The 144,179-nt window shown below is 39.4% G+C and overlaps 1 protein-coding gene and 1 long non-coding RNA gene across 2 annotated transcripts; both read left to right on the top strand.

The window, feature by feature from the left end:
- The first annotated feature begins 48,193 nt into the window (after positions 1–48,193).
- LOC136864283 (F-box/LRR-repeat protein 5) lies at positions 48,194–143,565 on the top strand. Its single transcript, XM_067141059.2, has 4 exons — positions 48,194–48,659; positions 97,555–97,759; positions 110,259–110,426; positions 142,479–143,565. Exons 1-4 carry the CDS (start codon positions 48,437–48,439, stop codon positions 143,113–143,115), a joined length of 1,233 nt encoding a protein of 410 aa, XP_066997160.2. The 5' UTR covers positions 48,194–48,436; the 3' UTR covers positions 143,116–143,565.
- Positions 66,400–69,697, top strand: LOC136864284 (uncharacterized). Its single transcript, XR_010859290.2, has 3 exons — positions 66,400–67,065; positions 67,181–67,297; positions 67,431–69,697. It is a non-coding gene; the product is annotated as an uncharacterized lncRNA (long non-coding RNA).
- Positions 143,566–144,179: the final 614 nt, after the last annotated feature.

Below are 144,179 nucleotides of genomic sequence, written 5' to 3'. Positions count from 1 at the left end.
CTAGATGTTGCGAGTACCGGACATAGGTGGATCTCTCGAGGATCGTGGTGAAGAGTGAGACATCGTAATTATCTCTGTCTGTGAAAGTGATAGCATGTTAGCGCTGTTGTGGTATGATAAGGAACTATTATCTTACCACTCAGTATTTTTTGTTTCGAAGTTTTACAACCTGAAGCTGAAATACAAATGAAGGTCTTTGTTTTGGTGGCAAAATCAATGTTGCGCAGTGAGTTTTCTGACGATGCATGGTCTCAATCATACATTTCCAAAACTTCAAGTGATTGTATTTATTTAAATATATGTTAAGCTATATTGTACCCGATCTTGTCCATGTGCCTAAGGGCTAGCTCAACGGAGAGACGCGTGGTTTGTCCGAAAAAAATAAAATAGGTTCAAAATTCTATGCAAAGTAAATATACGCACCAAAGAGGACAGGTCTAAGAAATACGTAGTATTTAAATGAGAAACTTGGGTTTAAAGTACACACAAAAACTTTAATTATGAAAAGTGTATGAGAAAATTACGTCAACGTACAAACTTTACAAGGATATGCACAAAAATTAACACGGTGTCACAAAGCGTGACCCTTCGATGTGAGTAAAATACTCAAATTGACAATGTTTATAAGTTGTGACTCAGCTGACTCATATGCCTGTTCAGATTTATGTTAGTTGAATTCGATCCGCAAGTGGCGTAAAGCCTTAAGAAAGTTATATAAAGAAAACGCAAGTAAACAATATATCATTCGCATTGTAACGCCCAAAACATTTAAATGAATAAAACTGAATATATCAGTAAACATAAATACACAATGCAGTCTTGGGACTGACGGCACTAACTCCACAATAACACAGAAGCTAAATACGGACGGCCCGTATGAAAATGAGAAGTCAGAACTTCCACCCCGGCAAAACAGCCCGTACTGTCTCCCATAATTTAACACAACGCTGAATGCACAATATGACAACATCACAAAAACATACGCTTCAATATCACAGATATCTGAGAGGGAAATACATGTAAATATACACTGAAAATAACAATTGGCGCGTTCATCAGTCATCTCCAGAAGTCCGACTGTGTGCAGGTACGCCCCCTCGGCTTGTCTCTGCAGAAACCAAACAAGGTCTCAGCTGGAAAGCGTAAATGAATGGCGAGTGTGAAAGTGATCAGCTGTCAGAACCATCCCTATGCTTTGGGGCAAGTTAACGGGACCTGCCTGGGTTCATCTGGCCGCACCTTGCTGCCAGCCCTCCCTTGTACTTCAATACCGTACATACCAACCTTCATGGCTACTAAATAACCTCGACTTCCTGCTCACCGGCAGAAGCAAATTACATTAAAGAAATATTCCTCGGAAATTATCCCTTCCGGTAATACCAGCCATCTCTGAACTCCTTATTTCATGTCTTCTCATTAGCACACACGGCCAACACAAAATCTCTATCAGCGCTCTCGCCTTTCACAACAACAGTATGCCGGTTCATAACTTGGCCATATCGTGGCTTTTCTTCTCGTTGCCTCGCAACTCAATATCTGTATCACCACGGTAGTGCTAACATAGCATGGCCTATCCTGGCCATCTAAATATGTCCCTACCAATCACGTTTCATATCCCTAGCTACGGTTCGGTTCCTCGCTTAAGGCCACAGTTGCTTCCTTCCCACTCCTATGCCTTCGTCGCATTAAGACCTATCTGTGTGTGTGCAACATACCTAAAATGTGATTTTAAAAACAACTCCTTGGTGCTCTTTCAACCGGCTTAGGACTGGACACGGCTACTGCAAGTACTTCCAGCACAAGTAAGGCTAGAATAGCTCAGCAGTGTGAGATTGTGATATACACAAGCAGAGTATCGAGCACCTTATCCAGTGCTGCTCTCCCATTCTTACCTTACCTCACCGCCAGACTTGAGCAATAAAGCAATATAGCGATGGCAACTCCACACCTGCAGCCAATTGTCATGTTTCACTTTGGCAAGTACATCTGAAACCCAAGCAAAAATATAACTTACTCGAAGCCCTCTTCCCTTGGCATCGCTTTAAGTAGCTCGAGCTTACACCACTTCTGTACTTCTTGGAGACAGTGTGTTTCCGATTGGTAGCCAATACGACATTATTTACTTAAGGACTGTACAATCTGACAAATTTGTTTAGTTAGCACATAGCCCTGGTAGAGGAGGTTCCACTAATAAGGCAATAAATCAGGACAAATCGCACTTCGTCTGACCCTTATTAAGAAAGGTATAGTCTCTCATGAACTTCTCAGCCAATTGGAATAACATTCTAATATTTACCACCCTGTTATAATAAACCGAATGTAAACAAACATATTCAAAATGTACATTTTTCTGGGGAGAGGTTAATTAACTCACATTGGAATTATATATCGCCTCCCCTACAAGGTACTGCCTGAAATAAGCACTAGCATTTAGGTCCTATGACACTTCCCACCATTCCTTTCTGATTTTGTACCCTGGTGCAGAATATTTGACCTAGTGTAGTTTTGTACTTTTATCCATTCATTGTTATTTCTATACAATTAAATAAAGCAAAACTAAATAAACTGATCTTTATAACCTGTTACTCAGTTTCTTAAACAGTAGGGTATTCATGAGTAAACACGTGCCAAGTTAGGATAAATACACAGGATGAAAATGTCCTTAGAGCTAGTTTTAGTATAGAGATTGCAAAGGAATAGGTAATTACTCAAAGGAATAAATTATTCAACTACCATCAGTTTATATATTTCTTATGCAATTAGGTAAATTATAATTAACTTTTATTGTCCCAATATAAACCATATTATAAAATATTCTATAATGATGCTTTTTGTTTTATGTCCCAATAACTAGTTCTGAGGCTTTTGGAGGTGCTGCAATTTTGTCCGATAGCAGTTCTTTTACGTGCCTAGAAATTAACAATGCGGCGCTGGCGTATTCGAGAACCTTTAAAAACCACTGGCCTGAGTCAAGATCGAACCTGAAGACTTGAGCTCAAAAGGATATCGCTCTACCACCTGAGCTACTCAGACCGACATAAATAATTTTTAAATTTAGAAAATGCTTCGTTTTTGGTAGCCTCTGATGAGAGGTATTTATGTAAGATTTATCTCTGCCTGATTTCAAGTTTGGAAGATAAAACCACAATCCAAATACTATACAGACGTGTCTATTTCATTTGCATGTCTTACCAACTGAGTACTGAAAGGCACAAGAGTCTAAATTGTTATGTTCTTTACATTGCGTCGATACAGATGGCAACGATGATGGTATAGGACTGAACTAGGTCTGGGAATGGAGCAACCTCGATCTTAGTTAATATACAGCTCCAGCCTTTGCCTAGTGTGGAATATGGCAGAGCAATATTCTGGCCTGCCTACAGTAGAATTTGAACCCGTTATCTCCCAAATGCAAGTTCACGGAGAGTCTGAAAGGAAACACTGTGTAAACGTAGGTAGCCTAAGAGCAACATTAACACACCAGCATCCTTAGAAAATTTTGATTGGAGACTAGGAGTTGCTAGACTGATTTTCCATTACTGCAATAAGATCCTTTATTATTTTGTATGGTCAATGTCCATTTTCAGCCTGCTGTAGAGAGCCACGGCCATAAGCATTGCTGCCTCAGCCTGCTGCTTTGAAGTTTCACCAATCATCTGCAAAGAAAAAGAACTATTTAAAGATTTATATTTTTTAATTCTTGCTACTCGTTTTATATCGCACAGACTCAAACAGGTCATATTCCATTGTTAACATAAGACCTGCCTGTGTCAGTACAACAAGGCAATGGGTTGGGATATAGTACCATATCTGAAGTACTTGTTTGATTATTGTTTGCATGAAGGAACTTTACCAAATGAATGGAGAGTTGCTATAGTAGCCCCTGTATATAAAAGAAAGGGTGATAGACATAAAGCTGAAAATTACAGGCCAGTCAGTTTGACATGCATTGTATGTAAGCTTTGGAAAAGCATTCTTCCTGATTATATAAGACATGTTTGCGAAATTAATAACTGGTTTGTAAGAAGGCAGTTTGGGTTTAGGAAGGGTTATTCCACTGAAACCCAACTTGTAGGATTCCAGCAAAATATAGCAGATATCCTGGATTCAGGAGGTCAATTGGACTGTATCGCGATTGACCTGTCTAAGGCATTTGATAGGGTAGATCATGGGAGACTACTGGCAAAAATGAGTGCAGTTGGACTAGAAAAAAGAGTGACTGAATGGGTGGCTCTGTTTCTAGAAAATAGAACTCAGAGAATTAGAGTAGGTGAAACTTTATCTGACCCTGTAAAAATTAAGAGGAGAATTACTCAAGGCAGTATTATTGGACCTTTATATTTCCTTATATGTATCAATGATATGTGTAAAGAAGTGGAATCAGAGATAAGGCTTTTCGCAGATGATGTTATTCTGTACAGAGTAACAAATAAATTACAAGATTGTGAGCAACTGCAAAATGACCTCGATAATGATCTGAGATGGACAGTAGGCAATGGTATGATGATAAACGGGGATAAAAGTGAGGTTGTGAGTTTCAGAAATAGGAAAAGTCCTCTCAGTTTTAATTACTGCGTTGATGGGGTGAAAGTTCCCTTTGGGGATCATTGTAAATACCTAGGTATTAATATAAGGAAAGATCTTCATTGGGGTAATCACATAAATATGATTGTAAATAAAGGGTACAGATCTCTGCACATGGTTATGAGAGTAATTAGGGGTTGTAGTAAGGATGTAAAGGAGAGAGCATATTTGTCTCTGGTGAGACCCCAACTAGAGTATGGTTCCAGTGTATAGGACCCTTACCAGTATTACTTGATTCAGGAACTGGAAAAATCCAAAGAAAAGCAGCTCGATATGTTCTGGGCGATTTCCGACAAAAGAATAGCGTTACAAGAATGTTGCAAAGTTTGGGCTGGAAAGATTTGGGAGAAAGGAGACGAGCTGCTCGACTAAGTGGTATGTTCCGAGCTGTCAGTGGAGAGATGGCGTGGGAGGACATCTGTAGACGAATATGTTTGGATGGTGTCTTTAAAAGTAGGAAAGATCACAATATGAAGATAAAGTTGGAATTCAAGAGGACAAATTGGGGCAAATATTCGGTTATAGGAAGGGGAGTTAGGGATTGGAATAACTTACCACGGAAGATGTTCAGTAAATTTCCAATTTCTTTGCAATCATTTAAGAAAAGGCTAGGGAAACAACAGATAGGGAATCTGCCACCTGGGCGACTGCCCTAAATGCAGATCAGTGGTGATTGATTGATTGATTGATTGATTGATTGATTGATTGATTGATTGATTGATTGATTGATTGATTGATTGATTGATTGATTGATTGATTGATTGATTGATTGATTGATTGATTGATTGATTGATTGATTGAACATAAAACAAATAACAAAAATACCCACGTGCCAGTACTTACTTGTCAGTAAACTCAAAAACCAAATATATGAAGCATTTGCCAAGGAAATTCAATAGGTAAAGTATGTGTATATATATTAATGGGTAAGAAAATGATGAAGTGTCATACATTTCATGCATACTGCAGATTTGTGGACAGCTGGAGTAATAGGCATTGATCACAATATTTTAAATAGGGGAAATCTGCTGTGGACATTAATGGTTACCCATAAATTCATCTCGTTTTTCAGATATAGCCAGTTATTTCCTCAACAAGTTAGTAATTGTATGGATAACTTTTGAAGGGTGGCCTGTATTAGACTGTGCATAGCAAATCGCACCAAATGTCTGGACAATAATTATTTCATATCAGTGCTTTGCAGGTATTTTTGAAACCAAAGCAAAAACACTTTACTCGTACACTGACATTTTTAGTCAAACTCCTGTTTATAACAAAAATGATAATGAACTCCCTTGCTATCCTGATGTTCACTTGACAAGACCGAACAGCATATGTCATAGAAAACGAGCCAAATCTTTATAATACCTAGTGCATAATTAATATGTACATAGCAGAAGCAATTACTTGATATCAAAGTGTAAACCAGCAGCAAATTTGGTAGGGAAATAGTGAAAGCATATTTTTCATGTTTCATGTTTAATTAATACAGGCTCATCTACTTGATCCAATCAACTCTATTTATCATAAATATTTTAAAATAATAATAATGAACCTAGGATTCCTGTGAAAATATTGTACAAAATTACGTGCGTACTATACGAGAGTGTGTGGATCAGTGCAGTAGTTAGTAATATTGTATCGTGATATTTTGTGATTCATATGTTTTAATCTGACCACGTATTCACCACGGTGGCCCAGATAACATCGGCGTTGCTTTTGTTGGTCAATTTCTTTGATGTGCATAGTGAAATTTTGATAAATTTAATGATAGTGTTATTATTTCAGTAACTTAAATCTAAAAGCGAATGAGATCACATAGTTTCACGGGAAAGGCATGGATTGTTAAATTTGAGGAAGGATTGTAAATTTTGAAATAAGAGTAACGTATAAATCGTGTGACGTCATGAATGATTTTTTTAATTCATTCGTTTAATTATTTTCAAGCAAGAAAGTTTTGTTTTAAAATTTAACGCTAATGCCAAAGTCATGTGTTAACATAACCAATGCTAACTGAGCAAATTAATTATCTTTGAGAGTTTAAACCACTCCATTAATTAATTTAACAATGTCAGAGTATTATGAGAAAGATTTTCGCTGATTAAGAAAGTAAATATAACGTGAAATGCTAATAATGTAAAGTTAAAATAGAAAACGGGGAAATGTTTTTCAGCCACGTGATTTAGTAGAAAGTTTAAATGTAATTTTTGTTAATGTTAAGAAAGGTTCTGTTTTCAAATGTTGTGTAAAGTCAAGATTGAGTTAGGATGAGGTTCATCCTCCTTTATTTTCTATTTTTAAGCCAATGGAGGGCTGATTTTGAATTTTATTTTATTTTTACAGAACAAACACTTGTCAACGTGAGTGAAGATCTAAATAATTTAAATTGTGTAATTCAATCCAAGTCACTAACCCCGTAAGATTTATGTTTTGAAAACAGCAAGAATATTCACTTTGTGTTAATTTAATGATGATTGGAATTAATGTTAAGCCTGTTGTTTTAAATTTGTTTTTTCTTGTCGTCAATCCTTGATCCTTTAAATACCTCTAAAATAAAGACAGCCCGTTAACGAACGATCCACCTCTAAATCTCTCGTGCACATTCTGAGCTTGTCCGGGAAATAGTGGTCCATATAGAGTTGGCGTCAGTAAGGGCATCCGCCCGTAAAGCAGGGCTAAATCCACATGTGCGACGCAGTTCGCAACCGCGACCCCACATATGTGGGAGAAAGCGGAGAAGAAGAAGACTGTTACCATCCAGCAGTGTGGAATAAGAAATAGTTTATTGGCGAAATCACATAAAAGTGAATGGGAGAATATTTAAGGTACCACTCACAAATAACACTAATTTTTTCACCAGGATGTGGTAGCATAGAAAGGAAATGAAAAGGGTAGGGTGGCATGGAGGTTAGCATCATACCAGTCTATGGACCGATGACCCAATCGACAACAAAAAATTCGGTATTGGCGCATCGTACATGCATTTAATTAAAACATGATCTTGAGTGTTCAAACTTTCAAGTCTGTTTAAGCTAACAGTGACGTTTTGTTGTGGGATAGCCAAGATAGGATTATTCACGACTATGTTTCTGAGCGAATGTGTTTCATTTGAATGTGTAAATCGGTAAGTTAATATTTCGCTCTATTACCAATAAAATACGGATATTCTTCAATTATGCATCATATAACACAAGTATAGTCTAGCGTGAGCAAGCAGCGAGAGAGGACGTGCTGCGTAGTGAGTGCCGTGAAGTATGGTGGGAATCGAACAGTACCGGGCCGCGATTGGGTGATGGCAGTGGAAGCGGGGGAAGAATTCAAAGAATATTGTTTGGAGAGAAAAGAAGAGCTGGGAAATATGGTTGCGGCGGTACTGGTGGAAACAGTGATAGCTGTGCTACTGATCATTGTGGGGGTAGAAATAAACCCCGGCCCGAATACCAGCGTTTATTTCCACTGGGAAGACTTGGTAGCAATTTAGGAGATAATGAAGTAAGGGATACAAGAAACCTGCCCCTGGAACCAGGTGAAGGAAATGATAAAGGGGCAATCAAAGGAGATAAGGAATATGAAGGAATGGCTGCAATAAATGGCAGAAAAATATGAACTAAATGTGTAGCAATGTGAAAGAAGTAGAGCTGTTAAGAGGAAAAGTAAAAATCTAGAAGAGGATGTGCTGAAATTGAAGAAAGGAGCAGAAGTATGCAACCAAGAGAGGATGAAGAAATCCTTATTGCTATATCGTGTTTAGGAAGATGAGAAAGAAGGCAAGATGGACGTAATTTGCAAGGTGGTGGAGGTCATCCAGAAAAAGGTGAAAATCATTGTTTGTGAAGTGGATATAGACGATGTAGAAAGAAAGGGTAAAGCTAAAGGCCGCAGACCAATTACAGTTAAGTTACTGTCTTCTTTAATGGCAGAAATAGTGCTAAGGAACGCTAAGAACTTACAAGGATACAAAATATGTGTAAAGAGAGATATGTTTAGAGAAGGAGGTGAAAATCTGAAAACGTTAAAGTGGCATCTAGGGAGGGAGAGACACCAAGGGCTGACGGCCCACATTAGGGGCGAACGGCTAGTGGTGTCAAATGGAAGATGGGTTCGATCAAACCTGAAAACGATGGACGAATATACCAAAATGGAGAAGGAAATGATGGCAAGGCTATTTGGAAGGAAAGACGCAGAGCAAGTTGTGGAACGAGTGGAGATAAGTGAGGAGAGCAACCCAGGGGGAAGTGGGCAGTGCAGTGCGGAAGTGGAAAAGGGGAGACGGGAAGTGATGAGCGAGGGAGAGTCTCAAGAATGCCTAAGAGCAGATTGCAGTGGCCAAGTGAACAATAAAGGTGGTGATGTCCGTGATGAACAGAAAGGAAGATGAGCTATGAATATAGGAAGAAGTATGAGTCTAAAAGTCTTGTGGAGTAAAGGTATACAAATTTAGAGGAAAAAGAGGGGAAATAGCGAAAAAAATATTATGGAAGTGAGAAATGGGGACCGAAAGTGAGAGGACTATGGTAACAAGAAGTAAGAATAGGGGAGAAAATGTGGTAGGGGGATGGTAAGTTATAACAAAATTGGAAAATGAGGTTTGTTAATATTGAGGGGTTGTTAGGTAAATTAGGTAATAAAAAGGTTAAAGATGTAGTGGAAGGTTTCGATATTGCGGGACTCTTAGATACATGGCTTGACCTACGGAAGGAGGTAACATGGGAAGGGTTTGTAGTTAAGTATAAATCCAAAGAAAGGAACGGAATAAGGGGTGAACCCCGGGAGGAATAGTGGCTCTAATAAAGGAAGAGATTAATGAACTAGTAGAGGAGATCGAAATAGAGATGAAAGGAGTGATCTGGATTAGATTTATTATGGGGAAGGGGTGTTAAGAAGGTAAGTTTAGCATTTGCATATTGCCACCCCAGGAGTTCATTATACGGAGATAAAATATTTTGAGTAGTTATTGCTGGAAATTAGTATGATGAGGGTGATGTCTGAAGAAGAATATGGTATGTTGCTATTTGGGTGTTGGAATGCGAGAATAGGGGAGCAGAGCCCAGTGTACAGTAAAGAAGAAGGGAGGGTAATGAGGAAAAGTAGAAGAAATGAAGACACATTCATAAACAGTTACGGAAATAAACTTTTAGCGATGTGTGCAGCGGGAAGTTTATATATTGTGAACGGTTGGAAATGGGGCGACAGGAATGGGAAGCTGACTTATGTTACAGAACAGGGAGGAAGCGTGATTTACATAGTAATAAGCTCAGAAGATATGTTAGAGAAAATCATAAGAATGGAGGTAGGAGACTGGGTTCAATCACATAGCTTTCCAGTGTGGGTGTTGATAAATTGGAGGGTAGGGGGATAAGAAGAGAGAGTTAAAGAAGAGTGAAGAATTGGGGAGAGGGTATGTTAAATATAAATGGTCAGAGAAAGCAAAAACGGGAATTCGATACGATAATAAAAGATGAGTTACAATTAGTAAGGTATGAGGGATGTTGCATTGGAGGAAAACAACATAGATAGAGCACTGAAACTGATTTTATACCCAATCAAAAGGGTAGCACAGATATACAGAGGTAGGAAGAGAAAGAAAGGGGAGCGGGGAGGGTGGTACAGTGGAAGGAATTACGAAAAAGTGTTATGGTCCGTTAAGAAAGTATAGAAAAAAGGTGGGAGTGCAGAAAGAGAAGTTTCCTGTAATATCAGGAAAGGTTACAAAAGGGAAATCAGTGGGGGGAAGAAGTTATCTGTGAAAGAACAAACGGAAACTCTAAATAAAGGATGAACAAGTGGAAAAAACATTGGGAGAGAATAAACAGAATTAACAATGACGGAAAGAGATTTGAGAATCCAAGTATTGAGGATGAGAAGTGGGTGAGCTATTTTAGTGAAATACTTGCGGGGGAGGCGAAGGGGGAAGAAGTTATTTGGAGAGATAGGTCGGTATCGATATTTGAACTGGACAAAGTACTTTAAAAAAAAGAAGTCATGGAAGTGATAGGTTAAAATTAGGGGTAGGTCTGAGGGACGATGCAATGGTATTAGCAATAGGTTTTGGAAAGGATTAAGCAAAATTGGGCTGTTGATAGAGGGCACAAGATTTTTGAGGGGGTAAGTACCCTAAAGAATGAGAAAAAGGAATTATATGTCCAATATACAAGAAGTGTAACGTGCTCCCCTACGTCAAGATTTCTACTTTACCTTCTGCTCAACTTCTCCTGCCTGCTACAGCGTGTGTTTCGACCGCTTACCCAGCCCGCTATGCACTCGACTACTGCTCGCCCTCCGTCCCCTCCCCTCTGCCACTGCTTGTGTACGTCACGTCTGGTTCTCGTACTTTCTGAACTCTGCTCGCCCTGGCCTCGAACTGGCAGTCAGACATTTAGTGACGAACTGTGTGGAGGGAAGCGCTCATACTCGCATTACGGCTGGCCCGTATGCGATATCTTATCTTATGTACAACTTAACATCTGAACCTTCGACGGCTGGATGGGTGAGCGAAAATTAATCTTATTGTGTTTCAATTTCTAATTCAGGAAACTATTATTCTCTTCCTATATGCCCTTCTGGCTGAATATGCAGTGTTGCATGTGGTGTGGCTACTAAGAATTTATCAACTAGTATCTTCATTTTGGACTTCACACGAAAATTTCCAAAACATTAGTTTAAAAAACTAACTTCGTGAACTGACGCTAGAAGTGACAATCATACCTGTATTTTGGAACTGTGTATACGCCTGGGTGTGCGCGTGACCTTACTGCTTTCTCGAAACTTATTTGCAAGCTAAACCTTTTCCTCTCCCTTCGTCAGCCGTTGGATTACATTTTCTCCCTTATTGTTCCTTTATACTCCTTTTTAGCTGACCCTGGTGGTTTTCACATTTGTACAGTGGCCTTAGTGATTTTAGAATTCTTTCTGGATATAGTTATTATATTTTTTGATGGGGTACTAGTATTATTGCATCTAGTCAATCATTTGTTGTATCTAATCTTATTCATTATTTTGTGTACCGGTATAAACCTAGAATTAATATTTTTCTTCCCATCTTGTTTATACTATTTACAAAATTGCCCCCTTTATGGGTGTTACAATTTCTACTTCGTTTGGTTTCAATTAAATATCGTCCTCTATCCTGTAATAATCAAAATATTGTCCATGTAATCACATTTTGTTGGTTTTATAATACATATGCATTGTGCAAATCTAACTGGATGTACCATCCGGATTGCCGTGTTACCTGTCCTTAATTTCTTGTCAACCTGTACCTACCACGTATGACTTCTGGAAAGGTCTCTGCATAACGCTTCCCGCCAGACTCTGCTTATTCGCTGCGATTGGATTCTGAATACTATTTTGATGAAGATTTTGTTAAATGCTGGGCACGCATTTTGTGAAGGTGTGCATCGGTTTCCTTGTTTACATTACCGTGCTGCTGTACTTCGCCCATGTTTGCTTGCTCCAAACACACTGGTCAGACTGGTGTCTTGATTTTTGAAGCATATTTCTGTCCTATGCGTTATTTCGATTTTTGCTTATTTTGAGTACTCTATTCATCTACGATAACTAAACACTTCCTTATTTTTTAACAACACCAACGTGACAGAAGAAAGGTAATAAAAACATCACGAGTAATTATAGTGTAACGGTTCAAATCCCGTTACAAGGTGGTATCTGTATTATTATTATTATTATTATTTTATATGTGTTATTATTATTTTGTCCCTGTATTATTATTATTATTATTATTATTATTATTATTACTAATATTGTAAATATTATTATTGTTCAATTCAGTACTGATTATCGCTTGCGTGATTGTAGTTAATTTGTTACGCATTGTACCGGGAAAAAATGTCTGTCTTTGGGGCCACTGACACTAGCTTGAAAAGCATGGAATATTTCTAAGGGCGTATCACGTAAACATTGGAGTTGGTACAGAGAGGGGTATTAGTTCATTGAAATTAGATTTCTTTGAAAATTTGGTTTTATTGTTCATTGGAAACAAATTCATATCACCTTTCATACAAGTTGAGTTGAAGCGTTGTAGCAGGCTGGAATCTCCGAACTCCGGGATGGTTACTGGGCACGGTCTGGACAGGAACCTCACCCGTTCTGGATGTGAAGTTCTTGACGTTCTATAATTTCTCGAAGTTCGAGAGGATCTGGGAGTTATCGAATTTCTAGGTGCACACATTGCGGGGTTCGATCACCCACGATAGTATTGAGAGGTGAGGCGTAACGCGCACACAAGTCCCCCGCGTGGCATTCAGCTCACATGTAGCACTGTTAAATAAATTAACATTGACCTTTAAATATTGCGTTCATTCATTGCAAATGGAATTTGCCAAATGTTAATGGAATTGACACTCGAATCTTGATTCAAACACCTCACTGAATCACAAATGTTCATCAATTATTACTTCAAAGTAAGACGATTGAACTGGATATCTGACCACGAGTTAGATGTCAGCCGAAATAATACTTGGGAAAATTATGTACAATTTATAATGTCAAGTTCACGACATAAGTCTGCTAACATTGGCATGGCATGTTTGAATGTTCTATTAGATTACTAATCGTTATCATCACAGTTCCTAACTTACTGACTTCTTCACTTTATAATCGAAACACAATATTGAGCGCAATATTTACAGTTCATGCAAGTTCAGGACATATTAACATGTTCGTAATAAATTGAGCAAATTTAATGGCACTCGGAAATGTCCTATTCCGTCCATAAACAAAAATTACGTGTACTTGAAGACTGCTCAGCTATGTCTTTAAATGCTCATTAAAGTTAAACTGCAGTTGGAAAGAGTCTAACACGGTTCGTGAATAATTATTATGAAATAGAATTCATAAGTTCAAATATGGCAATGAAAAATCCTATGTTCTCTCGGAACTTCACGAGAGGAAAACACAAATTCAGATATGGCACGGGTACTCTATGATTCCATAGTCAGTTACGATGACACAAGTTTAGACACACGTTCAGACGTGGTACTCAAAATATTCTATGTTCCCACAATTTGTTATGAAACACAAGTTCGAACGTAATACTCGGAAATACTCCATGCTTCCACAATTCTTCACGAAACACAAGTTCAATGTGGTACTTGGAAAATTACAACACTCACAAGAAAAGTTATGCACTTGAATAACATTATAAAGTTCCAACTCCGCTGGAACCGAGCACTCCAGATGCAAAGTCTCGTTCGACCATAGTTTCTGTCTGCCGCACATGTAGAGCTCCACCCGTCTCCTGTATCGCAGAGACGGTGGAGTATCACTGAATCTGTAGCCTGGATCGCCCTCCATTTATACCTGGATGTGAAGAAGCATCTAGAAACGTGGATCATATCCACCTCTATAACTCCCAAAGTACGTGGTGGATGTTCTCGGGAATTTGATGGATTGCTTCAGTTACGATGGCCTCCTCGTTGGCGGCGTAAAAACAACATCTTAACTCCAAGTAGACTTTTACACATGGGTCGGAACATGACCATGTATGGTCACACCTGGCTGCGTGGAGCTGACTCTAAGCGGCTACGCCACGGGTGTGCACGTCAGCGAGTTCGGCGGGCTGCAAATCCTCCACCTCGAGCGAAGTTTAGCACACATAATTCGAAAATGTTTTCACGTAGCGGTGTTTCCGGTACATGTTCCCCCTCTCAGGATAAAGAAAACTCGATCAGGATTTTCTTTATGCTTCTATTTCGAAGTATGTCTTCAAGCTGGAAGCATTATATATGCCCTCGATGGTTCCATCTAGTTTATCCCCTCTGTACGCGCCTTTGGCGAGGTTTTCTCCAATTTTGTAAGGTCCTGTAAATAATGGATAGAACTTTGCGTAAATTCTTCTTTCAGGATGTGATACGGCTGGTCTGCGGATGAGTACCAGGTTGCCGATCTACAATGGCTGTATAAAAACTCGACGTCGTTGTCTCTTCTCTCTGAGGCGTGCTGCACGTCTCAGCTTGCCTAAGGCATTTTCTATTTTCATCTGCGGGCTAATATCAGCCTCAGGTGGACTGTGCAACCATTGGTCCCATGGTCGATCGGGTGTTATGCCTCTGTGAAGCCTTAGTGGAACGTCCTGTGTTGATTCATGGGTGGTAGAGTTTATGATTTCCAGCATAATTGAAAACACCTCTATCCACTTCCGATGTTGAGATTCACAGTAGAACCGGCAAATTTATTGCGATTTCTCGCATTATCCTCTCGGCAGGATTGGCCTCGGGGTGTCGTATGACATTCATGATATGTCGTATTTGCATGTATTTCAATGCTGCTCGAAACTCGTCGGACGTAAATTGAGTCCCGTGATCAGTCAAGAGGAACTCAGGCTTTCCGATCTCTGGTATGATGTTCCTCTTGAGTCGCCGGAGGATGTTAGCGGCGGTGAATCTTTGTATAGGCAGAAGCATCGTGTATTTTGAGAACACATCAACCACTACGACGATGGGCCTATTACCCCGAGTTGCCTTTGGCAGAGGACCATAGATATGTAAGGCCCAACACCTTTCGCGGTCGTTCAGGAATGATGGGTCTAGGAATTTCTCGCAGTAGCCGGTTGTTAGGCTTAATCCTTTGACATAGGTCGCAAGTCCCTTCTCATATATTCCCAAGTGAATTTCTCGTGGATGTCACTGGTGACTTTATCCGTGCCGGCATCTCCGGTAATAGAATGGCAGTGCCAAATTATTGCGAACCTTAATTCAGGTGGGGTATGGATCCTAATTTTAGTTTTTGTCTGGTATACAAATTTGCAGATGAGTCCAACGTAATAGCAAAACGACTTAGCTAGTTGATGGATGCGGGGACATTCGTCATAGTAAGCAGGGATAGATCCTTTAAATTATCTGATGAGCTCGTCGGTTTTCCTATTCCTCCCTTGCACCTGGGTGAGGTAGCGAAGTTTCCTTAGAAATTCCTCATCATCGTCATCATTCAGCACTTCAATGAGCTGGACCATTATTTCCTCCATGGTATTGCGACTTAAGGGGTCTGCGAGTGTGTTCTTTCTTCCAGGCCGGTGCACAACAGTGATATTAAACTGCTGTATGAACAGCGCCCATCTGGTCACCCTCTCAATGGCAAGGTCTGATGACATTATAAATTTGAGGGCCTTAAGATCGGTATTAATTGTGACCGGGTATCCGAAAACAATCTTTCGCCAATAGTGCAATGAATACACGATTGCTAATGCCTTCAATTCCGTCACGGTGTATGCCTTCTCATGAGGCCTGAATTTTCTACTCATACAAGAAATGACGAGTTTGGAGTTGGGATCTGCTGGGTCAATTTGATACAACACCGCCCCAATTCCAATCATACTAGCACCACATTCGACATAGAAAGACCATTCAAAGTTTGGGTATGACAGTTTAACACAATTACTGAGCATCTTCTTGGTAGCTAGGAATGATTGTTCACAGTCCTCTGTCCACTTCCACCGATTATTATTTCGCAACAACTGTTGTAACGCAGCTGCCGATTCTGTGTACTTCGGGCAGTGCTGGGAAAAGAACTGGCATAAATCAAAATATTGTCGGAACTGCTTAATCCGGATTGGTTTCGGAAAACTCAAAATACATTCGATTTTTGCTGGATTGGGTTTAATGCCATCTCCGCTAATTAAATGACCAAGGAAAAGGAACTTCTGTTTTAAAAACTGACTTTGTTTTTAGATAGATAACTCTTTATTGCCACCCTAGTTTGCACCATCGGTTACAGGCAATAAAGAACATAAATACACATGAACTCAAAAAAACCAAACAAAACAATAAATCCAAACAAAACAATATAAACTAACATACTATTATATATAATGTAAAGCTCTAACTATCTACACTAAAACTATTAACTATGAACCCAAAAAACCACACAAAATAATATAAAACAAACAAAACAATTTACTAACTACTCTACTTATTTAGTGGTGTCCATGCTTGCGGAAACCAGCCCAGCACTGCACCAACTTGTCTAAAACTGTTGAGATGCCTCTGGTATGCGAGGAACTCCTCCGCATGTAAGGGCATCCCCTACCTTAATTCTAATGTACTAACCCATATCTACTCTCTACAGCTAACTAAACATAAAGAAAAAGAAACCTTGGCTGCATGCGGCATTCCCTGTGAGGAGAGAACCATCCCACCCTGGCCGCTATCAGCCACTCCTCCCGGGTTAGATATTACCCCCACCTATAACTCGTACTTCTCTCCTCATTTTACGTGGCGCATCGTAGAGGCGGATGCCGGTCCATCATACGATCCGTCACGCATTTATCTACTGCTCCGCCTATAATCGTGTCGTCGTACTTCAATTCCTGCCACCATCTTGATTCACTTGTTATTCTGTGAGCGGACATGTTTCCTCTTTCACCTAGGGATGGGACTGTACCATCCCACCCGTCTGTCTCTTATACCGCTCCCCCCTTCCATCACCAATCTTCCCCTCTTACTCTTCCTTGCCTCTGTCAATCTCTCTTATAATACTTATTTGCTAACTTTTACAGATAATCATCCACTATACCGTATAGTTAATATTTATACACTATATACTAACGTACTTGTTAACAATTTCCAGTTCCTTGTTCATCGCTTTTCTTTCTTATTCTTGCGTCTCTTAGACTAAAGCTACTTCCTAATTGCATTTTTTTAATAGTTTAACTTACCTATTAAACCACCGAATTGCCACAAATCAAATCTGTCTTTTCCTTGTTTCCTCACATCACTTATCAATCCTTTCCATCTCTAAACAGTCCAACAGTTTCTCTTCCTCACGGCCACTCATTACTTATTAAAATTTTAAACCAGTGTTTAAAATTATCTACTATTATGTTATCCAAACACCTTTTCTTGTCCACTAACCCTATCGTTAATATTCAAACACTGTTTACAAATGTATTTGTTGACAATTCTCTAGCTCCTACGACTCTTAGACTAAAACTAAAAACTACTCTCTAATTATTTTTTTTGAACTTACATCTTAAACCATCGAATTGCCAACAATCAAACCTGGCTTTCCCTTATTCCTTCTCTTTCTTCCGCTTATTTCCGTTTCTAAACAGTCCAACAGTTCCTCTTACTCACAGCCCTCGTTACTTTATTATCCCTTTTTTTTCTAACATGCACTACCACCTCCGTTCTCTCACACATGCAATCCTCTCCAAATATATACAAATCTTCTTTTCATCATACAATCAGATTGTACTCCGAACTCCTCTTATTGTCATAAATTTTTATATAACCTAGCAGTTTCGTCTACCTCCTTCCTCTCCTTCCTCTGTAACCCTCTTTTACCCCTTATTCTCTTAATTTCTTTATAAAATCTCATTCTAACCATATTTAAATATTTCGAAATATTTGTTCCTCTTCCCCATTCTCTGGCCAGCCATACCGTCATCTTTTCAGTTTTTTCTACTTTTTCTATCTCTTTTTTACTCAACGCTTTCTTTTTCAACTCTTCTAACTCCCTACATTCTATGAATATATGCAGGTCCGACCATCTTTCTCCACACAGAATACATCTACCTGCATTTTCTGTACCTATCCACCCTCTGTTTCTAGGAGTTCCAAAAATCCACCAGTATAGACCTCTTTTGCCCTTCCGGTCCTCAACTTCGATTTTCGGGTTCATGATTTCTAACAATTTGTTTAATACTGATGGTGAGGCTCTTTCTCTACATTCCATTATTAAACTCTGTCTCTCTATATCGGCGACTCTCCTTATAACCCTTCTCCATACCCATTCTTTCTTCTCTCTCCACCTCTCATCTCCTATATCTATTAACCCCAGTTTTCGTAATTTATTTTTGCACTTATTTACCCAATACCTCTCGTTCTCCATATTTTTCTGGAACCTATATGTGTCTTGTACTAAATCCCCTCCCTTCCCTTCTTCCAATCTCATCCAATTCTTCATCACCCTCTTGGCTATAGTAGTGTCTATCGATTCTTTACATACTAATCTAGCCCCCACATTTGCAGTACAATTTGGGACTCCCATAATAATCTTACTAAATTTCGCCACCACCTGGTTTAGTTCTTTTCTATTTTCCTCTAATCCCCATATTTCTACCCCATATAACATTTTTCCTTTGACCATTGATTGGAACACCAATCTCTGTATTTTGTACTTTATATCCGGAAATTTATTTTCTAATATCCCCACTACTGCCAGTGCTCCCCTCCCTTTATATCTGGCTCTTCTAATCTGATTTTCCCACGTGCCGTTACTACTAATTATAACACCTAAATGCTCCATTTTTTCTGGTCTGATTTCATGCTGCTCGACTGTCCAGAATTTCTTTTCTTTTTTGGCTTTCCTCTTCCCACATATCATAATCTGCGTCTTCCGTACATTTATCTTGAGTGCCCATCTTCTAGTATATTCCACTATCTCATTAATCCCTTCTTGCAACCCCTTTGCTGTTAATGCCAAGATCAATAAATCGTCTGCAAATAGCAGCCCCGGTATCTCCCTCTTCCCAATCCAAGGGCATTGCCATCTCTCGCCTCCATGTCTATCCAATATATTATTTATAAACAGTAGTAATAATATCGGTGATAGCTTACAACCCTGCCTCACACCCCTTTTCGATTCCATACACTTACTCAACCCACCCCCTTTTAGTTTAATCATCACCAATACTTTCTCATACATTCCTTCTATTGCCAGCCTCATTTTTTCCGATAACCCAACCTCTCTTAATCTAGTAAATAACGCCTCTCTATTCACTGCATCGAAGGCTTTCTCTAAATCTACTGCTGCTACATATAATCTCTTCCCTGCTATTTTCACATACTTCGTAATTAAAGTGTCCAAAATCCATATATTATCCACAGTATTTTTCTCTTTTCGAAATCCATTTTGATAGTCCGAAATCCTTCCATACTTCTCTGCCCAATTTATAATCCTATTAGCTAAAATTCCTGTATATACCTTCGACAGCGAGTCCAGGAGTGTTATTCCTCTATAGTTGTTTGGATCACTTCGACTTCCTTTGTTCTTATATATAGGACAAAGTACTCCTTTTCTCCACTCGCTAGGGAATTTCTTCGTTTCCCATATCTTGTTAAAAAATTTCACCATCACTTTCAGCATTACTTCATTTGCTCCTACTTCCTTCCATATCCTGTTAGTAATACCATTTGCCCCACCCGCTGTTTTGGTTTTTACTTTACTTAACACCCTAACTATTTCCTGACTTGTTATCTCCTCATCTAGTAACTGTACTCCTGTTTGTACTTCCTTTACAATATACGTCTTTTCCATACCCCCCCTGACCTTCTCCCCTCCCACCCAAAAGCTCTGCAAAATATCCTATCCACTCATTTTCTGTTATCATTGTTCCTCCCCCTGTCGATCTAGTTCTCTTTATCTTACTAATAGTTTCCCAAACCCTATCAAACCTTTTCTCTTTGCAATACCTGTTCACTCTCTCAGCTTCCACCTCTTTCCAGCACTTTTTTTCTCATTTAGTAACTTCTTGTAATCTCTTCTTAATTTACAATATTCCTCTCTTTTCCCTTGTTCCCCTCCTTTCTTGAAGTCCGCTAGAGCTGCCATTACAACCACTCGTTTCCTCTTACACTCTTCATCAAACCACCCCGTGCCTATGTTTCTGTTTATCTCTTCCCTTATTCCCACTTTCTTACCCACCTTCCATACTGGGCGTTCTATTAGTTTTAAAACTTCATCCACATCCCCTCCTTCCAACATCCTTTCACTTCCAACCCTTATACTTTCTTCACTCTCTTTTAACTCTGTTCTCAATCTCTCGATCGTAGTATCATTCCAAATGTACTTCCATCCCTCCTTATACCTGTCTCTTTTTCCTACCCTTCTCTTCACTCCATCATACTCCCCTCTTAATTTTATCTTGATGGGCATATGTTCTGTTATCACACATTCTGTCACCTCAAAACTTATTATCTTCTTTAGAGCTATTTCCGTGCTAACTCCTATATCTACTACACTCCCGCCCTTAGATGTGATGAATGTCAGTTCACCATTACTATCTCCCTTCATCCATCCATTTAAAATATATAATTTTTCTATAGCACATAACTCTAATAATCTTACCCCATAGCTATTTATATCTTTGTCTTTACTATTTCTTCTGTACTCACTCACTTCATTATCCTCTCTCCCATAATCGGGTACCCTATTACTCAATCTTGCATTCCAATCCCCTAATAATATCATTCCATCTTCCCCATATAATCCTTTCATTTTGTTTATTTCTTCAATCAGTTCTTCAAAAAATGTTTTTTTCGCATACGTTGAGTCTTTAGGATGGTTGTATAATAAAGCCAGGCAAATTGCCTCCTTCGCATCATTTCCCATTTTAATTCTCAGCCATACCACCCCTTCTACCTCATTCTGTATTCTCTCTACTCTCTCTACTATCTCATTTTTTATTAAAACTGTTATCCCACCCGGATTTCTTCCCACTCTCCCCCTTTTTTCTTTTATCACGTTGACTACTCTATACCCATCCCATTCAATTTCTATCCCTTTCCCTAACTCTACTAGGGCAATAATCTCATACCCCTTTACTGATTTCTCCAATTCTTTATTCCCTATCTCCCCCATCAACCCCTCAATATTCCACAACCCTATCGCCATCTCTAGTTATTTATTCCCTCCCACTCTTTGCACCTGTGCTTCTCCATTTCCACCTCTACTCCTTGTCACTCTTCCCTGTGAGTCCTCTCTAGACCTCTCCTCGTCCTCTTTTCTCCCGTCATCCTTCCCTTTCTCCATACCTACGCCTTTTTTCTTTCCCCACAGATCTTTCAAACTTAATGATCTTTCCTTATTTAGCGCCTGTCTTTTTTCTATTTTATTTTCTGTGTTCCTTTTACTCGGAGAGGATGCATTCTTACCCTGCCTACTGTTACCTTCATTCACAATTCTCACTGTACTCCTCACCAGTTGTGTCACATTACTTGCTTCCTCCATCTCTGTGTTGTGATGACTCTTCAAGGACTCTCCATTTCCGCCCACCTGGTTGCTGGCACTGCTGTTCAACACATCCCTACTTCCCGCACCTGATGTGATGTGGACTTCGCTCACTTCCGTAATATCACTCCTTTCTACGTCACTGACCTTCCTTGCTACTTCCACTGTTGCCTAGGACACATTCTGCTGCTGTTGGTGTTCATCAAGTTTTTTCAGCCTTCCCGCCCCCCACACTCGATTCCACCTTCCGTTTCCAACCACCAGCTGCTGCCCTCTAATATATGCCTTAAGACCTTGTTTTCTTGCCTCTCGTAAATGTCTATTCAGAATTCTGTTCTTCTCTATGGCTTCCCTGTCCAACTCCCGTTTTATCCACACTTTCTCTCCTTTTAGATTACTCGAATTACTTATTACAATGTCCGCCATCAGTGTCGATAGTAATTTCACTCTAATTGGTCTCTTTCCTTTCACTCTCCCCACACGCTGTACATCGTCAATATCAACTTCACTGAAGTTGATCTTCATCCTGTTCTGGATCACTTCTACCACTTTGTACACTAGTTCAACTTTAGACTCTCTTTCTTCTTCTTGGACACCGTATATGAAGATATTTTTTTCTTACGTTATCTTGTAAACTCTTCTCGACTGCTCTCTTCGTTTCTCTTAGGTCCCACTCCAGGCTTCTTACCTTCTGCTTCAATAGGTCTAATTCATCTTTATTACACCCTTCCTCTTCCAATATCTTCTTTACATCTTCTTTGACACTCAATTTTAGGTCCATAAATTCCCTGGATAACTCTCGGAACATTTCTTTTATTTGCTCCGTCTGACAAGCCTCTCTTATCATCTCTCTGATCGCCTCGTACTCTTCCCATCCAATGGAACCTACTGGACCTGGGCCGGGATTAATCTCTACTCCTCCTATTATCAGCAACACCATCACCACCGCCGCCACCAGTAACGTAGCCACCATCTTCCTTTTTTCACCCTTTAACTCCATTCTTGTTTCCATTCTGCTTCCCTTTTTACAGTTCCATCTGCCGATCGCTATCCTATATTGTGTCAACGTGATACCCATTGCTCCGCGCTCCACTCAGCACATCCGCTCAGCTCACTGTCTCACAGACGACTCCAAGGTTAGAATTTTATGAAACCTTGCCGCTTCATGTTGACTCTCGATGGAGTCAGAAAACTGTCTCCAAGATGTCTTAGAAGCCTTTTTAACTTCTGACTTGTACTTTCTTTGTGAATCTTTGTAAGAAGCTAGACTTTCTTGAAATTGAAGTTCCCTGTATTTATTCCAGAGCCTTCGTGTGTTTCTTCTCAGGTGTTCAAGATAACTGTTCCACTTGAAGCTTCCTGTTACTCCTTTTGCCTTAACAACTGGGCTGTTTATATCATAAGAGGTAACTAGTGCTTGTGTGAGAAAGCTCACACTGAGCTCCAGCTCCTCCTTGTTCTTGATTATAGTTGACGGTCCTCCTTCCCGTCCCCTCCTAACATCCTCCCTAAAAGACGTCCAATTGGCTCGTCTAGGATTTCTGTAGGATGGGAGCACGCTATATTAAAAACAAATGCGTCTATAATCTGACAAGGAAGGCTCCAAAGAAACTTTCCAGTCTTTAAATTCCTCTATGATTCCCATGGAACCCAGGGTAAGATCTATGATTATTGATGAAGATCTCAAGATCAGTTGTACATAGAAATTCTATGAAAATCTCTCCCCTTCGGTTTGTGTATTTACTTCCCCAAATGCTGTGATGAGCATTGACATTACATCGTACTATGAGGTTGAGTCCTTGTTTCCTATAGTATATCACCAGTCTCTTGAACTCCATCGGTGGGGATGGAGATTCAGAGGCTCCTGGGATGTATGCAGAACAGACAACCAGGTCTCTACGCTGTCCGCCCTCTTCATATCTCACTAGGACTGCTACAAGGTCTCTAGTAATGAAGCCCGGTATAGCCCAAGCGTTATGATCCTTAGCTAGTATACATGCTCTAGGCTTCTCATCCGCTACTTCACTGAATGGAGTGAAGCTTGCACATTTTAGTCCCATCATATGTCCCTGTCTAAACCAGGGCTCTTGTATCAGGACGACCGAAAACCTACCTTTCTGGATACTTCTTATAAGTAACCTAGAGGCCGATATACAATGTTGTATGTTTGCTTACATGAAAGTAATCATTCCTTACCTTCATGCAATGCTTTACAGTATGCGGTCTAAGGAATGTGCGCTCCGTTCCCGCGATGAATCCTGAGGCTTGCCTGGCCCCGGCTCCTTTCCAGGCTCCCGCTCTTTGCCCCTGCTCGTCCCAGTGTTGTCTGTGGTGGGGTTGGTCCTCTGCTTGTCGCGTTTGCCCTCCACCAGTGTGAAGGTAGCAATATGCACCCCGCAGAAGATCTTCTTCCCCACCAATTTCTCCACATCTCTGGAGTCCACGCTGACCACAAGGCGGACACTTCTCTTCTCCTTTTGCGGTCGTAGATTATCCAGCTTTTGGGATTTAGTCCATGGTTCTGGCGTGCCATTCTTCCCAAAAGGACATTGTTGTCCTTTGGTTGTCCTGGTACCCAGACCATGGATTATAGGATTATAGGATAGGAATTTATCCATGCCAACAATTGTGAGCCTAGCTCCTTCCCATGGTTGCGTATCTGTAAGAAGACTAGAAAGCCATGCTACAGTCTCGCCATTCTCTGCAATAATGATGGCCGCACCTCTCGACAGGTAGCAGTCCAGGAACTGAGGCTTAATGGGCCCCTGCTCCGGACACTCACCTATCAGATTGGTGATAGCCTCCTCCACAGACTCAACCTGTTTTTCAGTCAGCTGCTGGTCAGGATATCCTACAGGCACTATGGCCATCCTGATCCCAGCTTTAGCTATCCTGGCGTACTCCACCTTGTGTCTTTTGTGGGCTTGCCGATCTTCTTCTGGGGTTGTCCCCGACAGGAGTCGTTTTCACACTGGCGTCTTGGTGGGTTGAGTCCTCTGTGCCCTAGAGGCAGAGCCCTTTTCATGGTCCCGCCTCTTGTGCCCATTGGATCCCCCAGCAGTCGTCACTGTCGTGTTAGTGGAAGGCCTCTCAGCTCCAGGAGTTAGGCCTCCTTTGGCCTGCACCCGGACCTTTAAAACCTTCTTTTACCTCCTCTTCTCAGCGCCGAAGCGCTGTTTCTCCTTCCTCCTCTGTACTAAATGATTGCCCACCTCTAGAGTGAGCTCTCTTACTGTCGAGGTCGTATTGACCGAGGGTATCTCCGAAGAGTCCCCATCGGTTGTTGTCGAGCTGGTGTTTCTCTCGGAGGCCCCAGAGGGTCTTTCCGGTTTTTGGGTGGCTACGGTACTCATGTAGGTCCCACGGGTAGCTAGGGAAATATAATGTCCGCCCAAGCAGAGCCCCGCATACCTGGATAAGGCTACTTACTTCGAGAGGGCGCCAAGTATCTCGAAGGCTCCGGTCAAGACACATATCCCATGTACCATGCACCCCATCGGCACGGGTCGCGTAACACCTTAGGGCTGGGTGGTGTTTTCGCTTCCTCCTCCTTGTATACCGAATGGTTACCCAATAGGGCTCCATTCGGCATCGCAAGAAAGGAGCTACTTGTCCCCCTCACCACGTAGAGGATCTTCAATTGAAGAGGATAACCGAGGTTAACCCCCTACAATTACAGAAGCACACACGAGAGGGTATCCCGTCAATGTTAATATAACGGAATAATGAACTCTTTTCATCAGTGACCATTGAATGTAGAAATATGATACTATGATATGATTTAAAATCATGTCTTTTGCATGCACTGATCTAGAGTATCTTTAAAATATGTGTTGGAAAAAGTAATGATTTGTTTAAATATTCCCCATTTTTCTAAAAATATTTTATTATAAAAATAAACTATTCAAGTTATATCAACCAAAGTAGATCCACACTACCACAACATTATCACAAACATTTAGTAAAAATCTCATAGAAATGCACAAAGTAATTTCTGAGAAAAGGAGGCATATGTTTCAGAAAAAGTTATTTTGAGTAAATTGTATTTAAAATTAAAAATTTCGGTAAAGCTCACCTACTGCAGAATAGAAGCTTTAAAATACTCCTGGATGGTAGTCTTCATCTCCTTCTACACCCATCTCCTCCAATGCTGACTTCATTCTCCCTGTCTTTGCTTCTTTGGCAACGGATATCTCAGGTTTCATAACACGTAATTTGTCAAAGTCTCTCACACGTCACATGGTATTTATTGCAACTTGAATTCCCAGATCCCTTAAAACTTGTAGTCTTGCAGAATAACCATCTTTAAATGTCAAAACACTGTTTAGCACACAAAATTCTAAGGTTGAGAAACCAACGAATACATTTTAGGTACCCTGGACCAGACAGTATTCTTGAACGACTCGTTTGAAATTTGTGTTTTGCCTCTGAGACATCTTTTCGGCAAATCTGTGTGAGCAAGATCTTGAAAGAATAGAATAGAATAGAATAGAATAGAATAGAATAGAATAGAATAGAATAGAATAGAATAGAATAGAATAGAATAGAATAGATTAATTTTTTTTCGTTAGGCAACTGGCAGTTGCAATGGACAGAGTCATAGGTGCATAGTTACAAAATATTACAAGTATTTCATTACGCACAGAAAATACATACAACTATATACACAAAAGGTTAAAATAAACATAAAACTATTCGTCCAAGAGAGTGATAAATAACTACTAATTTACCAACGTGTTAGGCTGGCGTTGGCCTTTATTACCCCCCTTGAAACAGTGTTATTTTGTCTTCAAATTCAGATACTGAGTAGAAGCTATTGGATGCCAACCAATTTTTAACGGTTTCTTTTGAAGTTACGTAGGATCATATCCTTTACTTGGGCAGGTAGTTTGTTGAATAATTTAATGCCAGTTTACCTATAGTTTTCCTGTGTTTTTCTCAGCCTAACATGTGGTAAATCTAAATCGTTCCTATATCTTGTGCCATATGAGTGTACATTGCTGCGAGTTGTTAGGTCGATGAGATATTCTTTAGTATTGAGTATACTATGATAAATGTATAATGAGGGAAGAGTCATAATTGCAAGGTCTTCGAACATAGGTCTACAAGACTCCCTAGTGGCCTTACCTTTAATACATCTTGTTGCCTTCTTTTGGCACTTGAACACATCTTGAGCCCCTGTTGAGTTACCCCATAACATGGTATCATATAATAAATGTGAAGCCATAGTATGCACTCATAATCTGACTGCTACTAACTGATCAAAGATATCACTCTAGCCAGTTTTGTACATAACTTTTGCGTGTGTGTGTTCCAGGGTAATTTACAATCCAGATACACTCCCAATAATTTGACAGAATTTTAATCATTATTACCCAGACCTGAATTAATTAAATGGAAGTAGATCACTTCTGTCTAGTTATTATTTAGGATAAGTTTATTTGCCTGCAACCAAGAGGTTGATTTGTTTAGCATTTTAATCCTTTCCTCCTCAACATATTTATATACACAAGGAAAAGGAAGGTTCCTATATCTGAAACCTGAACCACCCCTGTGTTTACTTTGAGAGCCCGAGATCGTTGATTTTCTACCAATACAATTTGATACCTGTCATTGTGGTAGGATGTAATTAATAATAACTCTTAATCTTTCACGCCATGGTAGCTAAGCTTACTTATTAGTTTATTGTGCGGTACTGAATCAAAAGCTTTGCTGAGGACTAACAGTGTAGCACTTGTAATGTGGTGAGACTCAAAGCCTTGAATTACTTCAGTCACAACAGCTTTTAAGGCTTTAATGGTGGATTTATTTGTTCTGAACCCAAACTGTGCGGCATTTAGTAAATTATACTTTTCAAAATATACGGATAGCTGTTCCTTTATACAATGTTATATTATCTCATATATGAATGGAAGAATAGAAATGGGTCGATAACTGCAAGGATCCATAACATTTCCATTCTTAAACACAGGAATTGTAACTGTAATTTTAGACAGTCTGGAAAAGTCCCCTCAGCCAGTATCCAATTGATGAGGCGAGTTAGAGGAATTATTATTATGTCAATAATTTGTTTTAGAATAAAATTACTAATGCCATAGTAGACTTCACAGTTTGAAGAATTTAGTTCTGAAACTATTTTTGCAGACTTTCTTAGGGTTTATAACTAGCCATTTAAAGGGGAGTCTGTTATTTTCAGGAGTTACACTATTCTTTAGTAGATTATTGTGTGCAGTTTCATTGTCTCCAGAGGTGTTACTGTTATTCGTACGTTTGGCACTGTTTATAAAGTATTCATTAAGTACGTTCGGTTCTATTGGCACAGAATTATCATACTTTGCCCTCCCAATTTCATCGTTTATGATGGACCCGGCCGCCTTATATTTATTTTTAGAGTTATTAATAAAATAAGCATTAGCTTGTTGTTTTGCCAGCTGAATTTCCTTACGGTAGATTTTATAATGAGGGTATAATTTTCTTTATCTGTTTGTTTTCCTTGCATTGCTTTATTTAATAGATCATTATTTAATTCCTGATAGTTACGAGGCGAGGAGTGTACCATTTCCCTTTATGCTTCCCTTTGAGTTTACTTGATATGTTAATTACCTTTGTAGTTTTAAGACTGCACTCTCCCACCCAGTAACCTAGTAACTGTATAAAACTTTCAGTTGCTTCCGAGGCATTATTAGAGTTTAGTATAATATTTTCAAAATTGATGTGAATTAATTCATTTCATAGCTTAAAATGTTATTTTCTCCCACCCTCCTAAAATATTTAAATTGCCTATTGTCGTGTTGCTTTTCCAATTCAATTGTTAATTTTAGCCAGAGACCGCTATGATCAGACAATCTATGCTCTGTAACAGCAAACGTGAATTCACTGTTTTGAACATTAGTGCTATGTTGTCCAGACAAGAATTATTCCTGGTGGTGTGATCATTGGCAAGATAGAAACCATGAGACCTGAGAATATCACAACATTGTTTTTGATGAATGATTCAACTAAAATATTAATATCACATATGCAATAGATTTTGTAATTTCGATACCTCGCTAAGTACTATGCAAAATGATACCACACGTTCAGAAAGGCATGACTATCAGAATCTGGTGTTCGGTACTAAGAAATAATTATCAGTTTAGTATTTGTAAATATCACAACTGCCATTTCAAATAACTTTTCTATACATTACTCCTCTAAATCTAAAACAGTGTAGTTCATATTAGAGTTGTTTTCCCATATATTGCAACTCGCCCATTTGAAGTCCTACTTCTACAAAATATGTAACTATCTCATATCCTGCTGGGATATAAAAACCAACCTCATCCTTTACAAGCCAATGTTCATTAATACATAAAATATCAACTGGAAATGAATCAAGAATATTTCAAGTTTATCTGTACCTCACCATAAGGTTTCCTGTCTGCTACTGTTTTGTAAGTTTTGAGTCCCAATCACTAAGTAAATTCACATAGCTTATTTCTAATGGATTGAAGATTGATATGAAAAATAATAAGATGTGAATTTACATAATGTACTCTTGAATCCTAGACTGCTGGTATAGGTTGATCCACTGAAAGGTGTTGCCACTGAAAGATTGGTTTTATGGCACTCAAAACAGACTTTAGTATGGTATTCTTATGTGTAAAATAGTCTAGTGTACCTTCTTCTTTTGCTTTCAAATACACCATTTATCTGAACAGAAAAAATGACATGTCTCCGTATCGGTTGAAATTTTATGGCAATCAATGTTCCAGACTACTTTCCTCATCCCCTCTAAATTTTCTGTGTTACTTCGAATATCCATACCATAGTACTGTGTTACCTGATCTATAACCTTGTCTGTCAATCGAAGTTTTATTGTCAAACCATCCGATAATTTGCTGCTACCGAGTGCACTCTCGTTCTCCTAGCTCGTGTTCCCCATTCTCATCTGTACATGATTTATACATTCCAGTTTATCTGTACCTCACCATAAGGTTTCCTGTCTGCTACTGTTTTGTAAGTTTTGAGTCCCAATCACCAAGTAAATTCACATAGCGAACACCACGATCTCTTTCAAAACGTTAAAAAATATTCAGTGCAGCAGCAACCACAATCCCTCCACTAGTTCCTTAATCATTCTGCTTACAAAAAGGCTTGGTTTAATTAGCTATACATTATCTTTACCAGCTTGTCTACAGCCCTGGCAATACTTTTCCATTACCTCAACATTCAGAACTTTACCATTGTCTATGCTAATGATGCTCGCACAAGAAATTTTTGACTGAAACCCTCGTTTCTGCCAGGATCCGTCAAGAGATAAGGCTATATCAGAGATCCCCCCATCTTCTGCTACAGCTTCCCTTGTGGCAGCTTTCATAGATTCAGCAGCAACTGTTTTCACACTGCTTCCATCAATGGATGTGTATCTGATAGTGTTAGATGGTGGATTAGCGAGGTTGATCATTCCATTAAAATCCATAGCAGCTGTGAAACCCTTCCCTATGCTTCTAAGTCCATAGAAATACCTGAGGTTTAGGTCAAAAAGATTATTCTTTGCACACTATTCTAACGTCCAGAAACTCTTGGATCTTTTACAATTCATGCATTTTATTGTTAGATTATAAATCAAGCCATTGCTTTGCGAGTCGCTTTCAGAAATCGTTATTTTCCCTCCACATTTTTGCAGCTCACTGTATCACACAACACAGAATTCAGAATATCTTTACTGATTATTATATTAATGTCTGTTTCACTGCAGTTTTCTTCTATCTTTAAATGCTTCTTAGAAGCACTTGGTGGTGTAGCAAATTTATCCATATTTACCACTGAATTTTCACTCACACTATTCACTGTTATCTCACGTTCACAATCTACTGCAACCTCACTTTCACCATCCACTGGATATGTCCTATTATATCTATTTCCCTTGTTCATTCTTTACTTAAAAATTCTATTCATTTTTGTCATGATGAAAACTATTAACACAAGACAGAAACTATCAACACAACTCTCAAAAAATACTCGAAATCACGTTTGTTTACAAATACAGATTAGTTCACCTCCAAAACAACACTGTAAATCTTGCAACTGCAGCTCAATCTTGGTGGCCAACTAATACAACAGATATTTCTATTCAAAACACACCAAACCACAGCCTTATATAGTGAATAGTCCCTGAGATATATGTAAATCAGTGATGCATTGCACAAAACGTGTCTTGGAATAGAAGTGCACCAATATCTTAAATAAATTATTTCAAATTAGTAAATATTCGAATATTTGAATGAAACAAATGCCACATTAAGCAGAATGATTCACACGTTAATAAAATGTAAAAAAATTGAAAATGTCAAAATTTGCCGATTTGGACCTTTACGACTCCCATTAAGGTAGTTATAGCGGTAGCGCTTGCATGTGGCCCGATTTTCCGCCCTTGTGAGTCACCACATAGTAGACTTAGTATATTTTTTATTTTTTGTTTTTGTAATGGGAACATATATTTGGGCGAAGAGCCTGTAATGTTCATTTTCAATAAATAAATAAATAAATAAATAATTAAATAAATAAATAAATAAATAAATAAATAAATAAATAAATAAATAAATAAATAAATAAATAAATAAATAAATAAATGAATATAACACAAGTAAATACTAAAATGAAACACCAGATAACCACATTCAACACACTACAATTAAAAAGTAATATTCTAAGCCACATGGGAATTCGATACTCTTGTTAATCCTAACATTCTAGTAATTCCCATAATATTATGCACTTCATAAAACTGTATTAACACTTCCTATGAACAGTTTCGTGGAGAAGTATCCATTTCAACAGCAAAAAAGAAACCATTAACGAACAATGTGTACAATAGGCTACTACCATATTCAAGTTGGCACTGAATTGGTTTTCAAAGACTGCCGCACTGAATGCGTTTCTCTAGCAGCTCTACTCCCCCTCTTGTAAGAGATCATCACTTCTTATTGGAAGAAAATTCTAGCCTTTGACCAGGGTATGCCGAAGCATGACCAACTCCAATACTCAGACCTCAAGGCAGGTTTCGATTAGTGGAAAGATGGCGGCGAGCACGGGCCATGAATTAATTCAGTGTTATCGTGAATGCCAGTTTAAAGTAATCGTCGCCACTGAAGTATTTCTGGTCTGCTTTTGTGGCTGATTTTAATAGCTTTCAACAGTGACAAGGAAGTATAACGTCGTCCGGTTCTTTTTTCTCTGGAAGATCAATATACTAAGTATATGTTATCTCCTATTTACACGTGGTCACTTATAGGTTATGTGTTTGTTTATCTTTGTGTTCGTGTTTTATTGTTAATAGTATTACTGTTGTTTTAGAATGCAGTGCTCATATTTTAGATTAACACGGGTCGATCGTGTTGTGACCTCTCTATAAATCTAATTATGGCAATTCTTCGGGAATTTCTGCCTTCATATTTCCGAAGGACAAAGTCTTGTGAGAGAAATGGATTCGTTGCATTCATCGTGACAATTTCACTGTAAATACTAAGACTGATGTCTGCATCAAATATTTTGACCCTAAGTTTATTGTGCGTGAAGATGTTCTTCCCGTTGAAAATGGTGAACCGATTCGCAAACCTAGGAAGAATCCTTAATTAGCACGTGTTGCCTATCCAACCATATTTGACAATCGGCTTTCGTATAATGCCATAAGTTCGCCTCGAGAAAGAAAGGAGCCTGAAGAGCGTTAACAGCAATTGCTACAGAGAGACGAAGAAGCGTTTAAACCTTGAGGTGAAGAGGACAAGATTGATAATTTTCACGTTTTCACGACAGACGTGAAGAAGAGAAATGTGAGCCCATTCAGTATGGTTGTAAAAGATGATAGTGTTCTTTTCTTAAAACTTCGAGATGTTCTGTTAATAATGTTAAAGTGATGAGTGACCTAGAAGTGAAAGGGGATTTTAAAAACATTCCTCTACCTGGAGAAAAATTAAGGTTTATATTATGATGTGAAGGACAGGATGGCCTGAAGTGTGACAGATGGAGCAAATTAGACACTCTGGTAGGTCATCTTGGTAATTATGAAGAAAGTAGTATTGAACATAGCGATAGAGTACTTGTTTGGTAAAAGTTCAGAAAAACGTTCATGTTTTGTTCGTGAAAATGAAAAACTGAAACATAATACAATTAGGTTTGCAGTAGATCAGTTGGAACTTACTTTACTGAAGCAAATGACATATACTTCTGAGTTGCTAATATTGGCAGCAACGTTTTACTATTCTTTACCTTAGGCTTTATCGCATTCTCTCTATTTAGGACACTTTTTAACAAAAATAGTCCCAAATAGCACTGGTATTGGGTCTTCACAAAAATGATTTTTGAAGGAGAAGGCTAAACTTTTCCAACACAATGATGAACTTGTGACATTGCTTTTGCATGAAGTCTTTGTCAGTTATAAACTGCCATATAAAGCTGGAAAGATTTTAGGAGTGGGAGAAAATAGTTCTGAGCAGGATCCAGCTACTACCATTCAGGTTTTTATGTACTATTTAATACTTTCTGACCACAAAAATGTTATTGCTCTCTTCCCGGTAACAAAACTAAATGCAGAAACACTTTTGAAAATTACAATGGATGTTCTAAAACTTATGAATTATTATTTAGGGTTTGAAGTTGTGTGCATAATTTCTGACAAATAGTACAGACAGAAGATTGTTTGGACTGTTGTGTGGTGGTTCTCTAAAACCGTGTATTCCAAACCCATTTAACGCATTGCGTATCATTTATCTTCTTTTTGATAGTGTTCACATACTCAAGTGTGTCAGAAATAACTGGCTCTATAGGTCTAATCTAACATTCACTATTCCAAACATTGAAGAGATTTTTCCAGTAATTAGTAACATGCTCACTTTTTCTGATGGTACTGCTCCATGTCAGTATTCTACAGTTGAATCTAGGTTTTCACACTTGAAAATGTACTCCACTCAGAAAAAGCATGCTTTTGAAATAGGTACCGAATTTACAAAGAAAAGGGCATTTTCCTACTTCAGTGGAACGACAGAATGTTTCCATGGCTGTAAATATTTTTGATGTAAAGATATTGCAGCTGTGGAAGTGTTGAAGAATGAAGGTGCTGATATTTCTATTAGCACAATTCAGTTCTTGAAGCTGATTGGTAGGTGGTGGGCAATATCCAATGTTCACATCCAATGAAGGGAAAATATACCAAAAATGATTGCTCCAATCCCATTATTGGTCCTGATGATCCTAAACTTACTTCCTAGAAAGTTTGGAAGTTTACTTTGACATTTGGCACATGTCGCATGCTGCAGGGAATTTGAATAATGAAACTTACCTTGTCATGACCCATACTTTGACTGCATTAGTTCAGTTGTGTAGGAAAATTTTTGTTATTTTTAATTGTTCATACGCACTTACAGCAAAGTTACAGACTGACTGATAGTTTGGAGGCAAGGTTTGGAGCCTATAGATGGTTAAGTGGATATGCTTATAATGTTTCAGTTGACCAGATTCTTGAGTCGTAGATGAAAATGAAAGTGCTTAGCGTACTAAAATGCAGTCTTGTAAACTTGGTGATATTTCAACTGAAATACACAATGTCCAGAAGTAAAAAGTTCAGATTTTAGACAAGTTTAAGTGACATAAAGTGTGAAACAATCCCACCCCACTCACAGAGGATTTTAATTTGTATTGCCAGCTATACTAGTACGAAGGTCACTGAGAAGCTTAAGAAGTATAACAACTGTGCTGATTGTATTGAGATGGTAGTCAGAGGAAGAAATGTTGATACCCTGTGACGTTGACCAAATGCTCTCATATTTTAGGCAGTTAAACAGAGGTGGCTTGAAGTGACCATCATCGATCATGGATTCTATGTGTTGTAAAATATTCATGCTCTTTCAGGTCTTCAGAAGTAGTGCTTATGTAGCAGAATTTTCAAAATTTGCAAACCAAAGGAATGCAATAGTTGCTTTAGGAGTTGAAGCCTTTGAAAATAGTGTTGATAATGCGAGTGATGTATGCAAGTGTGGTGTTCCTTTGACCAGAATTATGAAGAAGTGTGAGAAATTCTGGCCAATATGTTTATTAACTATTACACATAAGTCTTAAATGAAAAGAAAATCTCCCAAGAAAATGCCAAGGAATTTGAAAAGCAAGGTGCCACGGGAAAGACTGATGAAACAACACTTGGGCAGAAACAGCACATTAGGAAAGAGTTAAAACTTAGCAGCAAGTAACTTTGCTGTAGAAACGTTCTTTAAAATTGCTTTTTTGGATATGCACAGTGCTAGTTTTGTTCGGCAGCAATATTTTGGTGAATGGTAAATAATGTGCTAATGGGCATGTTGTGTTAGATTTAATGAGATGGGAGGAAAACTGATTTTTATTAGCTTGGTGTTATGTTGCTTAGTCTGTAATTCCTTAAGGATGTGTGCACTACTTGTTTTGTTCGACTGGAATATTTTGGTGAAGGGTGAATTACGAGCTAATGGGTATGTTGTGTTAGTGTTAATATGTTAGGAGGAAAAATGATTTTCCTCTTTGCTTGGTGTTATGTTGCCTAGTCTGTAATTCATTTGTTGGATGTGTGCACTACTGGTTTTGTTCGACTGCAATATTTTGGTAAAGGGTGAATAATGATCTAATAGATACGTTGTGCTAGTGTTAAGAAAAGGAAAACTCATTTTTGTTGGTGTTATGTTACTTAGTCTGTAATTTTCTTGAATATGTGTTTGCAATTAAATGAAATCGTACTTTTAACTTGCTGTTTGTTGTAAAGCTTTCAAAGTCCGCTCCATGTGAAATACTCTCCTAGATAAGGCACAATTAAAATTAACTACTTTATTTTATGTTTCAAATATTGCGTGTTTTATAACCATAGATAAATATTTTCGTATAACAAATTTCTTACAACTATCATTAGGTAATTCGTCGCAACATCAGCTTTGGCCCGGTTCGGCAGCCATGTCTTTTCTTCATTGTGGTATGAATATTAGATTTGGTCTCGGCCGAAGAAACTGTTTTTACCGACCGATTTGAGTGACATCATACAGCTCTCGCTTGCACCGCTTCGACAGAGTCCACAATGCTCGGTGCCAGAATTAGCAGCCCTGTAACCTATAATAATCGGTGATTTTCCGATCCGAACTTCGTCGGTTGGCATGTACGAAATAGCACCCCTGGAGGAAAAATATCGGTTATGGGAAGGTTTCTCGTCTAATGAAGTTATTTAAAGGACCTCGTAATCTTGAACGAACTCTGCGGGAAAATGAAGGGTCTTGGCCTGTGGAAGGCAAAATGGGGGGAACCACTTCAAAATCTTAACATCTGTCACTTGCTATAGAAGCCTGGTAATGAGGACATAACATCATTGCGCAATTTGGTAGAAGATAGAAAACTGTGAGTTCAGAGACTGGACCTAAGAAATGTAGATAACACTCAACTCGAAGGACTTAGTGCAAGGAAGTTAAGAGAAATTCTAAGGAAAGAAGAGTGTAGCAAATGGTGTGCATTAAGAACTGACGGTAAGGTAGCCATACTCTATCAGGGGTGCTATTCCGTTCATGCCAACAGGCATTGTTCGATATCGGTTACTCGAACTTCCGACTATGTTCGGCGAGTGCTATTCTGTACTCTTTCTTTACCGATAACAGTAGGTGAAAACTGTTGCTTGGACCGAATATCCTCGATTGGTGACCGTCGGCTTGTTGACCCATTGTTCGTGTGTTAACGACGGCTGTTTACACGTAATTAGGCCTATTATTAGCGTTTGTAAGTGTTAAGTTAAAGAAATTATTTTTTATAAAGATATGTTGTCGTTTAATAACGAGTTGTATATTATTGTAACGTGTTGGTGGGGTTCGCAGTCCGCACACGTCGGCACCCAGTGTTCCTTTCGCTCTGCTCCAGAGCACTCCAGGTTCTCCTCCAGCAGGCAGCCTCAAGGGACACACACACACGACATCAGGGAAACAGGAACGAGCCCTCGGCCGCAACAGGCAGATGCTCCATCAGGCTGCCCGGCCTAGCACCAAGTGTTGCTCGTGAATGGCGCGCTCGAGCGTAAGAAGACCCCGGCGCGTAGCGACTTGGCTTGGCAGACGCTATAACCATTATATTGCCCCCTCCTTAAGGCTGCTCGTCTCGAGCTGCTCCACGATACTCTGCAAGACGGTTTGTTCTGTTGGCCACCACCTTCCCATGAGGGATCCGCTGGGTCCGGTCGACGGTGTCCTCGTTCCCAAGTCCTCGTGTGGTAGCCGGAACATCGGTGGTTTTCCTTTCGTCCAAAGCCGTGTCTACTTTCAGGGATTGAGCGCCTTCGTAGTCCTCAGGTGTGATGCCCGGGACTGGTTTGCTCGTCCCAGAGTTAGCCCTGCTAAATTTCCTTTTCTTCCGGCGTGCGGAACTTGATGTTCGTACCGCCACGCAGCTTCGTGCCGGAACAAGTGTCCTGGACATGTGGCATCCTCGTTCGTTGGTCATCGGTTCGTCTTCCATTGATGCTCCGTCTCATAGTAGGGGTCCCTCCAGCCGAGCCGTTGCAATCGCTGCCACTGTCTCATGCGCCATCGTCAGAGCCTCTTCGTAGTTCTGTTTCCTGACGATCGTCATCCCTGGACGGATCTCAGCGCAACGTAGTTTATCAAAGGCGTCATCCGCCTCAAATTTGGTGTCACCTCGGGATAGCTCTTCCATAATCACGTCTCCTGGTCGCTCGATCTCAGCGTCGAATTCTCGCGGCGTTATATCGGCGCGCTGAGTTCTCTCCTGCAGCTGGACTCGGTAGGTGACTCTCGGTTGCTGGACACCACAGCGCACGTATAGCACTCCCACAACTCCCTCGTAGGTCGAACTTGGCTGGGGGCTGTGTTGTACTCTCATCTTCTGTACACGTAGTCCGGCGTTCGGGTATTCGGCACTCTTCTTGGACGTCGATCAGGTCTCGAACTGGGTCCGGCATGTTCTCTTGGAAGTAATCCCGTCGTCCCGTAGGGTTTCCAACTTCACGATGGTGGAGCCGCCGTCGCTGCTAGCAGGATTCATTCGCGTCTCCACACTCATCGTTTCCGCACGCAGGGCACTTACTTCCACCGCTGGGCCTCGAACTCCGGACTGCACAACCATGAGCATCTTTTCGGACCGCTTCTCGTCAAATTCGTTGTCGTCCCGCACTTCGTCATTGTAGACCTCGGTCTCGAGAGAGCGCACTTCTTTTTCTGACTTTAACTGTTCGCTCTTCCGTTCACTTGAGTCTGTTTTCAATTGGTCCGGGTTTGACCTACGCTCAGATCTCAGTTCACTAATGAGTTCGCCATAACCAAATAAAATTTTGTTTTCAAGTTCAGTAAATTTGCTTAGAAAAATCTGAAGCTGTTCGGAATTCATTGCACTCGAAGAAATTTCTGCCGCCTACAACATAAGCTACCTGGTACTCGATTCTGATACCAGTTTTTACGTAAGAGTTATCCACCAGTTTATCACACTTGTCCATCCCAATTCTGACGACAGTTGTAACGTGTTGGCAGGGTAAGTAAGTAAATAAATGAGTACAGAACCTGGTAGCGTCCTATTTCTAAGATTTATTAACCTAGCACTACAATTACAGATTTACACACACACACAGACGATAGCCGGTTCGTGCTCTCTCTCTTAGTTTCTCATGTTCCATCTACAATGACATACACACACAGAGTCATCGATTATGTACGCTACACTCACTCAGCCACTCAGTCACACTCGCTACGCTGTCACGGTCCACAGCCTACACGTCAGTCTCGCAGGTCGGGATAGTATCCGCTGTTCACTCAACCTGACCCCGTTCGCAGTCCGAACACGTCGGCACCCAGTGTTCCCTTCGCTCTGCTCCAGAGCACTCCAGGTACACCTCCAGCAGCCAGCCTCAAGGGACACACACACACGACATCAGGGAAACAGGAACGAGCCCTCGGCTGCAACAGGCAGATGCTCCATCAGGCTGTACTCTCCCAGGCCATCACTGACTGCGCTCCAGCGAACTCAATCTCGCTCTCACTCACTCTTACTCAATAACTCCGTCTCTCACTCTGACTGACTCCAAGTTACTCCTCTACTTATATACCTCCTTTGGGCCTTCCAGAACAGACCGGATGGTAGATGTATCCAGGAACCTCGCGAGATAGAAGACTCCAGATTAATAGTCGAGTAATTTCCGTCGTCCTCTGGTGTGGGAGCGCGGACGGAGGCGAAGGGCCCGGCCTAGCACCAAGTGTTGCTCGTGAATGGCGCGCTCGAGCGTAAGGGGGGGTGGGGCCGATACGATGACGCCCCCGGCGGGTAGCGACTTGGCATGGCAGACGCTATAACCATTACATTATGCTAAGATCAAGGACTGTGTTGTATTTTACATTTTGTAGTTGGGTTAAACGAATTGGGTTAGGTAATTGTACGAACATTAGAAGTTTCAGGTTAGGAAATTATACTTTAGTTTAGAACTTCTAGGTGTATATTTTGAAGTTAGGTTAATTACCAAGGGTCTTTTAAATAAACATTATCCCCTAACTCAAGCATGTGGCCAAAGCTTACCTTGCTTTGGATCTCACGCATCTCGAACATCGAGTACAAAAACTTCAACGGCAAGTAGAAAGAAGAGAGTGGCGAAATAGCCGTGACTCATTTTCATTGCACGACGATGAATTCATTGAAATGTTGAGATTAAGTCCAAACGCTGTCAGAGATCTTGTAGATTCACTTAGATTCACGTAGATTCTCTGGAACGCCAACAACCATATGCACTATCCGCTGAAACCCAGCTGGGTATACCATATCTTTTCCTCACTTCTTATTTATTTCACTTTTTGTTACCTCTATGAATGAAACTAATTTTCCTTAGCTTAGTGGCACTGCCTGTTCACTCAGAGACTTTTGGAGCCCATTGATGAATGATTTATCTGTATAGGTCCTTACTGCCTTGAGGTTTTATGCCACAGGCTCATATCGGGGGACTTTTGGTGATGAATGGGAGCTAGGAGTTAGTCAGCCACCTGTGAGCCGATGTGTCCCTGCTGTTACAAGAAACAATGAATTGCTTCTGAGACAGTGGGTGTATTTTTCAATGCCTGCAGAATAACGCTATTCTGCGGTTCAGCAGTTCCAAGATGCTCGGCAGCCTTTTCCAGGCACACTTGGTGCTATAGACTGCACATATTTAAAAATTATAGCACCTAATGAGCATGAGGAAGCCTATGTAAATCCTTTGGGTGGCCATACACTGCATGTACAAGCCGTAAGTACGATTGCAATTCCATTCCGTACTATTATCATTATTAATCTGTTATTCATATATAGTAACATATTTGTTGGTTTGCTTCTAGATATGCGATCTAGACTTGAAAATTTTGAATATTAATTCCAGATATCCTGGAGCTCGGCACGATGCCTACGTTTGGTCTATTTCTGCTGCAAGAAGAGCGATGGAAAGGAACTTCACCTACGGTGAGCGCAACACGTGGCTTGTTGGTAACTGGGCACTTCTATGTTCAATATGTACAGTAGAGCTTAACGGACAACATGTAATAAAAAATAATAATGTCTGAGGCTGATAATCTTTCCATTTTGGCTCTTACAAATCACAAGTTTTAAAATGCATTAATATATTGCAGGTGATGATGGTTATCCCCTGGAGCAATGGCTCATGACCCATTTAAAAATGAAATACGTGGAACACCACGAATCCAGTACAAAGAAGAATTGTGTGCTGCAAGATCTGTTGTTGAACGGCTCTTTGGGGGTATTGAAGGGAGAGTTCTGGTGCCTTTCTCAGCAACAACTAATATATGACCCTGTCATGTCCGGGATGATAGGTAATGCATGTGCTGTACTCCATAACAAGAGAATCGCTCATCGTTTGGACAATGCTGCAATTGATGCTGTGGAAGAACAGGGTCTTCTTCATCGAGTAAAGGAAAAGCCTCAGCTTGGTGCAGAAGAAAATGCAAATCAAAGGCGTGCTGTAGCTCAGAGGATCCAGCAAAGCATTATTGCTAAACAATATGGAAGACATTAATTAAAGTACACAATATTGCTTGCCTAACTATCAGGGAGAAGTTAAACTGTATTTTTTTAGTGTATTGAGAGATCATCAGCTCATATTTCTGTATGTTTGTACGCATGTTCATCTGTTTGTATTTGTGTGTGTGTGATTTTGTGTAACTGCGGCTATGATTGGGAAGAGTCCAGGAGCCGTATGATAGATACCACCCTGGCATACTCTTGTAGTTAAGAAGTGTAAATTATTGCAAATTATGATGAAATGTATGAGGTATTTGACAATTATCTGTCTTTCTTCTAATCACAGGGATGTGACTTTTCATTTCAAAAATTCCATTTTGTTACGATTTGTGGGTGTACATGGAATCAAACATGTTTCAATATGCAGCAATTCGTAGAAGATACCAATCCACATCACGTAATCATTATTTAAAGATATATTGGTAAGCTATCCGATAAGAAACAGGCTGGGACCAATGAGAGGTCAGTGGAAGGAATAATAATAATATTAATAATAATAATAATAATAATAATAATAATAATAATAATAATAATAATAATAATAATAATAATAATAATAATGAAGTTTAATCAAGACTATATATCATTTCTACTTGAAAGGTAACCAGAACAAAACTCAACATTCCGTAACATGGAACAGTACAAGAACAATATTTTGAATAGAAATAATGTATTTACAAGAAACCCTAGACCATTTACAAAATGTTATATTAGTTGAGGCAATTCAAAAGGACGTAGCAAACTGCAAGCCTCAGCGGAACGAGATAGATTATCACAGTTTCAAAATAGCAAGAAAAAAGGAGGGCAACGGGGAAGCAGATGGCGGGATCACAAACAGTGGGGGTCCCCCAAACACGTTAAGATGCAAAGTAAAAAGTCAGTTCATAGTAAGGTTGCTGAGTTCAGGCCTCGTATTCAATCATTCAAACCTCTTGAGTCTATTCATTATTTCGATGGCATTATTTTGTTAAAAATAAACACTCATATAGACTGAAACTAGCCATGGAGACGAAGGTAAATTTAGGCCCTGATTGCCAAAATTCAGAAGGCAAATAATAATAATAATAATAATAATAATAATAATAATAATAATAATAATAATAATAATAATAATAATAATAATAATAATAATAATAAAAATAATAATAAATAAAGCACTCTGTTGCTCGCTAAAAGAAGTAGAAAATAAAACAGAGTTCCCTGCGGAATACTGGGTACACGTTGGACGACCCTCCAACCTCACTCGGTATCAGCGCTGGACTGAAGACCGAGGGATCGGGGGACGGATTTATAGCACCACAGAAAGTTCGTGAAGGACGCCCACGTGGCTTCGAGAAACAGCAGAAAGTGACGCAGCGAGTGACGTAGCCCAGTGGTAGTTCTGTATGCAGTGAGATATCCAGCAGGTCGGGCGCAAAGCGAAGCCGGAGCGAATGTACAAGGCCGATTACATGATTGTTGGTAGCGGCAAGTAGAGCAAGACAAGCGGAGTTCATGATAACAGCAGCCGTAATTAGGCGAGTGGCCGTTACATATTTCCCCGAAGTCTAGGAATCCGAAGAATTCGGGGAGCGAAGAGTTTATGAAGATCCGACGAATGGCGACAGTCGAACAGGAGGCAAGAGAAGAAGGTTTGGAACAAAAGCAGACTTGGCTAGAAACAGAATTTAGATAAACAAATAGTAAAAGTGGTGGATGGATAAGTCGGGAAAATAGAATAATACAATAAACAAACATGAATATGGTCTAGGGAAAAGAAAAAATCCCATTCACATGCTTTTTTAAACAGAAAGAGTGAAACATTCCCTGCTTTTTATCTTGGATTGGAGAGTCCACTTGACCCTGGTGGGGATGGAGGGTTACTTGGCAGAGCAAAAGGGAAAAAATTATTGAAAATACTCCTTCAACTGCCAGACATTGACCTTTTTAATAATAGAAGGATCATTCGCATCCTGTAATAAAATAGGAACAGGGGTCGAGAATTGCATGATCGAAAAAGGGCCTGTCCAACGGGGACAAAGTCTAGTGGATATGTGATCAATAACAGAACTTTGAGGATGGTTCTTTAGCAGTACTTTACCTAAAAGTTTAAATTTTGAGGGACGATGCCAACGGTTGTGAACCCGACGACGAACCTCCTGTGTCTGATGCAATTTGGTTAATGCCCTTTTCCACTCTGCCTGAGAGACTTGATTTGATAAAGAAAGGAGCAAAGAAGGTAATCCCATGTTAAATCTAAAGGAGTTTGAGAATCTCTACCCAAAAATAATTTGGCCGGGGAAAAGGAGGTGGAATTATTTACGGTAGAATTAAGTGCTAGTGCAAAAGCGGGTAATTCAGAATCCCAGTGGCGTTGATCTTCAGAATGGAAGATGGAAAAAAGTACCTTCAGATTCCTATGATATCGTTCAACGAGGTTGGCTTGGGGGTGGTAGGGTGAGGTAAAGATATTTTTAAAACCATTGGCAAAGCAAAAGTTATAAAATGATTGTGAAGTAAAAACAGTACCATTATCAGAAACTAGGTACTTGGATAAACCTGTAACAGGGGTTATTTGGTCATTCAAAAGCCGGATATAGTTTTAGTAGAAAGTTAACGCAACGGGTGCAAAATTAAAAACTTAGAAAACCCATCAAGAAGGGTGAGGATGTACGCATTGCCTTGGGAGGACTTAGTAATGCGGCCGAAAATATCAATATAATATCTCTCTGCAGGAGAAGTAGAAGGTATGGCAGAATGAGAACCAAAAGGTAATGTGTTTGGTGGTTTGTGTTTCTGGCATAATGAACAAAATTTGACCCAATCAAAGATATCCCTGTGCATATTGGGCCAAAAGAATTGGGATGCCAACCGAGAATAAGTTTTGGCGCGCCCAAACTACCCCACAGTAGGAGAGCGATGATAATACTGGAAAAGCATAGAGCATAAAAGGGAAGGAACGACAACTCTAGGGATAGATTTGGGAGTTGGCTTAAAAACCAGTAAATCATTAAGGATACGAAAAGGTCCATCATAGCGGTAGAGAGAGAAGTCTTAATGTCTTTACAATAAGAATCAGTAGATTGATCTTATTAAGAGGAATCAAAGATAATGGAAAATCAATGAGAGAAGAAATAGTGTTAACTTCATAACATGGAAGTTGATCCAAGGTTAAAGACGTGGGTTGGTCAAAGAGACGAGAAAAAGCAACAGCAACTGAGTTTTGATAGCCAGAGACAAATGTAATAGAGAACTTAAAACGAATGAGGTGGAGCAGCCATCGACCGGTTCTGCCTATTTTAGGGTCATTATTCAGTAACCAGGATAGTGCCTGATTATCAGTTTGAACAAGAAAATTTCGTTGATCGAGATATTTCTCAGAATGCTCAATAGTAAGAATTAATGCTAATGCTTCCCTTTCATAAATAGAATACCTACGTTCAGTGGGCGAAAGCAAGGGGCTGAAATAAGCTATGGGAAGTAGCTTACCGTCTCGGTTTTCATTTATTCTCCAACAGCAACGTCAGAGGCGTCCTTAGAAACTTCAAAAGGTAAGTCAAAATCAGGTATTTGAATAAAAGGGGCCTTGGTTGAGGAGGGAGACCCAGCTTAACAAAGGAAAAAAATAGGTTAATATTCATTCGATTATTAAATATGCTACAGTTGTTGTTGACAATTGCTGCACATATCCCAGTATTGGCGTGCTTCCTGGCAACCAGAAGCAACTTCAATAATGTCAGAATTTTAATATTTTAAAATATAATATTCAAAATTTCCCGGCTGTATAACAGTATATCGCTGTTCCCTTATAAACTCCAAGTTTATAAGAATTTTCGTACTTTTTCTTTTTTAAAGTGTGTATCAAAACTCCTGCTACAAAATGAACCTCAATCATTAACATAGACTGTGATTTGGATTTTTTGTTGCTTTTTTATTCCGAGCACCAGAAAATAAGAATAGCTTTTTAAATAAAAATGTTATGTAAAATCGAATTTAAATCCTATTGATCTGAATGAAGTACAGATTGTAGTACAACATTATGGGAGGAAACTCTGAAAAAATCATAATTATCCGTGAATCAGTAAGAGAGTTATGAAGGAAACCGTGATATATTGTGAAAAGGCGGGAAATTTTGAATATTTTATTTTAAAATGTTATAATTAGAATTTTGACATTATTGAAGTTGTTTCTGATTGCTCTTAAGCATGCCAAGCCTGGGGTATGTGCAGCATTTGTCAACAACGTTCGTAGCATATAGAACAATCGAATGAATATTGGCCTATTTTTCCCGTGTTGACCTAGGTCTCCCCCCTTAAGGCTGATTTGAGAGAAAGAAATGCAGTTTTCTGCTGTTCTCCCCAGTGAAATTTCATGTTTCCGTTTAAGTAAATTAAGTGGCTCAGTTATGTGGGAATAGTGGGGGATAAATTTACTGTAAAAGCAAACCATACTTAAGAATGTTCGTAACTCTCAGATTTTTAGGTGGTGTAATACGATCAATTGCAGAAACACGATCAGGGTCAACAGAAATGCCGTTAACCGAAAGAACATGCCCCAGAAACTTAATAGAAGTCTGAGCTAAAACAATTTTTGAAGGATTGGCGGTAAGATTAACAGAACGTAAACGAGAAAGTACTTCACGAAGATGTTTAATATGAGTATCATAATCAGGACTATAAATTAAAAGGTCATCCATGTACGGAAATAGTTACTGATATTATATATCAGCAAAAAGGCTGTCAACATATCTTTGCATGATTTGTGACCCAAGATTCAATACAAAATATACTTTTGTAAACTGATACAGACCCGAGGGTGTAATAAAAGCAGTACACTTCGAGCTACTGTCGTCTAAGGGTATCAGATTATACGCAGAATTGAAATCTAAGAGGGAAAATTATTGAGCATTGGCAAAATGCTGAAAAGCAATTCGAACTTTAGGCATTGGGTAAGCATCGTAGAGAATCTTAGAATTAATTTGTCGATAGTCAACTATAAATCTAAAAGACCCATCAGGTTTATCAACGATGAACGCGGGAGAGGCATAATCAGAAGTGGAGGGTACAATAGTGTTAACGGCCAGCATGTTGTCGGCAAGTTGATTAAGGATTTTCATTCTCAAGTGATAGGGGGAGAACGAACAGGAGAGGTGTCGGTGAGATCAATATGAGCGTGGAAATTAGTAGCAGTTCCTAGTTTAGTGGTTACAACATCAGCAAACTCAATTAACATATTATTAAGTTGATCAGACTGAGAACGATTACAATACACATAATCCTGGCGAACAGGAGAAAGATGTGAAAGAGGAATATCTGAATAATTCACTAATGGAATCCTAATGTCCGAAAAATTAAAACGAATAGAGGAATTGAAAGAAACAAGTGTCGAAAAACTCATAACCCTGAATAAGTGGATATAAGTTTTCTACAACATTAAAAGAGTAGTGCCAAGAAAAATGTTGAACTTTTAGGTTAAACGTGACTTGGCCAAGGGTCTGAAGTACATTATTAGATGCAAAAGTACGAAGAATTGAAGACGGAGAAAGTTGAAGATGAGAAAAAATGTTCTGAAGAGATTGCAAAAGTTCTAGACTAATTAAAGAAGTTGTTAAACCAGAATCTGAAAGTGCCGTTGTAGGAATATTGTGAAGCAATGCCGCAATATGAGAAATCCTGGGTAATGGGCAAAAAATTGGGAACCGTATTCTACGCTTGTTGAAGTACGAGGGCCAGTGGAACTTCGAGGAGGTAGCCGAGTTAAAGAGTGATTATGGCAAAGGCAATGCACTTGATTAAGCAGATTTGTCCCTTGAGCTCGTTCACTGCCTACGGACGGGGATTGTAGGCGTTTCCCGGAATGGGAGAAGCACAATTTTTAACTATATGACCCGTACCTTTACAGCGGTAACAAATAATAGGTTTACAAACTGTAACGGGACTAGGCGTTAGTAGTGGTATTGTCGCAGGGGGAGAGGTAGCAGAGAGAGGAAAGTCGGGTGGTGGTACATGAGCATAGTAGGAAATATTGGCATATGAGTAAGTCGTATGAGTTTGTGCTGTGGTATACAATTGTAGCAAAGAGGTAGGAGGGGAATGCACATTAAGAAGCTGTTGAAAAGAAGGCACAGCATAAAATGTAACTACGGATATCAATTGTGATGGGTTATTAGCGAGTTAAGTACATCACTAAAGGTAATAAAAGAATCTAAATAGTCGTGTATAGGTTCGTCAGTGCGTTGATGACGGCGAACAAAATCCAAACTTAATTTCTGGCTTACTTCATAAGGTAAGAAGTAATTATGAAGACAAGTTCGAAATTGAGCCCAGTCCTGAAAATGTGTCATATTTTCAAGCCAAATGTTAGTTAAATATCCATTAGTTTTAGAGGTTAATAAGCTAATGAGCTGAGAAAATGGGGCGAGTTGATCCTTTAAGAACGGAGTGTGTGTGTGGTTGTAAAATGAGTATTTGTTGTCTTCATCTCCGCGGAAAAGCGGGCCATCTATAAACCCACCATCAGCTACTCCAATGAATCGTACAACATAACCCGTTTAATGGTGGTAGGACTTTGCATCGGAGCAAGAACAACCATATCAAAATTCTTAGTTGAGTTTTTCTAAAGTGTGGGTATTCCCATGAATGTGTACTGTGGTTTAGCCGTCTTGGCCATTAAATGCTCTGCCCAAATTCATAGTTTAAAATACATTCATTATTTAAGTGTTATGGTATACTTTGTCAGATTTAGGCAACCTATCATTGTAGGAAGTACAAATAAATAAAATACCTATCCCCCATAACTTTCGCCATTTTGCTTGCTGGAGGCTCGTATTCTCCGACATCTTTAACGTTTGCTATTATCTTAGATTTATAAATCTCAAATAATGTCATTAACTCGGATAACGTTTACTTCACTATTAATTTATTGTTCAGGTTTACCAAAACTAAATTTTCGTTTCAATTTTATCTTTCATTCTGACGAATGGAAGAAAAAGTGACACCGCGGCGCGCTGCCTCAATTACCGATATAAACAGGTTTAGAAACTGGCTCTGCATTTGAAATTATTTTTTAAGCGATGTCCTAACTCTTCGTTATGTATTTACTGTCCTCAGATTGGAGAGGAAATCACTCGTCATTATTCTCTTTCTTTTAGGGGAAACAGCTGATCTTGAGTCTGGATTATGACTGTGTGAGCTGCACACACATTATCTTCGTGCTGCACTTATTGTCAAAGTGAAGTTGTCACACTTAGGTCACTATTCATTCATGAATTAGCCCTCTACCAAACTAAAAAAACTATCTTCCCAAAGGATCATGTAAAGTTGATGCCAGACCTAGCGCAGTTGGTTCTCTACAACGTACAACGAGCTAAAGTGCTTGGTTCTCTACGTGACATCACAAGCCGAAATTACCAGATTGCTTTTCAGTTTTTATAGAAGACTTGAAAATCAGATATTTTTTGGTTCTTAGTCTTTACATATTTCTTCCATACATCTTCCATAATCTTTGTCTTGAAATTGAGCAACATACCGAAGTGTCCAATAATTCAGTTGTATGTTTGGTCCATAGAACTGATCTTATCTGGAACTGTCTTCCTTATCTTCTGTGCTCTTTGGTTGCGTGCAGTTGATAGGTAGAGCCAGGGTAGAGCAATGTCCAGTGTTTGAAATGATGACTTTTGTTTGTTGTCGTGTTGAATATTATTTGGAAGTGCATTAATTGTGCCTGCGAAGTATGGGAATGTAGGCCGGTGTAGGTTGAGATTTGTATATTTACGCCTTTATATGGTAATTAGATCGAAAGAAATGTCTTTATGATTTCATTGTGTTTATTTTGACGTGATATAGAGTGACTATAGTTTGTGATAATACCCTAAATGATGGCAGAAAGTTCGAACTATGTTGAAGGCGATACTGATATGTCTGACCGTGAAGACAAAATGAATTTAGCTTATTTGCCTTACGTGCCATTGTTAAAAGTATTTTCATATCTGAATGTAAAAGACAGAATGAAATGCACTTTGGTTTGCAAAACCTGGAGAAACACTGTTCTTTCACCCCAGCTATGGGGAGTGGTGAACCCTATTCAGTGGGCTTGTGGTAAGAATGGTTTAGTGTAAAATTGTTATTTTAATTGCTTCTGTTTATTTTAATGTGAAATGTTATGTCTGCATATTCTTCATGTTTAACTCCCTGTATATACATTATGGAACAGCTCATTTGTATTTTCAGTAGCCCGTTCTACATTTAGGGATTATTTACTTAGCGTATGGCATTACACAAGGAAGAAATATTTGTTATAATTACTGAACAGCTGTTAATGGAATGGCACAAAACAGAAGCATGTTAGAGCGTACTGTAATGTCCAGTCTATCTATCCACTCAAAGTTCAGTAGTGTACGACTGAAAATGTCTCTCAGACCTCCTGGGTAGTCTTTCAAATCACACTCCTCGATGATGTGCCGTATGGTTTGGTACGGTACTTCACAATCGCAGGTTAGCCTTGACTGCATGAACCATTTGTGTAGGTTGTACGCACGTACTCCAATGTCCTGTTTGATGCGATTGAGACTTTTCCACATATGACTCAAAAGTTCAAAGGCTTTGGGTTTCTGTATAGGGTCGATAAGTTCTTGCACCGGATGGAGCGCTCTTAGTCCAGAAGTGTTGACATTTAGCATCAATGTTGAAGCTACTATCGCTAAGCTGTTGGGCTAGCCGTAGGGGTGGATTTTTGGAACAAAGCCAGTTTATCGTCAAATATGGAATAATACCAATATAAATGGTCCCTTATTGGACATTATAAATTTTCCAGCTAACTCATTCCTGGTTGCCAGCGTTTCGCCCCGTGTGCTAGGTTGGGCTCATCAGTTGGTGCCCAGTACACCCACCGCGACGCATGGCTAGTGTATACCGTAGAGGCCACTGCGTAGGCTACTAGGAGCCACTGGCACTGCCAATGCACTATGGGAGACTAGCCATGAGTCTTGGTGGGTGTGCTAGGTACCATCAGATGAGCCCAACCTAGCACATGGGGGCGAAACGCTGGCAACCAGGAATGAGTTAATTGGAAAATTTATAATGTCCAATAAGGGACCACGTATATTGGTATTATAAATTTACTCATTCAGGACAAATATTTCGAGTTCCCCATGGGAATCAACATCTACAGTATATCATCTGATGGCCAAGCAGGCATCAATTTTTGGTAATGAGACATCTCTCATAGTGCATTGGCACTGCCAGTGGCTCCCAAGTAACCTACGCAGTGGCCTCCACGGTATGCACTAGCCATGCATCTTGGTGGGTGTGCTAGGTATCAACTGATGAGCCCAACCTAGCACACGGGGGCGAAATGCTGGCAACCAGGAATGAGTTAACTGGAAAATTTATAATGTCCAATAAGGGACCATTTATATTGGTATTATAAATTTACTCATTCGGGACAAATATTTCAAGTTCCCCATGGGAATCAACATCTACAGTATATCATCTGATGGCCAAGCATGCAGCAATATTTGGTAATGGGACAAAGTCTCTCATAGTGCATTGGCACTGCCAGTGGCTCCAAGTAGCCTACGCAGTGGCTTCTATGGTATGCACTAGCCATGTATCTTGGTGGGTGTGCTAGGTACCAACTGAGCCCAACCTAGCACACAGGGGCGAAACGCTGGCAACCAGGAATGAGTTAACTGGAAAATTTATAATGTCCGATAAGAGACCATTTATATTGGTATTATAAATTTACTCATTCAGGACAAATATTTCAAGTTCCCCATGGGAATCAACATCTGTATCATCTGATGGCCAAGCAGGCATCAATTTTTGGTAATGAGACAACGTCTCTCATAGTGCATTGGCACTGCCAGTGGCTCCCAAGTAGCCTACGCAGTGGCCTCCACGGTATGCACTAGCCATGCATCTTGGTGGGTGTGCTAGGTACCAAATGATGAGCCCAACCTAGCACATGGGGCGAAATGCTGGCAACCAGGAATGAGTTAACTGGAAAATTTATAATGTCCAATAAGGGACCATTTATATTGGTATTATAAATTTACTCATTCGGGACAAATATTTCAAGTTGCCCATGGGAATCAACATCTACAGTATATCATCTGATGGCCAAGCATGCAGCAATATTTGGTAATGGGACTAGGTACCAACTGAGCCCAACCTAGCACGCAGGGGCGAAACGCTGGCAACCAGGAATGAGTCAACTGGAAAATTTATAATGTCCGATAAGAGACCATTTATATTGGTATTATAAATTTACTCATTCAGGACAAATATTTCAAGTTCCCCATGGGAATCAACATCTATATCATCTGATGGCCAAGCAGGCATCGATTTTTGGTAATGAGACAAAGTCTCTCATAGTGCATTGGCACTGCCAGTGGCTCCAAGTAGCCTACGCAGTGGCCTCCACAGTATGCACTAGCCATGCGTCTTGGTGGGTGTGCTAGGTACCAACTGATGAGCCCAACCTAGCAAACGGGGGCGAAATGCTGGCAACCAGGAATGTGTTAGCCTGAAAATTTATAATGTCCAATAAGGGACCATTTATATTGGTATTATACATTTACTCATTCGGGACAAATATTTCAAGTTCCCCATGGGAATCAACATCTATATCAAATATGGAATGTCATTTATGGGGACACTTGTGGACTGCTGCCAAGAACTATGTGTGCCGTGTTTATTTCCTGACATGTAGCCTATGTTGCTATACTTTATTCCAAACAACTAACAGGAATGTATTCTTACCATCAACAATTTAAGGGAGATCTTCGGTGGACAAGAAACAGTCATTCTACAAATTAGATTGTTCTTGTAAACTTAGAAAGGAGTTTTGTGAATGTGCAATTGGTATGTGGTTTCAATAATGGATAACACAGTAATTGGGCCACAGAAATAGTATGTCTGCTTTCACCCAGCAGTATTGCTCGACTCACTCACTGGAAGTGAACAGCCCAGTGGTAAAAATTTAATGCACTCATACTTCAATTAAGACTAACCTTTTATACCTTGCTGTGAGCAGGCCTACAATCTGCCACTAGAACATAACTGTAACAGATCAATTGTGATATATAAATTGTAACAAATTAATTGCGGGTATTTTTGAAATCCAACATGGCATGGCTTAGACAAACAGAGCCATCAGTGATGATGCATTAACTTTGCACAGCCATGACCGTGTTTGAGAATGGACAGAAGTTAAATCACACCTGGATGACAAGCGAAAAGGTTGTAGGATTGTAAGCCCCACGAGACAGTGACAAGATTACTTTTGCGCGACGAGCAAAGGGGTTCTCAGGTCATAAGCCCCCAGGCTAGAGCTCCTTTCCGGTCTACAGGCATCTAGTATTCCGTGGACAACAGTATAGGTCTGCTTAGGCCATAGATCTGGTTTGATTAGACCATTGGTCCACTTAGATTAGGTCCAGTGAGTGACAAGACCAGTGCCCTGCAATTTCATGATGCAAGCTCTGTCGGAGACAATAGTAAACTTAGCCAGCCTATAGCTCCATACACTGATGAGAAAAATGCACTGCTGCTCTGCAAGTGGCGAACACTGTAAGTTAATGCGATCACTGCGGACATATCTCTGTCGTCTGACAGCGTGCTGCCACGGCCGGCTAAATAATAACAGTGGGATTTCAGAGTGTTTTATGCAACAACAAGCGACCGAAGTATTCCGAACTTCCAGAAATGGTCATGTATTAAATTTTAAAGAAAAACTGTTCGACCGGGCGAGTTAGCCGTGCGCGTAGAGGCGCGCGGCTGTGAGCTTGCATCCGGGAGATAGTAGGTTCGAATCCCACTATCGGCAGCCCTGAAAATGGTTTTCCGTGGTTTCCCATTTTCACACCAGGCAAATGCTGGGGCCAGGGGTAGAAAAAAGTAGAAATAATTCAGTAGCCAGCACCTTTTTATCAGGAGCCAGCACATTTTTTGCAAATAAACATTACAAAAACCACAGGTTAGACTAGGATTAAGCTATGTATTGTTTTTGAAGTGTGTCCCTAAGTAGTCTAGTCTATCAATTCATATAAGAATGGAATAGAAACAGTTTATGTTTTAAGAAATACTAACCCAAATAGTCACCAGTCGCCTTCAAGGTCAGCATCTTTTGAAATTATACTACATGTGCCTGTTTGATTTCCCACCAAAATACCAATGATCAATACATTTTGTTGCATCAAAGTCCTTTATAGATGGTCCATTCAAAGATATCATCATGAGATCACTTAAGTTCTTCACAGCAAGCTTGGTTCGCAGTTTGTGTTTAATTATATTCATTGTACTGAACCCTCACTCACATGATGAGGTCGATACAGGAATTGTTGCCACTATACTGAGGAGCTTTCCTAAAATCGGAAATCGTCCTTTCATAGTCCGCGATTTTTCAAGTAGATCACTCAGTGGAAGATCTTTCCCGACTATTTTGAACTCGTACCACTCGCTCAGTATGTCTTCTACGTTGTTCTCCTCAATTTGAAGGTGTTTTGAAAAATGAGTGGCAAGAAGCTGTATTTCACTGTTGCCATAATTTTCCAATTGTTTTCCTGAAGGCCAGGAATATGTGTCAAAAACACCAGTGGCACTTTGAATATCTTCATTTTGAAGAAATTTGTCTTTCAGAAAGTTAATCCCACTTGCCAAAATATGTTCCCTGTCTGTCGTGAAATTCTTATCCGACACACCTTATAACTGTATTCCATTGAAAACTCCTGAAAGTGTTGTAGCAGAAACAAATTTTTCTTCCATTGGGCCCTTGGTGTTCTGAAGTTGCTGCAATGAATTAATTGCATTATTTACATGCACTCTTATCTGACTTAAAATCAGATCATGCCTCTGAAATACAAGTGAAAGTCTTTTGAATATACTCAGATAATCATACAAGAAGTGAATTGTGATGACAAATTTGAAGTCCTTGATCTTCTTTAGAAGACCTTTAGCCATGATTCCTTCTTCACCTTTTCTTTCAGAAATATTCTCTAAATGCACCACTAGGCATTCCCAGTCTTTGACAACTGCATGCAAAGCATTTAATTTGCTTGCTACCCATCTAACTTGGTGCAAGTACTGCAATTTAGATATTTCACACTCCAGTAACTCCGAAATTTTCTTCAGTTCGCAAAGTCGTTTCGGCGAATGTCGATAAAACTTGTATAGTTTCCTGAGTATAGAATCAATTTCATCAATGATTTTAAGTTTCACATTTTTCAGTGAGTGAAGAACGGTGAGTTGGAGTTGATGTGCAACACAATGAACGTTTACCAAGTTCTCAAGTTTTTCAGATATTTTTGTTACCAAACCATTACGAACACCAATCATACATGGTGCTCCATCAGTTCCTATGCCGATTAGTTTTGTACCTGTGAAGAGTTCTCCAAGCCCTAACTGAAGCAATTCTGTTTCCAGAGCTTCCATATAGCCATCACTTGTTGCATCCTCCAATGACACAATAGAAAGAAATGTCTCCTTCACCCTATTTTCTTTCAAAAAACGAACGTAAAGTATGAGCTCCTCGTCATCAGATTTATCTGTTGATCCATCGAGTAAGATACTGACATATGAACTTTCCTTAATTTCACATACCAAATCTTCACGAAGATCTGAGGCAATGTATGAAATAAATTCTGTGCATTGTTTATCATTCACATACTTCTCAGAATCAGTAACATTCAACTTGCTCAACAATGCAACCAAACTTTCAAAATCAGTGTAGGGTCTGTTATTTTTTGCAATATGGTAAGATGCCATGAACAATGCGTTCATATGCTGTAACATATTAGCATCCATTTTCTTTACACACTTAGCTAAGGGTGCACATTCGGGATTTTTCTTGAAACTTTCAGCCTCCTGACACTTCGAGTGAGGATAGGATTTTTCGTGTTTTTTAAAAGTTTCCAGTTTAAATGGTCCTGAAAATCCGGATACAACTTTAGAATTTTGGTCGGCAATGCTAGGAAATTTACTGCATAATTCACACTTCGCAATTCCTTCCTCATAGCGCAGCCACGGTAGTAATTCAAGCCACGATTGCTGAAATTTCCGTTTGCCTGACTGAAATTTCGACGTATTTTTAATGTTTGACTTACCATTGTTTTGAACACCACAAATTTCACTCTGGTCATTGTCGTCCTGAACACTACAATTGGCACTTCCATCAAGTGTTTTCTCACATTTACTCGCTTCTGTATCACTTTGTGTTACATTTACGGGCCTACTTACGAAGAAATCTGAAAGAGTACACTGTTTTTTACTCGCATCAGTCAATTTGTGCGGCTTTGTTCGTTTCATTTTTCCAATTTTCTGAAGTATAACACAGAAACGTAAAACACGTAATAGACTACAATAAATCTCCAGAGTTAAATGGCTTACGAGTTCGCGGGCTTCGATGTCTGATGCAACGCTGCCAATTTTCCGCCGCCGCACAGGAATGAAAACAACCGTATTATTTTCTAAAGTGCAAACCGTTCAATACAAATATGCTGTAAATTAAAAGTGAAAATAATGTTCAGTGAAAATACAAGAATTGATAAACCGTCATTCTGTATGTTTTAAATGCAAAGAATGAATTCCACGGGAATTTATCAGCACTGTTTTGACGGCAATAGTTTAGGAACGGCTCGGTTGGCTAGTCACTTTTGTTCTAGCGCCTGACATTCAGGAGCCGTCATCGGCTAAAATCGCGCATTGTCGTCGTGGCAGAATATTTACATACACCCTCCCTTTGCTTGACCTTTTCGAAACTAAGGTTTTTAATTTTCCTCGAGCTCAGAGTATTAAGGAGTATTGGGAACATAATTATACTGTAGGCTCACGCTGACAATGCTACTATACTGTAGGCTAACACTGACAATGCTACTGCGTGCCCAGTTTATTATCAGTTCTAATGCTACTTCGTACAGATGCATCATTTCTAACATCCTAAACAGAAAATAAGAGGCTAATATTATTAGAAATATCACAAATATTCACATTATCATATCGTTATGGTGGAAGCCCATATAATATTGTAGAAGCAGAAGTTACATGTAAATATCACTGCTTGAATGTTTCATCTTAAAATGACGATTCAATTTTCTATAATTAAAGCATGTACAACACATGTTAGCACACCAAGTTATTCACGACTACTTTAGAATTAAATAATACACTAGCTTCATTAATAATTTCACTCAAGAATTCTCAAAAATGAAATAAAGTCCTCGTTTTAACAAACTTCATCAGACTACCGCAAGCTACAGGTTGTGAGAAAGCCTATTGTTGCGCGGCATCTTCGGGAAAGCAAAACACTACAAGAAAGGAAAGAAAGTCTAGTCTGTCTATAGTTAAAGGATGTACCGGTAGAACATACTGGGCACACGAAGTTATTCATGACTCTTTTATAATTCAATAATACAGATTCTCAAATAATCAAAGGTGAGTGGAACTAGTGACGACACGATGCGTTCGGCTCTATGAGCCGAGTAACAACGAATATAGCCGAGACGGCTCCTGAGTGTCAGTCACGGGAACGAAGGCGGTAATGTGATGTTCGTGGAATTATGTAACGTAGTAGTTCTCTGCATTTCTCCATATGTCCCCATGAAAAGCTACTTGTTTGACGGGTTACAACGATGTCTCTCATGATCGCGAGGCAGCTCTCACGCAGCTCTCCTGGGGACGTACATGTAAAGGAACTCCGGATTTCGGAAAATAAATTTTAAAAACCGAATTTCAAAATTCAGGCGCCAGGTAAAAAATTTCAGGCGCCATGGCGACTGGGCGCCCGGTATTTTTCGACCCCTGGCTGGGGCTGTACCTTAATTAAGGCCACGGCCGCTTCCTTCCAACTCCTAGGCCTTTCCTATCCCATCGTCGCCATAAGACCTCTCTGTGTTGGTGCGACGTAAAGCCCATAGCAAAAAAAAAAAAATGTTCGCAGGAAATAGCAACAGAGCGAATAACTGCAAATACGATAAGAGAAAAACGTTGGTTCACTAGATACACTACCATTTCATAATAGAGGCAACATAGTAATTTATGTATTATTTCTGGTGATAACGAGATTAATGTTCATGTACACATTAAACAATGCTGTCTTCAGAAAAATATATTTGTTCTTCTAATATGTTATCATGTTAGTGTAGATTAATGTTGCTAGGGAGGCTTTGGTAAAATAATATTTCTGCTGTTATTTATACAGTTTACTCAGAACATGTCACCTCGCGTACGGATCAACCCTGTAAATGGTCTCGACCTCACACTTCAAAAGCGGGGAAAGAGAAATAAAACAAGGAGAAGAGCTTAGAGGACCTTTTTATAAAAAGGCACAGGTTTGTTATTGGACCAATTGAAATTCCAAATTTTGAAACCTAATGTACACTATCAAAAATGTTGTGGAAGCAAGAAATATCAGAATATCTTAACGTTGCCAATAAATGATTGTGTCTATTTATAATATGATCACGACCACCTCTGTAATATAACGGTTAGCGCCACTAGTTTCCTTCGTCGGGGACCCGGGCTTGATTCCCGATACAGACAGAAATTTAAGATTGACGTGAGGGTACATGCAGCTCATGTTCATTAGGGGTTGCTTGAAAAGAGTTGCACCACATCGGGGCAAGGACAGAACTTTACGTATGTAAATGCGGAATATCTGTGAACTATTGATATTGTGTTTGTTGTTGTTGTTTGAGTCATCATTCCATAGACTGGTTTGATGCAGCTCTCCATGCCACCCTATCATGTGCTAACCTTTTCATTTCTACGTAACTATTGCATCCTACATCTGCTCTAATCTGCTTGTCATATTCATACCTTGGTTTACCCCTACCGTTCTTACCACCTACACTTCCTTCAAAAACTAACTGAACAAGTCCTGGGTGTCTTAAGATGTGTCCTATCATTCTATATCTCCTTCTCGTCAAATTTAGTCAAATCGATCTCCTCTCACCAATTCGATTCAGTATCTCTTTATTCGTGATTCAATCTATCCATCTTACCTTCAGCATTCTTCTGTAATACCACATTTCAAAAGCTTCTATTCTCTTTCTTTCTGAGCTAGTTATCGTCCATGTTTCACTTCCATACAATGCCACGCTCCACACGAAAGTCTTCAAAAACACCTTTCTAATTCCTATATCAATGTTTGAAGTGAGCAAATTTCTTTTCTTAAGAAAGCTCTTCCTTGCTTGTGCTAGTCTGCATTTTATGTCGTCCTTACTTCTGCCATCGTTAGTTATTTTACTACCCAAGTAACAATATTCATCTACTTCCTTTAAGACTTCATTTCCTAATCTAATATTTCCTGCATCACCTGCCTTTGTTCGACTGCACTCCATTACTTTTGTTTTGGACTTATTTATTTTCATCTTGTACTCCTTACCCAAGACTTCATCTATACCATTCAGCAACTTCTCGAGATCTTCTGCAGTCTCAGATAAAATAACAATATCATCGGCAAATCTCAAGGTTTTGATTTCCTCTCCTTGGCCTGTGATTCCCTTTCCAAATTTCTCCTTGATTTCCTTTACTGCCTGTTCTATGTACACATTGAAAAGGAGGGGGGACAAACTGCAGCCTTGCCTCACTCCTTTCTGGATTGCTGCTTCTTTTTCAAAGCCCTCGATTCTTATCACTGCAGACTGATTTTTATACAGATTGTAGATAATTCTTCGTTCTCGGTATCTGATCCCAGTCATCTTCAGAATCTTAAATAGCTTGGTCCAATCAACATTATCGAATGCCTTTTCTAGATCTACGAATGCCATGTACGTGGGCTTGTCCTTCTTGATTCGATCCTCTAAGATCAGACGTTAAGTCAGGATTGCTTCACGTGTTCCTACATTTCTTCCCAATTCAGCTTCAACTTGTTTTTCCATTCTTCTGTAAATATTACGTGTTAAAATTTTGCAGGCATGAGATACTAAACTAATGGTACGGTAGTTTTCACACGTGTCGGCACCAGCTTTCTTGGGAATAGGTATAACAACATTCTGCCGAAAATCGCATGGGACTTATCCTGTCTCATACATCTTACACACTAAATGGAATAACCTTGCCATGCTGGTTTCTCCTAAAGCAGTCAGTAATTCAGAGGGAATGTCATCAATTCCAGGTGCCTTATTCCTATTTAGGTCACTCACACTCTGTCAAAATCTGACCTCAAAATTGGGTCTCCCATTTCATCAGCATCAACAGCCTCTTCTTGTTCCAGAACCAAATTGTCTGCATCTTTACCTTGATACAACTGTTGGATATGTTCTTGCCATCTTTCTGCTTTTTCTTCTTTCCCTAGAAGAGGCTTTCCATCTGAGCTCTTAATATTCGTACACCTAGATTTCCTTTCTCCAAAGGTTTCCTTGATTTTCCTGTATGCAGCCTCTACCTTTCCCAGGACCATACAACCTTCGACATCCTTGCACTTCTCCTTCAGCCATTCTTCCTTAGCTACCTTGCACTTTCTATCCACTTGATTCTTTAATCGCCTGTATTCTTTTCTGCCCTCTTCATTTCTAGCATTCTTGTATTTTCGTCGTTCATCAATCAGGTCTAGTATCTCCTGAGTTATCCACTGATTCTTAGTTGATCTTTTCTTCCTTCCTAACATCTCTTCAGCAGCCCTACTGAGTTTATTTTTCATGACTATCCACTCTTCCTCTATTGTGTTTCCTTCAGCCTTTTCATTTAGCCCTTGTGCAACATGTTCCTTGAAACAATCCCTCACACTCTTTTCTTTCAACTTGTCTAGATCCCATCTTTTCGCATTCTTTCCTTTTTTTCAGTTTCTTCAACTTCAGATGGCATTTCATGACCAACAAGTTGTGGTCAGAGTCCACGTCTGCTCCTGGGAAAGTTTTGCAATCCAACACCTGGTTTCTGAATCTCTGCCTAATCATAATGAAGTCTATTTGATATCTTCCAGTGTCTCCATGTCTCGCCCACGTATACAGCCGCGTTTGTGGTGTTTGAACCAAGTATTGGCAAGGACTAAATTATGATCAGTGCAGAATTCAACCAGCCGACTTCCTCTTTCGTTCCTTTGTCCCAATCCAAATTCTCCTAGATCCTGAATCACTTCTTGCGATTTACTGCTACGGTCCACCGACTTTTCAAATCCATTTCCGGAGGCCGTGAAGGAAAACTCTGTATCTGTTAATGCAACCAACACAAGCACATCATTCTGTCGGAACGTTGCGACAATAAAAAATAATCATCTTAACACAAGACTGTAAAATAATTAAATAAATGCATGTAAACGTCACACATATTCCAGCTTCTTATGGTGAGCTGTTGAAGATACCTCTTAAGTAGTTTTCGTAGTATCCACCCGCAGCAGCACAGTGCTATAGGCACGGAGCCTATAGCAACACAGAAAATGTCCAGATTTATACAGTCTCATTTTAATTCATCTATATGATTAAAATACTTTTAGGGGTAGGTGGATGGATCCCTGTCAAGCAATAAAGGATCTCTTGCTTCTGTGCTATGTCAGGTGTTGGTTTACATCATTTTTGCATGCTTTTATTTACTGTTTCTGAATCATGGGTACCCACAATCAAATAAAATCACTAACATATAAATATACACACGTAAACAGAACGTGTATACATCATTATTCAGTCATAACTATGAACAATGGCTGAGGACCAGCGACCATGGTAGCAAGACTGACTTAGTGCACTTGCATATTGTCAAAGTGAAGTTATTGCACTCCAGTCGCCATTCATTCTGTCCATTGGCATGTATTCTGAAAGTAGACCAATAATCTGTCCCTCACCTGAAGATAACCATCACAGATCAATGTTGCAAAATTTAAGATATACTCACTTGAATGAAGTCTACCCTGCCTTCCCCATTCTAGCCATTGCTTGGCATACATACAATAGGACAATTATCTGTGCTCATAAAATCTTCCCAATACAGATCTGTTATGATCTTAAATGAATCCCATTCTTTAATGCATTGTTTCGCTCGGCATATGCGACCAGGTATGATTAATTAACACTTACATTTAAATTAAGCCAGCACTTTATGCTTTGGTTCACTTGGCATATTTAGTTAAAGTAGATCAGTGATTAAGCTGGCCATGCAGAGTAGCATGCCTGCCTCTTACCTGGGGGTCTCAGGTTTGATTCCCAGTTAAGTCATAGATTTTTACCTAGATCTGAGGGCTGGTTCGAGATCCACTCAGCCTACATGATTACAGTTGAGGAGCTATCTGACTGTGAGATAATGGTCCAAGAATAACAGCTGAGATGATTTGTTGCTTGCTTTCTGCAGTGCTCCGGGCTGAGAAGCGGTCGTTTGGTAGGCCATGGCCTTTCAAGGCTGTTGTGCCATGGATTTTTTTTTTTTTTTTTTTTTTTTTTTTTTTTTTTTTTTTTTTTTTTTTTTAACCATTGATTTGCTTCTCTCCACAAGTTCATTGAAAGACATGCATGCATTACACAACATACATCACAACACATTATCATTGAACCTAACTGCTCACTGTAGTCATCTCACCAGAATTATGCAGATACCAAAGCATACACTGCTAGAAAATACATGTATTTTAGTGTTTGACTTTTCAGTCCATTGACTGCTACGAAACTATAATAATACCAATATAGTTGGTCCTTGATTGGACGTTATAAATTTTTCAGCTAACTTATTCCTGGTTGCCAGCGTTTCGCCCCAGACTGCTAAGTTGGGCTCATCAGTTGGTAAATAGCATATCTACCAAGATGCATGGCTAGTGCATACCGTGCAGGCCACTGCTTAGGCTATTTGGAGGCACCAGCAGTGCCAGTGCACTATTAGAGACTTTGTCTCTTTTTCAAAAATTGATGCCTGCCTGACCACCGGATGATATAGATGTTGATTCCCAGAGGGAACCTGAAATACTTGTTCCGAACGAGTAAATTTATAACACCAATATAGTTGGTCCGTTATTGGACATTACAAATTTTCCAGCTAACTCATTCCTGGTTGCCAGTGTGTTGCCCCAGTGCGCAAAGTTGGGATCATCAGTTGGTAAATAGAACACCTACCAAGACGCATAGCTAGTGCATACCATGGAGGCCACTGCGTAGGCTACTTGGAGCCACCGACAGTGCCAATGCACTATTATAGACTTTCTCATTTTCAAAAATTGATGCCTGCCTGGCCACCAGATGATACAGATGTCGATTCCCGTAGGGAACCTGAAATACTTGTTCTGAACGAGTAAATTAATAATACCAATATAGTTGGTCCGTTATTGGACATAATCAATTTTCCAGCTAACTCATTCCATCAGATGATACAGATGTTGTTTCCCATAGGGAAAACAAAGAGGTACTGTAATTAAAGCTGCTGAAGATAATGTTAACAAAGGAGACATTGATCGAGCTGCAAATGCATTTTGAATCTTCTGCAAATGGCTACCGTCACAATCTCAGTGATATCCAGAGCAGTGAAACCATGGTCCATTGCCACATGTTACAAGAAAAGACAAAGTGTGATTGAAGATTTTCACAATGTGAGAACAACAAACCGAAGTGAAGACCTGCTAGAATGTAATACTTTTAGGAAAGAGTACAAATCTCCGTTAGAAAATAAAAGGAAAAAAATAGTAATCAAAACAGCAGTGAAGATGTCTGAAGGTGCTAAGCGAACTCCCTTCAAAACCATGGAAGCTGGTATCTCCTCAAACTGTTGTAATGAGTATGTGGGTGAGTTATTTTCAAAAGTACTCATACACAGTGACTCAAGATCAGAACAAGACATTACACAGACAGCAACAAAAATATTTACAATCTCCACACAAGAATTAGCAGAAGCAATCAACATTGCCAATAACAAAAAAGTACCTGGCACTGAGCAGTATTCTACAAGCATCTGAAGAAAACACAGCTGTTTTTACTCCAGACCTAGACTCTTATTCAATGAATGTACCGAGAGCCAGACAGTTTATGAACCCTGGAGAAAATCAGTCATAATATTTATATAGAAAGCCAAAAGGGATACTGAACACCCCAATTCCTATAGAGATATTGCTTCGGAATGTACAGCCTTCACTATATAGGTGTCTGAAAATAAGTTATGGAAATTGTAAGAGGACATAGTATTCTAAAATAAAAATCTATCTCTATTGTATTTTATTTCTTCCTAGTGAAAACTCACCAGAAAATTGACCGAGAAATGTAAGTTCAGTCGTGAGCTACTTCTGTGTCAGCCTGTGTAACGTGTGACCAACCAAGCTCTTGCTTAATAACCTTGGGCGGTGAGCTAACATAGCACACTGGCATGTCGTTCGCTCACATGCAACCTTGCTAGTAATGGCGGCGCATCACAGAGCAGCATCTGATCATCATGCCCGGATAATGTAACATGTTTATTCTGATTGTCATACTGTAAGCTATCCTGAACCGACTGGCATACAAAACTGAAATCTAGTAGTTTTATAAAGCATATCGGTAAACACAGTACATTTTGTTCATGTCAAAGTTTGCCACACTGCAAAGTAATTACTGAAATGACATATCCATATAACATAAGTTATGTAATAAAAGTAAACATTGCAAACATGTCCTGTGGTATTGGCAAGTATTAATGGCTACCTTTAGAACAGAGTGTCCTAGGATGTAGGCTAATAAAACAAAGTCCAATAGAGTTCCATATGTTGTTACTGTGTTTTTATAGGGGTTAATCAGAAATGTACACCACTATTAATGCCAAACATCTCCTTTTCTTTATTGAGAGTTCCTGACACAACTAGCTGGACCTTTACAGCTCAAATGGAGTCATTAGGCCATTGAGGAGATATGTATAGTGGTAATGGATTTCTGTTTATTGTTTATGTACCGTACATACTGTGAACATTAATATTTTTATTTCATTTTTTGTTGTGTGTTTCACTTGGTGCAGGGCACAAATGCAAAAACTTACAGGAAATCATGCTTTAAATTTCTCTTTCTCAATGCCCCGCTTGTCCACTCCCCTCCCCTACATGTGTTGAGTCACGCAATGCACTCTACTGTATGGCTTGCCAACTGCACAACACATGTAAACAGCTGATGCCGAGCGCTCCTCAATCATGCGCTCATGTCTGTACTCCGTTCACTAGTAGAGATTTTGATCATTTCTGTGTAACCCATGCATTTTCCTTGGGAAATTTGTATGCTAATATTAACTCTCTTCACCACTAACATTCTGTTGCAAATTCAGTGCATTACGTTACAGGACATAAAGAGATATGAATCAGTTACCCCTGGCGATTAACCAAACAGTTTAGGAAAATATGGATGACTGATCTTCTCTTACATTTTTGGGTTTATTATGCTCGTAAATTTTCTGTAACTTATTTTCAGATACCCTGTATTCACCACTATCCTGACAAAGGGCCTAACAGGATTAGTGGACCTCTTGTTACTCGAAGAAAAATTTGGCTTCAGGGAAAGCATATCATCGTTACATGCAGTTGAGAACCTTATGCAAGACATTCAAAAATTGAAGAGGGAGAGTGGAGGAAACCTGTACACAGTTTTTATGGACTATACAAAAGCTTTTGATCTCCTTGACAGAAACTTGTCTCCAAGCCGAAAGAATTGATCAGGCGAAACCACTGCATAGCATTAATTGTACAGCATATTCTGTCAGAGAACTGTGTACAGATCAACGACAATGTCACGACTTCGAAAGTGATAAGTCAATATAACAGAGTCCTACAAGGTGACTGTCTGAGTCCATTGCTATTTAATGTAACAACCCATGATGTCAGAAGTGCAATAAAGAACAGCAGCAGTGTTAAAATAATGTGTGTATGCTGATGACATGTTGGTAGAAGTTGCAGCAGGATAGCACACTATCCTGAAGGAAGCTCTGGGCACAGAAAAATAGCCTGCATATTAATAAAACTTGGACAGTGGCTGTGGTATTCCGAAATGGTGAAAGACTAGCAGACTGTGACAGGGAACTCTCTTGCGCAGAGGAAAGAATTTAACTTCATAATATATACAAGTCCCTTGGAGTAACAGACACCCCTCGCCATGAACAGTATAGGGAACCTCTTGCCTTTGTCCATTGCAACAGCTATGAAACTATTTGAATTAAAAGTTACTCCTATCATAATATATGGGCTGCACCCTGGGAATCCTTGGTGAAAAGCATGGAAAGCATTGAAAAAGTGAAGGCTACCTTTCTAAAGAAAGCACTATGCATTTTGAAAACCACATCATCAAGATTTGTTTGTTATGACAAGGAAATCATGTAACTTAAAAGACCTAAGGTATAGCTAAGAGTTACTGTCAATGGATCAATGTATACATGGCAGTTGGCACTGCAAGAAAGGAGAGAAAAAGATGCTCAAATCCCGGGACAGTTCTATACATCCGACACCATCATAAGTCGAGACTGATGAGAACCAACTTTGACCTGACACATCACAACCAGACTCATTCCACGGTTTCACCTATAAATGTATGTGAGGAGAAAATGTTCCATGAACCTAATCATAATTGTGTGTATGTATTGTGAATTTTGCAAAAAATATCTGATAGCCTACAGTTGTGCAAGGAAAGGATGAAATCTATCACTGCATATGGTAAAGATATTTAGTGAAATGTCGGTGTAAGTCTTGCACATTCGTGCACATTTATTCTATTATAATTATTATTGCTTTTCTCACGGTAGGTCCCGCACACATTATCGCCTCTTATCAGCACTGTAAACTTCCACAGCTGCCCTGCACTCGTGGCCCTCTTTGTCACAATGTTCCATTCTTAAAGCTGCTTGTACTTAGTAGCTCCACGATAAGGCACCAGCCGGTCTAGGTGGACTACCATAATTTTCCCTCGGGGAGGCCGCTGAATCTGTTTCAGAAATATTACCTTCCACTGGAGACCATAATACAAAGGTAACTGTATCAGCGAAACCAGGGGAAGGGTTGTGAGTTTTTGATTGGCTAATGAATATTTGGAAGTACAGCAGCTTGCTTTAAGCACGCACTCCTCTGCAGGTGCAAGCGATAATTTTGTAAGAGTTTAGAGGCGGTAATGACATTCCTACTCTGTTACTTGCTGGATGGTTACAGATATTCTTTAGGTATTTGAAGTGCTTTGTATTAGGCTTACTTCTGGTAATACATACAGTAGCGTAGTTTCTCAGAACAGTTCCGCATGGTCTTTCCAGTTTGCATTTCTTGTTTCACGCAGTGGTGTGAACAATGAGCAAAATACCTGATATGAGTTATGTGGTTAAAAACTCAGTTGCAAGGGAAATGGTTTCTAATTTGAAGAAACACGTTGAAAGAAGGTACCCAATGATGATAATAATAAATGATAATTTCAAAATATTGAAAAAAATCTACCGGTTCATGTAGTTCTGAAAGAGTGCATGGTACTCGGATATCAGGGCCTGAAAAGCCATCACGTGTATCTGTTCATCTTGAAACGTTGTCATTTTCTGTAACCTGTGGGGCAATGCAGCAACAGCTGCTATCATAATTTTTACCAGTACAAAAGAAAAGGAGTGATATACAGAAAAAGAAGTAGTTGTTTACCGCATATCTCCAAACTTTTTCTGTAGCGGAAGACGAAGAATTTCGAGCCTTTTATATTGGATTTTCAGATGGAGTTGGCTACGCGGTTTGGGTCACATAGCTGTTAGCTTGTATTTGGGAGATGGTTAGTTCGAACCCCACTGTCAGCAGCCCTGAAGATTGTTTTCAGTGGTTTCCCATTTCCACACCAAGCAAATTCTGGGGCTGTTTCTTAGTTAACGCCATGGTTGCTTCCTTTCTAATCCTGTTGTATCCCATTGTCACCATAAGGGCAGTCTGTGTTGGTGTGATGTGAAAAAACAAATACCACAAGAACCTCGTTTATATGGCCCTCATTAATATGGATCTCTGGTTTATCCGGATAGAAAATAATAAAAATTTATTTTTACTTATACAGTATTTCTTTTACGGAGTCGACTCTTCTTGAATGTCTTTTCCGCCAAGGATAGTTAAGGACAGGAATTGGAAGTAATTCGGCCACGGTCTGTCAAAGGTACCGTCCCGGCATTCTCCTGGAATTAATGGGAATTCGTGGAAAACCATTCCCAGGACGGCCGAGTTGGGATTCAAACCCACGCTCTTTTGAATGCAACGCACTACTAACTTGCCTCAGCACGCAGAGCTATGCCACTCGGTAAACATTCTGTAGTCACTTCATCAATCACTTTTTTAATGACGGTCCTGCTGACATGGAGTCTGACACCAAATAGCTTAATATAATAATAGTGGAAACTCCTGCAAGAATCTGGCGACACCACTTCTGCGTGTCATCTAGCAGTTCGAGGAGCTAACTACACGTGATACTGCTGTCAGCGGTGTATGTTAGAAGTGTCTTATTTGTACTTCAGATAGTTTTGTGGTATCACGTATCACGATTTTGAAAATGGTAAGAAGAGGAGTTATTTGTGCTATGTATGGGTGTTTTAATTACAAAAGACAAAGTGATCGCAAGTCATTTTACAGATTTCCTAACAACAAAGTGCTGTGAGTATAGGCCTACCCGTTAATGTTTACGTGCCTGTATTTATTTTCTATTTATGTGAACATATTTTTTTTAAACATTGTTATGATTAAACCTATGCATTTAATTGATTTTTAGGTGTACTCAGTGGGTTGTGAAGAGCAGAAGGGCAGATTTATATGAAATTTTGAGGACCAAAGGGCCAGAACACTTCTCAGTAAAGGATTTCAGAAACAAAAATCTCTTAAGCCAAGGGTAGCTATATAATATAATATTTTCTTTTGGTTTTGTTCATGAAATTGCTTGAAGTACAAACATTGCATTTTCCCATCATCATAACTTTTTTTCACTAGTGAATGCCTGATGATTAAATCTTTGTTTGTTACAGAATCTCGCCAGGTGCAGTGCCATCACTGTTATGCCACAATGTCAGACAAACTTCAGGAGTAACCCGAAGAAAAGGAAACGAGAGCATGAATCTACCCCAGAAATTTCAGATGGGTTACCGGTACCAACAGAAAGTGCAGTCCAGGAAGATGATAAAGTGCCTGTGAAAGAGAGTCTGAATAAATGCTGTTCAAACTTAATGTTGAAATATAGGAATTCTCAGAAGTTGCTATCCAAGTACAGATCAGTGAATAAAAGTTTGAGAAGAAAATTGTGTGTGGTGCAGGAAAATCAGTTAAAGTGTAACTGTGAGAAAAGTGTTGTTGATAAGAGTGGTGCTCAGAACTTTATAAATTTTCAACTAAATCGAGAAAACCGTTAAGCTCAGGGCTGAAGATACTCAAGTACTGACAAAAGTTTTGCCTTAGCTTTGCACTATTTTTCACCTAAGTCATACATGTTCATGCAAAAGTATTTTTCTTTGCCCACTACCAGGCCATTAAGAAGCAAGTTACAAAATGCTCAAGTGGAACCTGGAGTAAATAAAATAGTTCTAAGCTTTCTGGAAAGAAAAACTAAGAAAATGAGAAAGGAGGAGAAAGTTATTTCACTGGATGAAATTTCCATCAAGTCATCACTCATATGATCCTCAGAAGGATCAACTGGAGGGCTATGGTGTTGATACTCCTGTACAGCCAATCAGAGCTCCCATCTGCTAACAATGTAACCAGGCTTTGGTATTCATGATTAAAGGTTTGTACCTCAATTACAAAGAAATAATTGGGTACTCCCTAACAAACAATGCTATGGCAGGACACTACATCAAAGAGCTGGTGCTGTTTATTGTCAGTCAACTTCAGGCAATAGGGTTAGTCCCTAAAGCAGTTGTGTTATCAAGGGAGTAATAGTATGAATGTGAGAAAATAGTTAGGTGTGACTGCAGAGAAGCCACTCATTGAGGTAAATGAGAAAATTTATTTTTTTCATGATCCACCTCAATCAAGTTGGTGAGAAACAATTTGAAAAAGTATGACTTTGTTTCTAGTGGTAAAATATGCAGTTGGTCTCACATAAGAGAATTTTACAACAAGGACTCAAAAATGATTCCAAGGTTAGCCCCAAAGTTAACAAAGAAATGTATCATACTTCCCCAATTTTCAAATATGAGAGTATGTTCAGCCACCAGGGTCCTCAGCCATTCTGTAGCTTCTGGAATGCTAGTTCACGTATCATTCAGTTCTTTGTAATCAAGTGCTGCAAACACTGCAGAGTTTAAAGAAATGTGTGATACTTTGATATTTTTTAATTCTTCAAGTCTCAGTAGCCCCAAAGAGTACAAGGAGACCATTAACCAATGACTCAAGGCATATTAAAAAACTAGATGAAATTTGTTATTGTCTAAAACAAAGTTTTGAATAACCGCAAAGGCAATCCTCTTTGCATTCAGGGTTGGATAGACAATATTTCTGCACTGAAACTATTATGGTCCGAATTACATAGTGATTATGGTTTCTATTATTTGTTAACAAGGAGGCTCACACAGGACTGCATTGAAACATTTTTTCCATCATCAGAGCAAGAGGAGGTAACAATGTTACCCCAATGCAACAACATTTTGCAGTGCTATAAGGAGTGTTATGATTATTCAATTGCTCTGTGCTTCTGATGACAGCAATTTGTGAACCGATGTTGCAGACTTCCTGCTGACTTATAATGATGCGATGAAGTGCAAATTTGATGCTAATGTCACTCAACTGTGTGAGTTATGTGATCAGGTAACTGATTTTGAGCATAATATAATACAGGAAAATGCAGACCATTATGTCATGGGCTGGGCATGTAACAAGTTCCCCATGCTGAGTGTAGGGATTTATTGTCATCTTATGATAATGACTATAGCTTGGAAAACTTGCACATAAAAATGAAAAAAGTATGATAATTCTAAAATGATGTTTCCAAATATTTTTGGGGGAAGGTTAGGTGCTAAAATATCAGGAACATTTGAAGATAATTTTTGTCAGTTCTTGTTAGAAAGCACACATGGAATTAGAAGAAAATTAACTGACAGGTTGTCATTGAATGAATGTAGTGTAGGCATATGTAACAGTTGTGTAAAATTACTGACTGACAAGTTTTCCAAAGTCCTTATGAAGGCACATGTGAATAGAACCAGGGACACAACAGTGAAAAATATTGCCTGTAAAAATACCAAGTTGAAAAAGATATTGCATGTGTAATTTGCTCTTGAAGACTGTAGGCCCTAGTCATAACATGACGATCTAATGTTCTAATTTGATAATACATTTGTTTTATTTTTATCACTGGTTTAGTCAGATCAACATCCACATTTTTCCTTCCCAACATTATGTTACAAGAATGACGCAAACGTCTTAAAATCTATTTCTTAGGGTTGGAAGTCGAAATGTGTAGTGTTTTAATAGTGTGTTGTGTTAGTGTTCTCTTCGAGCCGCTAGATGGCAGCACTACGCGCTGTCGCCGCTGCTCTGCATGTTAAGTGAGGAGAGTTTCCACTATTATCACATTAAGATATTTGATGACACTCATCCGCTACTGCAGACATTATCTCGAGTTAACATCGTTGCTCAACTCGCTGTGTGATTGCTTAAGACGATGAAAGAGGAAGGGAATGGGTCATCATATCCAGTAGTCTGTGAGAAACCACATCAGTAGCTGAAGGCTCCATGGCTAAATGGTTAGCATGCTGGCCTTTGGTCACAGGGGTCCCAGGTTCGATTCCTGGCAGGGTCAGGAATTTTAACCATCATTGGTTAATTTCGCTGGCACGGGGGCTGGGTGTATGTGTCGTCTTCATCATCTTCATTTCATCCTCATCACGACATGCAGGTCACCTACGGGTGTGAAATCAAAAGACCTGCACCTGGCGAGCCGAACTTGTCCTCGGAGACACCCGGCACTAAAAGCCATACGCCATTTCATTTTCAACACCACATTGTACAGTTACAGTATTTTCCTGTGCAGTATTGTATTGTTTCAGTGAGCGTGAAATGGCTTCAAAACGGAAGAAAGTGGTTGTTTACATTGACAAAAAGTTAGAAGCATTAAACAGGCTGGACAAAGGAGAACTTTTGAAAAATATTGCTGTAGACTGTGGCATAGGGCCTTCAACTGTGTGTGATTGGAAGAAAAACCGGAAAGAAATTGAACACTTCTGCTTTAAAATGATGACGAAAGATAGTTTAGAAAATCGTGCCACAGTAAAGAAAGCTAGAATTGAATCTCTAGATGACGCATTATTCATGTGGTTTAGTAAACAAAGTGAGCATGGTGTTCCGATTTCAGGGCCAATTTTACAGCAAGCTAGCAAATAGAGATCGTAACTTCACAGCTAGTCAGGGTTGGTTGAGAAGGTGGAAAGCTCGTCATGGCATACACCAGCTTTCAGTGACTGGTGAAAGTTTTACAGGGAATAAAGTCGCTGCTGACAGTTTCGTAAAGGAATTCCAGGACATTATTTGCTCCGATAACTTAATGCCAGATCAGATATATAACGCTGATTAATCTGGGCTGTTTTATCACATGATACAAATAAGACACTAGAGTTTAAATTAGATGAATCAGCGAGAGGTTATACAAGAAGTAAAGATCGCACTACAATTATGGCATGCGTCAATGCATCTGGAGGACACACATTTCCTCTCCTGTTAATAGGGAAATAAAAAAATCCCCATACTCTTAAAAATGTGAATCGATCTGCCCTGCCGATTTCTTACACATCCCAAAAGAATGCATGGATGGACAGTGGAACTTTCAAAAACTGGTTCCAAGAAAAATTCATGCCGAACATGAAAAAGGTTTTTAATGAAACAAGGTTTGCCACTGAAGGCCATTTTGTTCATTAACAATGCGCCGTCACATCCGGCAGTAGAAAAGTTGGTCAGTGGTGATATCTGAGTGAAATTTCTGCCACCTAATGTAACAGCTCTGTTCCAACCAATGGACCAGGGTGTATTGGAACACATCAGGCGGTTATACAGGAGGCAGTTGCTCTGCAAACTGATTGAAGAAGAGGGGGAATATGGTGTAATTTTGGTATTGAAATAAATACATCTGCATGGGATCAAGTTCGTGAAATGATAATTAAAAAGTCTTGGAAACATCTATGGCCTTCTATCTGTGCATCTACCACCGAGGTTTGTGAAGTTGTGGACTTCTGAGTTCCTTGACACATTTGTACGCATTCCCGGATGCTCGAACATAGATGAGAAGGACGTAAATGATTGGTTGAAAAATGACCTAATTCAGGCTTTGACATAATGACAGATGAAAAAATTATTGCCTCTTGTTCCTCGGCAGGTAATGACGAGAGTGGTGGTGAATTTGAAAATGAAACCGGTGCTCCATCAGAAAAAGCAATCGCTCATGGAGAGGCTACAATGCAGCTGGACAAACTGATGACCTAGGGTAACATCTTGCTGTAGTATACTATTATCACCCTCTCCTGTCCATCTTGGATCTGTGACAGTACTCCTGCAGTCCCCACACTGTTGCTGTCAGTGTCGACAGCAAACTTCTCTCCAGACTTGGGAGCACAGGGATTCCTTGAGTGACCAAAATGCGACCTAAGCCCTCAGGTGACCATTAGAATGATCTCTTCTATGTATGATATGTGAATGGCTTCGAGATGTTGGTGAGATATTAAGTACACGTGCCAAAAATATTCCTCAAATTCCGCTTCTCTTTAAGAACACGTCAGTCTCTAACAGCGTCAAGTCTTTCTGGGTTAGCTACTCCCTCAGTGTGGCCTAGGCAGCATACTATTTTATCCTGCTTCTGACGTCAGTTGTGGCAGGTTATCAGGGTCCTTTAAACTGAAATCACTGCTCAGAGGTGAAGTGCGTTTTACTCTCCACGAAGCATTTGGGAGAAAGTGGGTTCGAACCCCGCTGTCAGCAGCCATGATGATGATTTTCCATTGTTTTCTATTTTCACACTAGGCAAATGGTGGGGCTGAACCTTAATTAAGGCCACAGTCACTTCCTTCCCACTCCTAGCCCTTTCCTATCCCATCATCATCATAAGTCCTATCTGTGTCATAAAGCAAATTTGTAAAAAAAAAAAAGGAATGTCCACCAAATTTTATTGAACTATGATTTACAGTTATTAACAAGTTCACTCTCATTCGAGTTTTCCATTTGACACTGTTTTTGCTCATGAACATAGTCGAACACGCAGCCTTCTCATGCGTCAAACTCCTGCTCTCAAACACAATGACTGTGGCTGTGAGCTTACATTTGGGAGATAGTGTGTTTGAACCCTACTGTTGGCAGCCTGTAAGGGTTTTTTTTTTTTTTAATTCCCTGTTTTTACACCAGGCAAATGCTGGGATTGTACCTTAAGTCCACAGTCTCTTCCTTGACTGTCGTAGTCAAGTCCTATCCTATCCCCAGAAGGTGTCTTTTGTAGTACCTCTGAAAGTGGCGTATCTCTGATACTGTTGACATCTCTGTTATATAGAGTGCATGTTACATGACTTTATGCAGGAACTGGCTCAAAGAGACTCGGAGATTACTAATTTTTATTTTATTGGGACTTCCCAATCGTATATAGACACTGCTTATTGCGGCCGGTGACCTAGATGTTGGGCCCCTTTAAACAACAAGCTTGATTCTGGCTCAGTCAGGTGATATTTGAAGGTGCTCAAATACGTCAGCCTTGTGTCGGTAGATTACTGGCGGGACTAAATTCTAGCACATCGGCGTCTCCACAAACCGTAAATGTAGTTAGTGGTACGTAAAGGCTGTGACATTATTTATTATAAGCAACAAGCATCATCATTATCACATTGCTGTCCAGCTCCATGGCTAAATGGTTAGCGTGCTGGCCTTTGGTCACAGGGGTCCCGGGTTCGATTCCCTGTGGGATCGGGAATTTTAACCATCATTGCTTAATTTCGCTGGCACAGGGGCTGGGTGTATTTGTCATCTCCATCATCATTTCATCCTCATCACGACGTGCAGGTCGCCTACGGGAGTCAAATCAAAAGACCTGCACCTGGCGAGCCGAAGATGTCCTCAGACACTCCCAGCACTAAAAGCCATACGCCATTTCATTTCATCACATTGCTTATCGCAATATTGGTACATCATCATCATCCCACTTTGACTTTATTGGGACTACCTAATCCTAGGTACGTTAGAAATTGCTTATCCCATTATTGGTACATCATCATTATCATTCCACTTGCTGCCCTTCTGATCATTATGATCGCATGGACCGAGAGAGTGGCTGTGCGATTTGGGTCACGTACCCGTACGTCATCATCATCCCACTTTGACTTTATTGGGACTACACAATCCTATGTACATTAGAAATTGCTTATCCTGTTATTGGTACATCATCATCATCATCATCATCATCATTCCACTTGCTGCCCTTCTGATCATTATGATTGTATGGACCGAGTGAGTGGCTGTGCGGTTTGAGTCACGCAGTTTTCAGCTTGCATTCAGGAAATTGTGGGTTTGGACTCCTGCTGTCGGCAGCTCTTTAGTAAATTGTATGATTGCTTGGCACAGCTTCTAGTATAGAGTCCCTCTGAAGTCCTATATAGATGAAATCAAGTTGCTGAATGTACATCTACAAATGCTTAATAGCATGAGTTTTACACCATATTTTTAATTATCAATAGTTCCATTGCACTGATTGGACAACAGAGAATCTGTAAATCATTGGATTATGCATGGATTATATGCCTGGCTGTTGAGCAAGATTGTGCTGATTCACTATGTCACAATAAGAAGAATATTCATTTGACTATTCAAGGACACAGTGAGAATTGTTGGATCTGTGCTGCTTTTAATTAGACTTTCACCAGTATTGATCGGTGTGGGTTCTACTGAGCATGGTATAAGGGGCTGCATAATCCAGAGGGTGATGAGACTTACCTAATAGTAAGTGACAAATGAAATGATAATTGTAGTAGGACTACATTTTAATCTGAATAACTGGCAAGATTTTGGAGGTTTTGTCTGTCACCATTTTTTTTTTCTGATAAAAAAACCTACAACCTGTTTACCAGTCATTGACCGGGTCAGGGATGGAATGAATGAATCAGATATAGGCTATTAGTACGATGGGATCGCCACTCCCAAAGTGATTTAGTAATGAGTGATAGATGCTATGAAATGAGAATGGAGAGGGTTGCTGGAATGAAAGATGACAGGGAAAACCGGAGTACCCGGAGAAAAACATGTCCCACCTCCGGTTTGTCCAGCACAAATCTCACATGGAGTGACCGGGATTCGAACCACGGTATCCAGCGGTGAGAGGCCGACGTGCTGCCGTCTGAGCCATGGAGGCTCCTTTTCTGATAATGAAGCTGTTTTAATGTGAAATTTTAGTGAGAGAACTGCCATTTTATTTCACCAAGAGGCCCGTGGTCTATGCCATCCTCAATCATGAAGTATCCACAGTGGTTGATGCTTTAGTAGAAAACTTCTGTCGCTTTGGTTCTCCGAGGGAGCTGCACAGCAACTAGGGTAGGAACTTCAGTCTATGTTAATGAAGGATTTTCTCATTGTTGCGTCAGCTAACCGAGTGACCTTCAATAGTCCAACAACACTCAACATGAATAGGTAATGTCTTAGCGGTCTAAGGGACAGTCTACACGTGCTTGGCATCTCATATTATCCATCACAAGTTAGATGTCCCTTTTGACCAACACGCTATCATTTAATATGCACCAACACCATCATGCTGTGCTACTTACAACTTTACTTCTTTAAGAAGATTAATGATGGTCTATTTTAATTCAAGATACTCAAATCAAGTTGTTGTCATACTTTAACATTTGATCTCTTCGTAATGGACAACGTCAAATGCAAAATTATCAATTACAATCACAAATAATAATCACAAATCTTAATCCTGAACCAAAGACTTCAACCAGATGGTTTCACAACTTTATTGACATTCTTTCTGAATAAGATCTTAATTAACTGATTCCATATTGTTGGAATGCATTTCCTAAACATTTTTAAAAATTGTAACATTATAAAAACATCAAGAAAGGTTACTACTATAAAGCATTGTGCTATGTACTTTTGATAAAACCATCAAATATTTACAGCTAACGGCTGATATGTTGTTATTCAAGATAAAACCAAATTTGTTCTCCAACTTTACTTTTCAACTGTTCCAAGTGTGTAAATGTTAAATCTTAATAATTGTATTTTAACGACTGTCCTTCTGTGAAAGGCGAAATATGTCTCATATTTTTATAATGTAATAAGGACAAGATCCTAACTATATAAGACCCAAATGTATTGAATAGGTGATTAAACAGTAAATTAATTAGTAATCTTACAAGTATAATAATCTTTATTATATTTATTCTTGCAACACTGGACATTGGCGGGGAGCCGAACTTCCGCTGCAGGCAAGACATACAGAGCCATGGCACATCGAAAGAATCGTACGCAATCATGGCTCAGTGAGACACAACACACACATGGTTCATATCGACACAGTGGACATTGACCGTATTAAAATTCAATTATTATATGTTAAACAATTAATTTATAGAAACCACCTATTCAATACTAGTAAAGTCTTTAGGACTATATTACTGTCATTATATTAAGTTTAAGTATGGTACATGTTTCACCTGTCAATGCAGGCCTGATGCTGCAGCGAGACATGCAGAGCCATGGCACACCGAAAGAATCGTACGCTCTCACTCTCAGCTCATTTGAAAATAATATCCATTTGCATTCACTGTCCTTTCTTACAGAGAGGTTTAAATAATATATGGATTTATTTGCAGTGTTAAAAAGGTAGTTAAAACATAATTCCAAAGTAACTAGCTAGTAAATAGGTAGGCTATTAGGTTTTTCCATTTATCATTTTAATGAATCAGTATTATAACTTAGTTGACATTCGACAATTAATTCAACTCACCTCTCTAGCCTAACTTATGACTATAAGTCATGCTCGTGACCACTCAAAATTGTCTGTTTTATATTGGGAAGAACCGCTCAGTATTTTCTCAGTTCGTATGTCGCATCATTGCCCAATACTTCAATAATTGAATCTCGAGATCACCGGTGTATGTGGACAGTGGGTAAATGAGCCGACTGATGCAATAACTTAAATAAAAAGATGTTGAATAAGAAAACCACAGGGCTACTGTGCATCTTGGGTAGCCTATACAAAATATGACAATTTAAAAAAATCCTGTACTGATAGAGACATATTTTCAAAAATGATAGAGCGAGTTGGCCATACGGCTACAGTCACGCAGGTATGAGCTTGCATTTGAGGGACGGTGGGTTCGAATTCTACCATTAGCAGCCGTTAAGATAATTTTCCGTGGTTCCTATTTTCACACCATACAAATGCTGGTGTTGTACCTAAATTAAGGCCACGGCTGCTTCCTTTTCACTCTGAACCCACCCTTGCCATAAGGCCTGTCTGTGTCGGTGTGTCGTAAAGCAACTTATTTGATTTATATTTAATATGTAGGCTACTTATTGTGAACACAGGCATTTTTACATTTAATTCTGTATATATAATAGAGTTGTAACTTTCAGAGAACTGAGGGAAAACCGTAAGTTAGTGTATAAAATTTGAGTTATTTCTTGTTCTTCTTATTATTATTATTAACTACGTACGTTTTGTACTGTAATATATTTGTTTTGTATTGTGTACTTACCGTGAATACAATGACATTTCCATGTTCTTTGAAATCGTTTAAGAAAAGACTCGGCAAACAATTGATAGTGAATCATTCACTTGGGCTACAGCTCTAAATGCAGATCACCGATGATTGTGCGTACAGATATTTTTCAGCTAATTCTATAATATATTTAATGGAGTTGTCACTGTGGGGGGGGGGGAAAGGCTTTGTAATATCAAAATTTGACTCGAAGAGGTGGCTGCAAGGAGAAACCTGAATCTGAAAGCTAGATGACATGTAGGAAAGCAGTTCATAGAATGAAGAAGAGATGGCAGCAGTAAGCTTTGAGTGTTGTTGCTGCTGTCTTATCAATAGACACTACACAGATGTAATAGGAATGGTGACTCTAATGTGCCGTGAATCGGATCACTGTATCGATTCAGTAATGTGAACAGAATCAAATTAATCGAATATCCCATCACTAGTTCATAGAAAAAATAGTTCCTCAGATGGCTTCACAGTGGCTATCCCATTGCATAAAATAAATTTCATTACAAAGCCCGTATTGTCGTAAGTATACTTAATCAAAGAGGTATGGTCAAAATTTCCACCTTTACAGTACTAAATTTTTTTTTAAATAACATATAAAAATAACGGAACATGTTTCGTCTATCCTGTAGACATCGTCATCATCCGAAAAGTTTTAAGATTAAGAACAATGAACAAGGATGAAAACACATTAAAATAATTCGGAATACCAAATGCGTCGGTTAAAATGTTGAAAAATTATGCTGGAATGTTCTAAGCACAATGTTTGATACTGTTAAAAAAGATATTGAACACATGAGATAGTTCAGTAAATTGGTAATAGTCCTTCTTGATGTGATGATGTTTTGTAATACAGTTTGCCGAATGCGATTGAAACTTGGTGATATGGAGCACGATGTTTAGTTCAGGTAGAATGAAGATACGTATGTTAAACATAAGTGATGGTTCCAGTAAAATAAAATTGAGTTCAGTTTTTTGGCGTGATGTTAACAATTCTTGATAATAAGGTAGCCAGAATATCTGATTCATAGGCGGAAAAATGTGCAGTAGAATGCCCTAGAATGAGAATGAAGTCTATTATTAACGTTAAAAGTAGGCAGGTTTTGAAGCATCTTATAGTACAAAATAATGAAATAAAAATAAAATAAGTCTGGTTAATTACATCCCTGCCTGCCCAAGAGTGGTTAGCTGAAGCGTGTACTGATGTTTATGGCTGACTGGAGGTGGACTGTGGAGGCCGTGAGTGATGGAAGTTGGTTTGAAGGGGGAGTAAGGGAAGGCTGGAACCAACAGGCGGGGAGCGAGTGCGTAGAGGTTTGTTGTGAGGCTTGTTCAAAGAGGAACTGTTGAGTAATTCGAAAGTACGTTAACAGTTTCTGAAATTTCTTAATTTCTTTTAAATTGTAAGCGGGATTGCATTTTTGGTCTATATTAATAAAGATGTTTTCTAGTACGTTGAATAAATTGGCCTTTTTATAAAAGTAGAGAATTTTTAAATTCTGCTCTGTGGAGGTGAAGGAATGATTGGACTCTGTTATACGAGTGCTCATGGCGGAATATTTTTTCTGTGTGGAGGTGTTGACGTATTCTTTATATCTAATTAAAAAGCTTCTTCCAGTTTTTCCAATGTAGCTCGCTGAACATTGGTTGCAATTTAAGTTATATACACTTGATGTGTTGTATTTATTCCTGATATTATTGATTTTTTGCTGGCTATAAAAAAGATTAGTATTGTTGTTGATTGTTTTAAAGGCAATATTGACATTATGTTTCTTAAGAATATTAGTGATTTTGTAAATGTTTTTATTGGTGTAAGGGAAGGTGGTGTAGTTATGATTTCTTTTTTGTCTTTATTAATATAGACCAAAAATTTAATCCTGCTTACAATTTAAATGAAATTTCAGAAACTGTGAACGTACTTTTCGAAGCATTACTCAACAGTTCCTATTTGAACAAGCCTCGCAACAAACCTCTATGCACTCGCTCCCCGCCTGTTGGTTCCAGCCTTCCCCTACTCCCCCTTCAAACCAACTTCCATCACTCATGGCCTCCATAGTCCACCTCCAGTCAGCCATAAACATCAGTACACGCTTGAGCTAACCATTCTTGGGCAGGCAGGGACGTAAGTAACCAGACTTATTTTATTTCATTATTTTGTATTATAAGATGCTTCAAAACCTGCCTACTTTTAACGTTAATAATAGACTCCATTCTTATTCTAGGGCATTCTACTGCACATTTTTCCACCTATGAAATCAGATATTCCACCTACCTTATCAAGAATTGTTAACATCATCACACCAACAAGATGAAATCAATTTTATTTTAAGGGAACCATCACGTAAGTTTAACATACGTTTAATATTTGTATCTTCATTCTACCAGAACTAAACATTGTGCTCCATATCACCAAGTTTCAATCGACACATTCGGCAAACTGTATTTCAACACATCATCACGTCAAGAAGGACTCTCTTGCCAATGTACTGAACTATCTCATGTGTTCAACATCTTTTTTAACAGTATCAAACATTGTGCTTGGAACATTCCAACATAATTTTTCAACATTTTAACTGACGCATTTGGTATTCCGAATGATTTTAATGTGTTTTTGTCCTTGTCCTTGGTTCTTATTCTTAAAACTTTTCAGCTGATGATGTCTACGGGATAGATGAAACATGTTCTGTTATTTTTAAATGTTATTTAAATAAATTTAAAAAATTTAGTATTGTAAGGAGCAACATTTGACCATACCTTTTTGAAAGTATACGTACAACAATACAGGCTTTATAATGAAATTTATTTTATGCAATGATTATACCAACCAGGCAAATAAAGCTAACACCTATTTTAATTATAAGATTAAGTTATCAAAAATAGGCAAGGACATTGTTTTTTTGAAGAAATGTTTACACAGTGAACTTATACCTAATTTCTTGAAGTTTAATCAAAACAAGAACAATACATCTTTTTGTCACCGAAAAACCCAGTTCCTGTACAGGAAAAACTCTCTACTCAATACTAATTTGTATGAAGCACATCTGTCGTCCGCCCTAACCCCTTTATAATGGGATTCTTTTCAGAAATTCGCAGTTATGAAAATAGACAATGTTATCCCCAAAAAACAGACCACTCTAGGCAATAAATTCAACACAGTCATGCGTAATAAGAATTCTGGTAAATCTTGCCTCCACATAATAGGCTTATTAGTGATTCCATCTTGGGAAACTTGAAGTTCCACAACCCTGTTATAATCTTTCTAACACCCAACTCAGCACCTCAGATATTAATATCTTGGAAAAATCCCCTAAATTTAATTGGCCTACTGCCCTTATATTAAAAGATGCTATTGCCATTACTGCTGAAGCTGAGAATGCTATACTAAATTTGCCAGTTGACAATCAAACAAAAATTAGATTTAATGTTTGCAAAAAACTCTCTAACCTAATTGAAATCAACAAATGTACAGCTCTTTTATTCCCTAAAAAGGCCATTGATACTCTATCAATGAGAATGATCTGATAGTCATGAAAGCAGACAAGGGCAATGCTACAGTAATTATGAACAAAACTTTTTTTTTTGAAAATTTGTTTAAAATTTGTTTAAATTGATTAAGAAAGATCCAGCTAATAATATTCAAAAGAATTTAAAACAAATTTTGAAACAAACATACTTTATTCTCAGTGATTACGATTCTCAAAAACACGAACCCCAGTATTCCCACACCTGAAGTCCATAAAACAGATATTCCCATAAGACCCATAGTTAACTATAGGACTATAGCCCGACTTACAAGACTTCTAAATTTATTCACAACTTTAAAAAAATAATATTACAAGTTTGTGAACCCCAGCTCTATTAGGAATTCAACAGAATTTTGTAATTAGACAAAAAGCCTAGTGTTATAACCACAACAGAAAATGTACTCTTTTGACATAAAAAACATGTATTCTAATATACCGGTCAAAAAACTTTAAAGATAATCAAGGACAATTTTCGAAAACATAGTAAATTCAGCACACAGGAAATAGAAGAATTCTTAAATATTTTAGATTTTGTAACTTCTAACAATTACTTCACTTTCAGTGGCAAAATCTATAAGCAGGACAGTCTTCCTTCAGGAATAATGGCAGAATTTTTTTAGACCATTTGGAAAATACCAAAATTCATAATAAAATTAAAGGAATTGAGTTCTGTACGCGCTATGTCGACGATACATTTGCCTCAATAGATCACATCATCACCAACGGTGATATCATCCTTGAACAGCTAAATAGGTTGATCCATGGATCAAGTTTACTTCCGAAGTTGAAATCAATACTTCTTAAAACTTTTTAGATCTCACTATTAACAGCAGCTCAAACAAATTTTCTTATACTATCTTTAGAAAGCCCACCCAAACCGTAAACACCATTCGTCAAGATTCTATGCACCCGGACCCTCAAAAAAGAGTAGCCTTTTACAGCTTAATTCATAGAGCTTTTAACGTCCCTTTATCTGACACAAATAAAAAAAAAGATCTCACTACCATCTACTTTATTGCGAGTAAATACGGTTTGGGCAGGCATTTCATTGACAGGATAGCCAGTAAAATTGTCAACAAATCCACTTCAACTCTGCTCAGAGAGACAAGAAAAGAAAACAGATAACTACGCCACCTTCACTTACACCAATAAAAACATTTACAAAATCACTAATATTCTTAAGAAACATAATGTCAATATTGCCTTTAAAACAATCAACAACAATACTAATCTTTTTTATAACCAGCAAAAAATCAATAACATCAGGAATAAATACAACACATCAAGTGTATATAACTTAAATTGCAACCAGTGTTCAGCGAGCTACATTGAAAAAACTGGAAGAAGCTTTTTACTTAGATATAAAGAACACGTCAACACCTCCAGACACAAAAAAATATTCCGCCATGAGCACTCATATAACAGAGTCCAATCATTCCTTCACCTCCACAGGGCAGAATTTAAAAATTCTCTACTTTCATAACAAGGGCAATTTACTCAACGTTCTAGAAATCATCTTTATTAATATAGACCAGAAATGCAATCCTGCTTACAATTTAAATGAAATTTCAGAAACTGTGAACGTACTTTTCGAACCATTACTCAACAGTCGCCTCGCAACAAACCTCTACGCACCCGCTCCCTGCCTGTTGGTTCCAGCCTTCCCCTACTCCCCCTTCAAACCAACTTCCATCACACACGGCCTCCACAGTCCACCTCCAGTCAGCCGTAAACATCAGTACACGCTTGAGCTCACCATTCTTGGGCAGGCAGGGACGTAAGTAACCAGACTTATTTTTATTTCATTATTTTGTATGATAAGATGCTTCAAAACTTGCCTACTTTTAACGTTAATAATAGACTTCATTCTCGTTCTAGGGCATTCTACTGCACATTTTTCCACCTATGAAATCAGATATTCCACCTACCTTATCAAGAATTGTTAATATCATCATGCCAACAAGATGAACTCAGTTTCATTTTACTGGAACAATCATTTATGTTTAACATATGTTAATATTTGTATCTTCATTCTACCTGAACTAAACATTGTGCTCCATATCACAAAGTTTCAATCGACGCATTCGGCAAACTGTGTTACAAAACATCATCATCACGTCAAGAAGGACTCTATTACCAATTTACTGAACCATCTCATTGTTCAATATCTTTTTTAACAGTATCAAACATTGTGCTTAGAACATTCCAACATAATTTTTCAACATTTTAACTGACACATTTGGTATTCTGAATTATTTTAATGTGTTTTTGTCCTTGTCCTTGGTTCTTAATCTTAAAACTTTTCGGCTGATGATGTCTACAGGATAGATGAAACATGTTCCGTTATTTTTAAATGTTATTTAAATAAATAAAATAATTATTAGTAATGTAAAGCTATCCCAGTCTAGATCCTGTTTGTGGATAACTGGATCGGGAGCTTTAAACAGGATGCCTTTGTATCCATAGATGAGCAGCTATACCCATTTAAGGAGGATCACCACTTCTATATCCAGTCATCGTCATCGGTAGTTACTCGTTTCCGAGTTTACAGATTTCCTGCTAATAGCTCACTTCAATTCACAGCAGTTTGTGTTGTAACTTCCAGTGACTGTACAGGCCAATTCTTGCGTAGAACATACGTCCACACATCGCGTGGCTGAGGGACGGGGGGATCTTGGTTTGGTTTGGTGAAGTTTGCGTTCCTGTCGCTTAATATCTTCATGCCTGCGGCGTTCTTGTTCGAAGTGTTGAACTGAGGTACAGAAACTTTGCTGCCAAGGTAAACGCTCCTGGGCAAGTGTTTCCCAGGTTTGTGGGTTTATCTCTGCCATCTTTAAGGTTTGTTTCATTTGGTCTTTTAAACTTCTCAGTGGGGCACCCCATGGTCTTGAACCAGAGCCAAGTTCACCATAGAGGATCTGGCGTGGTAGTCTGGTGTCATTCATACAGCGCACATGCTCTGCCCATCTGAGGCGATGGCCAACGACCAATGCTTCTGCACGCTTAGCACATGCTTTCTCGAGAACTTCAGCATTAGAGACGTAGTTTTTCCACTTGATGTTCATGATGGAGCGTAGTTTTTGCTGGTGAAAGCGCTCTGGCTTTTTGATGTCATGGCGGTATAAGGTCCACGTTTCACAGCCGTAGAGAAATGTAGAGATGACTACAGCCTGGTACACCATTAGTTTTGTGTGAATTGTAAGGTTTTTATTCCTGAAGACACTGTGTGATAGTCAGCCAAAGGCCATATGGGCAGCACGAAGCCTTTTTCCCACACCGTGTTCTGAAGTACAGCTCTTTGACAAGATACTCCCAAGGTAAGTGAAGTGGTGTACTTGTTCTAGTTTGGTGTTTGAGATGGTAAAAGTTAAATTCTGGGATGTTAGTTCCTGGTGCAGGCTGAGCAAATACTTTTTTGCGCATTGATTGTGAGGCCAAAAAGGTCACATGCATCCTTGAAACTGTTGGCTGACTGTTGCAGTTCCACAGGTGTAAGAGCCGGTGATGCGGAATCATCAGCATACTGCATTTCAGTTACTCTAGTAACACTGGTATGTCTTTGCGAGTGAAGTCTGACCAAGTTGAAGAGGCCACCATCAAAGCAGTATTTAATCTCTACGCTGGGGTTGTCTGTTGTTTCATAGAGCATGGCCATCAGATACAAGGCAAACAGAGTTGGAGCAAGTATGCAACCATGCTTCAGTCCATGTGTGATTGGAAATGGTTCGGAGAAGTTGTTTTGATGGAGAATCTGTCCAGTCATACCATCATGAAGTGCTTGCACCAGGCTTACAAAATGCTCAGGCCAGCCAAAGTGTCTCAGAACTGCCCACATAGCGAGTCTTGAAACACTATCGAAGACCTTTTCCGTTAATAAAACACAAAAAATATAATAATAATGTCATTTGCTTTACGTCGCACCAACTTCTTTTACGGTTTTCGGAGACGCTGAGGTGTCGGAATTTAGTCCCGCAGGAGTTCTTTTACGTGCCAGTAAATCCACCAACACGAGGCTGACGTATTTGAGCACCTTCAAATATGACCGGACTGAGCCAGGATTGAACCTGCCAAGTTGGGGTCAGAAGGCCAGCGCCTCAACCGTCTGAGCCGCTCAGCCCGGCAAAACACAAAATAGACACACTTCAGTTGTTCTCTGCATTTCTCTTGCAATTGCCTTGCACAAAAGATCATGTCATCAGTACCTCTGGAGGCTCGGAAACCACACTGAGACTCTGGTAGAGTCCTCTCGGAGATGACTTGCAGGCGGCTAAGCAGGATCCTTGCGAGAAGTTTACCTACAATGGATAATAGAGAAATGCCACGATAGTTGTCACATATACTACGGTCACCTTTCTTGAAAATAGTGATGATATTGACATTTTTGAGATCACCGGGTACTTTTTGGGTTTCCAAAATTGAGAGATGAGGTGAAGAGCCTCATTTTTCATTAGTTCCAGAGAGATGTTGTCTGGTCCAGGTGGTTTCCTAGGTTTCAGCCTATCAATTACCACACAGAATTCCTGATAAGTTGGTGGCATCGCCATCCATGGTTGAGGAGGAGGTTGTGGCACATCCTGTAGAAAGTCATTGGCAGCAGTGGAGCTTCGGTTTAAAAGAGTGGAGAAGTGGTCCTTCCAGCGCTCCAGGATGTCTCCACCATTGGTAAAGGTGTTAGCACCATCAACTGTTTTCAGAGTTCCAATCGAAGAGCAAGATGGAGCGTAAATCTCTTTTATTCCCGCATTGAAGTTCCGCAGGTCTCTGGCGTCAGATAGTCTTTGGAGGTCTAGAGCCTTCTCCTGCCACCAGTTGTTCATTTCTCCTATTTGAGTCTGACAATTCTGTTTCAGATCTTGAAAAACAGTTTTCTTCATACTGGATGATGGATCTTGAAGAAGGGATAGGTGGGCTTCCCATTTGGCACTGATATTGCTCAGAATTTCTTCATTGTTGTCCTTGAAGCAGTCTTGCCTCTTTCTTTTTTTGTAGCCGATGATTTCCTCAGCTGACTCAATGAGCCCTTTGGAGTGTTGACCATTCTTGCTCCATGTCATTTGTGCTTACTGGATTGCTTGCCAGTTGGTTCATGATCACATTTTGGAAGTCTGACGATGTGGATTTATCTGAGAGTTTGAAAGTCGCAAACTTGGCGTCGGGGTTTGCTTGGGTGATGCACAGTTGGTTTCCCATGGAAGGATATTCTGAGTCAACCAATCAGACGTTTGTGATGTGTCCAACAATCATCAATACTCTCACAGTCTTAGTGATGAGGACATCTTTCTTGTCGTACTGACAGGTGATGATGTAGTTGAGAATGTGCCAGTGCTTAGATCATGGGTACATCCATGTGGTCTTGTAACGATTAGGTAGGCGAAACTGAGTGTTAGTGATGAACAGCTTGTGTTCTGCACACAGGCCGAGAAGTAGCAGACCATTGGCATTGCAATTACCAATACCATGTTTGCCCGTTACACTTCCCCACAACCGATTATCCCTTCCCACTCTGGCATTGAAATCTCCAAGCAATAGCAGTTTGTTTGACGGTGCTCTCTTGGTGATGATGGAGTTCAGCTGGTGGTAAAAATGGTTCTTAGTTTCTTCGTCGGCTTTCAGGGTGGGGGCATATGCAGAGATGAGTTTGATAACCTATCTCTGGAGAGTGGCATATGGAGTGACATGTGCCTTTCACTGAATGCAATGGGTGTGAGCTAATGATCATTTACCAGTTTCGTCTTACAGTAACTGCGAATCCAACCCCATGAATACGGCTTTCTCCATCCTCCTTCCCTTTCCCAAAGATGGTGTAGCCCAATCCAGACTCAACGATCTTCCCATCATCTGATAGTCTAGTTTTGCTCAGTGCAGCGACGTCTATGTTTAGTCTAGCAAGCTCATGGGTGATTAGAGCTGTTCTTCTCTCTGGTCTGTCACTTTTTAAAAATTGATTATAAGTTGCTTTACGTCGCACCGACACAGATAGGTCTTATGGCGACGATGGGACAGGAAGGGGCTAGGAGTTGGAAGGAAGTGGCCGTGGCCTTAATTAAGGTACAGCCCCAGCATTTGCCTGGTGTGAAAATGGGAAATCACGGAAAACCATCTTCAGGGCTGCCGACAGTGGGGTTTGAACCCACTGTCTCCTGAATACTGGACACTGGCCGCACTTAAGCGGTGTTCTGTCTCTATTGTCGTTATCAAGCATTGTTCTGACATTCCAGGATCCAATTATAATTTTACATTCATCTGCCATATTTCGACCGCATGTGGGGTTACCCGCTGGGTGCGGCTGCTCAGCCAGGCGAAAGGGTACTTCCGATGTTTTGCCCACATTTTCTAGGGCCTTCCCCATTTGGGGTGGGCAGCGGTGGTCCTAAACAGGCCTGCCCAGACACAGATGCAGGACCGAATTCTTGAGTAGCCACAGGGTCTCATGAAGACTACCATCACACATCTGCCACCAACATGCAGGTCCGGACTAGAGGCTCCCAGTTTGCCCAAAACCTGCCTCCACCATCGTTGCTCCATCGCCGTTGGACTTGGTCGAAGTGAAGAAAGTAGCAGGAAAAGTGCCACTGGCGTGGATTTGTTTAATGAGGATCCCGACTTGCCAGGAAGTGGACCCCACACTATGGTCTCGAAGCCATATCCTGCGGCACATGTGAGATGAGATGTGCCGGGTAAGACACCGAGAGCAACGGACTGCTGCAGACTCGAGTTATGAATGAGTAGCGCCTTCACAGCCAATCCGTCTGGTATGACCTTATCCGCCTCCACAACCGTTGGGAACCGGAGTGAGAGGTTCCTCCACCGCTTGTTTGCCGTTGGGTCTTCAGGTGATGGATTCCAGTGTCATTGCCTCCACTGAGGGGACCATCACACCACCTAAGGGAGCTCATCCGCCCAAAGCCGTTGGCCCCTTTAGGGAGTCAGGTTATTTACTGCCACCCAACACTCGGCGTTACCAGTTTTACAGCTGGGTGCCAGGCCAGCTAACCCTTCTCCTTTCTCATTCTGGACTTGGGACCAGACAATGGAGGAGTTGCTATATCCAGTACGTGAACAATTAACCAGGTGAATTTGGTTTGAAATTCTAGCTTGCAACTGATGCCAACAGCAAATATGTGGTAATTGGATTTCCTTGCTTGGGTAAACATAGTGAAGAAGGACAACCCCCCTCCCTTCCCCCCTCCCCCCAAACATCCCTGTGGCAGAGCATGCTTTTATATGTCTCTCGCAACCTTTCACTGGAAAAGGAAGTAATATCACATATGACAATTACTTCATGGCTAAACATTTTGCAGACAAGTTGAAGCAAGAGGACACAACTGTAGTGAGCACATTGAAGAAGGTTTGCAGAGAATTTCCACCATCTGCAAAGTCTACTGCCAGATCTTTGTTTGATATCGTCTTATGCAAATGAGGTGAGGCAACAATTACATCCTATCAAGGTAAGACCAAGAAAAAATGTCATTCTAAGCACAATGCATCAGTCAGTTGCAGTGGACCAAGAAACATTGAGGAAACTGTGTGTGTCTACAAATTGATACAGTGGATGAGATGTCTCGTTTGTACACAGAAATTGGCTGCCACAGATGGCCTATGCAAATTGTGGGTGGTGTGTTTTCTTTTTATCTTTTGCAACACACTGGACCTTGCTGGTATCAATGCCTGGATCCTGTACAGAGAGACAGCAGGAAGAAATGTTACCCAACTTGAGTTTCTTTCCAAACTAGCAGGCTGCATATAAGCTGTGGTACGCAAGACCTGCCAGGTTTGAGAGTCCAAAGATCCTAACGAAACACGATATCTGTGTGTCCAGTGCAATAAATATGTGGGTGTGGACCATGTTCTGGAAGTGTTCAGTAATGTTAAGTGTTTTGAGAAAGATGGTGGACTTGATTGAACACAAGACAGAGTTGTTAAATACAATTACTTTCTCATAACCAGAATTATGCTTGATCATTTTTCTTTATATTTAATTTTTTTTAATAGTCTGTATAAAATTATCACAAAAAACACTGGTAACCTTAAACAACAATAGGTTGTGATAATGTATAATTTAACTGAAAAATGAATGAAAGGTATTGCTGATCAAAATAACCGGAGTAGTCCTTCTAGATAGTTTAAGTTGATCCTCCTAATGTTAATAGTTGCTCTGCATTTCCTGTTTCATTTTCTTCGTAATCAACCAAATTTTGTTTTCCGACAATAAATTTCTCCATTTCTGCTGCTTTGCTCATGTTAGCAATACCATATACACAGTTCAAGAACAACAAATCTTGAGGAAAGCAAGCGACTAACTCTGCCGCTAGTAAGTCATTCGCTGCATGCTCTTCCGGAATCTGAGGACTGCTGCTACTAACAATGTTTTCATTCCTCTCGGTGGAGGGTATCTGAGGGCAGCACCCTCTTTCTGGCTAGGTAGTGCAAGGATTTCTGTAGTTCAATTGTAACTATGCAGGTGACAGAATCATATAGGGCACATAGGGAGTCCTCTGGTATGGTTGATAAAAGTTACACTGGGCGAGTAGGCTGTGCGATTAGGGGCGTGCAGCTTTGAGATTGAGATAGTGGGTTCGAGCCCCACTGTTGGCAGCCCTGAAGATGGTTTTCCGTGGTTTCCCATTTTTACACCAGGCAAATGCTGGGGCTGTACATTAATTAAGGCCACGGCCACTTCCTTCCCCCTCCTAGGCCTTCCCTATCCCATTGTTGCACTCTGTCGGAGTGGCTTAAAGCAAACTGTAAAAAAAAAAGAAAAAAAATATTACGGTGTGTTCTAGTCATAAATATTTGTAGAAATTGACTGTCTGCAGTTAGATCAGTTAATTTTTAGATTTACTATTAAAGTGAAGAGAAATTGCTATTAATTTTGCTACAAATTTTATATCAGCTGTACAGGACTCCTTATCATTTGTTTTTCACAAAAAAATAATATTTGTTCATGGCGCTGACCTCTGTAGATCTTTTGCCACTACTTTCACTATATGAGAGGAGCCTGTGTGTAAGGGGAATTGCGGAAGTGTAGAGTGTTGAATGTGAGGAAAGGATCCCCAGGCCAGGGATATTAATCATTTATAATTAAAAACCCCTGAGCCGGCCAGGAATCGAACCCGGAGCCGCCGGGTGACAGGCGGACGTGTTGTCCCCAAACCGCGGGGCCGGACACCCGTTGTCATTGCAACATAACATGTTCTGCGGCATTCGCTTTGGGAAGCTCTAGCGTAATGAATGTAAACGTATTATTTTTAAAAATTTGTATGTATGTATAGTCTTTAAATATTTCATGGTCAAATGTTAAACTAAGTTACCTTTCAATTCCATTATTGTAATGGTTCCTAACATGTAAAATGGAGAGCCTTTTATTAAATTTTCAAACAAGACCAGTTTCATTTTTGTACCTTCAATGGTTCTGAAGTTATAAATGTTTATAATATGGTTTGCGCACCAATTTTTCCAAATTATTCTGTATTTTTGCTTGTGATAAATTCAGAACTATCAGTGTCAGGTCATTCATATTTTGTAAGCCATGTATGTATGTCCAACCCTTGTTCCGCTGCTCTGTGGGGTCGGGTATGAAGTGAGATGAATCTTCGTAGCGTTTTTTATGACCGGATGCTCTTCCTGACATCAACCTCATCAGAGGAATTAACAAGATAAAATGAATGATGTGATATGTGGCAGTAGAAAGGGAGAGGATGAAACCCGATGCTGGCCTCTCAAATAGCATCGAGGGGCGTGCTTGAGGCTTAACGTCACCATCCGATGGAAAAATCACCATCAATAACATCATTTTGGCACACAATCTAGTGATTATAAATTGTATATCACCACCTCTCATACCCTGCTGGCCAATAATCAGATAGTGAACTTTTTTAACAACAGGACTCGAACTGGCTAACCATGATGTCAGACCCTATAGACTTGATGCTTAACGATTGCCACCATCATATGTCATACAAAAGAATACCGAAACAAAATTTTATTTAAATTGCAAGGGGTCAGATTGAAATTGGGTCTTCATTGTGATGAATTGACATGGAATGACTCTTACAGCAACCATTCCATGAGTCTTACTCCTTGTTATGAGTGATCGAGTCAGGTCGAACGTGAAAGTATTGTTGACAGTCTTTTAACATCAGCAGTGTTGTGCACCATGAATTCCTACCTGAAGGTCAAACAGTGAACTGGTAGTATTATCTCGTATTCTTGAGACATTAAAAAAAAGTCATGAAAGACACAGCTCAAGGATAATTTCAGTCAGTTGAAGAGAGAAAACTGAAATTGTAGGCAAAATTGAATCCCCTCAGTTTCCTATCTGGACTGCTTCCATAAGAGGAAACGGCATTGTGAACACTGTATTAATAGCAAAGGGGGGTACTTCAAAGGATACAAAGCTAACTAGGCTGCAGGTAAGCCTCCAAACAAGTTACTTTTAAAGGTCACTTCATTTTGAACAGGCATTGTATACAATTGTCACAAGACATGTAATTTCGAAAGATTCTTAGCTGAAGACCAGTGTGCAGATCAAAGTTCGGTGAAGATAGATGTCCATGAGAGTTTGTTAGCATGTTAGTTAGGGTAGGTTTTTATCATCATGATGTGTACTTGATTTAGTGTGAAGTACTTAGTTTCATCCTGGGGTTTTTTCCCCCTTAAGGTTCATTCAGTCTTGCTGATGTTTGGCGGAAACTAATCGGACTCCCTTTGATTTTGCAGAAGGGGAATCGGAGTTGGTTTCGGGATTTAATGTTGAGTATAGAAGTGGTGGATTTGCATTAATTTTTTTAGCTGAATATACTAGTATTTTGTTTATAAGAATGTTGTTTTGTATAATTTTTTTGGGTGGCAGAGATTTTGGTAGCTTGTACCATAGCCATCATCAATATTGTTTCATCTTTTGCCTATTAAATAATGCTAATTGAGACCGTTTCTTCATTGCTAGACTCATTTTCAGAAGGTAATTTGATATTTTACACTTTTGCTTCAGATGGTATCACAAACAATTTAGAATAATTGTTATGGTATTGTGCATCTGACATCAGTAACTGTTAAATATCATGGTTAATGTGGATGTAGTAACAAAAAATGTGCATAACTAAGTCCCCACCTTACTCAAAATACTAATTCATTTCTGCAAGTGCTTAAGAATATCTAGTAAGTAGAAACTATTTTGCCGTGTAGCTGTGAGCTTGCATTCAGGATATAATGGGTAACTCTTAAATTGAATGGTTTATGTTCACGTGTTCTGCAAAATATATATAACTGAGCCCCCACGATACTATAAATCCAATTGCAGCAAGTGCTTAAAAATACATAGTAAATATCAAATATTTTGCTGCGTAGGTGTGAGCTTGAATATGGGAAATGGTGGGTTCGAACCCCATCATCGGCAGTCCTGAAGATGATTTTCCTTGCTTTCCCATTTTCACACCAGGCAAATGCTTGGATTGTATCTTAATTAAGGTCACAACTGATGCCTTTCCTATCCCATAATCAACGTAAAAACCTATCTGTGTTAGTGGGATACTAAACCTAAAGCAAGAAATGAAATGAGTCGTCTATTTGCAAAACCGGCCATCTCCCAAAAAAATTGAAATCCACTTTTTGTGCTGAACGTGTTCTCTGTCCACTTTTATACAAGGTAGCAAACTATTAGCTGCAAGCTCGGCCTCCAACCAGCTTATTTACTTCAGCAAAAATTGGAGTTAGTTGCAAACACGGCCATCCGCGTATGGTTATGAGTTGCAATACCGGCCATCTCCTCGAACGCTAGAGGGCAGAGGGATCACAGAAATTGTGTGGGAAAGAACAGCTTATTCATGGTGACTATTGTAGGTGTTATAGTTCTGTTGTAAGGAAAGTTGTGGTTTTTATCATAGAACTGTGTAGCTATTTATAATTATATTGGGAAAAATGGACACTAAGATTGATGAAGCGATACCTGAAAGGGCCAGAAAAAGGCAATGAAATAGCATCAGCGCTTTATCATAAGCTAAATACTACTGATATGTCCAATGTTTCATTTTATAAGGTGTTTTGCTGATGGATGTGGGGGGCAGAACAAAAATTCTGCTCCGATATCAATGCTCTCCTTTTGGTTTGTCACAAAGGCACCTAAAAGCATTGAGGAAATTGAGTTAATTGTCCCTGTTACAGGCCATTTATTTTTACCATCCGATAGAGTTTTCGGACTCATTGAAAAAGAAAATAGAAACTTTAATACAACCTGAGGAATTTCATAATGTTCTTTCTCAGTATGGCAAATTATTTCATCTAGGAAAAGATGACAGTGTTCCCGACTTTGACTGGAAAACAGAATGTACTTCTATTTTCAAGCTTGCAGGGAAATGTAACTTTAAATTTTCTGCCGTGAAAAGGGTTAGTTTGACCAAATCAAAAGGAGGCAATTCAGTGTTAAATCAAGGTGAACCCAAGTACAGAATAGATGTTGGAACAAAATTAGTCCTTTGTAAGAAAGGCAAAAATATTTTGATGATGAATCCAAAAGTTATACATACTGGTAAAATAGTACAGAATTTAAAGGCAAAATATGTTGAATCTCTATTGACTAAACATGTTGGGACTCAGTGGAGAAATGTTGGAGTGCTTAAGTTTTACAAAGAACTCATTGATAACAATAACCTTCCACAAAACAACCCAGAAGAAGAGGGAGATGCATTAATGTTTAATTTTTGAAAATTTATTTCTGGTTCATTTTGCCTAAATACATTGGCTTTTTATACTGCATTGATTTTTTAAGTTAACTTCTAAATAAAGCATATTTTGTACATTTTCATTCCTTCAGTTTCTTTAGTTTGGTGCAAACCTGGCCATCTCCAAATTTGAACTTTACATTTTTCAAATAATTATATGAATAAAACATTGGCATTCTGTAATATTCATTACAATGCTATTTATAAGTGATGTAGCAAATACAAACAATTCTAAATCTCTTTATTTAGATTTTATACGTTTTTTCGCTCTCGTGCAAAATTTGACCATTTGGAGATGGCTGGTTTTGCAAATAGACGACTCAAATATTTTTATAATATATAATTTCCTGCAAAAGCAAAGTGTAAATTTTATTTTCTGAAAATGAGATAAAAGTAGTTTCTCTTTACAATGAAATTGTAAATAAAACAACTGCTTACAGGATCAGTTGTTTAAAAGTCATATTAAAAAAATCAAAATACCGAACAAATAATGCCATACTGTCATTCTTGTTGCCATATATCCTCCTTGCAAACAACAAGCCTCGAAAACTCTACAATTGAATATACCTGTAAGCTGTCTGCTTTTACTTTGTACAGTCTTCTCTATGTTTAGTACTGGTGTGGGATGTCCTAAATTCTTAATTTCTAGCTTTTGTTCTGCTGAATGCAAGCTGAAGGGTTTGATCAGCAAATTGGACACTGAATTCATTGGGGAAATGCACCACTTGAGTCACAGTTGAATTAAAATAGCAGTAACACTACCGACTGCTACCCATAACGATTGCAAGTCAACTGCGAGCCAGTTTCTCCAGACAAAACATTACAACACCAGCATTGAATAGTGTGAGAAATGAAAAATAGAAATGAGTGGAAAATGCAATAATTTGTTTGGTTGCAAAGTGAATGTGCACCAGCCACATTCCTTTGGACTGAACAGAACCAAGGTGTATGGATGTTGATGCAGAACGCTTTAAACAAATGAATCACTGCCGGAAAGAATAAATTTAAATCTCTAATCAATAATTCATAATACTGTTGAATATAAAAAAGTGTTGGGCGGTACAAACCTCCAACCAGGCCAGCAACTGCCACTGCATCCTAAGTACTGTAGGCCTACTTGAAATGATCCATCTGTTCCCTTGCAGTTTCTATTGCAGCACCCCTGTATACCACCAATTCTTTATCCCAGGTTTTTTTTCCTACCTGACGTTCACTCCTCTTAGATATCTTCTCAGCTGACATATTTTTAGATTTGGATCTGTTAATTTTCATATATTTGCTGCATTTCTTTTCAAGGTCCAAGATATTACATTGTAAGCTTTTAGTATAGTCTGTTATTAAGCTTTCTGTGCTGACAAAAACCAACCTCCTCACTAAATTTCCACCCAACTGAATCCGTCCCTGCTGCTTTATACATTTCAGTAAATGATCCATGTAAACTATAAGGGTTTCATCCCTGTTACTACTTTGAACCAAGAATTTTTCTACCTTCAATCCTCCCTGCAGCCTAATGGTCTACGTATGTGCCTGTGATTGCCTGTAATAAGATAACGTATCCCATAATCCCTGAATATGGCCACCCTCTTTTCCTGTGATACCCTGTCATATGCCTTCTCTAGTTCAAACAAACATAACAATAACTGTCTATTCCTCTCATAGCATTTTTCACCTTGATTCATATAGAAAATTGTATTCCTGACAAATTTACTCTTCAGAATTGATCACACCCTCTTTTCTAAACTGCCTGTGCACACATTGCCTGATATACTGAACAAATTGGTATCCCAGTAGTTATTGCAATCCTTCTTCCTTTGCTTTTAGATGCTTGCAATTACTGCTTTCGTTCGGTCAGAAGGTACTACACGTAAATTCCATGCTAATCGTGTTGCCGTAGTGTGTGAGGACGTTCACCCCTGCCTTCTTGTTATATTTCACCATTTCATGTCTTATTTCATATGTTCCTGCTGCTTTATGACACTGTAGTTTATCTACTATCTTCTCCATTCCCTCATTGGTTCTCTCATTGCATTCTTTGTAATGACTTTAACAGAAAGATTTCTTTCTACATTGAGAAGATTTTCGAAATATTCTTCTATCTGTCCAGTGGTTCCCTAGGATGTACAGTGAGTTGATCTGATTGACCCAGAATGCTAGTTATTTCCCCTTCTTCTCCCTTTAAAGATTTTTTAGTACAATCCAGAATGATTTTCCTGCACTTAAACTAGATTTATCAGGTTATTTCTAAATTTTTGCCATGATTTCTTTTTGAATTGTACAGTTATTTGTTTTGCTCCATTTCTTCCCTTTGCATACAATTTTCTATTTACATCAATTCTTGTTTGGGTCAATTTTTGATTTGCCTATTTTACATTTACAAGCTGTCCCGACTTCACCACTGTGCACAGTTTTCCCCTCTTTACACACTCCTGTTCCCTTTCTGTTTCTATTATAGCACCCCTGTATACCACCAATTCTTTATCCTAAAACCGCTTACTTTCTATTGTTTTGATCTTTTCAGTGACTATATCCAATAAATTGAAACAAATTATCATTCTGTTCAAGATATTTACACTACTCTCTGTTAAACATTTAAAATTATTAGAGTATTTAGGAGTAATTTTCATCCTGTAGTTATAATAAATTTGTTTTTAATATCCTATCAGTTACTGTTGAATTTTAAATACATCAGTGTGTTGGAATGTGGCTTGAGAAAAATATTCTTATATGTGAATATACTGTGCCAGGTTTTGGTCCTGCAATTTTGAACATAATAGATGTGCATGTAACTTTCTATGCTATTCAGCCAGATACTTTTTTTCATGTGAGTCTCATATACTGGGTTGGTGTTGGTCTGTCCTCCATGTTTATAGAATATTCTGTAATTAATGTGTGGTCTGATATTCTATTGGCACAATTAGTAGTAATCCTATCATCTCATTCATTTGTGATCGTCTCCTTTTCCAGCTCATAATTTTGGGAGAATAGGAGAGGAGTTATCCAACCTTTCAATACAAAATTAAATGGAATTACTAAAAATGACACCTACCGGGCGAGTTGGCCGTGCGCGTAGAGGCGCGCGGCTGTGAGCTTGCATCCGGGAGATAGTAGGTTCGAATCCCACTATCGGCAGCCCTGAAAATGGTTTTCCGTGGTTTCCCATTTTCATACCAGGCAAATGCTGGGGCTGTACCTTAATTAAGGCCACGGCCACTTCCTTCCAACTCTTAGGCCTTTCCTATCCTATCGTCGCCAAAAGACCTATCTGTGTCGGTGCGACGTAAAGCCCATAGCAAAAAAAAATGACACCATTTCATATGTATGGGACTGGTTTTGATCCTTGCGTTTGTTGTCAATTGTGCTGCACTCGCGTTAAAGCAGAGCTACCTACCCAGCTTCCAGTAGCACACAAACAGGTGTGTCTCATACAAACTTACTTATTCTCTTTGCTCTTCCACTTAACATTTATTACTTATACTTTTCTTTCATTTTGCAGTTTTCTTAGTAATCTGATCCTATTCAACACAGTCAGGAGGATACTCTTCAACGTTCCAACCTAACTAAATCACCTTTCATTTTAATTAGGAACCCCTGGATATATGAACAGCCATATATTGGATACATTGTTTATAATCCAAAGCATCGACAGTCATTTTATCAATATCAATTCAAGAAGACAATTCTTGGTAGAACTGAACACTGCAACCTCCATAACCTCCATGCAATGATCAAATGTGATAAGGAGTGTGCTTTTCATGACAACCATTCATGTGGGACTTATTCAAATAAGTTAACATTAACGAAAATTGGACAAAGCTTTTATCAGCTCACATATAGTAATTTAAAGTGTTTTTAAGTTCTGTGTATATAGTATTTTAACATGTTTTTATGTTTTTGGATGTGTTTTTCCTAGGTTTTAAATGTTTCGTATACTTTTATTAACTTGCCGATTTTAAATTACATGGCTGAAGATGACTGTACGCAAGGTTTGAAACCGGTCCCATACTATGAAATGGTGTCATTTTCAGTTATTCCATTTAATTTTGTATCGAAAGGTGGATTCCTCTCCTATTCACCTGAATACTGTGTCAATAGGGATCAGATATGAAGTTTCTTACTTCAAACTCATAATTTGCATTCAGAATTTATTGAATAACTGATATCTTTTTATTTGTTCATCAGGTCATTGGGAGGATGATATTTGTGCACATTCAGGTGTAGAAGAAAAAATGCTTAAGGAGAAGCGCCTTTCTCGTGTGTGGTCAAAGGCAGAAAACTATCTTAAGTTACATGGCAACGTGAATGACATATTGCTTCCAAGCTACTTCCATATACATGAACTTGATACATTCAAGGGATTAATTCAAGAATATAAGGTACTGTCTGGGTAAGTGAATGATGAAATTTCATTGGCTTAATGTTCGGCAAAATTGCTACTTGCCAGTGGTAGAACGTTTTTTCCTGATCCAAGGTTTCAGAATGCCATTCACATGACCCAGGCTAAATATTGAGAGGGGCTAGGAACTAGACACTCTTGGATGAATGTTTGTTGTTCTATGCCCTGACTGAGCTCAGGGTCACTAAGACACATTCTCTGAAGTGAGGCAAGTTTTCTTTGAATTTTGTAATCATTTTTGTTTAGCATATAGGCTGCTGTCTGCCTCTGTGGTGTAGTGGTTAGTGTGATTAGCTGCCACCCCCGGAGGCCCGGGTTCAATTCCCGGCTCTGCCACGAAATTTGAAAAGTGGTACGAGGGCTGGAACGGGGTCCACTCAGCCTCGGGAGGTCGAGTAGAGGTGGGTTCGATTCCCACATCAGCCATCCTGGAAGTGGTTTACCGTGGTTTCCCACTTCTCCTCCAGGCAAATGCCGGGTACCTAACTCAAGGCCATGGCCACTTCCTTCCTTCTTCCTTGTCTATCCCTTCCAATCTTCCCTTCCCCCCCCCCCCGCAAGGCCCCTGTTAAGAATAGCAGGTGAGGCCGCCTGGGCGAGGTACTGGTCATCCTCCCCAGTTTTACCCCCCGACCCAGAGTCTGAAGCTTCAGGACACTGCCCTTGAGGCGGTAGAGGTGGGATCCCTCGCTGAGTCCGAGGGTAAAACCGACCCTGAAGGGTAAACAGATAAAGAAGATATAGACTGCTAAGAAGCAAAGCCTCTTAAGTCACTTTTTTTACTATTTTTACATTTTTGGTGTTTTCTTATGTAAAAGCAAGTGTTCGTTCAGATAGTGAAGACCTCTTAACTCAGAAAAAATTATTTCATTTCAAAGCGGCATAGTAAGTGATACCTCATATGCATTCATGAGTTAAAGTATCTCGGAAGTCAACCTTTGCAATAATTCGTATGTGTTGTGTCGATGCAGATACGTAAAAATACCTCATAAATCATTTTCGGTGGTGCACTCTGTGGGATTATGTTCACGTTATGCTGTTGCACTCTTATGATGCATGTTTCACTGAAGGTTGAAGTAAAACTGATTTGAACTGTTGTTCCAGCTAAGTTTACTTTACTTGTGAATGCATGCAGTGGTGTTGGTATAGTATACACTTAACATGATCTGTGAGAACTATGTAGTTTCACGTCAGAAAATATTATTCATAGCTTAGATAGATGTGATACCGGTATCTCATCATGTTATTCTTTAACACAGCTAATATATGTATTGTTTGCTTTTAGGATGGGATTGTGATTCGCCTTTGTCGGACAAGTCAGATGATGACGAAATTAACCATCTTCTTTAAAAGCCACTGGCCTCAATATTAAAGAATATCGGAGATTAGGTCGTGGCATTTCTAAGTCGGAGTTACTCGCAAGTGAAAGAGAAACAACTGGTATGATGATATTAAACTCTGGGACAGGCCTACAACAAGACTAGTTACATTCTCTTACTAGTGAGCAAAATCTACCTGTACTGTCATGTCTGAAATGTTGCAGTTTTTGACCAAAAAAAATCTCATTTTCAATTTTAACCTTAGAAATCACCCAATTCTTCCTCTTCCAAATCTCATCATCACTTTTTTCCCAACGCCAGATGAAAGCTCTAAATGCCAGATTTAAAGGGTAGGGGCACGGCATATATAGAGCAAGCATACGCCCCTTTCTCTCACATTGTCAATCAATATTGGCTTCAAAGTTCTTTTGGTGTATATCTTGTAGTAGGCCTATGCTGTGCATAAGAGGAGACAGAAGTCGGAAGGAGTAACTTACAGTCCAGAGCAGTTTTAATGCAACTGTGTTTCTTAAAACTTTCATTTGCATTTTTCTAGCTTAAAATATTATTGGCTCATTGCCAGGTAGACAGAATTATCAGATTCACCTGGCATTTTTGGATAAAGTTTCAATATGTATGGGAATTAAGAGTAGTTCTGCATTTTATTATCAGTTGAATATTACCTGCATATTTTTGTTCCAAAAGTAGCACCAAATTATTGTATGAATAATGACAAATTTAAAAGCTTATATCTCCAATAGTTTATGCCTAACTGCAAAACCCAGAGTTATTATTAAGTATATGAGTGTTTTTGATGAGTCTGTCAAATTATAACCCAAAAATAATGAAAACTGTGCTACAAGGAGCATTTTCCATGCAACATTAAAAAAAAAATTGCTAATGCATTTTCAACAAATTAACTAATCAGTTTCAAATTTTGTGTGGTGCTCTATCCTAATAATATGTGCTTGGGTTTTTAATTTGGTTGTGATAAGTGGTAAATTGTAGAAGTTCCAAATTTCAGTCATGACTCCTCTTAATTGAAATGGTTAGTTAGGGAATGCTATACTGAATGTAGATTCCAATTTCAACTCAGCAGAGTTTATTACTAATGAAGAATGCTATGATGAGTGTGACATTGGCAATATAAAAATCCATCAGGACAGTGATACTCATTCAGATTGGGAATACACTCGCTGCTACTGAAGAAGATAATATAGATGAATCTGCTTACAGCAATGACATTGAGGGACCAAATGTTACGTTTTATTCCACCTATTGCTATTGATAACAGGGAAGTCAACAACACCTTGAATGAATAGGCCAGTGAAGTAAGGAAAGGAAGGAAGAAAGCTGATGTTGTAGGTAATAAGAGGGAAATGAGTAACAGGCTACTGACGAAACTCCAGTACATATGGGCTACAAATCAATTCAAGGCATGCCAAGACCTGCCAAAAAAATTGGTCCACCGAGCTTGATAGCTGCAGTCACTTAAGTGTGGCCATTATCCAGTATTCGGGAGATAGTGGGTTCGAACCCCACTGTCGGCAGCCTTGAGGATGGTTTTCTGTGGTTTCCCATTTTCAAACCAGGCAAATGCTGGTTGGGGCTGTACGTTAATTAAGGCCATGACCGCATCCCTCCCACTCCTAGCCCTTTCCTGTCCCATCATCGCCATAAGACCTGTCTGTGTCGGTGCGCGTAAAGCAACTTGTAAAAAAAATTTTTTTTTTTTAATGGTCCAAGTTGTCCAAGATACACCAAATTAGCCCGTGAAAAGGCTAAATGGAGATACACTGCAATGTTATCCCTTAGGATGCCAGGAGAGAGTTGCATTCCAATTTGTGGAAAGAATTCAGCCTCAGTGAAAAGAAACAGTACATCAAGTCATTAGAGGAGTACGTGCCAAACAAAACAAAAGTGGGATGGTGCTGGTGATAGAAGACAATGTACTTTAAAATACTTCATTAAAATTGGAGAAGAATTACATTGTTTGTGAAAGGAAGTAAATGTTTCTACAAACATTCTCTCTGAAGGAATGGTGTGTTCGTAATTGATCACTGACTTCTAAGGATGAAATTTATATTAAGAAACATACTGTAACAAGATAATTATTAATGGTAATTCTAAATTCCCATGGAGGGAATTAGATTTTTTTTTTATTAGATATTTTTCCACCAATAGAGCATATAAAAAATCAGATAAAAAATTAGATGTTGGCTTTTCAGGCGTTTGCTCTATTAACCAGCATTTCGTCTTAGGTGTGACACTAGACTCGTCAGAGTGGGATGTGTCAGACCCTACCCACTGATGCTGGGGTGTATGCAGGTGAACTTATCAGAAGCCTCTTATGTGGCACAGTCTGATAACTGCATACGGGAGATAAAACTCCACAATGGAATTAATGCCCGCCTAGCAATTCCAAATGGTAATTCTAAATTCCCATGGAGGGAATTAGATATTTTTCCACCAATAGAGCATATAAAAAATCAGATCAAAAATTAGATGTTGGCTTTTCAGGCGTTTGCTCTATTAACCAGCATTTCGTCTTAGGTCTGACACTAGACTCGTCAGAGTGGGATGTGTCAGACCCTACCCACTGATGCTGGGGTGTATGCAGGTGAACTTATCAGAAGCCTCTTATGTGGCACAGTCTGGTAACTGCATACGGGAGATAAAACTCCACAATGGAATTAATGCCCGCCTAGCAATTCCAAATGGTAATTCTAAATTCCCATGGAGGGAATTAGATATTTTTCCACCAATAGAGCATATAAAAAATCAGATCAAAAATTAGATGTTGGCTTTTCAGGCGTTTGCTCTATTAACCAGCATTTCGTCTTAGGTCTGACACTAGACTCGTCAGAGTGGGATGTGTCAGACCCTACCCACTGATGCTGGGGTGTATGCAGGTGAACATCATCATCATCAAGTTATTTCATTCCCATCCTCATGGGATGGGCGGGCCGGGCCATCAGCTCAACTAGGAGCTCTTCGGCCTTCGGTAAGGAAGAAAGTGTGAGAAACATTCCACAGTGGAGTATGTATCGTACATACAATATCAAGAATAGAATTGCGGAAGGGGCGCGGAGGCACCCGAACCAACAAGGCGGAGCCCAGGGAGGACCCGCACGGCCCCCGCCCAAGCAAACCCCTGAAACACCATAGACAAGAAACTGTATGGAATCAATAGGTAGCTCGGGCGCGCAGTACAGATGAGATAGTGTGACATAGAGGATACAAAAATATTCACAAAGGTTGGGGAGGAATAGTGAGGGGGTTCGAAAAGTAGGCAGAAACAGAAGGGCAGGGGTAGTATTGAAGAAGGAGGTAGTACAAATTAGTCGTGATATTAGTAATGGAGGTGGCCAGGAGACGAAGAAGGTCTAGGATTGAGAGTGGCGGAAGGCTGAAGTGAGACTGGGGAACTGGGGGGGGGGATGGGTAGCGGCGGGGGGTTGGGTGGCGACGAGGGCGAGGGAAAAGGAGGAGACGTGTAACGAGTAGATCCAGCAAGCCGCGGGGGGGAGCGAGAACGCTCCACCCGATGGAGACGGCCTCGAAAACGGACGCCGGTGGTGAGAAGACGGTCGACATCAGCAGGGGAGGCGAGGCGAAGGCGGACCATAAACGTCGGGCCATCAGTGTTGAGGATACGAAATACCCGGCGGACAGGGATTCCCTCCTGTTGGAGTTCTTGAAGGATATCCTGGTCCAAAACGTCGGGGGCAATCCCACGGACGACACAGCTCGGTTGGACAGACGGCGGAGATGTGGACGTAGAATGGTCGGTAGGGCCTTGGGAGACAGACGAAGCAGCGAGAGTGTCAGTCAGGGGAGTTGCAGGGGACGATTGAAACGTAGGAATGGTGGAAGTGCAGGAGGGCGGCAGGTGAACTTATCAGAAGCCTCTTATGTGGCACAGTCTGATAACTGCATACGGGAGATAAAACTCCACAATGGAATTAATGCCCGCCTAGCAATTCCAAATGGTAATTCTAAATTCCCATGGAGGGAATTAGATATTTTTCCACCAATAGAGCATATAAAAAATCAGATCAAAAATTAGATGTTGGCTTTTCAGGCGTTTGCTCTATTAACCAGCATTTCGTCTTAGGTCTGACACTAGACTCGTCAGATAATTATTTCTGGACTAGTCCTTACGGGGCATGGAAATTCGTGTCCATTTATTTATGGAGCATTACCCTAACTACGTAACTTGTTTGGTCTTGTTCTTATGAACTTTGAAATTTTTCAGTGATGCTGTTCTATTTCCTGCAATGAGAATTATTTACATATTAATGCTATCATTCGAAGGCGCTGATATTATTATCACATTCTCCCTGTTGGATTAAGATGTTCCTATTGGTTATCCCGCTACTCGACTGTCGTTTGTTTTCAGTCTGAGTGCTATGCAATAAAGGACCCTTTTTAGTGGAGTGAGTTGATGGTGAGTGTTCATTAAGCATGTCCCCTTGCGGGTGGGGGACGCACATGTAGAATACACTCGCGGTATCCCCTGCCTGTCGTAAGAGGCGACTAAAAGGGGTGACCAAGGGATACTGGTATTAGAACCATGAAACTACTATTGATTAGTACCATCACGCAGGAAACACCATGGGTCGCCTTTACTTACGAGTAGTACCACTATATTTGGTACACAGTAGGTTTGTGATTAGTAGCAGCAGAGAGTGGTTCCTCTGTGGGTTTCCAGTACCTGTGATTAGTACCCTTGTGAGAAACACCACGGGTCTGGGCATTGCCTGTGAGTTGTACCACTATATGAGCGACACCGTGGGTCTGCGTTGCCTGTGATTAGTACCCACTATGTGAGGAACACCACGGGGCCCGTGGGACCGGCACTCGTGCCTAGTACACCTAGGTGAGGAAACTCATTGGTTTGCGTTGTCTATGAGTGGCGCCATTGTGTGAGAAACACTATAGGTCTGCGTTACCTGTACGAAGTACAATACTTGTGATTAGTACCATCTTGTGTGGAACACTGTGAGTCTTCGCTACTTTGATTACTACCCCAACATGACAAATAGCATGGTTCTACTTTACTCGCGACATGTACCATTCTGTGGGGCCTTAGACGTGGATTTTGCACCCCTTTAGATAACAAGCATCCTCTATTCAGGATTCTGGTCCCTTGGTCAGTAATAAATTATATATGATCCTTTTTTTTATATGAATCCACTAATTTTTTTGTTTGCTCGTTTTTTTGTTGTCTTTTTTTTTGCTTCATGTCCGTCCATTCCTTCGTCCTGACGAGTTTTCTCTTTTTTTTTCTTTTTTCCTTTTTTTTTCTTCTTTTGGTCAGTGCATGATTTTGAATTTTTTGTTATTTCATTTCGTACCATTAGGGGCCGATGACCTCGATGTTAGGCCCCTTTAAACAACAATCATCATCATCATCATTAAGCATGGGCGCATCAAGTAGTGGCGTTCAAGGTAAATTTACAGCGATTTGCAGATCCATACAGCCCTGCATCCCAGAGAAACGACCAAGCAAACTCACAGAAGGAAGAAGTGAAGGGAACTGCCTACTTGCCTTACATTCACAACACCACAGATCGAATTGCCAAGGTCCTCCGCAAACACAATATAAAAACCGTGTTTGGCACCGCCACTAAAATTGCTCACAGTCTGAGTAAAAGCAAGGACAAATTGTCTCCACTTTTACATCCTGGGGTATGCGAAATTCCCTGTACTTGCGGTAAGGTATACATCGGCCAAACATGCCGGTCCATTGGTACCTGTATCAAAGAACACGAACGTAATATTCGTCTCAACCAACCAGACAAATCGGCAATAGCTGAGCATGCTCTATCATCGGGTCATGATGTCATGTTCCAAGATGCTCGAGCTCTTACCCACACTAGACACTACAGGTCCAGGATTATACGGGAAGCTGTGGAAATACATAGAAATCCTAACAATTTCAACAGGGACACCGACTGTCAATTAAGTAATACCCGGTTGCCGGCCATTAAGAATTTACATAGGTTGCTCCCTTCTCTGTCCTTTCGCTATTGTTATTTCATCTCGGTGTTTTCCAAATTCATACGTTCCTCGTCGCCAGGTGTTTCATTCCAGGCTTGTGTCTATGTCATACACCTGTCAATGTCATATGTTATGTACACACGTTATGTGAACTGCTTAGACTGGTTCTGATGGTTCGGTTACCTTCCGCTTTGAACGCTAGCGTTGTGCCACGTCCTGCGAGCCATCTGGTGACGAATGAACGTATCATTTCCACTTCTATTATAATGTCTAAATCAAAGAGTCATTGTTTAAGAAGCCTTTCTCACGGACAGTCGAGATTTCTTCTGAGGACGCAGAGCACAGTTCTCTGCAAAACTTAAAGAATTTCACCTTATTTTCTTGACACGGCATAAGCCCAAAAGCCTATGCAGTATCATATCCTTTGTCTTGTCCGTCCATTTGACCACCTTGATCCATTTGGTGTCCCGGAAAAGGAGTCTTCAGGTGAATGTTGGAGCAGAGGAATGGTTGGTTCTTGGTCGGTTGTGTTGGGGGTGCTCTTTTCCTTGTGTGCTTGCCCTTCCTCCGAGTACTGATTTGGTGGGTTTGGAGCACGTGGTTTGGTAGCGAGTCTCTAGGGTGTGCTGTGTTGGGTGCTGATGCTGTCTTGGCTCTTGCCTTTATAGTTTTCTGTTTGCTTTCCACCATGGACTCCGTGATGGTTTTCGTCTGAGTTGCTAGTCTCTTTGTCACACTTTCTTCTATATCTGTTTTTTTTTTAGGAGTTCAGTTTTGCATTCCGAGCATAGCCATGTGAGCTTGCAGTTCTTTCTTTTCATAACGTCGTATTCTCCCTTTGTAAGACTCGAACATTCAAAATGTTGCCAACTGCTGCAATATTTACACTCTATTGAGTCTTCGTTGTTACTGACATTCCTGCTACAGCTGCTGCACTGGGTTGTATTTGTTTTCTCGCTGACCATTCTGTATACCAGTCTTCACGGGAGTCGCGAGCGTTTCGTCCCTCTAGTAGTTCTTTGATATTTTCAACTGTCCACAATGTGGCTTCTCTTGTGCTGTGTTCAATCCCGACTGATTTTCGGTTGTTTATGAAGCAGTTCCACCTCCAGTTAGGAAAACCAACTATGCATGCAACACTTCGTCTCTATATGAAGGCACTATACACAGTTTTATTGCACTCTATTCACTTTTCCACTATATATCGACCTATTTACACGGACTCACATTCCCATGCTGTTCACTTGTTCGCTTATTCATATCCTCTTACTTTCTTTATAAAACAACTCGGTACCGCGAGTTGTACACAACTGGTAGTCTTCACCAAGCGGTTAACCCAAGTATCGTACAAGCAACCCAAATGCAACTGAGCATAGAGCAATGGGAGGCAATTTAGGCAAATGACAAATGATACTTTTCGCAAGGCAAAGGAATTACCAGGTGTACCAAAAATAAAATATCAGAACAAATGTATAATTCAAATTCTGTCAACAAAAAAAATGTTTATATCAATTCGGGAGTATATCGGCTCACTGACAATGACTGTAATATGATTTATATAGGAAGGACTGGACAGACACCAACTCAACAATACTAAAAACTTTCTAAGGCAGTAAAATAGAACAGATATTCAGCTTTTGCGAAACACATTTATAATAATAACTTTCAAGGCAGTGAGAAAGATATGAAATTAATTTAAATTAATTTTTAAAGGTAGTTACAGTGCAGAGTTAAAATACCCATGAAAATATTGAAATATTTATGGCAAAGAAAAAAAGAACCAGACAAGATTTTAAATGAAACCGCTACTAACAACCTACTGTTCGCAACCTTGAGATGACTTAATGTCACTTGCCACTAAGCACACTCTGCCTTCGAAGCTGAACATCTGGTCAGTAGTAGCATAACAACCTTAACCTTAACAACCTTAATGGCATGTCCAGCCAGCCTTTCTATTGGCATGTTATAATTTAAAACATTTTAATGTCTGGTAATTAGTTTCAAAAATTATGTCATTTTTAATTCTTTATTTTTAGTTTACTTTACCTGGGCTCTGTTTTACATTGGCAACACGTCTATGTAGATCAACATGTTTTAAATAAGTAATAATTCACTGATGTTGGGCCTTAGTGTCCAAAAACTAGTTATGAGGTGAATATGTGTGTGCTGATACGACTTTAAGATTTGAATAATAATAATAATAATAATAATAATAATAATAATAATAATAATAATACAATCAACACTGTTTTTAACATAATTGCTTTGATATTTTATAATGATTATAACACATTGTTCATTAATTCATAATTTTCCTTACATTTTGGAATTCTTGAAATATTTCGGGTTTTTAAAGGTTTTTTTTGGTTGGTTTTGTCGGTTGTTATTAAATTTATGGCCAAACAAACAGAGTTAATGTTTGCACTGTACTTCATGAAGACACTGGTCACTAAAAGCGAAAGTTTCCACCCCTGGCATGGGATAGGAAGTATTTCCAGAGAGAGTCAGCAAATGATGAAGCAAGGGGACTTTCAGTACATCAAATGTAATCTCATTATGGAGCAAATAAGGTCCAAGTTTTTGCTGAAAGAACAATCTCAAAGTCCCCTCTTCCGATCATTGCATCAGAAGGCAGTCCCATTTTAACATATTTTAACACATTCACACCCGTATCCGAGTTATTGCCTATAGCGCGTGACCCTGCTGTGAACCGTATCCGAGTTAGCCCGGATAAGCGCAACCTTGAACTGGAGCCATTCCTACGCAGCTGGGATCTATTTGGTCCCAAATGTGTGAGAGAGATGAAAGTAATACCCTTATGAATTTTTCTACTCACCAGAAACCACATGGCCACGGCGATTTTCCCTCCCAATGCACTTTCTTTGTTTTGTTTCTGAAGGTAGCCTAGCGCTGGCATAACTAGCTGCGTAGTTGGTTTGTGATTGCACAAGCGAGTGTATAATGACGTTCTGAAATGTAACCATGGCATGTAGGGACAATATAAATGATGCAAGTGATACGAATTTACAAAGTACAGTTTTTCAGCTGCTTGAAAATTATCTTGGCCAGGGGTATACAGTCTACATGGACAATTATTACAAATAGCGTTGGACTCGCAAAACAATTACGGTAACAGAACACTGCCGTATGTGGAACTATACGGTCAAATAGGGGTGTACAAAAAGGTCTTGAGGAACAACAGGCAATTCTCAAATGGGGGGGGGGGGAGTGAACCCGGCATACAAGTACAGTCACCTCTCTCCAAAATCTCAGCTCCATCTACTTCATCAGCTCCAAGTCAACGTCCCGCGATTTTGCTGCCAAAAAAGGGCACCGGCCAAGGATCCATCATTTAGGTTAGATGGGAAGAGAAAAGAGCATATTCTCTTGAAGTTTCCTGCATCAAATATAGTCAAGTTCCCCTGAAGAAGGTGCAAAGTGTCCTTCAGAAATAAAATTATTAGTGAAACACGCTATTTTTGTAGAAAGTGTGGTGTTCCCATTCACCCAGGAAAGTGGACATTACCTACCACACCCTACAGAGATACTAGAGGACTTCATTAAGGTATGTGCAAAATTTTGTTTCCATATCTTGTTTAGTTTAGAACTTATTGTGAAAAGAATTCATTGTTGTTTGCTCTGCCACTAACAGCTGGAATAGCTGGGCCAGCCCTTTAAAGAGCCGCTCAGATGATGGGCGTGAATGTGTTAAACACCGTAAGGCAACAAGGAAGACAAAAGTCAGATCACTGGCCACAACAACAGTATATTATATAAATGCACAATAATTGAACTTTTATAAAATGTGAAAATAATGTTTTGGGTGTTGTTATTAGTTGTAATGCATGTTAATCTTAAATGTTTTTACAGATAGAGCAACCTGTGCTAGTTCAACAACTTTTACCAATGACGTACAAGTGTATTATGAGCCTAGGATTTTGTTATCAGCTGTAATCTTAGATATAGGAAAGCAGCTGAAGATGCCTATAAAAGTTAAGCAAAACATGTCCCGCAATTAGACATTATGATGTCTACGGATAAGCCGAAACATGTGTTCGCTTATTTCAACCCCTTTTTCGCTGAGCAAAGTTTCTGGAAAAGTGGGTTGTTACACTTAGCAGATTCCCCTCGTCAGTGCAGGCCACATTTTTTATGCTACCGCACATCATCACCAAACGGCCTCCAAACCAGGTCCTCGAGGAGAAAGCAATGGTTCTGTACCTCTCCCTAGACCTTCTCTTTCTCTTCCATCAGGAGACCTGAGATTAAAGTGACTCTCAGCAGTGAAGAGAACAGAGGACCACTGCTCCTGGGTCCTCCCCAGATGCTGTCTCACTAGACAGATTCACTTCTCTGGGTTGTTCGAATAGTGGTCCATGTGCAGGTCTACTGGATGAAAAGTAAGCTTCTTGTAACCTCCTCCTTACTGTTGCTCACTCACTTTCACATGTCTGACATTTTCCAGTCGATTTCTTACCTAAACTGCCGTGGTATGGCAATCTGCAGGAAGTTGGACAGACTAGCTCATAGTCCTGATATAAACACTGTTGAACATGTATGGGATACACTTGGAAGGAATGCCAGACAAAGTGACAACACCACCTTGGCACAGCTGAGAACATCATTGGTGAAGGAGTAGAATTGCATCCCGACAGAGGCCATCCAACAATGTGTGAACAGTATACCTGAGTGTTTACAAGCCATCGTAGAAGTTAGGGGTGGAAATACTGGGTAGTTTTAGTGACCAGTGCACTCCTGAAGAGCAGTACAAACATTAACTTTGTTTTGTTTATATTGAAAAAATCAGCTGAAAAGAAACTTTTCAAAAATCTGAAAAACTTCAAGAGTTCTGAAGTGTAACAAAACTTGTGAGTTAATGTATGTTGTAAAACAAACTGCTTTACAAGGGATTGTATGTATGGTGGTAGTTTTGGTTGGTTCTCCCAGTGTATACAGTGCATGCGATATTATTAAAGGCAAATGGACTATTTTTTAAAAGGTATCATCAATCTATAATTCTGTTTGTTTTTCTGGAATGTGACCACCCTATTCCTGACCCAGAGAATTCGCAATGGGTAGGAAGTTTTAATTGTATTTAATAACATAATATTATTTGGTCATGATTATGGATTTTAAATATAATTTGATATTCTTCTGTTCTATAGGTTCATTAAATATTTGTTACCACACATTGGCACTGGCATCCAGAAATGTGTTTTTGCCACAAGTGGTGTTACAAGGGACTGTTTATTGAACATCATTCTACTATCTTGCCCAAATCTTACACACCTGGACCTGAGCTTTACTGGTATTGGTGAAAATGCATTTTATGGGTAAGATAAGTGTTTACATTTAATATCAAGTAGATGGCTATGTTTCAATATATTTTTAATAAGGTAAAAGAATTTTTTTTACCATTTCCATATTTGGCATTGGTGTTAATTTCATGTCTTAAAATGTCACTATCTGCTGGACTACAATTTAGAAAGGAACTAATTGATGTCATTTTTATCTCAAATTTCACATTAGGAAGAAATCAGTCTGCCTAAACACACACATACACTCTCTCTCTCTCTCTCTCTCTCTGTCTCTCTCTCTCTGTCTCTCTCTCTCTCTCATATATTTGAGTTCATTATTCAATAAAATTGAATTTCAAATATATTCTCTAACAAGGAAGAAAAGTTTGTGCAGGCACAGATATCTATGACATGCATAGATAGAAAGATGATGTTCAGTCGAGTGATTCAAATATCAAACTCACAAAAAGAAAAATTACACAGGAGCCTGGCTAGTGGTTGGAGGGTGGGTATTCGAACCTGGGGACAACAAATTCTTCACACACATCCAGATACAGCCACATCTTAACCTATCATGCAACAAATTCTACTACTATACGTTAAAAAGAGAGTGCTTCAACTATCCCTCATTTATATTTGTAACCGCGCGACTTGGAGCGCGTACATAAATAAAAATAATAACAAATGTTACCGCTGTTCGGGACAATTACGGTTACCATAAATAATAATAATAATATAGAAATAATATAATACCGGTAATAAATAAGATAATACTTAATAATATGAATAAGGAGGTAGAAATATGACGCAGTGGCGGAGAATTCATATAAACCAAATACAGGGAACACTTACAGGCCTAAAAATGATAACTAAGACAGGATGTGGAAGCTGCGGGAAGCCCTTATAGAGGTCCATGGGTACGTATGACATTATGGGGGAGAAAAGACTTGCAAGAAACACCCTCTAGCTCAACTATATTAAAAATGACAAAGTTTTACAAAATACAGTTCCACGACACGGAAACAAGACATACTTAAGTGACTTAACATAAAACTTGATTTATCAATGAAGGTGATGCTACATTAAAGGTATAGTTTAAAACGAAAGTATTTAATGGATGAAAGAATAGAAACTACGGCAATTGGAACCTAGGGTAAACTCGGACTCATTAAATTAAACTTTAAAATGACATTAAGTGAAGCAATAATGAAACACAAAAGGAATTAAACTAAATGAAACGAAACCAGAAAACATTGCAAAAACACTGAAATAACACATACCTCGGAAGGGCAGGAGATCCCGAGGGTAGCCCTCGAGCACGAACGCTCGCTAGGGCGGTCGGATGGAAAAGACGCCGAGCTCACGCATCATTTTTCGAAGCCGGCCACAAGGCCGGAAATGGCCCGATTACAATCAACCAATAAGATCAAACTTACCCTAGATTCCTGGACCTTTTTGCCAATAGGAAATCTCGTTACCATATATGGTAATTTTAACATCGTTAGCAATTACACAAGTTCTGGAACATTACGATTACAACACCAAAATTTCATCATAGGAAACCACACGTGTGGTACAGGTACAGGATGCTCCAAAATAAATCACCTTACAAATTTTACAACAGATTACATAAAAACTACATTTAAAAAAATCACTTCAAAACACTTTTGCATGTTGAAATGTTCATACAGTTCAATGTTTCTTGATGTTTCCATAATTTTAAAAAAATTTACAAACATATTTCAGTTACACAAAATTCCAGTAGAGTCCAGAGTTGCAAAAAAAATTAAATCCTTCAGACAAATAAAAAAATTAAAATTTACATTTCCAAACACACAGTAGTTTCAGTTCTCCGTCCCACCAACCAGTGACATTCTCCTCCTCCCAAAGTCGAGCTCTGCTCGACAAAAAAAATTTACCAGAAATAACAAAATCTAAATGAACTTAAAATGGGAGGCTTAATGGAGATCAGAATATTTTCACAACGCCACAAATTGCACCACACCACAATTTCTTATCATCGTTCTCTTCAGGAACGTCCATACAGGCAAAAACCAGTAGAGCGTTGGTATCGCTGTCAAACGAAGTCGTTGACCGCGGCCGTTGCCAACGTCTCCATCCTAATCGCAGTCCAACCATTGCTCACATACAGCCTCAGCACAGCCCACCCAACTTAGTGAACAGGTCCATAACTGGCGAAGGCAGATGGCACAGCACAGACTACTGTCACCATTAAACACCTTTCCATTCCACCATCAGACATTAGTGGCCAATAGGTGCGTTGCAGACTCCAAATAGATATCCCAGGTTGAAATGTCAGTGGCATCGCAGTAACTGGAACATAAACATACGCAGCAGAAATTTGGAACTGAAGAACTTAGGCCACTGGCCTGAACTATTGATGACTTTAAGAGGAGCCTTGAGTTTCGAGGGTGGGTTTTTTGTGTTTTTTCATTAACAATTACAAGCCTCCTTAGGGAGATTCCCTCCCATGTTTCTAGGAAACCCCAGCCCTCCTGGCAAGTGCTATTTCAGAATTTCAAAATTTAGGAAAATTAAAAAAACTAAAAGAAAATTTGCCAGAGTTTACCCCAGTGCCAAAACATTATAAAATCCCTAACTAATCATCAATAAACTTCTAAACTTACCCCAACAGACATTACATTAAATTATATCTAATATGATTATACATAACCCTTCCCATTACAACTAAAGTAACTTAACTATATTAACTACAAAACCCGAAAAATAGTGCGCGCCAATTAATTAAAATTTGCTTACAACTAATTCCTTATAACTACCAAATTAAGTTACCGTGTGCGTTCTTAATCACCCAACATTAAGGAACAGAACGAGGCAAATAAAAGGAAGAATTTAGAATGTTACAAGGGAACTCAAAACCGAGAAACAAATACTAAATTACGTTGGCTTGCAACCACCTTCAATGAATTGAGGATAGTAAGTCACTATTTATTTACCATGTCATGTACTCATGAAATTTTTACATAGATAAACTCACATTACGTATTACGTGTCACACCAGTCAAATGAAGGCGCAAAAAAGCCAGGAATACCAAATGAAAATCATATTACTTTATCAACAGGAACTCAAAAATGAAAAACCAAAGCGATGCAAGAGTACACATGCAGACATCCAACTCAATGATATAAGAAATAAAAAGGTACAAGTACAACCTTCATACCAGAGATTACCAGATAACCGCACGACACACAAGACTACCAAGCTTATCTGTCCTTCGACATACACACAAATAATATCAAACCACCAAAACAAGTGCGACGATCCCTGAATCAGCATAACCAACGAATGGTAAAAGGCACGGACGACCTCAATACTGACTCTCATCACACACACACACACACACACACACACACACAAACACACACACACACACACACACACACACACACACACACACACACCCCGTGCGATGACACATCAAGAAGTACCCACAAAATAAAAGGACAGAACATCAGAACATGACCTCAAGTACCCTTGAACTTATCACATGACAATGAGACTCTTAGGGCCAATATTGTACTCCTAGAAGAGGAACGGCCTCTCAGCACCTTAACCCTAAGTCTCAGTACACACACACCTATGCCTACCAAAGGCACAATTATATTCAAAAATCGTAGGACAGATACAGCACAGCTACAAATTTAGAACCGTACTCAGTCTACAGAATCCCATACTTCTACAAATTGAGTACATAAATTTGGAAGACACGAACCCGTAATGCAAGAAATTTTAACATTGATAAAATCGAACAAGACAAAACAATCAGGAAAATTAACTAAAAGGCTTAGCTATATCACGATACCTTCAAAATTTTGCTAGTGACAAATTTAAAATAACAGAAATAAAATCTCAACAACCTGCAGACCTACTAAGAATTAACTAATTTATAGCTCAGCGTAAGGACACCAAAATGAACATTTGCAGAAAATCTTCCTAGTATTCATTCTACAATAACAAGGGACATCATTTTCCATCTAGGCACCTAATACCAAAAAAAAGATTACGAGGAATCACATACCAGATACACTAGATTTCCAACATGTCACGAGCACAAGTGCAGATCCGTAACCCGTCAAATTTGCCCAAAATGAGCCTCAGCATTACCTGGTCTAAAAATATGGTGAACACGTGTCACCCTATGAGCCTATCCAAGTCCTCATAGTACCCTCCCTAGCAAATATAGGAATACACGGGTAAATAAATATACGTGACAAGGAAACCGACACTTACACGATGGAAAAGCACAAGACAAACTAGGAAACTTTCGTAATTTAGCAGCTAATTGGGAAACAGTCACCGAAATCGTCCCATACCTACTTGGAAACGAACCCAGATCCAGCAAAAGACCAAAAACACAACATGACCGGAAATTTAAGTACATACAGAGCTACAACATGACGTAAAAATTACCTTTAAAAGATCACACACGTGGAATACTGCCAAATATAACATACCAGGCGACAAGACACAAAATTTTGAAAATAATTTGCCGAAACACGAGATTTACAAACAGGAAAACACTCGAAGAAATAGATGAAAATTCACAACATAACCTTAAAATTGTTGCCGAAAATTTACCAAAAGAGAAATTACAGAAAAACTAAGGAAACTCCGTGCTAAAATTCAATCAGAACACAATGATCACTCTGACAATTCACACCACAATTTACGTATCTGGAAGAAGAAAAAGATGATGATTACGACACGAGAAACTTTTATAAGATTGAATTGAGCGCTCAAAATCTCGGAAGTTAGTCGAGCAATCATCTGTTTTCCACACAATACGCAACTCAGCTGTTTGGGAGATAACATTAGGTCACGCACTGAAGTACAGCATTTAGCATAAATTAATGACATAGCCTAAAGCAACAAGTAATCCCACAGGTGTTAGGATGAAAACACACGAATCGAAGAAAAAACAACTTGACATAATCAAACATATTGAAATTTATCAAAGAAGACTTTCGGAAAGCGAACACAGCACACGACATGTGAAGATATCGCTCTACTAAAAAAACTGTGGTCAAGTGAAATCTTGCCACACAGAAAAATTTATTGAAACTAACGAAACCAAAAACTTGTTACAAATAGTGACGCACTATTTCCTCCAACCGTTAATTACAAGAGAAACACAGTACCGTAACACAAGACTGCACATCGCGGAACGAAAACACGTGGTGAGATGAACTCGCGCAAGAATCACGAAAACAAAAGCGGGAATTAAGAACACACACGGAACACTTACAACCTATATTCAAACTTAAAAAATTTAAAATTAATTTTAGAAAAGTTAGCCGAGGATGATCATTGTAAGCCTTCGCTCCTTTCCATAACACACGCTCTGATATCAAATGTAACGTTCTTTCGGGACAATTACGGTTACCATAAATAATAATAATAATAATATAGAAATAATATAATACCGGTAATAAATAAGATAATACTTAATAATATGAATAAGGAGGTAGAAATATGACGCAGTGGCGGAGAATTCATATAAACCAAATACAGGGAACACTTACAGGCCTAAAAATGATAACTAAGACAGGATGTGGAAGCTGCGGGTAGCCCTTATAGAGGTCCATGGGTACGTATGACGTTATGGGGGAGAAAAGACTTGCAAGAAACACCCTCTAGCTCAACTATATTAAAAATGACAAAGTTTTACAAAATACAGTTCCACGACACGGAAACAAGACATACTTAAGTGACTTAACATAAAACTTGATTTATCAATGAAGGTGATGCTACATTAAAGGTATAGTTTAAAACGAAAGTATTTAATGGATGAAAGAATAGAAACTACGGCAATTGGAACCTAGGGTAAACTCGGACTCATTAAATTAAACTTTAAAATGACATTAAGTGAAGCAATAATGAAACACAAAAGGAATTAAACTAAATGAAACGAAACCAGAATACATTGCAAAAACACTGAAATAACACATACCTCGGAAGGGCAGGAGATCCTGAGGGTAGCCCTCGAGCGCGAACGCTCGCTAGGGCGGTCGGATGGAAAAGACGCCGAGCTCACGCATCATTTTTCGAAGCCGGCCACAAGGCCGGAAATGGCCCGATTACAATCAACCAATAAGATCAAACTTACCCTAGATTCCTGGACCTTTTTGCCAATAGGAAATCTCGTTACCATATATGGTAATTTTAATATCGTTAGCAATTACACAAGTTCTGGAACATTACGATTACAACACCAAAATTTCATCATAGGAAACCACACGTGTGGTACAGGTACAGGATGCTCCAAAATAAATCACCTTACAAATTTTACAACAGATTACATAAAAACTACATTTAAAAAAATCACTTCAAAACACTTTTGCATGTTGAAATGTTCATACAGTTCAATGTTTCTTGATGTTTCCATAATTTAAAAAAAATTTACAAACATATTTCAGTTACACAAAATTCCAGTAGAGTCCAGAGTTGCAAAAAAAATTAAATCCTTCAGACAAATAAAAAAATTAAAATTTACATTTCCAAACACACAGTAGTTTCAGTTCTCCGTCCCACCAACCAGTGACAATATTGTTCACAGGCACTTGGCAAAGATCCTGCCGTCACATGACCCTGACTCATCTTGTATAGTCATTCAGATGAAAGTTACTTCTTCAACCTACCAAAATTAACTACTGTCTTCCCCCATCTTCCTCTGACAGCACTCTTAAATACCCATAAATACATGCACATGCAAGGAAATAAATGGGGCCAAAAATACGTACAATTACCCTAATTTGTTTCCTTCCCATATAACCTCAAATGAGACTAAAAATAAAAGGGACTCTATCGACCACTCTAAGTGATCTAATAATTCAATATTAGAAATTATCATATCCCTATCCTTACATTTTTTACATTTTTTCTAGGGGAATACAAGCATTACAAAGTCATAGTTTAGTACTCAACAGCTGGTTTGTCCTTCATTGTCAGAGTCCACGAGAGAGCCGCCTGCAGTGTTTACGCCCTGGTGCTGAAGTGGGAAGTCCCGGGTTCTAGACGTCCCGTGGTGCCTCTTGAGTAATCCATGGTATTAGGGTTGAAATCACTGGAAAGATACTAATCACACTGATTTTCACGAAGGCTTCTTCTGCACACGTCACAGTCAAATTTCCCTTTTTCCTCTGACAGAATGAAAGTTATGTACTTATTACTTTGATGCAGGGTGTAGCTAGTCTACCTCAGTCCGACAAGCTAGTACAAAATACTCGGGGTGTAGTCAATGCAATAGTTCGTTATTCTGAATCATCAAGACATTGGGTATCTATATTTATTTTGAAACCCAGTCTCGTGCGTCTGTTTCTCTGTACTACTACAACTACGCTGTCATTCAGCATGATAATTTTATACTGGAAATCTGTTTATTATGTAACACGGATTTTTGTGCTACCATTTCAAACGTTTGCCTTCACACAGTTTCAAAATTAATATTACACCACACGGACCCTCTGTCTCGCGTATGCACGGGAGATTAATTCAAGGATAGTCCCCTCCGTCCGATATTCGTCACATCAGAGCGTCACAGTTACGTGATGCGAACATATTAAGTAATCATGTAATTCACGATCTGTCATTCCTACACCACTTTCGATCAGTTAGGTTCTCTATTGTCACTTCGGATGAGAAATTATGCGTAGAGCACTTCCGTTTGTTTGCACATTTTCTACACAAAGAATAGGCAGGACCGACCACCAACCGACCATCTTTTCACCTCCAAGACTGCCTCCAGACTCACTAGCTACCCTCAGATGTGCGTGCATATATGGACACACATGGAGTGGGGGTTAGACAGAGGAACGGCCCCCCACCATAATTTTGGGATCTCCAGATCCACAAAGTTTATGGCAATCAGCGATGCCGCAGATTGTGTGGCCCGTTCATCACAAATAATAGATGTAATGCGGAATGCAAAACGATCAGTGGTTTTATAGAAATTCGTCGTCTAAATCAAGAGCCCAACGGGGATTCCCTGTTGGCTGTCTGGTTTCACAGCTAGCGTTAGAACGCCAGACCACCTTACGTAACTTCTTTGAGACGTAATTTCATAAGTGACATTATTTTATTTTGATTTATAATTTTGTCAATGATCCATTATTCTTGCTATTACTTTGATATGCGCTTTATGATTAATTTAAACGTTATTATCCCGAAAGTACTTCTAAAATCACCTCCTCACGTTGGCTCTACTGTGAGTTGGCATTTGTTTTAGAGGCAGAGTCAGCAGAAACTATACTTTTTTTTTTCTCTTCTTCCCTCATCACGTGCACTCAGTTCGGGTGTTTTATAAGCCAAGGTAGGCGCCAGGCTGGCGAAGATGTTACGCAACACAATGCAACCGAGCCCCTGTTCTGACAAAGAAACTCCAAGAATACACACTTCCCACATATATAATTCCAAATAAATATTCAATGTGACGATACGGTCACAGTACATACAAATTATTTCAGATTTTCATGGTGTGGATTACTGTAGTCACATCCTAGTGTGTGAATCACGGACAATGGCCGAGTTGTCTGGTAGTGATCCTGAGAGTCGGGATAGCACTTGCTGTGGAATAGGAATGGACATCTCAGACACATTGCAAGTCATGGCCATCCTTGTACTCGGGCAGCTAGAACCATACAATCCACCGGTGGTCCCTATCTCATTAGAGGAGAGATTCTCACTGGTTGTGTAAGTGGGGTAGCATCCTTCGTCAGAGAATTTTTTACTGGCCACACTTAGACCATTGGGAGTGACTTCAGTCCTACTTCTGTTTGACAGGCCAGGGATTCCTTGGAAACAGCTTGGTGAACGAAATAGAATATGATGAAGAGATGTCAATATTAATGGGGCTTTTGGAAGAAAGGATATAGAACTGACTGAGTTGTAACCGTACGATTGTATGAACCCCGAGATTTTACTAATATAAAGACTTCGCTATTAATTAATTATGTATAAATTGATATAATTTTATTAGGTTAAGTTATCATATCAGACGACTACATTTTGAGCATGTCTAATTATTTAGAGTAAAGTACTTTGTATTTATAACACAGAATTTTGTTTAATATAGTAGAATATTTTATGTTAGTGGAAGTCTGAAGGGATAAAGTATTGCTCATGATGTTGAAACTTGGAAAATTCCGAGGTATATTGAAAAAAGTGATTTGTAAGAAGTAACACAGGGGGTGGTGCCTCAGACTTATGTAGAACTTAAGTGATTGTTAATGCTATTTATACTGCGGTGATGTTTTGACTCACAAGTGGTTATGGTAGTTCAAACTCTTTGTTATTAAACATGCTGACAAATAGTAGGTGTTATTTTCTTTGTAGTGTGTTTGTCTTCATCTTACAAATATCTTTAAATTACTAACCAGGTTTTTCATGTAGCAGGAGTTATCTCCCATAGCAAGAATGGAAGATGTCCTGAGAGTGAGGTTATAGATGTATATTCATCAGTGTGTCAAATGAATAGCGTCTTAGTCATATGGGACGTCCTACTAGCCAATTAGAGCTTTAGGACATTCGAATTTGGAACTCCACATCATAGATTGTAAGATGCTGGTAGTTCTGGATGATAGTGAAGCTGTCCATTAGACAACCGTAAACAAGGTGTACTAGCTTTATAAGGGCTAGTGTCATGCCAGCGTGTTCATTCCATTTTCTTATTATTCTCACTCTGATTCTGATTGTAATACTGTGACTCTGATGGTTATTCAGAGTGTGTTTAATCTGATGGTGGTTCTAATTTAGACTCTGATTCTTATTATGGACAGAGAACATTGTCTACAGTGACTTGTGCATGTGATTTGTTTACCACTATGTTATTATCGGTTCCGTGATGACTGCTTTAACATTTCAATTTGTACATTGCTTGGAACGAGTCAAGTGATTGAGGAGCAGCCGATGTGTATACTGTGTATAAAAATAGTTCTGATATCTTGTGCCATAACCTCAACCAAGCATTTGCTGACAAATAGTAGGTGTGTTTGTCTTCATCTTACAAATATATTTAAATTACTAATATGGTGGAAAACTCAAATATGTAGGTATTGAGAGCATTGTTGTGGGAGTGTTTCACTGACAAGGGAAAGTTGCATATCAGAGAATCACGGATCTTACGTAAAATTTGCACCCACATTAAATGAACCAAGGATAACACAATGGCCAAAACATATATTTCGGAAATTAACTCGTGCGACTTTCAGAAAACATTAAAATTTGCATGTTTGAATATGCGTGCTTGGCTACGCAATCCGCGGCGCATGTTGGGTTCACTCATCGAGGTACCATGCTACTGATCTTCTCTTTTATTCCATTAATAATTCTATAGCACGTCGCAAAAATGATGTAGCGGCATTAAGAGGAATAATTTAATTCATGCATTGATTGTGGGCCAGTAAAGGCAACAGAATAAGATTGTTACGGGGATAATAAAGGTTCATCAGTATAACAAGGGACGTTACGTACAAAATCAGGTTACTCCTTAGGCCTATAGATTTTGCAATGATGCTCATGGTAGAAATTCTGCAAGCACAAAGCGGTTGGTGTAGACCAACCATCCTAACGAAGCGAGAATAACGGTAAGTGGAACATTTTGAGTCACTGTTGTCAGAACAATATTGCACACGATGCTCAAAGGCTCCCGGATCTTTGGACAAGTACTGGCTTTGGTACCAGATGTATTGTCAAATGGCACAAAAATGGGGGGATGATAGTTGGTGGTACAAAGGGCACTAGGAAAGTTTTGCAATAAGCAAAAACGGTTGGCTGGACGTCCCTGTTATGGTGAGAGATGAAAACCAGTCTAGAAGACAGCTAGGCACGACCTTCACACCAGTTGTTACCAAGCAGTGGGATTGAAAGCAAGTTAAGGTGTCAGTGTGGTCTAAAGGTGAATATCGCGTAATTATCCGCTACAATTTTGCTCGTGGATTAACTGTTGACCAGTGCCTGGTGGAAATGACTCCTGTGCTGGAAAAAGACTGCCCACATCAGACAACAATTTTCAGCTGGTACAAATAGTTCCAGAGGGGAAATTTTGGGGTTGAAGACAATCCTCGTTCTGGGCGACCGTCTGAATCAGTGACTGAGGAAAACGTGGAAGCTGTGAGGAAAATGTTGCAGCAAGAGAGGCGGTTGACATATCGGCAGGTAGAAAAGACCCTCCACATCCCTGCACCAGCTATTCATTCAATTCTACACCACGACTATCTCCATGTTAGAAAGGTTTGTTCCCTTTGGATGCCCCATTTACTTTCAGAGGAACAAAGGGCACATTGAGTGAAATGGTGCCGAAAAATGATAAAACCGTTTGAAAATGGGACTTCACATAACGTCAGTAGCATCATTAGAGGTGACGAAACTTGGCTTTATTATTATGATGTCCCAACAAAATCCCAGAACAAGGTGTGGCTGTTTGAAGATGAGGGTACTCCTGTGACTGTGCGAAAGTCAAGGTCAGTGAAGAAAAGGATGATTGCAGTATTCTTCATTAAACGGGGCATCCTGACTCGGATTGTGCTAGAAACACAAAGACAGTTACTGCGAAGTGGTACAGTGAGACTTGTGTGCCTCAGGTCATCAGGCTCTCAAGCAGCTCCATCCAAGGTCACGGCTCGAACACTTGGCTCTTGCATCACGACAATGTTCCAGCACATCGTGCTAATGTAACTGGATTTTCTTGCCAGATCAGAGTTGACTGTGCTTGATCACCCTCCATACAGTCCTTATCTTGCCCCATGTGACTTCGCACTCTTCCCAGAAGTGAAGATAAAGCTGAAAGGGCGGCGTTTTGCATCTGACGAGGAGCTTCTGGCAGCATGGGATCAAGAGTGTGAAAATGTAATCGAAGAAAAGTGGCAGAGTTGGTTCAGTGACTGGTTTCGATGTATGGAGAAGTGTATTGAGTGTGGTGGAAAATATTTTGAAAAAGTCTAAAGCATTCACTCACATTGCAAAACTCTGTGGCTTGGTTCTAAAAGGGCCAATGTCAAAAAAACCAGTTTTTGAGATATGAGCATTTGAAGTTTTGCTTATAGTTTTCCAATTATTTTTTACAACAACTAACTTTAAATGACTTTATACTTTCTTTGTGGAAGTCACCTTATTAAACGCTAGTTTTTTCTATCGTATTCTTTAAAAATTGCCAGGTCTCTAATCTTTATTGGTAATCTAACATTATTGGCAAATGCTTATTTAATTAAACGTTAACTGTTCATTTAGTACTTAACAGAGACATTGGCCCTTTTAACATTTTGCAAGCCAGGATAAAACACGTTTGTATCAGTTAATATCTCAATTTTGATTTTAAAAAATGACATTGGCCCTTTTAGAACCAAGCCACAGAACTTTCCTAGTGCCCTTTGTATGTCAGAGACTGAATTTTCAAGGTGATGTTTCTCTGAGCGTATATGATATCCAAATTCATCATAGTCTATTCCAGGATCACTGAACAAGCCCTTATAGAAAGGCTTAGCATCGTTGGGAATTAGCTTCATGAGGGAGCGCAGGTCGTTCAGCTTCGCTTCTGAAACTGGTTTTCTATTGGGCCATAACGGAGTGAGCAGATCATGTAGAGCTGATCCATTTTCATTCTGAAGCCGGCGACCAACTGTAGATTTCTTAATGTTCACTTCAACAGTGCATTCTGCATTAAAATGCATATTGAAGAAAATGCTGAAAGGTTTATCTTTCTTCAACTCTATTTCTCTCACATGCAGCCAGTTTACCTTCTCACTGTTTGTGCCTATCTTCCTGTTTACAATGTGGTTCTCCAGATGAACTGTACTAAGAAAATCCGGTCCGGTCATTCTGTGCACAACAAGCGGGCTCTTCTTTCGGCACATCTTCTTTACATTTATGTAGCCTTTGGCGGTATAAAGGTGCTGCTGAAATTTTAAAGCACGTTCGCTGTCGTTACGGACGAAGCTATGGCCTGGAAATAGGAATTTTTGTGTAATCTTTTGAATGGTAGGGTGTTGTTCCAAAACTGTTTTCAGAAGTAGAACAATCTTTATATTACAATTCTGGCCTCCACAAGAATCTGACCACAATATGACTTCTTTAGCTTTGTGCACGTTTTCCATGAGATGCTTGTACAAGCAGGATCCAACCTCCTGAGCCCCTCGTCCTGCTTCTCCTTCCAACGAGACATGACAGTGACCTTTATTATCTTTCCCACTATGAATGCCTAAGTTATATAACCACAACTGGCGCTTGTAAAAAAAAACACATTTGTGGGAATGGCAGTGTTTTTTCAAGGTAAAAACAAAACGTTTCTAGTTTTTCATCCAACTTTAATTTTTCCATATCAGAGGATTTTAGGTTCTGGGTGTATTTTGCACCTTTAAGATGTTCCTTCTTCTTGTTGTCAAATATTTTATTTTTGCTGCCAGAGGAATTATTAATCTGGAGCTGTAAAATGTCACAGAGGTTACAAGTGTCCTTCTTGATGCTCTTTCTTTGCAAATTGATTTCTGTCAAGAATATCATTTTATACAAAGAAAGTGACACAGGATTTTCGTACTCTTGCTTATATAAATTATACATCACATCCATTGTAATATCTGGTGCCAGAAATTCTCTCTGTGTTTGTTCTCTTGCATAATGTGATTTGTATTTTGGAAACTTTTTTATGTGGTCAACTATTTCTTGAAACTTATTCTGAGGATATCTGTTCCTTCCACCGGCAGTTTCTCATTGATTCCTTTTACCCTTTGGCGATTTTATCTTCTTTAAGGCTAGATGTACTCTGCCACTGGAAATTCTAAAGGTCTGGAGAAAGAAATTCCTGCAAACCAGAATTACACATATGATGTACTTCCTGGTCACAGTTTTTCTCTTTGATTTCTTCACTTGTTTCTTTCTTATTTTGTGCTCACTCACCATGGCGCAAATGAGTGCTGTTTGAGCATTGTGAGAAACTGTATTATACAATTTTTTAAATTCCTTTTGAACATTTTTAGCACCTAACTTGGAGAGAGATTTGCAAGGGCATAAATACTCGTGAAACTCCTTAGATTCCTTCAATTTTCCCCTCTGAGTCATGTGTGTTTCATTCCTTATACATTTAATTTTTTGTCTCCCTATTTTGGCTGGGATATTTTCTTTTTCATCCTTTCTTTGGTCTTCCAGAGCATAATTCACTGTCATCACTAGTTTCTGTCCCTGATTTCTCCTAATAAATAAAAACAGAAAATTATTACTATTAATAATAATATATAAGGTTATAAATCCGCCTAAAGAAACTTAAATAGATCAGCAAAATTGTATCTTTAGTAACGCATTTAACACACCTGAAATTAGTTTACTGCAGTCAAGTGTTATTGGCTAACTTCTGCTGGAGAAAATGTTGTGGTGTCTACATCTTCAGTTGCCTGTTTGCCGTCAGATTCTTCCAAAGCTATTGGAACAGTTTCCTCTGTTGTATTATTTTCCTATAATAGTGGTTCTTCGATTGCTAAAACCTAATATTTTAGGGAAAGCTAGCAGATGTGCATACACAGTTTGCATTTCTTATTCAGAAGTGTATTTAACAGCATATTGTATCGTGACATATTATGATATCTAATAAGTGTAACAGTAACAGGCCGCATCAACTTACCACAAATTCGAGTAATGTAACCAAAGAATTTTGGTCATCAGTCAGTGAACTCAGCGTTATGAAGCTGTTCGTTGACTGCCAGTGATCTGTGTTTATTGAAACGGGGATAGCGATTGCAGGTATGATGGACCCTCTGAAGTATCTTCAGTTTCCTAAGATAGGAGCCGGGCCCGTGGTATAGGGCTAGCATGCCTGCCTCTTACCCAGAGGCCCTGGGTTCGATTCCCAGCCAGGTCAGGGATTTTTAGCTGGACCTGAGGGCTGGTTCGAGGTCCACTCAGCGTACGCAATTAGAATTGAGGAGCTATCTGACGGTGAGATAGCAGCCCCGGTCTAGAAAGCTAAGAACGGCGAGAGGATTCGTCATGCTGGCCACACAACACCACATAATCTGCGGGCCTTCAGGCTGAGCAGCGGTTGCTTGGTTGTCCAAGGCCCTTCAAGGGCTGTAGTGCCATGGGGTTTGATTTGGTGTGGTTCCTAAGATAGGAACGCATTTTGAAGTCACTAAACAATACCTATAAGCAGTGATTTATGAATTAATAGAAGATTATTCAGCTTTACTGACCTTAAGCATCTGATTCTTCGCTATCAAGAGAATTCGCTCAGATCAAGATATATGTGGATAACGGACCAGTACTATATTCTTAGGTTTAAACGCTTATTACCACAATGAGGGATTTTGGTAAATAAAGAAAGAGTAGGTTTACTACAATGATGACACGTTGCAGAGAAACAGTGCGAACTCGAAAGCTGTGTAGCAAGGAAGAAAACCTGTGTGGGAATCTGCTACGCGGGGATCTTACATTTAGCATCATACGACCAAGCGACTGCACACTTGTCATGTGGTAATTTGATGCGTAATTCAGACTCAGAAATGATGGTTGGTTATTTGATGCAAAACTTCAGTTTAATGATTGAGAGGTTGGCATTTGATCAAAATTCATTTCCCGCAAAATCATATTGAGAATAAAAGTCTGAACAATAATCTATGTAAAGTGTACACCTTTAGCTACCAGATGGTGCAATAATCTAAAAAAATTCATTTTGGCTTTTGGTCAATTGATGCATAACACCATCCAATTGTCACAACAAGTGTGTGATGAGTCCTATTAGGTGAGTTACAGAGTCAGCAAAGAGGATGCATCTGGATGTGTTAGGAGTTAATTATATTCAATTAAGGAGAGGTACCGAGAAAAGAGGGGTTATAAGGTATTCTTAAGAGGTGTTAAAAAGGGGGGTAGGAGTTTTCATCAGGAACACCATAGCATGGAACATAATACTGTAGTTTCTGCTAGGGACGTAAGTGAGCAAATGATCTGGGTAGATTTAGCAGTTCCAGAAATTATGACAAGAATAGTCTCAATGTATTCACCATATGAGGATGGAGATGAGGATGAAGTCGACAAGTTTTATAAAGCATTGAGTGATATCATAGTTGGGGTCAATAGCAATGGACGATTTCATTGCGAGAGTTGGAAATGGACCTGAAGGATATGAGATAGCGGCAGGGAAGATATAGAAGCTAAATAGGAATGGGAAGCATTTACTGGATTTCCCTGCTAATGTCGGATTAGCAGTTGCGAATTCATTTTTCAAGCATAAGGCATTCACTGCTACGCATGGGAGGGTACGGCCACCAGATCCATAATCAACTGTATCATACCCAACTTTGAATTCAGGAAATTGTAACTGTACACAAGTGTGACCTTCCGATTTCGAGGTTGGGAAATGTTCATAAATTACTTTTTAATATATAGTAGTGAAAAAAAATGAACTGGCGTATGGTTTTTAGGTGCCAGAAGTGTCCGAGGGCAAGTTTGGCTCGCCAGGTGCAGGTCTTTTGATTTGACGCTCGTAGGCGACCTGTGCGTCGTGATGAGGATGAATGATGATGAAGACGACACATACACCAAGCCCCCGTTCCAGCGAAATTAACCATTGATGGTTAAAATTCCCGGCCCTGCCAGGAATCAAACCCGGGACCCCTGTGTCCCAAGGCCAGCACACTAACCATGTAGCCATGGAAAAATGAAATGGCGTATGGCTTTTAGTGCTGGGAGTGTCCGAGGACATGTTCGGCTCGCCAGGTGCAGGTCTTTTGATTTCACAACTTTAAGCGACCTGCACATCGTGATGAGGATGAAATGATGATTAAGACGACACATACACCCAGCCCCCGTGCCAGCGAAATTAACCAATGGTACTTAAAATTCCTGACTCTGCTGGGAATCGAACCCAGGACCCTTTTCACCAAAGGCGAGCACGCTAACCATTTAGCCATGGAGCCGGACATAGTAGTGAATATCATGCGAGTTGGTTAAATTAAGATGTAAGATCATATTATAAAAAGAATTTGTAGATACGGAACATTGAATATGTATAACATTATATTTCTATAACTTTTAATTTGGATAAGATTCTGTGCATATGGCATAGAAGTGAAGATGGCTCAAATTGTGCAACATGGGAAACAGTGACTGTATCGGTAAAGATGGTTGAAGTCGGTTGAAGGTGTTGCAACAAATGGCTTGAAAAACTGGGATATAGTTGGGAAGTATAGGCTGATGATTTTAATTCTTCACTGTGGATGAACGTAAGAGATCACTAATTTTCGTATCAGCTTCTCCATGACAAATCCGAAGGCTCGAATTTTGAACGAGGTTGCATTGACTGAGAGATGCTTGGAGAGATGTCAGAGAGAACGATGCTATCAGTGAACGTTTGGAGACTGTACAGCCACGTGGAGCAAGACTATATGTGTGCATGCATAAGAAAAGAGACCACTTCTCGGTCAACAGTTCACTAAATAATTGCAAAAAACCATTCAAGGGCGTAAAATGTTGAATTTTCGTTTTTGATGCCTATGTATTGCTTAGGCCGTCATCTACTCACTGCATGAATTTAAAAGCCCTCTGACAATAATCACTGCTAAAACATGAGGCTTATTTGGTACTAAGAAAAGGCACCACTTTTCGCATCGTAAGCGAGGCTCCACACACTTATTCACTTGCGCTCATAGTTGCGCAAGCATAAGATAAGATGACTCAGATATCTTATCTTATGATAAATAAACCCTAGCTGGACACTTTTAATAAAGGTACTAGGGTTCATAAACATCCTGTCTGCTCCAAACATTTCCGATACCAATGAAGTCCAGTGTATTTCACACTGTGGAGAAGTGTGCGATGAATGCATTAGTACGAAACCAGCCAATGATGACAGCTACTAAGAGAAAAAATTGACAGGAAAGAAACATACACATTTATCACTTCAAAGGGCAGGAGGTATGTCAGTCATTCTTTCAATTTGTATTCGCTTGTGACTCTAAGGGGCTAAAAAATTTTAAATTCACCGAAACGTATTAAAGACTTCTCAGTTAAAATCTACTCTTTTTGATGATCGTAAACATGCAGTCAACTTTATGAATAATTTTAATGAACAAAATGCACTTGTCATGCCAGGCCAGATCCCTACAAAACGAAGAAGTAATCTCATGCTTCTCCCAACTAGCATGTCTAAGAAGTACGTTCATACATTATACTCTGACAGTTGTAAATCATTAGAGAGAATTCCTGTATCACTCTCGTCCTTGTATCCCATCTGGCGTACATTTTGCAGTAACATAGTAGTTCAGAAACCCAAGACTGATCTTCGTATGACTTGTAAAAGCAATTAAACTGTAATAGGGAACGTGTCAATTATGGATGAGGAGGAAAAAAGAAATCTGATGGAGAAGGCTATGCAACATCTTAATCACGTCCAAGCAGAGCGGACTGCTTATGAAAACACCATAGACAATTTTCTCTTGGGCCACATAGCTGTAACACATACAAAGGCACAATACATTATAGTTTTGATTTTGCCCAGCAGGTGCACTTACCATACGATCTGCAACAAGTTGGACTCATTTTCTTTCTTACAGGCTAAAAAGTGGGTCTCTTTGGTGTAGTGTGTGAACCACTTAACAAATTTGTTTTGTACATTATTCCAGAAGCTTGTATTTCAGGTAAAGGAGTAAATACTGTTGATCTCTTGTACATTACTTCTTGGAAAATTTTTCTGTAGGTGGGGAGCATTTAGAATTCCATGCTGATAACTGTGTTGGGCAAAATGAAAACATGGTAATGAGATACCTCGTGTGGAGAGTTATGACAGGAAAGAACAGCAGTTGAAAAATTTCATTTTTGCCAGTGGGACACAACAAAATTTCAACCTGATTTGTTTTTTGGTTGTTTCAAGAGAGCATTCCAGAAAAATGAAAGTGAAGCTATTGAAGATGTAATGTACTATGACTGATGATCCCCTCAATGAAGGGCGAAACATGTCTCAAACGGATTTAATAATAAATTCCTAAGTACTATAATCTATTAGTTTCATGGTCCGTATTGATAGTTCAAGTACAAGTATGAAGGATGAGTTCTCCACCTAATCAATACTTTATTTTACATAGTGTCAATATTATTTACATAAAAAGACAGTACCGGTTTCGAACCGTAAATAGGTCTTCTTCAGCTGCTAGAGAACCTACTTAATATCGACTGTACAGAATAAAATTAAAATTAAACAAGGATGCCAATAATAAACATGATACCACTATTGTAAAATTAGTTAATGTTAAGATATATACATATGGTACAGTTTTGGGGTTAAGGAACTATTTTCAAAAATTACATTTACTGAGGTTGAAATTGGATATAATTTTTAGAGTTTAACAAGAATCACTGACATTCAGGTGTCAAGTTATCTGTGTTAAATGCCACTATTATGTACAACGGTTTATGAGATGTTTAAAGTGCATTGTTGTGCCAAAAATATGTGGAGGGCATCATGTTCCTTAGAATAAGAGGTTCAGCAACCAGTTCACGGACACATAGCTTATACTCTGTCTAAATCACTGCTGAAAAATATGTTAGTGAGTGCCACTATTCTAAAAAATACTTAACATTAAGATATATACATATGGTACAGTTTTGGGGTTGAAGGGTTTTACACTGGCCCCAAGATTACTACATATTACAAAAGTTCTATTTGCCGAGGTTGAAATTGGATACAATTCTTAGAATTTATGAAGAATCATTGACATACTGGTGTCAGGCTCAGATATCTAATGTTAAATGCCAGTACTATGTCCAACGGTTATTCAAAATGCATTGTTGGGCCGCAAATATGCGGGGATGTCGCGTTCATTGGAATAAGAGGTTTAGTAACCTGTTTACAGATACATAGCTCTTTCTCAGTCTATATCAATGATAAAAAACAAGCTAGTTTATATTAGACTTCCTTATTGAGGTTTATGTTGCTGTGCATGACGTATTGAAATCAATGAAAGCTAGTTGTGGGTGCTCCTCTCTTCATACTTGCATTCCCTCAGGTAATTTTAAAAAATCTGAGAAAGAAGAAAGTAAGGTAGGTATTAGAATAACTGATAGAGAGTGCCTGTTAAATAGGTTATATAAACTGTGTGTGTGTGTGTGTGTGTGTGTGTGTGTGTGTGTGTGTGTGTGTGTGTGTGTGTGTGTGTGTGTGTGTGTGTGTGTGTGTGTGTGCGCACGCGCGTGTGTGTGCATGTGCGTGTGTTTTTTACTTACGTGTGAGCTGGATATGTCCTTGAGCATAGTTAGGAGCGTGATGCACATTGTTGCGTGTACGTCGTGTGGCTGTCATAGCGTTAAGAAAGAGAGGTGGTGAGGAGGGGGAAGCAGCTTGTGGAGGGGGTGGTGTGGAGTGGGGCGTGTATGGGCTCTTGTTTGCTGATTCTTTTTAAATGTGTGTCTTTTAGAAAGGGTATGGCTGTGTTGAAAAGGGTGTTTGTTTTATCTGCGACTTTGTTTAAGTTGAAGTTAGGATTAGCGTATTGGTCCAAGTTGATGTATAAATCTTCCATTATATTGAGCAATGGGCCTGTGGGGTTTATATTTCAAACTTCCATGTCATTCTCGATATTGGTGAATTTATGCTTGTGTTCCTCAACATGTTGCCTTATGGGAGAAAAGTGATTATATTTAGTGGCGTTGATGTGTTTGTTGTATCGTAGAGAACTAGCCAGCGTATTGGTAGGTGTGCTAGGTACCAACTGATGAGCCCACCCTAGCACACGAGGGCAAAACGCTGGCAACCAAGAATGAGTTAGCTGGAAAATTTATAATGTCCAATAACGGACCATTTATGTTGGTATTATGAATTTACTCATTCAGGACAAATATTTCAGATTCCCTATGGGAATCAACATCTATATCATCTGATGGCCAAGCAGGCATCAATTTTTGATAATGAGACAAAGTCTCTTAGTGCATTGGCACTGCCGGTGGCTCCAGTTAGCCTACGCAGTGGCCTCCACGGTATGCACTAGCCAGCGTGTTGGTAGGTGTGCTAGGTACCAACTGATGAGCCCACCCTAGCACACGAGGGCGAAACGCCGGCAACCAAGAATGAGTTAGCTGGAAAATTTATAATGTCCAATAACGGACCATTTATATTGGTATTATTGAGAAAAACATCTGCCTGTGCGCCTGATGTAGCTAGCTTCGCAGTCGTTGCATTTTATGCGGTATACTCCTGAGTGGCTGTATTTGTTATTTTCATTGACCGATTTAGTGTTGTGTAAGACAGAAGCATTATTACGTGAGGTTCTGTAAGCTATCTCTATCTCTTATGTTAACACACCAATGGAATCGAGCCCTTGAAGCTTGGGCGCCACCACGTATTCTACCTCCTCTCTGTACCAGGAAAAATGTCTGTCTTTGAGGCGCTGACACTAGCTTGAAGAGCATGGACTATTTCTGAGGGTGTGGCATGAAAACATTGGAGTTGGTACAGAGAGGGGTATTAGTTCATTGCAACTTAGATTTTTTTGATAATCTGATTTTATTGTTCATTGAAGACAAATTAATATCACCTTTCATACGAGTTGAGTTGAAGCGTCGCAGCAGGCTGGAATCTCCGGACTCTGGGATGGTTGCTGGGCACAGCCTGGACAGGAACCACGCCCATGCTGGATGTGAAGTTCTCGACGTTCTGGAATTTCTCTAAGTTCTCGAGGATTTGAGAGTTCTTGATTCTCCAGGCGCACACGTTCCGGGGTTCGATCTCCCACGACAATGTTGATGAAAGGTGAGGTGTGATTCACACACAAGTTCCCCGTACGGCATTCAACTTACTTGTAGCATTGTTAAATAGATTGACCTCTAAATTATTGCATTCACTCATTGCAAATGAAATATGTCAAGTGTTACTAAAATCTTGATTCAAACACCTCGCTGAATCGTAAATGTTCATAAATTGTCACTTGAAAATAAGACGATTGAACTGAATATCTGACCTTGTGTTAGACGTTAGTCGAATTGATACTTGAGAAAATAATGTGTAATTCATAATGTCAAGTTCATGATATGAGCTTGTTAACACTGGCATGGCAGACTAGAATGTTCTGTTGGGTCACTAATCGTTGTCATCACAGCTCTTAATTCACTGATCTCGTCAGTTTATGATTAGAGCACAATATTAAGCACAAGATGCACAGTTTATGCAAGTTCAGGACACATTGGCACGTTTGTAATAAATTAAGTAAATTAAATGGTACTCGGAAATGTCCTATTCTGTCGATAAACAAAATTAAGTGATCATTAAAGTAAACTGCACTTGGAAAGAGTCCAACACTGTCCATGAAAAATAATTAAAGTTCAATTATGACACTGAAAAGTTCTATGTTCCCTCGGAACATCACAAGAGGAAAACACAAACTCAGATATGGCATGGGTACTCTATGTTTTCGCAGTCTGTTACGATGACACAAGTTTAAACACAAGTCCAGATGCGGCACTCGAAAAATATTTCATGTTTCCACAATCCGTTATGAAACGTAAGTTTGAACGTAATACTCTGAAATACTCTAAGTTTCCACAGTTTGTCATGAAACACAAGTTCAATGTGGTACTTGGAAAATTGTAACATTCACACGAAAAGTTTCATGTTTCCACAGCTTGTCGCAAAACACAAGTCCAAATTAGACGCTCGGAAAATTTCTATGTTCCCAAAGTCTGTTTACGAAAATTCAAGTTCAAAATAAGAGTTCAAATATAGTACTTGTAAAAGTTACGACACTCACAAAATTCCTTCAGTTAGTCGCTGAAACACAAGTCCTAACATGGCACTTGAAGAAAATCAAAGTTCCAACTCCGCTGGAACCGAACACTCGAAATGCAAAGACTCGTCCGACCATAGGTTTGGTCCGCACTCGTAGCGCTCCACCCGTCACCCATGTCGCAGAGATGGTGGACTGACATACACTGACTCTATAGTCCGGATCGCCCTCCTTTTATACCAGATTGTGGCGAAGCATCTAGAACGTTGGTATTATCCACCCCTATAATTCCTAAGAATTTGACAGGTTGCGTCTATTACGATGGCCTCCACGTTGGCAGTGTCAAAATAACATTTTAACCCTAAATAGACTTCTGCACATGGGCTGGGACATTACCATATATGGTCACGCTTGGCCGGGTAGAGCTCACTCGAATTGCCTAGGTCACGGCTGAGTACGTCTGCAAGTTCGGCGGGCTGCCTATCTTCCGCCTCGTGCGAAGTTCAACACACATACTTCGAACTTCTTTCCCGTAGCGGCGTTCCCAGTACAGTATATATCTTAACATTAAGTAATTTTAGAATAGTGGTATCATGTTTATTAATGGCATCCTTGTTTAATTTTAATTTTATTCTGTACAGTCGCTATTAAGTAGGTTCTCTAGCAGCTGAAGATGACTTATTTACGGGTCGAAACTGGTACTGTCTTTTTATGTAAATAATATTGACACTATGTAAAATAAAGTACTGATTAGGTGGAGAACTCATCCTTCATACTTGTACTTAAATTCCTAAGTGTTTAAAAATTTATAATGTATTGAATAGGTGACACAATAAACCCTTTAGCATCCTACAGATGTAATTAATGTCGCCCATAAAAGTTGTCAGCTCTCTAGCTCTAATATTCGTGTTGTTGTTGGCACAGAATCCGGAAATGTAACAATTCCTACTTATGACTGGCAAAAGAAGTTCCGTGCTGGAATGAAAAACATTCCACAAATAACCCAGATACAGCACTTTGTGTGTATGAAAGAGCACCCTGCTGTAGTGTTGACAAAGAAATCCATAGTTTCTGACCAAGTACCCTACATCATCCTTCCAGAAGAATCACCGCCTGACTTCAGTGACCTTCCGCAAGTCATCAAACCTCAAGGAATTAGCATCGATAGACAGATGTATCTCCATGAAGAAATTAGACCCTTCGTATCAGAAGATCAGAAAGGTATACTATGTCCTGCTGTAGCATCTTTCCCTGCTCCAACAACACCGCCACCAACCACCTCAAGTGAAAATCTTACGGAGCTGGCTTCTGTTTCTCCCCCTCTGCCAATAATTACACCATCATCATCTTCTTCAAAAAGTGTAATGCCTAAAAAAAAACAAGTAAGGCTCAGAAGAGAAATCCACCAACTCTGAGAAAATTCTCCCCAAAGAAGAGGTCTCAACCCAACTGCAGCTACTGTGGAGAGGCAGGACATCGGGACCAGATGGTGAAGGAGCATATAATATGCCCAATACCCAGGCTTCAGCATGAATAACTGATATTCCTGTCTTAGTCTGGCTGTGATTAACGATCAAGTCCAACCCCTCGTCCACGTCGTGCGAAATGGGCAACGTCATCAAGTAGGGAATAGCCTGTGGGTGTGAAGTACAGTGGGGACTGTGTGGGCCCCAAGACCGCTACGGTAGCTGTGAAGGCCCTACAGGAATCCTGAAAAAGATGGCGGCTAACAGGACTCTGGTGAAGTCACGACAGGCCTAGCAAGCCGGTGATGAATATTAACTCGCTTTCAAGGAAACAAGGAACAGGATTACGAATTGGCACACTGAATATGCAGACATTGACCGGAAAAGTAGAAGAGGTTGTAGACATGATGGAAAGAAGAAAACTGGATGTAGTAGGGCTGGCGGAGACTAAGTGGAGGGGTGAAGGTAGGAGAGAGCTGCGGAATAGTTTTTAGTTGTACTGGATAGGAAATTATGAAGGAAAGTGAAATGGAATAGGAGTGGTAGTAAGAAATGGATTGAAAGAGGAAGTAAAGGGGATAAGTGACAGGTTGATAAAAGTCAAAATAACATCAAAGGAAAAACCTGGGAAATTGTACAAGTGTATGCCACACAAGCAAGATAAAGATGACTTTGAGGAGGAATTAGAGAGACAATTGAATGGACAAAGTAACGTGGTAATGGGGGACTTGAATGCCCATGTAGGCATGGAAAGGAAGGGTTATGAGAAAGTACTTGGAGCGGAAGGATGGAGAAATAGGAATAAGGAAGGAGAAAGACTACTGGATTTGTGCAAAAAAATGGGATGATGGTCGGGAACTCGTGGTTCAAAAAGAGAGAAAGTCATAAGATAACGTGGTATAGCAGTGACTGGTCTAGGAAATCCATTGTATATTTCATGATCTACAACTGGGAAATGAAGAGGAATGTTATAGATGTAAGGGTAATGCCATCAGAGGCCCTAGATAGTGACCACAGACTACTGGTAATGAAACTGAGTACAATGACGGAAAGGAAGAGAACAGAGAAGCAAGAAAGACGTATCAAAATATGGAAATTGAAGGAAATGGAAACCAAGGAAGAATACCAGGGAAAAAAAAAAGATTGAACATACCAACAGATGATACAAATACAGGAGAGGAGGAATGGAAAAGGTTAAAGAGGACACTAGTAAAAACTGCAGAGGAAGTTTGTGGGAGAACAAGTGCCAGGAAAAGATGCAAGGAGACCCCATGGTGGAACGACAGAGTCAAAGCGGCAGTTAGGGAGAAGAATAAAAGCTTTCAGAGTGTGGTTCCAACAGAGGACAACAGAGACAAGACAAGAATATAAGATGAAAAAGGAAGAAGCAAAAAAAGGTTGTAACAGAGGAGAAGAAAAAGTGGATGGAAAATTGGACAAACATGATGAAAGAGGATAGCAAAGGAAATAAAAAAGTACTATATGGAATGGTCAAGAGTAAGAGGAAAGGCAAGAGGGAAGATGTTATGATAGACAAAAAATGGAAATGAAGTGCAGGAAATGGAGAAACTCAAAGGAATGTGGAAGGAGTATTTTGAAGATTTACTAAATCCAGAAGGATGCACTGAGGAGGAAAGTAGAAGCAGGGAGCAAGTAAGAAATATGGAAGAAGAAAAAGACTTAACATGGGCAGAAGTGGAGCTAGCACTGGACAAGATGAAAGGAGGGAAAGCCCCAGGGTTAGATGTGAGTATTGAGATGGTGAAGGCAGCAGGAGAGGTAGGGCAACAGTGGCTTTATCGTGTGTTTAAAGTAGTATGGAAGGAAAGGAAGACCCCTGAAGATTGGAAGAAGGGGGCAGGCATACCCATTTTCAAGAAGGGGAATAGAAAAGAGTTTAAGAACTATACGGGAGTCACATTGATATGCCACTGTGCAAAGGTGTTTGAGAAGATTCTGGAGAATAGTATCAGAAAGAGGGTGGAAGAAAAGTTAAGAGAATTCTCAGTAAGGCAACTACAAGAGCGTCATTATGAATGGGGTAAGGATCTTGTGATGGCCTTCATGGACTTTGAGAAAGCATATGACCGTGTGTGTAGAAACAAGGTATGGGAAGCCTTACAGAGAAAAGGTGTCGAGGAACAGACAGTAGAAAGAATGAAGGAGAAGTACAATGGGAGTGTCAGTTGTGTGAAAATAGGAGGAGCTGGTTTGAGCAAAAAGGTGGATTAAAACAAGGAAGTGCTCTGTCACCTTTGCTCTTCTGAGATAATGACAAAAGTGGCAAGGAAAATTGGAGAAGGAAAAATGAAAGTGATGATGTTTGCAGATGATCTGTTAATCTGGGGAGAAAAGGAAGAGAATATTCAGGAACAGTTAGATGCTTGGGTAGAGGAGGTGGAACAACATGGAATGAAATTTAATGCCCAAAAGAGCGAGATAGTGATCACAACTAGAAAGAAGGAGAGACCTACAAGAAGGATAATGCTTGGAGGGGAACGGCTTAGGAATGTAGAGAGTTTCAAGTACTTAGGCAGTATCATAGAGGAAAGTGGAAGAAATGATTGGGAAATTATCGAGCGTGGAAGACAAGCAGGAGCATTCCTGAAAAGTGTCAGAAGCCTGGTTTGGAGCAAGGATGTCCCTCAGAGAAGCAAAAGGGTGATATACAGGATGAACTATATACCTATTCTAACGTATGCAGCTGAGACTTGGGTAATGAGTCAGAGAGCCATGAATAGAATACAGGCAAGTGAAATGAAATTTCTGAGAAGCAGGATAGGAGTGACAAGATGGGATAAGATGAGAAATGAGGTGGTTTGAGATATAGTAAAAGAAGAGCCACTACAGAATAGGATAAAGGCATCTAGACTTAAATGGTATGGACACATGAAGAGAATGACAGAGGAAAGGATACCGAGGAGGATGCACAAAATGGAGACAACAGGTAAACGGCCAAGAGGAAGACCAAGAGACAGGTGCATAAAAGGAGGGGAAGAATGTGTACAGAGAAGAGAAGAGGAGAGGATTGGGCAAGAGTGACTAGGGAGAAGTGGTGGGAAGACAAGAGGAGATGGAGAGGCTTATGTTCCAAGTAGACCCGGCCAACAGCTGGAAACTGCAGATGATGATGATGATGATGATGAAGGTATGTGATAATGTTTATAAAGTGCAGTAGTGTTACAGTTAGTTGCCTTCAGTGACCTTCTGCAAGTCATAAAACCTCAGAGACTTAGCATCGATAGAAAAAATTAGACTGTAAATAATATCTGTTGGTAATTTTAGTTTAAAAAATTCTATGTCAGAATACTGGTGAGCATGAAAATGTAAACGCGAGCATAACTTCCAAATAGTTTAGAAGTTATTTGTGTCACAGAGTAACCAAATTTTTGAACAGCTCTGCTGAAAAGTTATGAAATCTTATGTTGTAACATTACATGCTAATTTAAGGCCTTAATTTCTTTCGGAGGCATTCAATTCACTTACATGATATTAGCTACATATTATGGAACACGACAGTACCTTTCTCTCAATACCCGACATGGTCCCTTTTCATATGCACGCACACATATACACATGTGTGCATGTGCGACAGGAGAGTCTAAAAGATTAATTAAGAGTTCATTACAAGACTTTCCTGTGTTCATTCTGTGGAAGACTCTACACGGTGTTCTTTTTCTCATTCATTCTCTGGGAGAATGTACTGTGCGTGGTGGTTTATATGTGTATTCTGGAGCTAATGTGTTATTTTGCACAGAACTGATTATTGGTAAATGAAATAGTAGGCTAAGTGTTAATTGCTTGCTCATAAACTCCATTGATTTGACATGGCATTTGTCATTCATTGATTCTACATTGTGAATTTGTTTGGATAGATTTACATAGTATAGTAAGGAGTTTAAGAAGGGACAGCACTGTCATCCATATGAAATCATTACTTTAAAGCCTGGCCTTGAAAACCACATAACACCTGCAAACCAAGGAGGCAGTTCATGTATATTAATGTCTGAGAGTAAAGTGAGGGGCCTGACGAACCTTTGGAAATAGTTGTTGGAAGCTGGGAGCACTCAAGGTGTCAGTGAAGAGGAAGTGTATAATTAAGGGTAAGGATGATCTTCATAGAGAAACAGCATCCAAGCATAAGGAAGGTTGTCGCACCTGTCCTTACTAGAAAAAGTGGAAATTTAGTAGCATCAGGCAGTGCTTATTGGACTATTAACTTGAGGTATATAATAAGTATCAATAATATGTATATGAAGACTGAGTGTAGCTAAATTGTGGGTATATTGCACATCTCTGGATTTTAAATTTTGGTCATTTATGAGTTTCTGTAAGCATCAAAACGAGTTAGGTCTCATCACATGATGATTATTGTTGTTGTTTGTTTCTGGAGTAAATTTGCATAGTGAAACTTATGGTAATTTTTTCTTATTGGTGGAGTAAAAAAGAACCTGGTATGCTACTCGGATTCAATTTCAGGGTTAAATAGTAGCAGGTAAGGTAATGAAGCAAGTTTGGAGCCTCGTCAGCCTTATGACTGTCGCCTTAGGAGAAGGAGCTCTCTTATGCTCAACCGAGTGATTTATTTCTGCAAGTCTTTTGTAGATGACACCTATTTTCGTTATTCATTACATTAGTTATATCTTATTTAAGTTACAAAATCTATTAGGTATTCTAGGAAGTTTTTGATGATGCAGACCACTATCTTGATCTGCTGTGAACTAATTATTACTATGTTTAGGATAGAGAAAGTGAAATCAAACAGTCACCACAGATCTGCATTTGGGGCTGTCGTCCAGGTAGCAGACTCCCTATCACTTGTTTACTTAGTGTTTTCTTAAATGATTTCAAAGAATTTGGAAATTTATCAAACATTTCCCTTGGTAAATTATTCCAACCCGTTGTTAAAATCTGTCTGCAGATGAGTAAGGGTAGAGAATCTCCAGGATGAGGAAATTAGATGGAAGTACTCGGACACGATTAGTGAGAAATTCCAAAGAGCTATCAGCTTTCAGTCGGGAGATAGTGGGTTTGAACCCCACTGTCGGCAGCCTGAAGATGGTTTTCCATGGTTTCCCATTTTCACATTAGGCAAATGCTGGGGCTGTACCTTAAGGTCACGGTTGCTTCCCTCCCACTCCTAGGCCTTTCCTATCCCATTGTCACAATAAGACCTATCTGTCTCAGTGTGACATAAAGCAAATTGTAAAAAAATGTTCCAGCAAGCTCAGGATATAGAAAGAGAATGGGTGTTATACAGGGATGCTGTAATAGAAACAGCAAGCGAATGGTTAGGAGGAACTGTGTATAGAGATGGTGGAATGTAGTAGTCTGGGTAGGCTATAAACCTAAAAAGAAGGTGGGTCAAAAATGGCTCCAAACAAGAACTGATGCAGGTCAGGCATCATATGTAGATGAAAGAAATAGAGCAAAACAGATCATTATAGAATCGAAAAGGAAATTATGGAAATATTTCAGTAATAACCTGGAAAGGCTTGGTTAAGTGGCAGGAAAACCTTTCTGGACAGTAATAATGAATCTAAGAATGGGTGGGAAAAATTAGATTAGTTGTGTTTTGGGTAAATCTGGTGAATTCGCAGTAGATTTCAGGGCATCGCTGGAAAGATGGAATGAATATTTTGAAAATCTTCTCGGTGTAATAGGAAATGTTTGTGTTGAAGTCGCAAACAACAGAGATCATGGGAACAAGAATAATGGTGGCAGCGAAATTATGCTCAAGGAAGTGGAAAGGATGGTAAATAAACTCCGTCATTTTAAAGCAGCACTAATAGATGAAATTAGACCTGAAATGTTGAAATATAGTGGGAAGGCAGGGGTGAAATTGCTTTATAAGGTAATAAGATTAGCATGAAATGACAGTAAGGTACCTTTTGATTGGGTGAATGTAATATGTACTAATACATTTAAAAAAGGGAAATCTCAATTCACACTAAAAGGACCAACTTTCTTATTCTGGATTGCAGCAGTAAGGAATATTTTACAGACTCTTGATATTCGGCCGACTGAGCCTTCACTATTACCCTGAAAATAATCAAATATGTAACTCGATGGCTGAAAATTATTTCTCTATTACACCTTTGGAGCTCTCTTCTCTGTTGACTCTTTCCGAAAGTTCAACTGAATGTTTGAGCGCAGTCCCCTGGGTGGAGCACTGACTGCTCGGCTAGTGAGCATATGGGAGGATAGGAACGCTTCACAGACAAACTTGACACCATCACTTCTTGCCTTGGAAAAAAGCTGAAGGGCTATTTTGCTCTCGTGGACCTCGCCTAGCAAAAAGCCACAGATTGCTCTCATGGACTCTATGCAGCAAAAAGCCATGAACAACTCTCGTCTGGCACTCAACTGGTGACGTTCTGCTCTTGTGGACTTCCCACAATCAAGAACCCCTTTGCCTCTCCAATCCGGGGTATGTATACCCTTTTCCAACATTCTGGAAATTTTGCCTGATTACTAGACTCACACACATCACTCATGTGTGGACTTCCCATTGGTCCACATAAGTTTCCCACTCCCTTCAAATACTCGCGTGCGTGCTGTGAAATATTGTTCTTTAATATTCTCGAAAGAAATTTCGTAACATGTCACTTCTGTTACGTCTCCATTTTAAGAGACCACGTGACTCACACAACTTGTCCCTGTGTATTTTGTCCTGTTTGGTTCCCCAAAGTTTGTTCTATAACATCTTCCATTGTGTTACTCCATTTGGAATTAGTGTTGCCCCACATTACATCTCACTGGACTTTTTTTTTTCTTTTTGCTACGGGCTTTACGTCGCAGCGACACAGATAGGTCTTATGGCGACGGAGAGGCCTAGGAGTTGGAAGGAAGCGGCCGTGGCCTTAATTATGGTACAGCCCCAGCATTTGCCTGGTGTGAAAATGGGAAACCACGGAAAACCATTTTCAGGGCTGCCGATAGTGGGATTCGAACCTACTATCTCCCAGATGCAAGCTCACAGCCGCGCGCCTCTACGCGCACGGCCAACTCACCCGGTCTCACTGGACTCACTGGCTACTTCTTGCTGAAACATACTGTCATGAATTATAATATCCTGCATCATCATTATCGCACGTTTGTCACTGCACTAACACTCAAATTCATTTCTCATTGCTGTCCTGAATTACAATTTGCTTATTAACCATCAGTTTGGGGTCTTCATCTGGGATGTTGCAGTTGAAATCTAGTGTTCTCTTTTTTGTAGACTAATTAAGGCCACAGTCATTTCTTCCCACGCCTAGCTCTTTCCTATCCCATTGTAGCAAAAATTTTACGGAATTTCACGGGGATGTTAAAATAATCCAAGGGCTTAATTTCCATCTTCCCAGTTCTTGAAAACAATTACCATGTCTCATGAAGCTGAGGAGAATCAGTTATCTCGTAAAAATCTGCTCTTACCGAGCTCGATAGCTGTCGGCAGCCCTGAAAATGGTTTTCCGTGGTTTCCCATTTTCACACCAGGCAAATGCTGGGGCTGTACCTTAATTAAGGCCACGGCCGCTTCCTTCCCACTCCTAGCCCTTCCCTGTCCCATCGTCACCACAAGACCTATCTGTGTCGGTGCGACGTAAAGCAACTAGCAAAAAAAAAAAAAAAAAAATCTGCTCTTAGCAGGTTTACTTTTCTTCATGTACAGATCCAGACTTCTGTCATTGAATCAATGACCTGAATATTTTTTATGCATCTAACAAAGATTCTTCAGGTATAATTTGCTTTCTTTTTCAGGTAGTTTATAAATTTATTTATTCATAAATTAGTTTTGGCAGACTGAAGAACCTAACAGTTATAAATCAGGCTATACTCTGATCTTGTTTTGAGAAATGGACATTTATTATGTTGATGTTCTTTTCCAGTTGCTTCTCTTTTGTTTCAGATTGTGGGAATATGATGTGTGCGTAAACCTCCAGTACTTAAATTTTACATGCTGTTATAACCTAACAGACAAAGCCATCTCTAACTTGGTAAAGTGCTGGACTTACAGAGAAGAAGAAGAAGAAGAAAATGATGACAACAAATCATTGATGCAGACTGTAACTGTTCCCAGTATTGAATGTGATATTAAACAGGCATACAAAGATTTAATGGATGGAGATGATGAAATGCTTGAACCATTTCAGTCATGGAATGCCTTGTTAGGTTCTGTTGTGCGACCTCAACTCAACTACAAAAACTGTAAGAATGTAAAATTATCTTGCACTAAAGGAAGAAAAAGGCAGCTTGCTGGACTTCGATATCTTAATTTATCCGGTTGTACTGTATTGACAGATCGTAGCTTGTATTCCCTCATCACTTGTAAAGAGGCTTTGAAAAATCTTCAGTTTTTAGATGTTAGTGGCAATTGTTTTTTTACTAGCAAAGGCTTGTCTGACCTAGTCAAATGGTGTCCATCTCTAAAACCTGAAGACTTATATTACTGCGTTTCCTTGGTAAATGGACCTTTCAGATTCACTGCCAATGGATGCAGTAATCTTCAAAGTTCTACAAGACCTTGCTGCATTCCGTTGGAGTAAACTTATGTAATCTTGTCCTCATGATATGGTTAGTCATGAAGGAATAAAATGAAAATATGTATATTGAATATTTCCAGCCATTTACATACAATTTAGGTATAGTTATTAAAGTATAAAATATTGCAATTATTCTGTACAATAAAACCAAAAATTAAGTGTACCAGTTCTTCCTGTTTTCATTAATGAATTAAGTTCAACCTATTATGGCAAGTATGATAGCCTTATTATCAAATTTATCATGATAGTATTTTAAAATATCCTCTCAAAAATGGAAACTATATAAATCATCCCCTTATTTATATGTAATATGTTTAGTTATAAGGAAATGAATGAACTGAAGGAAATATTTTATACAGTATAGAGAGAATTTTGAAGCACTGTTGTGCATCAGAACCTAAAATTACAGTAATTGTACAGTACTTACTTCTTCCTTAATAATTATTTATCCCAAACTTATCACAACAAACTCTAGATTGTCCGTGAAATGTGTGCATTTTCCTTTTATATTATTTTAAAATGCCTGTCTTCAGTTGCTATTATTATGAGTGGTGATAAGACTGGTGTTCTCATTGTTAGCACTAGAATTTTTGTTTTTTTGCTATTGGTTTAACATTGCACTAACACATCCAAGGTTTTCGGTGATGCAAAGATAGCAAAAGGGCTAAGATCAGAAAGGTGTCAGCCCTGGCATTTGCCTGGTGTGAAAATGAGAAACCATGAAAAACCATCTTCAGGACTGCCGACGGTGGGATTCGAACCCACTGTCTTCCGAGTGCATGCTCACAGCTATGTGACCCTAACTGCATGGCCAATTTGCTCGGTGGCAGCACTAGAAGAAGAAAAATAATGATTTGTATGATTATCTGGTACTCTTGTGAATGGCTGTCATTTCCTATATCTTTATACTTGTGTCAGTGGTGAAAGGAGACATCCTTTAACTTGGGAATGGTGATGTGATCAGGTTGACATGATCATCTTAGTTAACTCTCCTCCACTCATCATTACACCAAGTGCAATTCCTGTTTGTACAAATGATGTGGGTGAAGTAAAGATAGCACCTACAA

This window comes from Anabrus simplex, chromosome 2, assembly GCF_040414725.1.
Source record: "Anabrus simplex isolate iqAnaSimp1 chromosome 2, ASM4041472v1, whole genome shotgun sequence".
Classification (NCBI taxonomy): Eukaryota; Metazoa; Arthropoda; class Insecta; order Orthoptera; family Tettigoniidae; genus Anabrus; species Anabrus simplex.
This window is presented reverse-complemented; position numbering and strand designations above follow the sequence as displayed.

What these genes read in the sequence shown, in the direction of transcription:
- LOC136864283 (XM_067141059.2), top strand. Translation starts at nt 48,437, where the DNA reads ATGATGGCAGAAAGTTCGAACTATGTTGAAGGCGATACTGATATGTCT. An exon ending in CCCTATTCAGTGGGCTTGTG is followed by an intron (nt 48,660 to 97,554) that starts GTAAGAATGGTT and finishes TTTGTTCATCAG; the next exon opens with GTCATTGGGAGGATGATATT. An exon ending in GGTGAAAATGCATTTTATGG is followed by an intron (nt 110,427 to 142,478) that starts GTAAGATAAGTG and finishes CTTTTGTTTCAG; the next exon opens with ATTGTGGGAATATGATGTGT.